We start from the raw sequence: 124,058 nt of genomic DNA on the forward strand, positions 1-124,058 counted from the left end.
CATACGTAAGTTTGAATATGTGCGGGAAAAATATCTATAAGGATGGATACCAAACTGTTAATGGCACCTAACTCTTGAGGTTTTTTTTGTATTATTTGAAGGGAAGATAACATGAGGAATTTCTTTTTTAAAACATATACATTTCAAAAATAAATAAATAAATAAAACCATATACATTTCTTTATTGATTGATTTTTTTTTTAAAGTAGGATCATGTACCACTTTTGGAATTTAAGAAAATGAATAAGGGAATCACTACTCACTGGCTTTCAGGTTTAACTGCAGAAGCGCATAAGCGGTGTGGCATGTGCTCCTGAGTCAGGAGACACTCTCTGTTCCCAGAACGCCTTTGATTATAGCCAGTTGCCAGAAGCAGGGAGAAGGAGGGGGCCACCCATCTCAAATAGTTACAACCCCACCCCTGACCCCCAGAAGACCTCTGGGGCCTGGCCTAGGCAAGGTGGTCTGTTACATCATACACCCCAGGGTCATTCAAGGGGCCTCAAGGACTGTGGGGTGGATCCACTAGCTCTGAGCAGTCAGCTGTTTGCGCGTTTCAGCCTTGAGGCTGCACCCTTGTGCTACTTTTTGGTCTTTTTAATTAATCGTTTTCTTTGTCTGATGACCAGCTGAGTGCCTGCCAACAGCGGGCCAGTCCTTGGTGCCTATCTACATCTCTCAACTTTTGGTCTTAGCCACGTGTTTTGGGACTTGACTGCACTGAATTTTATGTTTTTTTATTTATTTTATACATTTTTTAATGTGTTTTTTTTTTTTTTTTTTGAGAGAGAGCGTGCGCGCGCAAGTGGAGGAGGGGCTGGGGGAGGGGCTGGGAGAGGGGCAGAGAGAGAGGGAGACATAGCATCTGAAGCAGGCTCCAGGTTCTGAGCTGTCAGCACAGAGCTCGATGGGGCTCGAACCGCCAGAGCCGTGAGATCATGCCCTGAGCCAAAGGCCAACGCTTAACCAACTGAGCCACCCAGGCTCCCTGTGAGTTTTGTTTTTGAATCATCAATGACCCTTCCCTTCCTCTGTCAGAGGAACTCAGCGGGTACTCATTATGGCTGTGATTATGGTGTGTTCCAGCCCGCTTTGGTTGCTTTCTTCATTTGCTTCCTTTTCCCTGTATGCTATTTCTGTGGAGGACTTTGTGTTTTCTAAGGTCCTTGAAAATTAGGTCAGAGGAGAACATCATCTCATCTTTCTAGTTTTTTTAAACTGGTTTTTAGCATAAGAAGCTTTAGTGGAATATTTTTATCCTTTCTACTACCAATTTCATATTTTAATCTTGCTTTAGAGAAATGTGAGTTTAAGTTTCCTCCCCAGCTTTACTAACCCTTTGATATCATATGGTTGTCTAGAAAACCCTGTGAACCTCACTATTCCCTTGCTTACTCGTTCTCAGGATATCAAAGCTGATGCACCATTTAATTAGACCTTGGTGTTTTAAATCACTTCTGTGTTCATGTCCCCACAGTCATTATCAATTACTTCTATAGCCCGTGGCCTGTGTTGGTGAATTCTTTCAGGGTTTCCATTCCTTGAAATATGCTCCTCAAGTGACAAAATCTCCTGGGATCTTTATCTTACGTTGCGAGTTCCTTTTCCTTCATGTTGTGGGGCTTTTCTTTCAGCCTTCCAGGCTTTTCTTCCCAGGCTTGAAAAGTGAGGCTCAAAAAAATCTTACTCCAGCATCTTAAAACACCTCTTCCCAGAACGCCCCTAACCATTCACCAAGTACTGCACCAAGTACAGAGATTCTACCTGATCTCATCGTAGAATTTACAGAGTTGGCAAGTAGTCATGCAGGGAAATGTTATGGAGGATTGAGTGGCTCTCTGAGCTTTAAAAACATTATCTCGTCTTGCTCATCTTCCTCATTCAGCAGGAAATTGAGGCTCAGTGTAGTGATGGAACGTGAATGGAGATAATTGGCACATGGGGCTTTGAGCTCCAGTGACCATTCCCTCAACCATAGTGATGCTGCATTTTCTTTGTGATATTTTTGATCACACAGTTGCCCTTGTACCTTGTTATTGTCTCTGTTTAGCTACTAGTGGGGGGGGGGTGCTCAGGGGTGGTTTGCATTATGATCAACTCATTGTTTAATTTGGCTCTATTTAGGGTTTCTATGCTAGTATTCTTGGCATTGCTGATTATTTGCTCTCCTCTATAATGGAGATTTAACTCAGCTGAAAAACAAAATGTCCCTACCTTACCTCAATCCCCATTTTCATAGAACCCTATATTGTTAATAATTTGGTGTGTGTTCTCACAGATATACCCCAAACACTGGACATACATTCTATCTATATATTTATATCTACATAGATGTAATTGTACAAAAATGGGATCATATCCTGGTTACATGTATTTCTGTGACAGTACATGCAGACCATATTCATTCTTTTTAATGCTAATATTATTCCATTGTATGGATGTACCATATATCATCATGTATCTTTTATCATTATCCTGTAGGTGGGTGTGTAAGTTTCTACAATATGTTGCCCTTATAAATACAGTGAATTTTATGGTATATATATCCTTCTGTATAAATACATAAAATATTTCTGTAGGATTTTTAGAAGTAGGATTTCTATGCTGAAGGATATTAAAACGATTTTCAAGGATCACCCATATGCTCCCTTCGGGAGGCAAAAATATTTTCCTCTTTTCTTTCTTTCAGAATAAATGCTAATCAATTGGATATTTGTAATTCTTCAGCATTTATCCCACTGTTTTTTCCTTCTTAGTTTCCTTTTTTTTTTTTTAAATTTTTTTTTTTTTCAACTTTTTTTTATTTATTTTTGGGACAGAGAGAGACAGAGCATGAACGGGGGAGGGGCAGAGAGAGAGGGAGACACAGAATCGGAAACAGGCTCCAGGCTCCGAGCCATCAGCCCAGAGCCTGACGCGGGGCTCGAACTCACGGACAGCGAGATCGTGACCTGGCTGAAGTCGGACGCTTAACCGACTGCGCCACCCAGGCGCCCCCTTCTTAGTTTCCTTTTAACCACCTTTTCTTTTTTGGTGGTGAAACACTGATTTTTTTTTTCTTCAATTTTCCAAGCATTTAGTCTATGTCAGTCCTTTCATAGAAGTGGCTAAGACAGATATGGAGTTGACGTTTAATTGAAGGTGGTGACTGGAAGGAAAGAGATGATAAGTATGACCCTTGCAGATTGAGACGTTATAGAAAGTGAAATAAACAGGATGATGTGTTAGAGGATGTTATAGTTTTCTATTGCGGCACAAAAAGACTAACACACACTTAATGGGTTAAAACAGAAACCCTGATTTTGAAAAAATTTTTCTTTTGGCACAATCAGCTCTAATACAAATTTTGACTTGACAACAGTCGTCACTGTAACACATCAGCTTTGAATTTTTCTGTGCTGCCAGTCCTTGCTTGTATGTAGTTATAATTCTAAAATACCTCTATTTTTGTGATTATGAAAATAATACATATTTCGTATTTAAAAAAACACAGAAATATGTAAATAGAAAATGAAAGTCATTCTCAGTTGTACTCCACCCCCAGAGAACAGCACTGATAACAATTTATAAATAAATATTTTCATAGTCACCATCAAAACACAGATATGATTTATTTTCACTTAGTAATAAATCTTAACCATTTTTATATGCTTACAAAATCTTTGTAATTACAGTTTTCCAAAAAGACTTTTGTTTGTACTGGAATCCATTTTTAATGTTTCTCTTTTCATCTTATTAGAAATATTTTGTATTTTTGAACAATTAGACAAAAGACTAAGGACTCTGGAGATAATTTTCCAAATATCCTGAGTATGAGATTATTCATCTAAAAAATTTCATTGTAAATGGTTACGTAATATTCTGTTTGGTTCTGTAGCTTACTTAATTAACTATTCTCTTGCGGTTGGGTGCTATGGCTGCCTCACAGGGTGGCAGAGAAAATTAAATGAAGAGAGCATAGGGAACCCAGCCCTGGGCCTGACTTGGAGGGCAATTCCTTTACTTTGTTTGCCTATCTGTTACTTCCACCACTCCAGGTATTGGTATTCCTGTCTCCCAGAAAACTCGGCCCTAACTGCCATCTGTCCCATCTGGGGGCCTCTCCAGCTTATCCCCCAAAGTCTGTGCCTTCCAAAGATGTCAGCCTCTCCTGAACCCAGACCAGGTGAGACTCTTGTTTCCCATAAGATGACAACCCTTTTTCAGAAGTCACTGACACTGACAAAGTGGCCATACCACACTGGTGTCAGCAGATCCAAAGGGAATAGAAATTCAGAGATGTTCTCTTCTTCTGAGGAAGGTCTGGCTGTGGAGGGGAAACAGCTCAAGACTGGACCAGTAGTAGTGGACTCCGGCCCAGAGATGAGTTTGTACAATTGACCTTTTCTATCCTTCAAAGTTCAGCTCACATTCTGCCTCCTCCAGAGACCTTTTCTGAACTCCCCCAGCCCTCACATCTCTCCCACTCATCTGGGCATTTAATCAGTCACTTATTGTGCAATGTTATTTATTCACCAAATAAATACCCTCTGAGAATCTGCTCTGTGCCCAGCACTGTGCTAGGCAGTGAAGAAATGACAGTGAACAGCAAAGGCACAGGTCTTACCCTCTGGTTGCTTACGGCATAACAGAAAAGAGGGACATTGCACAAGTACTGTGCTTGCAAGAGGTATTGCTCTTCCTCCTAAGAGCTGGGCTGATTTTCCACTCCTGGGGGGCTATGAGTGTGTCTTGAATTCCTTTTAGTCCCTGTGTGATCTAATATGCTCTGTGCTCGCAGCAGTTGCTCAATGAATACCTTTTGAACAATTAATGATGAGACACAAATTATAAAAATGTTGATTGCCCCTTTTTTATTGAGTTACAATTGACATATAACATATAGTAGTATGTTAGATTCAGGTGTGCAACCTAATGATTTGATATGGTGTATATTCTGAAATGATCACCACAGCTAATGTAGTTAACCTCCATCACCATACATAGTTCATACAATTTTTTTCTTGTGATGACTACTTTTAAGATCCACTCTGAGCAAGTTTCAAATATGTAATATGGTATCATTAACTATAGATAGCACCATGCTATAGTTTGATCGCTTCTTGATTGCCTTCTGGTTTTAGACATTTAGAGGCACCAGGGTGGCCAGAGCAAAGATTCCTAGATTTTGTGGGACCTGGGTTCAAATCCTGTTATTGCCTGTTACTGGATACCTGTGGACAATTTGTTCTCTGGCCTCAGGTACCTCCTCTGTACAATGGGGGCAATAATATCTCGTCCAAAAAGCTATCATAAGGATTAAATGAAGAAATTTATGTAAATGTGACATAGGATCTAACACATATAAACCCTTAAAAGTCAGTTCCCTTTCCCTAGCCAATTGAACTTTGGATGACAAGCCAAGGAAGTCTTTTTCCTAATAAGGGGCTTCCATTCACTTGGGATGAGGAGTGTAGAAGGGAATAGTGAAATTTTAGGTCTGGAAGGGGTCTTAGCCTAATCCCTTTATTTACTTGGTGAAGAAACTGAGGCCCAGAGAACTCAGTAACTTCCCTAAGGTCACACAGTGGTTTTAGTAGGACAGCTGGAAATAGAACCCAGGTCTGATTCCAGCATCTAATGTTTTGGGCAGTCTCTCCTAGACTCTCACTGTCAATCTCTCACTCTCAGAAAAGGGAGTGCCTTCATGTTACAGTTTATCTGAGGTCATTTTCCAGGGCAGAGAGTTCCCGTGAAAGTTGCTGCAGAGATTCTCACACCCTTTATAGAATTCTGAAGACTGGGCAGCAAGGAAGTAGTCAGCTCACTTTGTCACGTTCCATTTCAGACAAGGCCAGGATGGGGTGACTTCCAGATGATCTGGGGGCTTGGTATCCCTAGAGGGTAGGACAAGCCTCCTCCTCTCTGTTCTTGGGGAGATACAAAGTTGGGGGAGCAGTCACACAGGAAAGGCTTGGACTACAAACAAGGCACTTGACATCACTCAAGACCTAAACACTCAAACTCCTCAAATATGGAGCTCTGCCTTCTGGATCCTCAACTTCTCTTAATTAAAGTAATAATTGGAGCAATATTACTAGGTGTCAGGCACGGTTAAGGGCTTTCCACACATTATTTTTGCCTGAACACGTGTAACCTACAAAATGAGGCACTGAAAGTTTCCTTTGTTTGTTTAAGGTCACCCATCTGGGTCTTTTTTTTTTTTTATGTTTTTATTTTGAGAGAGAGAGAGAGAGAGAGAGAGAGAGAGAGAGAATGCATGCATGTGTACTAGCAGGGGACAGGCAAAGAGAATAGGAGAGAGAATCCCAAGCAGCTCCATGCTGTCAGTGCAGAACCCAGTGCAGGGCTCAAACCCACAAACCGTGAGATCATGACCTGAGCTGAAACCAAAAGTCAGACATTTAAATGACTGAGCCACTCAGGCACCCCTCAAGTCACCCAGCTGGGTCTTAAACCCAATTTGACTCAAGAGCCCTTACTTTTGGGGCGCCTGGGTGGCGCAGTCGGTTAAGCGTCCGACTTCAGCCAGGTCATGATCTCGCGGTCCGTGAGTTCGAGCCCCGCATCAGGCTCTGGGCTGATGGCTCAGAGCCTGGAGCCTGTTTCCGATTCTGTGTCTCCCTCTCTCTCTGCCCCTCTCCCGTTCATGCTCTGTCTCTCTCTGTCCCAAAAATAAATAAACGTTGAAAAAAAAATTTTTTAAAAAGAGCCCTTACTTTTAACTACTTTGCTAGGTTGGCTCCACTTACTTGAAAATCCTTAGCAAATGAGTAGGAAGTTTTCCACATCTTGTCAACTTTCTCCTCTCTCAATTGGGGCAGAAGCTCAGTCTGGAAAGTTGGCAAAAGAGGCAAAGAGCTAGCCTTCATTCCTTTCCTACAGAGCTCAGCCTCAGCGCCTCCTCATCTTGTCCACTCCCTTCCCACCTGACCCCAAATCTCTTCCATCCAATCTCATCCTCACCCTCATCTTCTCCATCCCCAATCCCATTGCCATCCAACCTACCTGATTCCTTCTCTATCCCTGTTCCATTTTCATCCTCACCTCTCTCCCTTCAAGGCAGAATCTGGGTTGGGCTTTGTCCCACGGCCTGAGATCAACATCTGTGACCTGACATAGAGAAGGTTTGTTCTCTTTCACACTGTTAGTGCTAATGTTTCCACGAATTTCCTCTAAGTCACCTTTCCCCAGTCCTCTTTTTCTGAGACATTTTTGTGGCCTCTCTCATTTACACAACTTTCCAGAGTCTATCCTCTCCCCTACACCCACTTATGTAGTCAGTGACCTCATTTTTCTCAACCCAAAGGCACATTGCCTGGTGGCTGCCTATTCCTGGCTTATCTATCCCAGGAGCCCCTACGCTTATCCCAGCAACAAATGGCTTTCTGGGAATCTGGGCAAGGTGAGTAGCCAAATCACATGAATCTATGCATAGGGTTAATATCTAGAACCTGGCTGGAGCCCGGAGTCAGGCTGTGTCACCTGAGGCTATTCAAGATCATGAAGGCACATCCCTCTGTCCAGCTGGACATGTATTTGGCATGGTCTAGTGTCTGAGCAAGAGTGATCATGGAGTCTTCAGGAGATCCTCAGACCCTAGCATGGCAGGTAGGGTAGGACTGAATAGAGAGCGTTATGGATAATCATGACAGCCATATCAACAACATTCTCTAGTTTGGAAAGGAGAGGTGAGTTAAGATGAGGCAGATACTTTGAGCAGTCTTTAAAAAGGAATAAGTCAGGCACCGATGGGCCAGATTTGGGAATAAGCTAAGGTCGAGACTTAAGGGACTAGAGTTCAGGATTAATAACTGGTTGTGCACCTGGTGAGGAGCAGGAGGGCTGGAGGCCCAGTAAGCATGATGCTGTTAATAAATAGGTAGATTAGGGGTGCCTGGGTGGCTTAGTCGGTTAAGCGTCCGACTTCAGCTCAGGTCATGATCTCACAGTTCATGAGTTCGAGCCCTGCATCGGGCTCTGTGCTGACAGCTCGGAGCCTGGAGCCTGTTTCACATTCCGTGTCTCCCTCTCTCTCTGCCCCTTCCCTGCTCATGCTCTGTCTCTCTCTGTCTCAAAAATAAATAAACATTAAAAAAAATAAAAAATAAATAGGTAAATTAATTATCACCACCTATTGCAAATATATTTTCTCATATTATAGTGCAATCCCTGATCTACTTTCCTTCCTTCCCTCCCACCTTCCTTCCTTCCTTCCTCCTTTCTTCCTTTTCTTTTTTTTCTTTTTAATGCAAGTTCCTGACTTAACTTTTGATTGCTCAGGCATTAAAAAATGGTCAAAGGACCAAAGAAGACCTACAGAAGATCAATAGGTACATGAAAAGCTGCTCAATATCACTAGTCATTAAGGAAAAGCAAACTAAAACCTCACGCCTGTTAGAATGACCATCATCAAAAAGATAAGAGATAGTAAATGCTGGCATGACTGTGGAGAAAGGGAGCCCTTGTGCACCGTTGGTGGGATTGTAATTTGGTGCGGCCACTGTGGAAAACAGTATGGAAGATCCTCAAAAAATTAAACACAGAACTACCATATGATCCAGCTATTCCACTTCTGGGAATATATCTAAAGGAAACAAAAACACTAATATGAAAAGGTATCTGTTGGGTGCCTGGGTGGCTCAGTGGGTTAAGCATCCGACTTCGGCTCAGGTCATGATCTCACAGTTTGTGGGTTCGAGCCCCATGTTAGACTCTGTGCTGGCAGCTCCAAGCCTGGAGCCTGCTTGGGATTCTGTGTCTCTCTCTGCCCCTCCCTGGCTTGTGCTCTATCTCAAAAAAAATAAATAAATAAATGTTAAAAAAAATTAAATATATATATATATATATATATATATATGTATAGCATCTGCACTTTCATGTTCATAGAAGCATTATTTACATTAGCCAAGACATAAAAACAACACAAGTGTCTATCAATGGATAAGTGGATAAAGAAGTTGTGCTATGTGTATATATATATGTGTATATATATATAATGTATGTATATATATATAATATTATGCAGTCATAAAAAATGAGGAAATCCTACCATTTGTGATAATAACATGAATGGATCTTGAAGGCATTATGCCAAGTGAAATAAGTCACACAGAGAAAGAAAAGTACTGTATGATCTCACCTACATATGGAATACGAAAAAAAGCAAACTCATAGAAAAAGAGATCAGACATGTGATTAAAAGAGGTGGGGGTGGGGAGGGAGAATTGGAGGAAGGTGGTCAAAAGGTACAAACTTCCAGTTATAAGATGAGTCAGTACTAGGGATATAAGGTACAACATGACTGTAGCTAACACTGATGAATGATCTATAGGAAAGATGTGAAGAGAGTAAATCCTAAGAGTTCGCATCACCAGGAGAAAAAAAAAATTATTTTTTCTTTTCTTCTTTTCTTTTTATCATAGTTATACGAGGTGCTGAATGTTAGGCTGAAGCTATTGTGGTAATTGCTTCACAATATATGTAAATCAAACCATTATGCTATACTCCTTAAACTTATACAGTAATATGTGCTAATTATTTCTCAATAAATAAGGGGGGAAAAAGAGGCACTTACTTAAAAATGGCTATCTGGAATAAACACATTGCCAGCCACATGACTAGATAAAGAGCCAGGCTGCACTGCACCCTATCCCCTCACCACTCTAGGCTCCATGGTTTTAGAAATCTTGGTTGATTTTGTTTGGTAACTAACCATTTGAGCTGCTTGTTTCCTGTCTTCCTGTATTCTCAATTCCCACTCTTATGTTTTTTTTAAATATTTTATTTGTAAGTAATCTCTATACCTAACATGGGTCTCAAACTCACAACCCTGAGATCAAGGGTCACATGCTCCACCCACCAACCCAGCCAGCAGGCACCCTCTCCACTCTTGTATTTTAAACTCACCAATAAAGAGTGAGCCTGCAAAACCCTAAGCACCCATCCTCTACCTCAATAGAAGCAGAAGCCTAAGCCTGAGCCATGACCTCATTGTGTGGCCCCAGGTACACCATATAATTTCCACCACTTATAAGTAATAAACCTCATATCTTTCAAAGTCTCCTGATGGATTGCTGAGGGTGTCTTACAATCATAAGAAAAACCCACAAGGGCTGGTCCAGCTACAGCACTGATTATCAGTAGGCTGAGACTGGCACACAACACATACATTTTCTCATCTGTATCACTTTCTGGGCTATTATTGCTATCTGACTTCCTAATACCCATATAGAGGGTGGTATACATGAGGAAGTAGCTTCAGAGAAGTTAAGGGATTTTCCTCTGTAACTAATTAGGAGTAAAGTTGGGACCAGAATCCGGGTCTCTGATCCAGCATTCTTCCAGTTCTGTCAGAGATTCCTTCAATATAGAGGGTTGGGAGCCAAAGGCATTTGGCTTGTCAGAAGAGGTTGGGTAGGACCAATGAGAAGATGAGCCTGGGGCAGGGATGTGGAGATGGGCAGAAACTCTCCCTGCCACAGGTCTTATTGGCTAGAGAACTCTGTGATTCAGCAATTCCACCCTAAATATATACCCAAGAAGAATGAGTACATTATGTCCAGATATATACCCAAAAGGAATGAGGGCATTACAAAGTGCATGAACAAAGACAAGTGCAAGAATGTTCATTGAAGATTTATTCAGAATTATCAAAAACTAGAAACAACCCAATGTGCATCAATAGGAGAATGGATAAACATTTGGGACATCTCTACAGTGAAATACAACTCAGCAATAAAAATGAATAAACTACTGATACATACAACAACATGGACGAATCACAATGACATTGTGCTGAAAGAAGCCAGTTTCCAAAGGGTACCTTCAGTATGACCAAAACTAATCTGGAGTAACAGAAATCACACCAGTGATTGCTTCTACTGGTTGGGGGAGACTGACTGGAAGGGGTACAAAGGAAGTTTCTGAGGTGGTTGAAATGTTCTCTATCTTGACTTGGTTAGTGTTAACACATGTACATATAATTTGAAGATTTATACACCTTGCCATATGAAAATTATACTTAAATTTTATTTTATTTTAAGTTTTTAAAATGTTTTTATTTATTTTTGAGACAGAGAGAGACAGAGCATGAGCAGGGGAGGGGCAGGGAGAGAGGGAGACACAGAATCCAAAACAGGCTCCAGGCTCTGAGCTGTCAGCACAGAGCCCCATGCAGGGCTCGAACTCACGGACTGTGAGATCATAACCTGAGCTGAAGTCAGATGCTTAACCGACTGAGCCACCCAGGCACCCCTGAAAATTATACTTAAATTTTAAAAAATAATTAAAGCTCAGCTTTTTAGGAAACAGTTGCAGAAAGAAAAGGAAGTGTCTTATAGAGCCTAGTATGGAGGTGACATACCAGGTTGCCTCCTATGTAAGGTGACCAGCTTTGTCTGATTTACCTGGGATTGAGGGCTTTCCTGTGACAAGAGGCTATCACTGGGAGAGTCCTGGGCAAACCATGACAGCTGGTCACCCCACTCTTGTGGAAGTGGGGAACTGGGTGGGAGCTTTGGATGTCTGGCAGACAGGTTGGATTCCCTTGGTCTCAGAGCCCAGGTGCTGCTTCACAGGCTCAGAGAAGGGCCATTGAAAAGTCATAGCAGCAGGCATTGCTGGTTGACAGCAGGAACATCAGGACTAGGGAGGCATCTTTGTTCCCTGGTTATTATTCAGTGTTCCTGACCCTTTAGGAGCAAGAAGCGGTCGGGGGTGGAACTGGAGGAGCAAGACCCCAGAGACTGAATAGAGACAGTTTGATCATCCAGATTCTAAGCATCGTGGCTTCTATGAACTGGGCTCTGAGGAGATTTTCACTTAGCCCTCTCTTCACCTTAGTTATCCCCACTCCATCATCCCTCAAATGCCTAAGCCAAGAAAATACCAAAGCAGTACATTGATTTTGTGCAAGGAAAATAGGGACATGGGACCTATCAGAGGCAAATGCTATTGTATCTCTTCACCTCTACAGATGTCACAGGGCAGAGGCTGTCCCTACTCTCCTTAGTTTGCCATAACCTGCTGTTGCTTGAGCTGGAGGGGTCTTCTCTACCTTGTCAGAGAATAGGACAGATGGGGATATGGGGGAGGAACTCTTCCAGCTTTCTAGCTGAGGCCCGAAGTGGATTCTAACAGAGAAACTGCTGGCAGGGCTGGTCCACAGAGGGGGAAACAGGAACCAGGAAGTTCTAAGAGGTTCTCAGAAGTTCTCATAGTGATGCATGAAGTGGGTCTGGTCCTGCCTGTTGATGAGCTGACAGGCCTTCTCTACATTCTTGGTCATTCCTGGAGGGCCACAGCTGAACACTCCAATCTTCCGTACCTGTCAAGTGTGTTGCAGGGAGTGATTGCATAGAGGAGAGGCCTGCAGGCTTAAGGTTATCACCCCTTGGGAGGAAGCTGCTTCTCAAGCCTGCTGGAACGACTAAAGCATCGACCTCTAGCTCTGAGGAGGAGGCTTGAGCTAGGGGCAGTCGGGGGTAGGGAGGGTTTGAGGCCTTCCTCCAACACCTGACCCCATCCTGGAGCTAGCATGGGATGGTTCTCCACTCAGATTATAGCTGTAGGGTGCTTAAAGTCCAGGATATCCTGGCAGGGGAAGGCGAGGGTTTCAGGACAGGTGGGGGTGGGGCTGACCTGTGGGTGGACCTCCTGCAGGGATTTGAAGAAGAGCTCGAAGGGGGGGCGGCCAAAGTGCGTGATGGAACGCAGGCCTGTGAACAGACTCCGGTTCAGCACCTTCTGGAAGTGTCGCTCACAGATGTACTGGAAGAGGGAGTAGAGGAGGAATGTCACAGTCAGACAGAGCCAGGGTCAGCTCTTAGTCTAGATGGTGGCCCACATACCTACCCTGCCTGACCGGCCCTGACATACCAGCATGGTGGTCCTGAGGTCAAACTTCTCAGCCAGCTGGGTGATGTAGATGTGCACGGACACCAGGTCCTGGCAGTCATTCTCCTCCACCTCCCGGATGATGTCAGCCAGCCACTCAAACTGCCGCTGGGTCCGTGTCACCCAGATGAAGTAGATCTGGGGACACATTGTTGGAGCTCAAGACTCAGCTCAGCTCAAGTTTCATCCACCCCAGATGCCTTCACCTGAGAGGCTGGAAAGCCTCAGACCACCCACAGACTCCAAATCTCTGGTAGCCCCACAAGCCTGATCTAAGTCTTTTAACCAGCAGACCCCAGCAGAGGTCCTTCTGTCTATACGTCCTACCCTCCCTCAAATGTTGGGCATGTGGGCATGTGTATGAATAGCCCCTGCAGACTCAGTGCCTAGGGGCCAGGGGCTTTTACTCATATTACTCTGCTGTGATGTGGGGACACAATCAGGCAGTCTGTCCCATTCCTTCTAAGAATGGGAGAGAGACACTCACCTTTTTACAGAGCATTTGGCTGCCCAACGATGACTTGAAGACCAGGTCTTTGAGGATTGAGGCAAAGGGGGTGACCCCAATGCCCCCTCCCACCAGCACGGACACCTCAAATTTATGCCACTCCTGGTGGCCCTCTCCAAATGGCCCATCGAGGTACAGCTGCCAACCAAAGAGGGAGAAGAGATGAGCTTGGTCTGGCCCCAGATCTGAGGTTAGAAATGGGTATAGGACAGGGAGAAGAGGGCTACAGGAACCACAGAGCCTCTTCTCAGGCACCCCAGCCTGGCCTTGTGCTGGCTGGAGCTTCTAGTCTCAGGGTAGGGGAGAGTGGGGACCCTTTGCCAATGCTGGAGACCAAAAAGTGGTTCCTGGTGGCAGGCACCTTTGGGTATCTGGAACAGCCGTCGCCCATTGGAGGTGAGTAGATCTCCCTGAGGCGAGTGGTCCAGGGCCCTGCTGCCCGGATGTGAAGGCTGAGCGTGTCCTCATGGGGCGCAGAAGTCAGTGTAAATGGGTGGTACTCGTTGGTCCCCAGAGTCAGACAGGCAATCCGCACCCACTGTCCTGACTTGTACTCAAAGCCTTGGGGCCGTTGGAATTGCAGGTGAGTCACTCCTGGGAGTCATGGGCAGGCAAGGGCAGGGATCAGAAGGCTTGCTTCCAGTACCCGAGGACTGGCAGATACCCCAGATACTTTGTCTACTCTACACATATGGTCTGAACAAGTGGAGCTCCTGGAGGTAGGAGTCAGAGGGTCCCCTTCTCTCTTTCCTGGGTAACCCAAGAATTAGATTTCTCTGCTCCTTGTTCCAGCTACTCTCCTCTCCACTCCTTATTCCCGTGAAACATCCAGGCCCCTATGCTACTATCCTGAATATCAGCCTACAGGTCAGAGGACCTATTTCCCCAGGGACCATCTCACAGTTTACCAAACCTCCACCATTTGAGAATTACCTTTGGATAGGCCATTTCTGCGCATCTCTGCACTACTGTTTATCTAATGTTTTTCTTCATATTGACTTAATTTTTCAATATGATTTACCTTGACAAACTTCAGGTCACTCAGACAGGTGGAAAACCAGTATCATGTATTGTAAATAGAAGGCACCGTATTTTATCAAATTTTAGCTGGATACTGTGTGGTGTGCCAGACCACAGCTGAGCCTCAGGCCTGTTCTTTCTTCGTTTAAAAAAAAAAAAAAGTTGATTTGCAAGTACTGGAAAGTGCAAAAAGCATACTAATAACATGCTGAGGTTTTTGTCCTTAAGTAATCTCAATGGACATAAAGTTGAAATGAGATTAATTTTCTTACTATGTTAATCCTGAAGATTAGATGGTCCCACAACACCTAAAACCATCTTCTGCCAGCCTCTACAGTGGTGTGAATCCTCACTTTAGCCAACATAAACTCTCAAAAATTGACTCTCAGGGGCAACTGGATAGCTCAGTTGGTTAGGTGTCTGACTCTTGGTTTCAGTTTATGTCATGATCTCGTGGTTCGTGGGTTCAAGCCCTGCACTGTCAGTGAGGAGCCTGCTTGGGATTCTCTCTCTCTCCCTTTCTCTCTGCCCCTCCCCTGCTCATGCTTTCTCTCTCTCTAAATAAATAAACTCTAAAAAAAAAACCACAAAAAACAAAAAACAAAAAACAACTAAAAAATGATAGACTCTTGAAATCTGGGCCAATTGCCCATCTCCGAAGGGGGGTTATTCTAGGAGGAGGGGGTGGGAGGGGTATAGATGGTTCCCTGGGGAGCACCCAGACCACACACAAGGGGGTCTGTGTTGTCCTTAAATGCCTTTCAGCTGCCTCTTCTCATGGTCACTTCTCATTGTTTGCAAGTCCTCCTGGGGGCAACACAGCCCTTTCTGGGCTCCATTTGTATCAGGAAAGCTGCAGGGGTCCCCGACAGATTATTAAAAGGCCTGATGGGGGTCTGGAGGCCTGTGGAGCTATCTCCACATGTCCCATGAGTCGACTTCCAATGCCTCCCACCTGGGGTCATGTTGGGCCTGGTACCTGAAGGCAGCAGCTCCGCCTTCACCACGCTGATCTCCACCTTCTTCCGGCTCAGGCTCACCAGCTTGTCCCCCCCATAGATTAGTGCTGGGACCAGGAAGTAGATGTGGAAACGGGGCAGCTGGATCAGGCCGAAGCTGCCGTGGATGATGAGCTGGAGACGTGGCCAGTTAGTACAGCTCAGGCCCAGCCGGGCCCCTCCCTGCACCCTCCCTTGCCCAGACACTTCTTGCCCGGACCCTGGGCCTGGGCTGGGTAGATAAAGCCACCATAGACTTCAGAGGCTGGGGTCTCTGCTCTCAGGTCCAATTAAGCCTGCTCCCTACCCCCATTATGAGTGCTCATCCCTGCCCCCGTGGACTGGCCCTGCCCAGAGAATCCCTCACCAACACATAGAGCAGGATGTAGAGGTGGTGGGTCAGCCAGAAGCCCCGGAAGCTACGGCGCCGGAAGTGGTGGGAGGCGAACACATACATGATGGCCAGGACCACGAGCAGGAGCACCCCTGTCATGCCTGGGGGCAGCGGGGACAGGGTCAGAGAATACTTTTGGGACCTCAGCATGGGCTGAGAATATGACAGCGATCCCCCAGTCTACCCTCCTTCTCTGATCTCCCTGGCCCCCAGAACAGCTTGTCTGCCGGGGCTGCAGCTGAGGCTTGTCCTGGAGACTAGAAAGGGAACCACGACCACTAGACAAGTATGTATTCATGGGAGGATGAAGACAAACAGAGGTCCTCAGATAGAACCCCCAGGCCCCACATACACCCCTACTCCCTACCTGGGACTGTCTCGAAGAACCACCAGTAGAACTTTTGGGGAAGTTGGGACCTGTAGGGCAAAGGTATATGAGCTTCTAGCTGGGGCAGGATTGGCTTCCCCACTGTCACAATGTGATTCTGCTTTTGCTGGCCCTGACTGCTGAGGTTACTGGGCCTCCACTCAGATGGCCAGGGATCCATCCAAGGAACATGGCACCCAGCCACCCACAGTTCCACCCTCTGCTTTCTTGGCAATTCTTCCTTCTGCATTATCTTGAACTCTCTTACTGCTATTTGCTTCCTTGGGTGCTCGGTTCACATTCTGTAAGCTCCATGAGGGCAAGGGTGTGGTTCTGCTCATTGTTCTAATCCCTATGCTCAAACAATGCTAGGCTTGTAGTAAATACTCAACAAGTATTTGCTGAATGACTGCATGAATCTAGCATGTCTATTCTCTGGCACCTGGATGGTCATGTATGATGTACTCCATGAATGTTTGCCCAGTGAATGAATGGTAGGCTAAGATTCCAAGTTCTGTGTTAGGTACATGTGGGAAACAGTCTCTAATTCATCTCCCAAACATCTTGCCTGGCTAATCATGGCCACTTCCTTCCAGGGCAAGGAAGTCACCTCTCAGCATCCCCAGCAGGCTCTTCACTCTCATTCAGTGAGAGTAGAGTATTGAGGGCCATCTATGTCTTTTCCATTATACCCTTTGGCCTGCCCCAAATGTCCCATGGGGGAACCCTCCCCAGAACTGACCCATCATTCACAAAGACGTTGGGAAAGACACAGGCCAGCAGGCTGAGGGGGCTGACTGAGAAGATGAAGACATTGACTGCATGGCCAGCACTGTGCAAAACTGAAAGAGACTCTGTTAGAGATGCCACCCAGGGCCGACTCTACCTCCCACCCTGAGGAACAGAGGAGGCACAGGGAGGAGAGATGGGAGTCTATGTAGCTCCAATCTCCTCACTCTTCCCCCCCACAGCTAGACCCAGGGGAATGCAACAATGGGGAGGATTCCCAGGAGCCACTGACTGGCCAGGACAACGGCAGCCATGGCGATCCAGCGATGGAAGTCCACGGCGGCGTCGAAGGGTATGTAGCGGTTGAGGAAGGTCTCGCGCAGGAAGGTGATGAGGTTGCGGCACATGGTGAGCAGGATGTAGGAGAACATGAAGGAGATGCTGGCGGCCGTGCCCCGGGACAGGATGATGCCCACAAAGGTGGTCTGTGCGATGCCCGAGGGTGGTGAGGCAAAGGCATAATCTGGAGAGGGGGTGTGGGTGGATCAGCATGGCACAGAGGCTGGGGTCCCTGGCCTGGGTCAGAACGCCTGGGCTCCAGTGGGAAGAGCAGCCAGAAGGCTCTACATGCCCCTTCCCACCGCCCACAAGCTGAAACTCTTACAGTAGGCACGCTCTGCAAACAGGCCAGCACAGATGGCAGAGAAGACCGCCACACACATGATGTGCCGCAGGTAGTTCTCCACAAAGCGCTTGTACTGTCGCAGCTTCTGGGCCAGGGGGCCCCGCTGCATCTTCTCCTTCAGTGCCTCCGTGTACAGCCGGGGAGGGGGCACCACTGTCCTGCAGCAACGGGAGGCAGCTGGCCGTGAGACCAGGGCACCCTGACCTCCCCTAAATGCCACCCCATGAAGGAGACATGATAACCTGGCAGGGGTCAGGATGGGCCAGAACAGATGAAGGAAACAGCATTTGGGGAGTAGACTCCTACCCGCCCCCAACTTTCAGCGCTCATCTTTATTTGCTCCATCCACCTGCTCTTCTGTCTTCCCCCTACTCCACCTCATCTTCCTCCTGTGTGTTCTGTCCTTCCCTCTTGGTGCTCCCTGAACGGGCCTCACTGATGTGCCCAAAGCAGGCAGGAGCCAGGAGAGCCCTTACTGCCATCTTGGTATTGCATCTGAGTGCCAGGCCCCTTTCCTGAAGGTTAGGGTGCAGAGGTTGGAAGATGTTGAAGAATTATTTGACTCTATGGCTCACCAATCAGGTCAGAGACACATAGAACGAGACACAGGATGGTCCCTTGTGTGTCCAGGAAGGGTGGGCAGGGCCCAGAGACTCCGAGACTTCTCCCCATATTTCCTTGGGCCTGGGGGTCTAGAAAGTACTTACTTTTTGCCAAACCTCTTCTTCAGCACCGGACCTCCCAGCTCTGGGGCTTCTGAGGCAGGGAGCCCTAGTTCCTGAGAGCAGGATCTGAGAAAGGAAAAATGGGCTCATTCTCCCCTTGTCTTTGCAGCCAGGAGAAGAATCACCAGGTCAGAACTTCAGAGGATGGAGATGAATCCTGGAACCCACCCCTGCCCACAGAACCTGCCCATAAATCTGGTCAGAGAGATGCCAGGTAGGAGAGGCAAGGCAGAATGAATATGATGCGGTCATCTGTCTTACAGAAGGATTCTGTCTTGAAGTGTTAGGGAGACAGCTAGGATCCTGAGCCACATGGCATGAGGGAAGCAGCTGGAATTTGGGCCAGGATCAATTATGTACTAAGAGCTACTTTCAGAGGAAAAATATCTGGTCCCAGGAACTGATTCAGCCAGCCCTACTTCCTTCATTTCTCTTCAGGGGACCTGGACAAGGGGACCTGCCAGTGCCCCCATTCCTGCTCACCGTTCCCCAGGAGTCCGAGTGATGAATGAGACTCGACAGCTGATGTTTGGTTTAAAGATGTCTCCAACACCTGGAGAGAAGAACAAGAGTCTGGACAGGCTTCCCCACAAGGGTAGAAGAAAGGTAGACTGCCCCCCTCTCTTCTCCGGGAAGGCTGCCACAGCAATTGCCAGTGATTTTGCCATGTTCTCATCTCTTGTTCCAGCCTTGTTCCCCTCACTGCCCACAATGGGCACCCATTGCAAACAAGGGGGTAACTTGGTATAATTAGAAAACTGCAGGCAGATGCATTCCTGCATCTTTTGTATAAAGAAAATAACGCCTCTTCTTCTGACTAGCTACACCCCAGACCAATGTGCATGAGCTTAGTAAGTGGCATGTAGGCTGGATTTCAGACCACCCTTGACCTCTCAGTAGGCATGTTTGTGCAGTGCACATGTATGTGACACCCTTGACTACACGTGCCTGGCTCTATACTAGGCACAAAAGACTTGAAGAGAAATAAAACCTGACTCCTATCCACCAGTAGCTCTCATTTTGAAGACACGTCCCTCCCTGACTCCTACCATTTCTTTTTTTTTTTTTTTAATTTTTTAATGTTTATTTATTTTGAGAGAGAGAGAGAGAGAGAGAGAGAGAGAGAGAGAATGAATGGGGAGGAGTAGAGAGAGAGGGAGACGCAGAATCCAAAGCAGGCTCCAGGCTCTGAGCTGTCAGCACAAAGCCAGACGTGGGGCTTGAACTCACGAACTGTGAGATCATAACCTGAGTGAAAGTCAACTGACTGAGCCACCCAGGTGCCCCCTACCATTTCTTACATACTCACGTACTTCCACCTCCACCTCTGACGCAGAGCTGAGTGCGTTGGAGCTCGCTGTCATGGTCCCGCAGCATGAAGTGGAAATCCTCCCACGTCAGCTCCTCCTTATCCTGGAAGCCCGACTCCCGGTACATGGACTCCACCACCTCAGTCAGCTGGGCCTTGGACAGGCAGTTGTTGGAGATCTCGATGAAGGACCTGGGGGAGGAGGAGAGATACACCAGTCTGTCATCTGGCAAGGTCAGGTTCAGGCAGGTGCACGGTGGGGCGGGCCCCAGATTATCTAATGTGGTTACCAGTGACCCGGGAAATGGCATTGAGAAGGTGTTCATCCAGCCTGTAGTTGACGTTAAGCTGGGTGGGGTGGCCACAGGTTTGAAATTGAAAGTGACCTTGACCAATTAGAGAAAGCAGCCCTCAAACAAGGGGGCGTTGAAAGGTGGGATCAATGTCCATTTAGTGTAGGGACATGTCCAGATGACCATGGGCTTCTTGTGTGGCAGGGTCTCTGCCCACTCTCTTGTGTTAATGCATCCCACGCTGCCACTGGCCTCCCCCTTTCACAGTCCAGTGGGGGCACAGAAGCCTGGATGCCGGGGGAGGAGATGTAGCTACAATGGCTGCTGCTTCCTTGTGCCAACACCCCAGGGCACAGGCAGGATTGTCTCCACACCCGATCTCATAGCACCCAGAGTGGCCATACTCTTCTTAGGTTGTCCTTTGGGACAAAAACAAGCCAACCATGCCTGTTTGTGTGAATCCAACAGAAAAAAAAGACCTGTGTGTGCCTGGCACAGCAAGCCCATTAAAAAACACATCATCCAAGTGAGACTGGGCAAGATCTACAACTGAACATAGGAAGAGAAAGTGGATGCTTGGCTCTGGTGGACAGGGACCCTCTCCGAGATCCCTAGAGCCTCACCCAGGTCTGGGCCTGCAATAGCACACCCAGTGAGGGATGGACTGCAATCAGCTTCACCACAGCCTTTTAGAAGCCCATGTCCAGTTGTGGTGTCTGGGATGGAAGAGGGATGTGGAAGTTAGAGGGAATGCAGAAAGAAATGGAAAGGCTTAAGGTAGAAAAGGTAAAAGACTCTGCACTCTTTTATGCATTTGGTTTATTCATTTGCTCATTTATTCCATCTGATTCATTAAGTATGTATTGAATACCTGCTATGTGCCAATCACAGTGCAGAAGATGTGGATTCAGTGAGAAACAAAAGAGAAGTAAGAACCCTGTCCTTATGGAGCTGAAGGGGACTTTCACTGTTACCAGAACAGTGTCTTTAGGAATAAGAAGTCTATGCACTCAAAGCTGGTCTTTGTCAGCACACCACAACCAAAAATAACTTAAGAAGCAAGAAGAAAGAAGGGTTGGAATACAGAGGAACTTTCCATGTTTCTTCTCCTGCATTTCCTAGTGATTAATACAGAAAAAGTGACCAAGGTCATTAATCTTCCATCCATTAATTCACGGCGCAAAGCACCAGTGTTAGGTATGATGTAGAAGAGTTTACATAGATCCAAAGGCATCCAAAAGGGACACTAGACTTTTGCTATTGGTCATACTGACTTGGTGGTTGTTGTTTGTTTGTTTGTTTGTTTTTAACTAGAGAGGGAGAATTTTCTAGCTCGTGTAGACAGTGCAGATAATAGACCCTCCTGGAGGCAGGGGCCTGGCCAGATAAACTTATGAAGCTGGATGCTCTGAGAATCTAGAATGCAGTATCCAGGCTTTCAAAATAGATGGCCACATAACCTCCTCACCTACCCTCCTCTGATTTGACTTTGTTTCAAATATCAGGGAGTCTCAGAACTGGAAGGGCCCACTCCATACCGCATCATGGTGAAGAATTCATCCTTGGAGAGGAAGCCATTTGCATCAAGGTCATACATGGTGAACATCAGGTGGGACTTGTCCTCTGGGGAGCCTGAGAAGAAAAAGAGGGATTCAGGTCACCTCTGTGCTGAAAGACTGCTGGTTCCTGAAGTGGTCCACTCTCCCCCTACCTTTCATGAAGACCACCAGGATGTCCAGAAACTCCCGGAAGGACAGATAGCCATTGCCATCTTTGTCAGCAAGAGAGAACATGGACTCTACAAACATGTCCTGGGGCTTGAGGCCCAGGGACTCGGCAAACTCAGCTCTGCTCAGCTCACAAGTCAGGGCCTCCCGCACCTTCTGTGAGGAGTCCAGGGGCAGGGTGCCTGCATTCGCCTGGTCGATGTCCAGCACCTGCACTCGGGCAGTAGCAGAGGGAAGGAGAGAAGAAGGTGAGGCCTGGGCTGAATGCAGTTCAGTGACCCTTCACATCTCCCAAAAGTCCAATTCAGAAATAGTGAGCCCTTGTAGCTTTCCTGATCCTTAGATATACTTCTGACCTGGGCCTCTGAGGCAGTGACTCAGATCTCTAGCAGCCAGCCCATTTTTTCCCTGGATTCAAGATCCAGGAGCTTTATATGTTAGGAATGGTGCTAGGTCTATAGGTGGGGGGTGGAAATGGGAGGGAACAAAGTTTGGGATTCAAAATGCGAAATGAGAGGCCCTATACTGGGGACAGAAATGAAGTAGACAGTGGTGGACAGGCAGGAAAAGGCTAGGGATATATTTATTCTCTTGTCAATTTAGACAGAGCTACCATGTGCCTGATTTGGTCTCCTGGAGGCAGGGGCCTGGCCAGATAAACAATCTTCTGATTAGCTGGATTTGGTGGAGACTGCTGGGGATTTATATTTTTAACAAATTCCCAGGTTAGGTGGCGGCTGCTGGTCCAGAGGCCACACTTTGAGAACCACTGATGTAGACTATCTCACTGAATCCTCACAACAACCCAAGGTGATGGATCCTATTACTTTTATTTTATTTTATTTTATTTTATTTTATTTTATTTTATTTTATTTTATTTTATTTTATTTTATTTTTTCTATATTCCATATGGGGGATACCTGGGAATGCCAGTGGATCCTATTTTAATCACTGTTTTATAGATGAGGAAGTGGAGATACAGAGCAGAGATGATGTGACTGGCCTAAAGTCACACAGCTAGTGAGTGGCAATGCTAGGATTCAATCAACGCTGTCTCTCTCCAGCACACAGACTTCGTTTACCCCATGCAGGACCCTGTCCAGCCCAGCTTCCCTCCAACCCTGGGCCAGGTCCTGCCTCCAAAAGACACACTCATGGCACCTGGGCAAAGAGGTTCCTGAAGAAGATCTCCAGGATACGGGCCCGCTGCTGCTTGGTCACAGCCCTTCTGAACAGCTCATTCTCTTCCAACTCAGTCACGTCAAGGCCCAGAGTCCACTGCACACAGAAGCCCTGCAGATGCTGAACAAAGGTGCCCCGGTCCTCCTCAGAGTTAAACAGCAGCACCTGGGTGGGAGGAAGCCCATGTCAGTGCTTGGAGCTCCAGGTCTGGTTCAGCCCCCACTCAGAGGACCTTGAGTTGAGGGAAGATGAGAAAAGCTGCCTCCCAATGTATCCAGGCTGGAACCAGGTGAATGGCTCAAGCAGGTCAAAGGGAGGGTCACATGGAGTGTGGAGACAGCTGAAAGGAGAGCCTCTCCCCAGCATCATCTTCACAGGGGAGCTCTGTAGCTGAGAGAGTGTGAACTAACAGGCCTCGCTCTGAGAGGGGAGATATAGGAGCATTCCAGGTAGGGGAGGCAGGCTGGCCATACCAGGTCATACTCCTTGGGGATCTTGAGCAGAAGGGTGTGGCGCCCGCGGTTGCTGGACAGGATGAGGTTGACCTTCTGTGTGGGCTGCAGCTGGACGGTGCGGAGCACAGACAGCCGCCTGTCTAGGACCTGTAGACGTCGGTCTGGGAGCAGCTGGATGGTGATGGGATAGCTCTTCTCCCTGGGGCCTGGCCACTCCATTGCTGGGGAAGGGACAATTGGGCAGAGACGTTCAGCACAGGTACCCAGGCCCCTGACCTCAAACCAATTCCACTCTACCAGTCTGAGCAGACACCCCCAAAGCCTGGCTTTCTCCCCACATCTGCAACCTGCTTTTTCTCCCAGGGGCCCCTATCTGGGCCCCATTTCCCTCTCTCCCTTCAGCCCCATCTCACCTGACACCCCATCTTTGGCTGCTTCTCTCTTCACACTCTCTTTGCCTTTCTTCTGTAGTCTCTTGCGCTCTCGGCCCCGGAAATGGGCCACAACCCCAGAGATAAGCAGACTCACTAAAAAGGATCAGAAAGAGCCAGTGGGGAGGGGAGCCTCTTGCCTGCAGCCTCACTGAGGGTCCTGTTACTCCTCCCTTCACAAGGTCCCCTGAGCCTGGCTTTGACTGTAGCAAAGAGCTACTCCCACAGACCAGCAGGTCATGAGGGGCAAGGACATTCTGTGGGCAGGGGGGCAGCCAGGAGGAAAGCAGTGGGTGAGGGTGTGAAGAGTTCACCTAATGGAAGACAGCAGAGAGCCACAATGGTGATGCCAAAACCAGGACCACTGCCCTCGAAGTAGTCAATCACCGTCAGGGGCACACAGCTGGGCAAGCCTTCAGTTGTGAGCTGCCGAGGCTGAGGGCAGGGTGCACCTGAGGGAGAGGACACACAAGACCTTAAAGTCTGAGGATCTCATTAGTTGGCCAGGTACCCTTCCCCTCTCTCCTGTAAAGGACGAGGTACACTTCTCCTTACTAGGCCCACCTCTCTGGAGTTGGTTCCCCTCAAAAAGTCCCTTTCCATATCCTGTTCTCAGTACCTACCCCAGTTTGATCACAGAGTGCAGCCTGCAAACCAGTCCAGTACCTACTGGGGGAGGCAGCCTAAAGCAGGCTTCCCAGCAGCACACAGAAAATGCTGCCTGGCACCTGGTTCCCTGGACAGTACCAAGTGACTCGCCCCATCCTTGGTCCTTTCTCTGATTGTCACTCACCGTCATGCCAGATAAAGACATTGGGCTGCAGGGCACTGGCGTCCACATTGGTAACAGCCACTAGGACGTCCCAAAGAGTGGTGTTTCTGATTTCTGCAATTTCCTCTCTGGAGAACAGCCTAAGTTGGAGAAAGCCACGAATGGTTGGGATGAGAAAGGGCTGCCAGCCTCCAGCAATATTGGGCCCAGGAAGTCAGATGAGGAAAGAGACACAGAGGGGTTAAAGAGGAGGTGAGGCCAGCTGGGAATCCAGGGCCCGTGGGGCTGCTTACAGGCAGAGGCCCTGGGGCTCCAAGCCAAAGTGGCATCTGAGGCGGAAGTTCATGCAGGCCTTACCCATTCCTGGTGTTCTCAAACCAGTAGCGGTCACCATCCCGCAGCCGCACAAACTGGTCGAGGACGATGGCATTGAAGAGGGTCCCTGGGTCCCCGTGGCTCTCCAAGAACCCCCCAGGGAGCAGCTCCAGCAGGGAAAGGTCATGGTTGTACAGGGCAGCTGTAGCCTCCAGCACCTGGGGCACCACAGGAGGTGAGGAATATGTGTGTGCACGTGTGTGTGCACATGTGTGTTGGGGAGGGCAGCCACTGTGGCTCCATTCTTAAACACAGGACTCTATCAGCTGCCTGGCTTGCTGCTCAGGCCTGAAGGAGCCTACTTTTCCTAGGCCATCCCCCTCAGGTGGTGGCAAGACAGGTGGGAGGACCCACGTGTCCCTGCCGATGGTGAAACCACTGCTAGGTGCCTTTGGGCCATATCCTGTGACCACCACCACCCAGGCTATCTGGCCCTAATAATTAGCAGTTTCAAGGTCACCCATTTCATAAGGAAGGATCCTGCAGGAATAGGACAATGGCACCCAATACAGAGATCACCCTGAGGCCACCCTGTAGGAATGGTACAATGTAGTGGTGAGAAACATACTCTGGAATCAGATGACTGAGTTTAAATCCCATCTCTATGACTGACTTACCAACCATGTCATTGGTAAAATAAGGACAATGATAGTATCTACCCTATAACATTCTTGATGTAGATTAAATGAGTTACATGTGCACAGATCTTAAAACAAAAAAGTTTTAGCTGCTATTGCCATCATTACTGTTTCTCACCTGGGGGTCCACATTGGGGTTGATGTCACTCCAGTTCTTTGGGGTTTCCAACCCCAAAGCCTTCAGGGCTTGAGTATAGCTGGGCAACCCCATATCTCGGCCACGTTGGATGCTGCTGGCCACGTAGTCTGTGCGGGAGAACTTGCCAGGGCCAGGCCAATAATCTGAGAAGGAGAGAGAACCAGGCTATAGGCTGAATCCCCCTGACCCTTCTTTGCTCAGCAGTCTTGAATTAGGTTGTTGGCACTACTCACCCCCAGAACTCCCAACATTGTGACCATGTGTCCATATCAACCTTGCTTCCACGTAGGGTCAATGTGACCATGTACGATCAGGGGAAATTTTTCTGGCAAGAATCTTCCCCTGAGACTCAAGACTGTTCTAGTCACCAAATAGTAAAGTCCCTGTCCTTTACCTCCTTGGCCTCAAGACAGGACTAGAGAAAACTTTTGGAAACCTAAGTACCAAGAGATTTTGGTGTCACCTCTCCCCCTACATACTCAGACATAGGTAATTTAGAGTAAATGCAACATTAAACCTAAATGAAGCAAAAAAAAAAAAAAAAAGTTAAAAGATTTTTCTTCTAGTGGCAATTTACAGCATGTGTATCTGTGTTCCTGCATTGTAGGTACCCTAAGGTCTAATTGTTGATTAACCCAGAGGGGTCCCCAGGCTCCCAGGCTTCTGGACCCTTATCCCATCTAGCTCCCAAGCTTACCCCTCAGATCTTCAACCACTATCCTGTCTTCCATCTCTGAAATCTGGGAGGCCATTCCCAGCAGCAGGTGATTCACCGCCTGGGCACTGTTCAGATTGGCGTTCTGGAAATAGACAACAACACATTTAAAGTAGGCTCTTGGGCCTCTCCCCAAAGCCTGGTCCCTGTCACCCTGAACCACTGCAGCACCTCAGGACTAAGGGCCCTTGGCCAGTCCTAGACTCCTGAGCTATTGTCTCCAGATAATTTTCTTAAGTGTTTTTTTCAAAGCTATAAGTATTTTTTTCAAAGTTATTTATTTTGAGAGAGAGAGAGAGAGAGAGAGAGAGAGAGAGAGAGAGAGAAGGGCAGAGAGAGAAGGAGGGATGGAGGAGAAAGAGAATCCCAAGCAGCCTCCACACTGTCAGCACAGAGCCTAATGCCTCCAACTCACGAATCCTGAGATCATAAACTGAGCTGAAATCAACAGTAGGACACTTAACCAACTGAGCCCCCCAGGCGCCCCACCAGATAAGTTTCTGATCATTCTCCCCTTCATCTCCTACTACCTGGAGAGGCAACACCTGAAAAAGCAACTGGAACGGTTGCTTTTCCCAGCCTGTGTGTCACGACTGACGCTGACCCACCTTCCCCTGACTCAGACCCCAGGCTGACCTCCCGAATCCAGTAGCTGTTGCAGACTCTGAGAGCTGGGGAGCTGCCAAGACCCTGGTTCAGGACCATCTGGAAATGACAGCTGGCATTTCTGAAATGGGGCATCAAGGATGGGATGAGAGCTCAGGGAAAAGCTGACATGGGGTTGAGTGGGGTGAGGGACTCAGAGGGGTCTGGCCAGGACGGAGGGCTGAACTTCTTTGAACACAGCAGAGATTTGGCAATGTGTGTGGATTGAAGGTATCGGTTGCTCTTTGTCCACATAGAGTGGTAAGGAAAGGAGTGAAGAGAATAACCCAACTGCTGGACAAGTCCTGCTCTCAGCAGCTAAACTTCAGCCATTAGGAGGAGTTGTTAAGTTTGAAACTCCTATCCCAGGGTCCTATTTCAGGGTTCCAAACTCTGCTTCTCTTCCCCCATTACTGTGGAGTTGTATAAAAGGCCCCAGGCCCCCAAGGCTGTTGATTCTTCATCTCTACCAGTGTGCTATGCCTCCTCCACTGCCAGCCCCTCCCTCACCTCATGTAGACGCCAGGAGGCACCATGGTGGAGAAGAACTGCTCAGAGGCTGCCAGGAACTCTGGGGAGATGCTGGGGTCCAAGAAAGAACGGTACCCTGCGCAACAGGGGTAATAAGAGAAATAGGCTCCTTATCACATCCTTCCATCACATGCATCTACCTGTCTTCTTTCTCCCACGGATCCTGACCCTCCCTTCCCCACCCCCACCCCCGCAGTCCAAGTGTTCCACCCCCCGCCAACTCCTGTACCTGTATATTCTGGGGGTGTTTTCTGCAGGAAGCTGGGCAGCCACTCATACAGAGCGATGTTCTGAGGGACAAGAGAAGGCAAAAGGGAGGCAAGCGCTGGAGCAGCCGCCCTGGGAGGGATCCGAGCCCAAGGAAGGCTTCGGTGGGAGATGAGGGTCAGGCAGGGGCAGTCACGAGGGAGGCAACTCAAACAGGACAGGTGCGGAGGCCCGGCCCCCACAAGGAACCTGGGATGGCAGAGGAGGGCGGCTACATAAGAACCACAGCAAAGGCTCGAGGATCACAGCGCTTTGCCTCCTCATCGTCTCCACGTCCACTCCGAGACGAGACGCTAGCCCCAGTTCTGGGGAGCAGCGTCCTCCTGGAAAAGGGCGTTTCCGGGGGCTGCCCGTCGGAGGATGGAGGGCTCTGCGCAGCAGGCAGGGGCGGGGCGGGGCGGGGCGGGGAGGGGGTGCGGACTGACCTGGTAGGTGGCGATGACCCTCTTGCGCGCGTGCTGAAACAGCTCCTCGTCCCCCCACCGCGGGTGCTCGCGGGCCAGCCGCTGCGCCCACACGTTGTGGTAGCGGAACCACAGCAGGCCCAGCGCCTGCAGGAAGGGGTCGCGGTTCCCTCGCTCCGCCCCGAAGGCTGCACGCGACGCCGTGGGGCCGCAGGGGAAGAGACGCGCGGCGGTGTGACCACGGGGAGCGCAACCTCGGCGCCCCCCAGCCCGCCCCCAGCCCGCCCCCAGCCCGCCCCGCCGCGCGCCCCGGCCGCCGCAGCCCACCCCGCGGCCTCACCATACAGCCCCCGGGGCCCGCGCTGTCCCGTGGCGGGGTCGGGCGGCGTCCACATGAGCAGGGGGCTTTGCGCGTTGCGGGGGAAGGCGGGGTCGGGCCCCGACGCCAGCTGCCCCCCGGAGAAGCTCCGCAGCGCGTCGCTCCAGGAGTGCGAGGAGCCATAGATGGCGCTGCCGTCCAGCCAGCCCGTCACCTCGTTGGTCTGCGGGGGTACCGGGAGGGTGAGCCCAGGGTGAGCCGCGGGCGGAGTAGCTGAGACGGGTAAGGGGGCGCCAGGGCCAGCCCAGCATCGGTGGCGGAGGGGAGGGGGAGCGGGGGGACGGAGCCTCTCCCGGCCCGGCCCTTCCAGGCCCCGCCCCCGCGACCCCGCCTGCCGCGTCTCACCAGGTCCCGGGGGTTACTGGGGCTCTGTCCGGTCTCGGGGTCCCAGCGGCTCCTCTGGAAGGGTAGGACCACGTCCCCGCGCTGGTCCGGGTCGAACACCGGGTCCCCGGGCGGGATGTGGATGTTGAGGAACTCGGCTGGGCAGCCAGGTGTCTCCACGCTCACCAGGTCGGACAGCAAGTGGTAGCCTGTCCGCAATGGGGGCCAAACTGTTGAGAATCGCCACTCCCCATGGGCAGGGAATTTCTCTTGGTTTCTCAAGAGTCAAAAAACATGTTGTAGTTTAAGCTCTGCCACCAGCTCCGGGTCTTTCTTCTAATTTTCTTTTTAATTGAATTTTTTTTTTTCAACGTTTATTTATTTTTGGGACAGAGAGAGACAGAGCATGAACGGGGGAGGGGCAGAGAGAGAGGGAGACACAGAATCGGAAACAGGCTCCAGGCTCTGAGCCATCAGCCCAGAGCCTGACGCGGGGCTCGAACTCACGGACCGTGAGATCGTGACCTGGCTGAAGTCGGACGCTTAACCGACTGCGCCACCCAGGCGCCCATTTCTTCTAATTTTCAAGTGGGGACATAATACACTCTCCACGCACCTCATAACATTGGCGTGAGAATCCAAATAATAATTAAGATAAGGGCTCCCCCAAACCAACTCCCATCTCCCACCAGATCCTGCTTTCCCCTTTCTCTTTCGGAGGAAAGAGGATACAATCATATGAGTAGGAGAGCGGTGGCAGGGGACTCAGCTCCTAAGGGCTTTAATGGAGGTCCAGTGATCCTCCTGGATTTGGAGTAACGGGTAAGAGAATGATGAGGGAAGCAGATATCCCTAAATCGACACTCCCAAAGCCCCCAAGATAAAGAACGCCTGGAAGTGTTGCTTAGTGAGGAGGAGGAGATGGCTGGGAGTTGGGTCAGCCTCCAAGTGACTGGTCAACCCCGGTGTTCGCCCACTTTGCTCTCACCAAAGAAGACCCCCAGCACCGTGCGGTTGCGGCGGGAGGCCTGCCCGGCTGTGCCCCGCATGGCGGCGTCGCTGAGTCGGCGCGGGTTGGGCAGCAGCGGCTCCCCCAGAGCCTGATAAACGCCATCCGCGTAATTGGCTGGTACCAGACGCTGCAGTCTGAAGCCTGTGGGAAGCAGGGAGCGGGGCTTTGTCAGGGCACTCCGTCCCCAACAAGGACATAAACCTCTCCCTACGCCTACCTCACTGACTAGACCCCTTTCCGCCAGGGTTTCCTGGGCCCAGGAGTGCATAGGAGTTCGCTGGGCAGACAGCCAGGTGGCTGGCGGTGCGCTCTCTCCTCTTGTCCGGGTCTCATCTCCCAGGGCCGGCCCTCCACTAGCCATCCTCCCCCTCATCCCTACCCGGACCACAGGACGTACCAGCTGCGCCAAGCTCGTGATGCCTCAGGTTGTTGAACCAGCCGTCATAGCGCTGCACTTCCCAGGACAGTGCAGGTGAGTCCTGGCCGCCTGTGAGGCAGAGTGGTTCCTCAGCGCTAGCCTTCCTGCGACCACTCGAGGACCCAGCGGCCTCTGTCCCTGCTTCTCCCGCTCCCTGAGTGCCCCCAATCCTACCCAAGAGGCGACACTGCACGGCGTTGAAGCTGCACCAGGAAGTTTGCCATCCTGCTGACCTGAGCTGCGATTTGACCGATCTTGCAGAGGTACTCCACCCACAAGAGGTACTGGGTGACTTCGCTAAGCTAGGGGCACTGGATACTTACCTGCTGGATCCAGGGATGCAGTCAGTAGAGCTCCCAGGAGCACCACCGCCTTTGGCCTTGCGCAGAGCATGCTGACCCTGCTGCCTGGGAAGTGGGAGGTGATATGTGAGGGACAAGGAGTTAGTGTCCCTCATGTCTACAGCCCACACAGGGTGAGGAGGTGCCAGCTGTTTTCACTTCTGGAGCAAAGCTTTAAGGAGCATCACCAAGGACCCACATCCCACCTCGCTCTTGTCAGGACATCTAGTAGGCACTGATGCCAGTCCCCACTTTCCACCTGGTGGAAGAACTAACCCCAACCAAAGGAACACACAGGGCACTAGTCCTCTGGGGTTTGTCAGTCCCAGGCAGAACTTCACCTCCAGCCTTCCAGGGCTCCCCCCCTACCCCCAGCCCAGCGCCCAGCTTCAAATCCTCATCCCCAACCGCTCAGTAACTGCTGGGAATCCCTGACCTGCAGCCGTTGATACTCTGCAGTGAGTGCCTGTGCAAGGACAGGAGGGATAGGAAGATCATGCCCTAAACCCCGGTCCAACTTCTGGTTTAGGGCCCCCATCTGGGGCAGAAGTCTTTTCCCTTGGAATCTTTGCTTCTCTGCTCTCCTCCCTGTCTCCACCTTCCCAACACAGCACCCCTCCCCTCCCAGCTCTGAAGATCCCAGCCTCCCCGATGGCACTCTCACCCTCTTCTCTGGATCCTCGAAGGCCAGCTGCCCTGGTGTCCACTCAGGTCAGACTAGAGCCAAGAGTGTGCATCTGGGCAGGAGGCTGGCCCTCTTGCTGTGGAGTCAGGGCTCTTCTCATTTGCATAGCAACCTCCGCCCCTTATCTGCAAGTTCTCTTCCCAATCACACCAAGCTGCCAAGCCCTGACATCCGCCCAGCAAGCTGCTCAGGCTGCTATAAAAGGGGTCCAGATCCCACACCACTTCCAAACACAGAGCAAACCCGCAGAGCCTTGAACGTAACTGGTTACAACCAGTGAGAAATAATTCCTCTCTCCCACCTACCCAACCCTGCCCCAGCCAATCCAGAGCACTTGAAGGCAACCGGCCGGCCGCTGCACTTCCTTAGGGAAAAGTCAGGAGCTCAGGCTTGACCATCTCATTGAGTCCTGTCCAAGAACGCAGGGGACCGGATAAAGATAAGTGGGACCCAGGCTCGGCTGCCAGGTACCTGCTATTCCCACTCCAGCAGACCCAGCTTGTCCGGGTTGCAGCATGACTCTGTGGAATGGTGAGCTGCCTTTCTACCCCCAGCCCCGGCATGCCCCTGGCATCAGCGTCCCACTGCTCATCGTCATTCTGGTGTTCTTGGCCTTGGCTGCCAGCTTCCTGCTCATCTTGCCTGGGATTCGTGGCCACTCGGTAAGGGGGTGCTAGATGCTAGGGCCTGGGGGCCTTGGGCAGCTGGTCTCTGGAAGACCTAGGACAGGTAATGTGGTTCCAAGTGCCTCCATGGATAGTCAGACTGAAACACTGAACCAGAGGAGCATAGGTGGAGCAGACAGAAGTCTGGGGCAGCAGGCATGCCTTTCCAAGAACCGGGGAGGTTGAGGCCCTATACAAAACAACCTGGAAACCGACCCCACTTAAATCATTCAGGAAGCTGATGCAGACAGTGAGTGCCCAGTCCAGTAATCCGGGGCTGATTCTAGTCTTCACATGCTGCTGGAGTCTCCTTCCCTCAGACTGTGGCTGCACTCCAGTCTCAGCCTTAAGGTGATGACTTAATGACTGGCAGACCAAGAGGACAGAAACCAGCAGCGGAGACTGCTGTGTTTCACTGGTGTGAAAGTCTCAGCAGCTGAGACTGCTGTGTTTCTGCTGCGTAGAGATGCATGTATATGAGTGCTCCCATCCTAAGGGCTCAGACACTCCCACCCAGGATTCGAAGTTATAACAGACTGGGTACTTTTCCTTGGACTCCTCCCCCCTCACTTCTCCTAGAACCTAAGTTGTTTTTCAAGTCTATGGGTTCCTAGCTTCCCTGAGTCTTGATCTGTGTTGGTTTCCTTGGGAAACTGGTGCACCTAGGAATATCTGAGAGGCTGCATTCCCACCTCGTCTACTTGGTGACAGGACCCTGGGGCCACCCTCTCCTGGGGTAGATGACCCCTGCCTGCCTACCACTTCTGGACTCACTGAGCCTCACCATAGTAGTGATTCAAGTAGCCAGGAGCCAGATAGCTGGTGGGTGAAGGTGGTGGGCCTGCACCAGACAGAAAGCCGTGTTGCAGGGTGCACTGGGAAATGGGACTGGGGCCTCAGAAGTGCATGGCTAGAAAACTTCAGAAATGGCAATGGCTCAGAGGAACCTGTACAAAAAAACAAGTCTGACTTCAGCTTCAAAGCATCAGGAATGGAACTGGGGAAAGGGTGTGGTGCAAGAGGGGACAGTTTCAGAGGCGCTAAAGATCTAGGTGGCATGGGGTTAAGGGAGGTCTTGGGGACTCTAGCCGGGCAGTTACCAAGCCTGACCCAGGTACCTATTCCTGCAGCGCTGGTTCTGGCTGGTGAGAGTTCTTCTCAGTCTCTTCATAGGCGCAGAAATTGTGGGTGAGTGTGTGGTGCAGCAGGTGGTGAGAGGACCTGGGGTGAGGATGGAGGTGGGCAGAGGGCACCTGGGAAAATCGAGGTTTGGGGTTCGTGTCCTGCTCCCTCTTCCTATTCTTCAGCTTTCTAGTGCCCACTCTTACACCTTTACCATGTATATCACATTGGACCCCTAGACCCCCCCATCTCTCTGCACTGCACCCTACCTGCCATCATCACCCTCCCCATGCCATCTCCCCAATTCTCTCTGTACCCCTCCCCACACACTGTGCCTCTCCCCACAGCCGTGCACTTCAGCGCACAGTGGTCAGTGGGTGGGGTGAACACCAACACATCCTACAAGGCCTTCAGCGCAGCACGAGTCAGAGCCCATGTTGGTCTGCACGTCGGCCTGGAGGGAATTAATATTACACTCACAGGTGAGGGGGCTGGGGCAAAGTGAATTCCTGGGTTGTCGGACTCCATGGTTGGGGGAGTGTGGCAGGGACAGCTGGAGGAAATCTCGGACCCCACAGGCTCAAATAGTGTTTATTCCTTTTGGAGCCGTGCTTTCCCCAACCGCTGCCAAACTGCTCTCACACCTCCACTTTCCTATCCGTGTTTGCTTAGTTGCGGGGTCCCCCGCTGCGTGCGGCTCCGTGACTCCACCGCCCGCCCGCCCTCTGCAGGGACCCCAGTGCAGCAGCTGAACGAGACCATAGACTACAACGAGCGCTTCAACTGGCGTCTGGGCGAGAACTATGCCGAGGAGTACTCGGAGGCGCTTGAGAAGGGGCTGCCAGATCCAGTTCTCTACTTGGCCGAGAAGTTCACCCCGAGCAGCCCCTGCGGGCTCTACCGCCAGTACCGCCTGGCGGGGCACTATGCCTCGGCCACGCTGTGGTGAGCGCTGGAGGGAAGCACGCGTGACTGAGGGAGGGACTGTCGCGGTGGGGGCGTGTGAGCCAGCCCCACATAGCTGCTGGAGGTGCGAATTTCCACCTCTGGGGTCAGAAAGAAAGTCACGGGGTCCTCCGCACAGACCTGGGAACCCAGAGAGACCAGGCAGAGGCTGCGAGCCGGCCCCTCCCCTGTAAGGCTCCCCTGTGCCTACGCCATCACAGTCCCGGCTTTCCTTCTGGGGTGGAGGACGGAGGGGGAGCGAGGCTAGGGTAACCCCGCTCACAGCGCAGTGGGTCCCCTCCGCAGGGTGGCTTTCTGCTTCTGGCTCCTCTCCAACGGGCTGCTCTCCATGCCGGTTCCGCTCTACGGGGGCCTGGCGCTCCTGACCACCGGAGCCTTCACGCTCTTCTCTATCTTCGCCTTCGCCTCCATCTCCAGCGTGCAGCTCTGCCCGCTCCGTCTCGGCTCCGCCACTCTCACCACTCACTATGGCGCCGCCTTTTGGGTCACCCTGGCCACCGGTGAGGACTGAGGAGGTGGATTCCGGGAGGCTGGGGTGGGGACTGGATTTATACTGCTGTGTACTTTACAGTGGACAAAACGAGTTCACACATATTATCTAATCTGCTCCTCTTAAGAGTTCCTAGAGGCAGGTGTGGTTATGCCCGTTTTGCACATGAGGGGAGAGGGTTCTGAGGGGTTCAGTATCTTGCTCCAGTTAGCACATGAAACTGTGTATCGTGTAATCCATATCAGAGGTGTTCCTGCCCTGTGTGTTGGGGGAGGAAATGCAAGAGGTAGCCCCCAGGAGATGGAGGGGGCAGGCCAGACTCTGGCCTGGAGCCCTGACTACCCTGTTTCCTTCCTTCTGCGCTGCCCCAGGCATCCTGTGCCTCCTGCTGGGAGTGGCGGTGGTGAGTCTCCACTACTCTTGGCCCAGCGCGCTTCGCACCTTCTTGGACCGAAGCGGCAAGGACTATGGTAGCCAGGCGAAAGGGAGCTCGCCTCTCATCCTGAACAACCCACTGCATAAGCAGTTTGGAGCCCTGGACTTAACGACCAATACTAACCTCTGAGGGGGACTCAACCTCAGACTGCTACCCCACCTCAGTCCCCTGCAAGCCAGGTAGCAATGCCGGCTGGGGCTGGGCCGGGATAGCCCAAAGAAAGTCACTGCGTGGGAAGGGGTGGGGGTGGGGGAGCCACTGGGGAAAAGCAGGCGGCCTCAGACGGGCTGCAACTCCTGCACCCAGGGAAAAATCTCCCAGAGTGACCTGTAAATAAATATTTTTCTTTTTTTTTTTTTAATTGTTTCCATTACATTTCATGGCTTTCCCAGACTTAGGGAATATGAGTCCTCAGCAGACTTCCTGGGCTGGAAGCAGCCAAGTCCATTCTCTCTGCCTTGCCACAAGGCTCTGGGAGAGAGGCGCCCTCTAGTGAGCCCAAAGGGGAACTCACCAGAACCAGTATCTTCCTGAACTGCCCCAGGTGGATGGTTGGTAGCAGTGACCAGGCAGGTCACTATCCCATTGGCCCAGTGGGTTTCCCCTTCACTGGCCCAGGTGAGTGGACCTGGAGGGAATGGCATTTTTGAGGTAATTTACTAACTCCAGTTTATTCACCAAGAGGTGGTATCTGAGGGCTAACTAAAGTAGATGTCGGCAAGGCATAAAAATAAATCCTGGGATTATTTTTTAGGTCCTTGGCAAGACCTACAATCTTATTTGGCAGATTTGAGAAGTGAAGCTTAAAGATAATGTAGCACATGTGGTTGATATCCTGGGACAAGAAGTTTGGTTTCTTCTCTGGCCCAGGACTTTCATTGTACCAAGAGATCACACAAGTTGGGGAAGTAAAAGAAGAACAAAAGGGACCCAGAAAAAGGGAAACAAGAGGGATAAGAGGGACCATACAGGTATCACACTATAACCTCCCCAACACACACACACACACACACACACACACACACACACACACACACACACATTGTGTAGATGAAGCTGAGTTTCAATAAATGGCACCTCAAAGAGGCAAGGCATCAAGGGAAGGCAGGGTTGCTGTGCATAAACAGGCAGCACTTGCTTGGTCTTACCATGGAGACAGGGTTTATGGGTGGCTCCAATTTCTGTTTAGCATATTAGGGGTTTTTGTTTTGCTTTTTAAAAGGAAAAGCCTCTTTTTCCTTCTCCACCTATAGATTGGAGCTGGGGGGCTGAAACAACCCAACCTGCAGTCATTTCTGGTGGTTTATGAGGCTCCAATAAGATCTGGAACCAGACTGGAAGTACGGGTGGCCACCAGGGAGAAGAGCCTTATAGGGTACAGTCAGGCTCTCTGGGATGCTCCTTCTTACAGCATGCCTCAGAGGAAGCCTCTGACAGGGGAATGTCCTGGGGCTCAGGACTCTCAGCTATGGACCGGTAGCGAGGACTCAGGAGTCCCCCTTCTTCAGGATTCCATTCCAGCGCAGGATCCTCTCCTGAACTCTGGGTGAAGAAAGCCTTCAGCCTTTGGGGATGCATCCTGTGGGCCACTGCCATGGCCAGGCCCAGCAGCACACAAAGCAGTCCTGGGGATGAGACAATAGGTGTCCTGCCTTGGTGATAGTAATACCCTCCCAAGGAACTCTTGCAAGAGCATCAGAACAACTCTCAGAGAATGCTGGCATCCCTGTTTCAGAGCAACTGGGATTCAGAGAAGTGACTAGCTTAGGGTCATACGGCTGGTGTGGCTCTATTTTTCTGAGCTTTGACTCTAAGCCCAGTGCTCTTTGAATTACATGTCAGAAGAAAGAGAGAGAGAACTCTGAAAATAGAGAACCCTGGGGGAAGGGCAGGGCACAGAGGAGAAGGCATGAGAAGGGGCATGAGAGAACAGGAGAGGAGAAAGACCTGTAAGACAATTTAAAGCCATGTGAAGCAGGAAAGAGAAGGGTTCTAGGAATGGGGGACATAGAGAAGAGTGTTTGGGGGAAGCGGGCATGGACAGAAGATTGGAAGATTTGGGAAAGAGTTGGGTGAAGGGAGAGTTAGGAGATGAGGAACATGACAGAGACAGAAGACACAGGGAGTAGGCATCTATGGGGGTGGGTAGTGGAACTGGGGAGAAAAAGCCCCAATGAGTGATGTAAGAGGGATGGGGTTTTAAAGGGAGGAAAGGCATCTTGGCCCCCAGAGGCAGACCCTCAACCCCCACCAATATTGTGGTCCCTGGCCCTCCCTCCCTGGCCCTAAGCCCTGTGTCTGTCTTCAGGGCTGGACTTCACCTGTGGTCAATGTGATCCAGAAGGCAGGCCCGTGGTGAGTGTGCAGCGTAGCAGTGCCCAGGCGCAGGGGACAGGGTGGTGTGAGTGATGTGGCCGTGGAGAAGAAGAGCAGTCCCAACAGCTGGAAGATGCCTGTGGCTAGCAGCATGTGGCCACCGTAGACCAGCACGGGCATGGACAGCATCACATTGGCCAGCAGCCAGCAGAGGAATGCCACCCTGGAGAGCCAAGGACCTAGTGAAGGTTGGCCTAGACACTTCTATTTGGAAGGGCCCACATGGAGGCTCAGGCACCCAAGAATATCCCAGAGATGTGACACACAGTTTTCTGCCTATAGGTTTCCCAACCAAGCACTGTGGGGCTGGTGCCAGCCTGTCCCACTAGGGATTTCCACATAAGTGGAGGAAAGATGGATAGAAACACCATCCCTGGGTCTAGGCTGCCCTCTATCCCATACTCACCAGAGTGTGGCTGAGGTGTAGTGTCCTGCCAGGCGGTACTTGCCATGCAGTCCACATGGGCTGTTCGGGGTGAACTTCTCAGCCAGGTAGAGCACAGGGTCCGGCAGCCCCTTCTCCAGTGCCTTTGCATATTCCTCAGCATAGTTTTCACCCAGGCGCCATGTGAATTCCTCATTGTAATTGATGGTCTCATTCAACTGCTGCACTGGGATCCCTGGGGGAATGGGGCAGGTGTGCTCAGGAGGAACTCAAGCCTGGGTAGGGGCTCATCACATTGGGCAGGTGTACAGAAGCTGCTATTAATCTCTGGAAATTTCCCTTCCTACCATCCCTTCATCCTGTAGAACTTTAGACCACACCAGATTAGATTCCAAAGACACAGCAGAATCTTCTCCCTCACAGGTAAGAACCATCACTTACCTGTAAGTGTAATGTTGACTCCTCCCAGCCCAACCTGCAGCCCAATGTCAGCACTGATCCATTTGGAACTGAAGGCCTTGTATGATGTGTTGGTGCTGACCTGGCCCACGAACCACTCAGAACTGAAATTCACAGCTGGAGTTGGGGAGTTGGACATACAGGAACTCAGGAAAATCTGGGCATTACTGGGATAGAGTCAGAAGGAGAGCTCCAAGGGGTCTAGGTCTCTTTCGCGCATAATTGTATATCTATTAACTAGCTCAGGGTCTAGCTCATGGTTAGATTGTCAATAATATGTTTGCCCAAGATGAATAAAGGGGTCAGAATCCAAGACTTCCTTGATCACACTCTGCTTATGCTCCTCCCACCCCCCACCCCCTGGAATCAGAAGTTGCTGTAAGGAAACCAGGAGAGAGGAGGTTGGCTGTGGGGCAAACTAGATGGCACAGAGGCAGTTGCCCAGAATTATACTCACCTAGGATCACGGCCCCGATGAATAAGCTGGTCACCACCCGCAGCAGCCAGAACACCCTCTGAGTCACAGGGTGGGTGGGTTTAGGAAGGAACACCCTCCTTCCAAATCCACCCTTCCTCTTTCCAGACTTGGGTGTGTGGGGGCGGGGGTTCTAAAACTGAGGTCATTTGGTCAATTGAGATCAGAGTGTCTGCCACATAATAGGTTCTCAATAAATTATGTGTTGAATCAATGAGTAGGGAGCTCCCTCCTGAGCTCCTGAGGGAGCTCCCCTCCCTCCTGGGGGGTGGGTGACACTTTTTCAGGACTGGAGTCTCTTTCCTGAGTCTGGTTGTAGTCAGAGAGTCTGGCCCCCTCACCTTGAGGCCAAGGTCTCTCTGGGGCTGGGGTCTCCAGGGCTGGGTTTGTGTCTCACCATCTTGCCCCGAATGCCAGGCAGGATGATGATGAAGGTGACCAGTGCAGTCAGAAAGATGGCAATGATGACGGCCAAGGTGGTGTCCATTGGGAAGATTGGCTTGAGGCCAGTATAGAAGGGGAATGTGTGTCCAAAAGCAGCCATTTTGATGGGACTGTGACAGGGAGGCGTATGCTGTAGGACAATAGATGTTTATGTCTATGAGCCAGGTACTATTCTTGGTGCTGAAGATACAGCTAAGAATAAACCAGACCAGTTCCCTCATCTCTGGAGCTCACCAGATTCTACTGCTACTCTGTCCATTGCTCCTCTGCCATCCATCTCCCTGTGTTTTGGCTGTGAGGGAATGAGGGTCTTGGCAATCCATCTCTGTTGCCCCATGCTTCTTTCCTAACCCTTAGGTCCCCTAAATCAGTGCCACAACCACCCTCGAGGCTTCTCTGCTTCCTCTGGGACTGTCTTAAGAAATATAATTCTCTTTTATCTCTCTCAGGCCTCCAGCCTAATCAGACAGATCACAGGACATAAACAGAACTGTATTTACTATATAGCTATCAAGCGAAGGCATAAGGGTGAAAGTTGGTACAGATTACAAAAAGATTGGCTTTCCTTCTCAGTCTCCGAAGGAACAAAGGCCAGACAGCTTTGCTAAATATATAATCCAACGATATCATCAGAGGGCTGATTCCCGGTCCTGGCACTGCCCACACTGGTCTGTCTAGCTTTCTCAAGCACCCTGACTCCTCCTCTGGAAACTCTAAAATAATTGAAATCAACTTAGCTCACCTTATTTTACAATCAATGATCCCACCTCTGCTCATTTCCCTGTGTGTGATCTGTTCTGGGGCCTTGGTTTTCCCAGGAGGCTCCATTACTTATAGTCTGGCTAGGTAGTGTCTTATTAAGTGATATAGTGAAAGAATAAGTTTGAAGTTAAGCAGCTCTGTGTTTGAATTCTGTATCTGCATCTTGCAAGTTACTTGACCCCTATAGATACTTGGTTTTATTAAAAGTAAGGATGACAGGGGCGCCTGGGTGGCGCAGTCGGTTAAGCGTCCGACTTCAGCCAGGTCACGATCTCGCGGTCCGTGAGTTCGAGCCCCGCGTCAGGCTCTGGGCTGATGGCTCAGAGCCTGGAGCCTGTTTCCGATTCTGTGTCTCCCTCTCTCTCTGCCCCTCCCCCGTTCATGCTCTGTCTCTCTCTGTCCCAAAAATAAATAAACGTTGAAAAAAAAAATTAAAAAAAAAAAAAAAAGTAAGGATGACAGTGTTTACCTCACAGGGTCATTGTGAGTGTGAGACAAGATTGCGTGTGTAAAGTGCTAAGAATAATACCTGAAACAGAGTGACATGAATAGATAGAAGCTACAAGATTGGGAAAGAGAGGACATCTGACTACTCCATTTATCTCCTTATCCAATCCTTGTTGGAGAGAACCCTGGGCTGGAACCAGTTCTTCACTTATTTTAAAACATTAGGCAGGCAAATGACAACCTCGTTGGTCCTTGGTTTCCTCGTCTGCAATTGGATATGATGATCTCCATGTCCCCTCTAGTTCTAAATTCTGTGATTCTTCTATAATACCCTGTGGCTCCCAGCCTTTCACTCTCTTTCTAGGCTGGCCACCTCCTATGCTATCTCTGGGGGGGGTAGCATAGTGTCAGGCAAAAAGACAGAGAGACAGTTTTAATCCTGTCTTTTGGACAAGTCACATAAGCTCTGAGCCTCGGTTTTCCCATGAAGTTTTGCTTTTTTCTTAACTCTTCAATTCTTCCATTGCAGGGGAATGGGTATCTCCTTTTCTCCTGGGCTCTCACTCCAATTCTTGCCTGCCTTCACAACCACCTTTCCCTAGTCATCCCCCATTCTCTACACAACTTGTCAGCTTCTCTTTCTCTGCTGGCTCCTTCTCTCAAAGATATGCTTAAATTTCTCCCATCTTAAGAACACAAAGAGAAGGGACCCTCTCCCTTGAACTTCTCAGTCCCCTCCAGCTACTGTCTTATCTCACTCTCCCCCTTTCATAGCCAGGCTTTTGGGAAGAATAGCCTATGCTGGTGTCTCCACTGCTTTATTTCCTCAACCCTTTGCAATCTGGCTTCTCTCCATTCCCATCTTCTCCATTAGGTTATCACATGCTAAATCCAAAGGGAAGTTTTCATGTCTCATCTTTCTTAACCTCTCTGTGGTATTTGGCATTGTGGACTGTTTCCCCTTTCTTCAAACGTGTCCTCCTTGAATCTCCATGACAGCATGTTCTCCTGGGTCTCCTGCCTTTGGCCATGACTTTTGTGGCTCCTTTGCTAGTCCTTCCTCTCTCGGAAATGTTTCTGCTTCCCAGGATTCTGCCTTGGCTCTTTTCTTCTAGTACTCTTCATGATTCTGTAGGCAAACTCATCTATTCCCATGGCCGATGCTTCTCAAATCTATGTCTCCAGACAGACCTCTTACCTGGGCCAATTGTCCCATTGACATTTTCACTTGGCTTCCCCATGGATGCCTCAGATTTAACAGGTCCCAAACTGAATTCACTGTCTCTGCTCTGCTTTTTATTCTGTTTTCTTTGTCTCTTTGGTGACATCACCACTGTTATCAATAAAATAAGCCGGAAAGATGGACCATCTTATCTCCTAAACATTTCTTGAAACCATCCATGAATTTCCTTCCCTACTGCCCTAGTTCAGTCTCATTCTATCTTGCCTGGTGCCAGAACATTGTTTTCTAACAAGGAAATATAAACATTTTATTTCTTTGCTCTAGGTAAAACCTAATCTCACAATCACATACAAAGTCCTTTATGATCAGATCTCATCTACCATTGCACCTCCATCTTTGGCCCAGCCTAACCTCTAGCAATACTGAATTATTGGCCTCTCCCTGAATCTGACATACTCTTTTAACTCTTCATGCCTTTGTATATGCTATTTCCTCTGCCTGGAATGCTCTTACTCCTTAGCAAACTCCTTTTCACCCTTCAAGTCTCAGCTCATGTTACCTCCTCTGTGAAATTTTCTTTGACACCATTGGGCCAGTGTAGATGTTCCTACCTCTAATGTTCTGATTGCATTTTGAATATACCTCCACGATCACAATAATCACATTGGATTGTAATTGTTTGAACATCAGTCTCCCTATTAGCTTCTAATCTCCATCTTTGCATCCCCTGCATGTAGCATATACTAATCAGCTTGTGGGTTGAATGAATGAATATATATGAATGAGTGACTTCCTCTCTGTAGGTGGCATCCTCTATTTCACACACAAGAGGGAGCTATGCTCCCTCTGTGCCCTATAGAGTATTCTATTCTCATTCAATGTTAATTGAGTGTCACCAATATAGGCCCAAGGATTGGGCAGGAAGGGATTTGACCAACCCTGTCAATCTGTAGTGCTTTCACAAAATTTTCAGAAAGCCTCTTCTAGTAGTTGGAGTCCAAAGCATGAATGTTCACGTTTAATTGAATCTGAAACATATGTTTCAACTCTAGCTAAAGCTAAGTAACTATGAATTGTGAATATGTGATAGTGATATTTATTTCACTTATTGGTCTAAGGATTTATTCTTTATGACACCTAGACTAAAGCCATTACAATTGTGATAGAAGGCTTTATGTTTTTAAAAAGGCTGTAAAATGTAGAATATCTTGGTTAGTAAGGTGGGAAGATAAAGCAAGTTTGCTAATACTATGAATACATGTTATATGCTGAAGTTTCAAAAACAAATAGCTGCAATATAAGCAAATAATAATAGTGTAATGTACTTTGGTTAGCGTTACATATCAGCATTATTCCTGCATATATTTTAGTGGGAGGTTATAAAATACAAGAATGGCTCACCTCCATTAACGTGGTGCTTCAAAGAAACACTAACAAAAGTCTCTCTGTATCTTAGGTACAGAAGGACAATATTAACTTATTTCCAATTCACCAAAATATTTATTAAAGATGACTAAAGCAAAAAGACAGTGAATAAAATTCTTTTTAATTTAAGGAATTAGGTTTTCCTTAATCTCCATTGCCTAATCTAAAGCTAATTTTGGATGACCCTGATCCCAAATTGGTTTTAATAATTAAGCTAACAAGCCTCCTGCATGAAGTGGTGGGACTAAATGAAAAGTCCCTATACCCAGCAATCCTCCTTTCCTACAAAGCTTATAATTTTCCTCTGGAACATCTTCCTCCTTGGCAAGCCAAGGAGGGTCTGACAGTAGAATTTCTTCCAATCTGAGAAAAATCTCTTTTCAGTCTTCACTCCCTTTCCCCTAGCTCACCACCGTGACTCGTATATATACACAATGTACCTTAATACAAATAAGTGCAAGATACAGTCAGACATACACCTACAATTTCATGTAAACAGAAATACAGACACAAGAAAAAAGTACTGCTTAGTAACATAGAGAACTAGGTACATAAACCCTCAATCAGAGGCCCCTGTGACAAAACAGGTGCTTTCTCAATGGGGTGGGCCAATCCCCACACTCTGGGATCCTCCTCTCTCACCCAGCCTAGAGAAGTGAGGGACACTTTTTCCCCCTTTCTGAACTCCCTTAAATTACTGAAGCATTTCTAATGCTCAGTTGCATTTCAGACGTTACCCAATCTTTACCAATCCCAGGTTGAAGTGGGGTTCCTGTGTGTGTTAAAAGGGGTGGATAAGAAATAAAGTTACAAATCTTTAAGAAAATCCAGCCTGATACAGCTGGTCTTCAGCATTCAAAGTTCTTACTTACTTCCTTAGTACTCTGTGACCTCTCTTACAGTCTCCCTCTCCCCACATCCCACATCTTCTGGAACTCAGAAATACTATAATTCTCCAGGAAGGAATGGGTGACATGGCTGGAGTTGCCAAGAGCGCTGACTGGTGATACACAGCTACTAGAATGTGATTATTTTGTTTCTTTGGTTGGGGTTGATCCCATTAAAGTTGACAGCTCTGGCTGGTGAGAACTGTCAGAAACTCCTGTCCCAGCCTCTTCTCTTCAGGAAAGTGTGTGGGTGTGTGTATGTTGTTGCACTAAGGAAAGAATTAAGTGGAGAAACAGAAGATCTGAGAAGTGGGTTGAGGGCTGAAGTAAGTAAGGAGCCCAGGGACGCTGAATCATGCAAATAAACTATGTAGGCTCCAGGCAGGCCGAGATAAGGATTCCATGTCTGTAAACCTTGTGGCATGTATGGTCTTCCGAGGTTTTTCTTTTCTCCTCTTAACTTCTTACCAAACTTTCTCTTTGAGTAACTCCCACTTGATCTGAACTTGCGGGGGGAGGGGGGCACTGGAAGTGCGCCCCTAGGGGCCTGGATGGGGGCAGCACTCCAAGGCCCCCTTCAAAACCCATCCCGACCGCACCGACCCCAGCAGCCTCATCATCCCCACCATTCACACCCGGACCACTGTCTTCCTACCTTCGCCCCTTCCACACAGTGCGTGCGTGGCAGCCCGCGCCGCTCGCTTCCTCCCTGTGGAACCTCACAAGCAGCGCTCCTGGGGGCGGGAACGAGGTCCAGACGTTCTATCACCGAATGCGCTCCCTTTCTCTTGGCGGGGCTTGCTTCCAACCTTCCTCTTCTCCTAATTCACTTAAGGACCAGGCTATGACCGGACAAACCGGGTTTGGGGTGCTTCCCCGCCCGCCACTCCAAGTCGCTCTCAACCTTCTCAGACCGCACCCGAGGATCAGAGGCGCTGCCCCCCGCCCTCGGTCTGGGACAGAGGAGGGACCGTGCACAAGAGCCGTCCCCTGCGCAGCCACCCCTCCGGCCTTCCTCCTCCTGCCCCCTGCCCAGAACTCCCGGGCAGCTCCGGCACAAACCTAGAGATGCAGTCTGGAGACCGGTGGGGCGCGGGCGAGGCTGGAGGGCTTGAGACCCCGAGAGCTCACGAGGAACCCCAGGGGATGGTTGCCACAGACACTCTCAGGGTCTTAGGACGAATGCCTTGCTCGGACGCCTGGCCTGCTCTGCGGGCGTTCACCGATCTTCTTGGTCTTGGAGCCCAGATCCGACGATATGGAGAGTTTCGGGGAGCGCCTCCCCTGCCCCCCCCCCAAGGTCTTCTCCCCACCCCCCAGCCCCAGCAGACTTGCCCCTTTCTCTGTCCCCGTAGCCGCACTAGCCGAGCCGTCGCCACGGACTGGACAGCTCCCCCACCTGAGCCCCGCGAGCCCGCGCCGTCTCACCCGGCGCGCTTCGGGCCTCTCGGAGCACCTCTGAGGGTCGCGGGCGCGCCGGCTGGCCTCCCGCCCCACTTCGCCCCGCCCCGCCTTAGAACTGGGCCGCGCCTGCCCCTCTTCACCCCCGGCCCCGCCCGCCCTCCCCGCGCAGAGCTGCGGAGGGAGCCGGCCGGGAGCGGGCGTCGCGGGCCTCGCGGCGAGCCAGGAGCGAGCCAGTCCGCACTTTGGGGTCGAGGGACGCCGCGGCCACAGGTCAGACCGAGGAGGGTTTCTCAGGCCCGCGGGCCCAGGCACTCGGGAGGGAGGGAGAGCCACCGGCGTGGCTGCAGCGGAGTGTGCCCCAGCTCCGCTACGCTTTTGGAGGGAAGGGGAATTCTAGCCCTGGCCCCCCCCCCCCCCCTGCGCCTCCGTTATTAGCCTGAGGCTGAAAGGGAACCCGTTCGGGCCTATCCTCACACACCCCACCCCAAGTTTTTGATTCTTAGAGAACCTTGAATGTTGGGTGGCCTAATTTGTTTGGGCCTAGGGGATCTCTCTGGAACTCTCCCCGGCACCAGCACATTACGCCAGGGAGGGAACTTTGGGCTTTTAGAGTCCAGGCTTCCCCTTCAGCCCTCCCTTGGGACCAGATTGGAATCCCTATGGCCTTGGCTCCTATTTCCCCCACCCCAGGGTCCCCATTCTAGGACTTCAGACTGGAAAAGTAGCCATGTGGGTTAAGAACAAGGTAGGCCTGTGTTCTCTCCCTGGTTCTGCCACTGCCTGGGGCTTCACTGCTCTGTCATAAGGTTATGCCTTCCACTCAAGGTTGTTAGGAAGTTACTGAACCAATATTGCTATATAAATCACAGGCTACCCACCCATAAGGAGTGATTGTTAAGCATGCCCACATTCCTCTTCAGGTTATCCCCACAGCCTGGCCTGAAAGCTCACTGCATGCTTTTATGGGTTGAGTGGTACATTGGTGTCTGGGGCCCGGATCCTAAAGACAAGACAAAGTGGTAGGGGGGAAGGGGCAGGGCATCCTAGATCAGGGAAGGACCACTGTGGCCACTCCAACATCCTTACGGCTTCAACCATTCAGGGCCCTGCTCTTCACAAACTCTCAAAGACCACCATCTGGGCAGTCTCAGATGGAGTGGGTGGAATGCTGAGTTTTTGAATTATGACAGGGCCTAGGGTTTTTCATTTGCTTCATGGGAGTTGGCAAGTTGGGATGAGATCACCCTCCAGGGCTCCTCCTATTTGACTAGACAACATGTTCAGGAGTCCTGAGAGTTTAGTCTGAGATAAGGCTTTCTCTGAACTCCCACTTTCTTCCATTAGATAGTTCCCCAGCCCCACCCCACCCCCAGTGTCTATATGCTGCCTTAGAAGGTCTTCACTCGCCTTAGGCACTCCCTGTGCCACTGAGGAGTCCCAGTCTGAATCCCCTGCTGCCCCATTTCCCTGTTGTCCCTGGGTGATTGAGTTGTTAGCCTGGAGAGAGGGAGAGAGAGAGGAAAGCTGGCACCAAACACAGGAGCACCTGGTGCTGCATTCTTTGAGTCTGCCTAGAAGAGCCAAGCTCCAGCTCACCCTCTCTCTATATCACATTTACATAACACCTGTCGCTTTTCTTGCTTTGAATTCAACCTCAATCTCATGTCTGATTCTGGCAACCATGCTAGGAGGTAGACAGTTCAGGCATGTTTATTCCCATAGCTGGAAGAGGAAATCAAGGTCCAGACCAGAGAAGTGACCTGCCTAAAACCACACTGTAGCAGCAGCTCAGTGTCCTGGCCCTCAAGCCAGGCTCTGTCCAAGGAACACACACACTGGGGAGCTGGGCCAAAACAAGGTTTTCAGTTAATCTTAGAAGGTAAGTCCAAGGAGGCAGAGATTTCTGTCTGCTTTGTTCATCACTTAATTTCCAGTTCCTAGATCTAAACGCCTGAAAAATAGTGGATGCGTGCCAAGTGTTTGTTGAATGAATGAAAGACTCTTGGGGGCCAGTGAGTCTCTTGCTCTTTGTTCCCCACTGTGGTGTTGGCCCAGCTCACACTTAGATTCACAGAGGCCTGCAGAGGCCCTGGCCTGACTCTCCTGAGTTTCTGGGACCCATTCTCCCTGTTCTCTTTTCCTAGGGTCTCCATTTTAGGGTGTCCTAACACCTAAGCGCTATTATCACTTTCATCATGGGCCTCTGCCTGGCTCTGGCATGGACACTCCTGATTGGGTCATGGACATCCATGGGTGAGTATAGATTGGAGGAGAAGTGTAGCTAGGAACAGAGGAACCCTGCTGTGTCAGCATTTCCTATTTCATTCCTTACAGTCTGGAGGCCCTTTCTTTCTCCTCTCTCTTTCTTCATAAAGTAAGGACCCCTGATCCCAAATGGGAAAAGACTGATTAGGCACATAAGACAATAAAGGATTTTGTGGTCAGATTGGACCCAAAGCTGAAGGAAAGTCACCAGTGTTTTTTTTTTTTTTTTTAATTTTTTTTTCAACGTTTTTTATTTATTTTTGGGACAGAGAGAGACAGAGCATGAACGGGGGAGGGGCAGAGAGAGGGAGACACAGAATCGGAAACAGGCTCCAGGCTCCGAGCCATCAGCCCAGAGCCCGACGCGGGGCTCGAACTCACGGACCGCGAGATCGTGACCTGGCTGAAGTCGGCCGCTTAACCGACTGTGCCACCCAGGCGCCCCACCAGTGTTTTAAAACAATATGAAAACAACAACAAACAACTATTGCCTCTGTATGGTCCATTAGATTTCATCTTGTTACCATCAGTTTGCTAGACTCTGAGGCCATTTTGTGAAGTCTGGGTCTCTGAGAAGGGAAGCGGGCTTAAGGTGCTACAAGTTAAGTTAAAAAGAGCAAGCCCCTTATCAGCCCTATCAGGTGTGGCAGGAGAAGAAAAGGGACAAGAAAAGGAAGCACAGAAAATCTGTGGAATGATCTACTCTGACTGGAGGTGGCAGACCCCTGCAGCTTCTCCCATGAAGGAGCTGCCCACATTCCCATTCCTTCCTGGCCTCTCTTTGCCTTGACCTTGGATTTTCCTTTTCTACCCAGCTATTGCCACTTATTCCCGGGAGGCATTCTCCTTTACACCCTTCCCCCAAGACCCTCTTCTTGTTCTGCTACCAGTTCATCTTATTTTAGAGATCATGTGTATGTGGCTCCCCTAGTTCCTGCCCCAAGTCCTGGATCCTTACTTGAATTCTTTGCTCAAACATCAGGGTCTGAGTCATTTTGCCTCTCTGACCTCCTGGTGACTGAGTGTGCATGCGTGGGCATGCACATGCACACAGGAGTGTGAGGCATAGCTCTGAGATCTTATCCTTGGTGTGAGTGGAAGGACAGTCAGAGGAATGGGTCCCTTGATGGCTGATGAGGGTCCTTTTCTTCTGTTTCTCTTTCTCTTTGTTCTCTTTCTCTGTTCTGTTCTCTGAAGTGAGCAGAGAGGGAACCTTAGCCCTGTAGCCTCCTAGTTTGGGGAAAGGAATCTGGTTATCTGATCCACTGACCAGAAGGACCTCTAGGTCCACCTGTAATTCTAGACCCTTCCCTCTGTCCCCACTGTTTGAACTCTTCCCTCAACAACTGAGTGCTCCATCCCAGATCCTAGTTTTTGGAAAGTACAATAGGGTCAATAAGAGGAATTATATGAGGAACATGTTGCCTCAGAAGAGGCAAGGTTATCCCATGACCAGGCAGTTCCTGATCCCACCCCAGAAACTGGGAAAGAGACCAGAGTAGCAACAGGTCCCAGAGCCACAGCCCCAGGGCCCGCACCCTTGCCCTGAGCTCTGCTCAGCAGGAGAGGGCCAAGCCCCTCTCTACATTGCCCCTACCCAGGGCTTGGTCATAGAATGACTTCTCCTTCCCTGGATGGAAGAGTGGTTGGCTTTTAGGGTGTGGCTGGCTCTTGCTCCATATGATATCTTAGGGCTGGGAATGGTTTCTGTCCTGCAGTGTCCCTCTGGGAGCTGAGGTGTGAGAGCAGTAGAAGGCTCCTGCATCCCCTTCCACATTGCCACTGTTCTCCAGCTTCATCTTGCTCTCTGGGGTTGTCAAAACACGCTGCCCCCCACTATACTGCCTTAGGTCCTCCCTGCCATGTTTCCCCCACGGGGCAGCTTAAAGACTGAACTTGAGTTTGGATAGCACTCTGTCCTGGGTTCTTTCCTCTGCACCCTACCTTCTACACTGTGCTGGGGGTCCAACTTCTGCTGCTCCCCTTGCCAGCCTCCCAAGACCCATGTCCTGCATGCCTGCCTGTCCTCCCATGCACAGACTTACCCAGCTGCCCCTTCCCTCTGTTCTCACACAGGAGCACAGAACCCCATTTCCTGGGAGGTGCAGCGATTTGATGGGTGGTACAACAACCTCATGGAGCACAGATGGGGCAGCAAAGGTAGGTGAGGGCCAAGTGGAGACAGCCCTACGGTCAGGGTGGTACTAAGGGGCAAGGGATGACAGGTACCAGCAAAGGCTCATGGGTTCCCTGTGGTATGGAGGGAATCCTGGGAGAGAGGAGGTAAGCAAGCCCCACTGAGGATTTACCCTTGTCTCTCAACCTCTCCTACTGCAGGCTCTCGGCTGCAGCGCCTAGTCCCAGCCAGCTATGCAGATGGTGTGTACCAGCCCTTGAGAGAACCCCACCTGCCCAACCCCAGAGACCTTAGCAACACTGCCATGAGGGGCCCTGCAGGGCAGGCCTCCCTGCGAAACCGAACAGTGCTGGGAGTATTCTTTGGTGAGGGCCTCAACCTCTGGGGGAGGGAGGCCAGTAGGGTCAGCTGGACACGTCTATGTCTGAGCGGGGAGTCAGGGAGTGAGAGAGAGAAGTGATGGAGGGTCTCAGAGATGGGGGTGAGAGATGGAGGGGGGAGGTGACGTTATGTGAAACTGAATTCGGCTTTTGGTGGGTTTTGAGCCAAAAGACACAACCAAGCCAAGAATAGGAAAGGGAAGAGTTTTACTTGGAAAAAGTAAAGGAGAATGTAGGGGTTATTTCCCAAAGCAATGTCTTCCCAAACAACAAAACTGGGAAGTTTTAAGCTAAGGGTACATACAGATTCACAAAGGCACTTGTACAGTGGGGAATTCAGCCTAGAATTTAGGCAAAAGTCATCTCAGGGAGACAGAGTTCAGGTCTTAATTGATGAAAAACAAAAGGGCCGCAAAGGTTGACATCACTTCTCTGCCTTTAATTGTTCTGGTATCTGAGTGCTCCAAGGGGTTTAAATCCTGCAAAGATAAGTCAAGAATATGCTTTGGGCAAGTAGTCGTAAATCACAAGATGTCTAGGGCCTAAAATGATTTTTCTTAAGTGGAGAAAGCTATGTTTTGTATTTCTTTTTCTGGGGAAGAAAAACTAGAGGGAGAAAGTCTGGTTGGTGGAGGTATAAATTTGCCCCACGTTGAGCTGTTGTTGGGAGTACAGATGGAGGCAGGAGCACAAAAATAATCTGGCAGGGACTCTTGGTGGGACGCTGTTCTCACTCTTTGCCCCTGTGGCTCCTAGGACAGTGTCAGGGCAGTCTCAGTCTTTTGCCTTTGGCAAAAGGTCTGGGGGGGGGGGGGGTGGATGTCAAAATGGGGCGCTAGAATGGGTGGTCTGACCCGTGTCTGTGGGTTGTTGGTACCCAGCAGGAATGCCTGGCTCCTGCTAGCCCTCCAGGGGGTGGGAAGGGGGGGCTACATTTGATTCCCGGTATCTAGCCTCACAGTGAGACTGGCAGGCCCTCTGGGCAGGCTGCTCCCAGCTGCATGTTGCAGCAGGTGTTCCCAGCCCAATTGCCTAGGCACACTCACCGGGCACCTCCCAGTTACCAAGGAGAAGACCAAACTGGCAATGAAAACAGTCTGGACCAAGGTGTAACAAAGGATTGGGAAGGGTGGAGGAGGTCAAGACTTGGACTTGCCCCCAAAATCTAAGGAGTCTTTTGATGCTTCAAGGGGAGTAGGGGAGGGCTGGATACCTGATACAGAAAGGAGAGTGCCAGGCCCTCAGCTGGCCCTAGCACGCCCCCATTGCGGACAGGCTACCACGTGCTGTCCGACCTGGTGAGCGTGGAGACACCTGGCTGCCCAGCCGAGTTCCTCAACATCCACATCCCGCCCGGGGACCCGGTGTTCGACCCGGACCAGCGCGGGGACGTGGTCCTACCCTTCCAGAGGAGCCGCTGGGACCCCGAGACCGGACAGAGCCCCAGTAACCCCCGGGACCTGGTGAGACGCGGCAGGCGGGGTCGCGGGGGCGGGGCCTGGCAGGGCCGCGCCGGGAGAGGCTCCGTCCCCCCGCTCCCCCTCCCCTCCGCCACCGATGCTGGGCTGGCCCTGGCGCCCCCTTACCCGTCTCAGCTACTCCGCCCGCGGCTCACCCTGGGCTCACCCTCCCGGTACCCCCGCAGACCAACGAGGTGACGGGCTGGCTGGACGGCAGCGCCATCTATGGCTCCTCGCACTCCTGGAGCGACGCGCTGCGGAGCTTCTCCGGGGGGCAGCTGGCGTCGGGGCCCGACCCCGCCTTCCCCCGCAACGCGCAAAGCCCCCTGCTCATGTGGACGCCGCCCGACCCCGCCACGGGACAGCGCGGGCCCCGGGGGCTGTATGGTGAGGCCGCGGGGTGGGCTGCGGCGGCCGGGGCGCGCGGCGGGCGGGGCGGGCTGGGGGGCGCCGAGGTTGCGCTCCCCGTGGTCACACCGCCGCGCGTCTCTTCCCCTGCGGCCCCACGGCGTCGCGTGCAGCCTTCGGGGCGGAGCGAGGGAACCGCGACCCCTTCCTGCAGGCGCTGGGCCTGCTGTGGTTCCGCTACCACAACGTGTGGGCGCAGCGGCTGGCCCGCGAGCACCCGCGGTGGGGGGACGAGGAGCTGTTTCAGCACGCGCGCAAGAGGGTCATCGCCACCTACCAGGTCAGTCCGCACCCCCTCCCCGCCCCGCCCCGCCCCGCCCCTGCCTGCTGCGCAGAGCCCTCCATCCTCCGACGGGCAGCCCCCGGAAACGCCCTTTTCCAGGAGGACGCTGCTCCCCAGAACTGGGGCTAGCGTCTCGTCTCGGAGTGGACGTGGAGACGATGAGGAGGCAAAGCGCTGTGATCCTCGAGCCTTTGCTGTGGTTCTTATGTAGCCGCCCTCCTCTGCCATCCCAGGTTCCTTGTGGGGGCCGGGCCTCCGCACCTGTCCTGTTTGAGTTGCCTCCCTCGTGACTGCCCCTGCCTGACCCTCATCTCCCACCGAAGCCTTCCTTGGGCTCGGATCCCTCCCAGGGCGGCTGCTCCAGCGCTTGCCTCCCTTTTGCCTTCTCTTGTCCCTCAGAACATCGCTCTGTATGAGTGGCTGCCCAGCTTCCTGCAGAAAACACCTCCGAAGTATGCAGGTGAACGGATGGGGAGGAAGAATGGGAGAGCCGGCAGGAGTTTTTTCGAGGGGGACAGGAGCCATGGGGAGGGAGGCTGGGTGGTTTAAGGGTTAAATTTTAATATCCTCTTTCCCCAGGATACAGCCCTTTCCTGGACCCCAACATCTCCCCAGAGTTCCTGGCGGCCTCTGAGCAGTTCTTCTCCACCATGGTGCCTCCTGGCGTCTACATGAGGTGAGGGCCCAGCATAAATGTCTGTGTGTTGGAAGGGGTGGTGGTGTCATTTCAGAAAAATCTGCCCTCAGGAGCCCTCAGGACAGGATTATCAGTCTGAAGTGTGCTCATTTCCCCAAGGGAACAGTGAATTTGGAGAGGGAAGATGAACAATCGTTTAAAAACACGTCATTGTGGTTTTTAAGCACTTTATCCGTTTTCCTACAGCTGGTGTGTATATTAACCTCCCCAATTAAACACGGGCTAATTGAGGTTCTGAGGGTGAGTCACAAAGCCTGCTGGTCTAAACCTTAGGTCTTGACACCACACTGGGGGCATTTTTAGCTATAAGCCCAGGACCTGGGTCTTGCAAGCCTTTTGAGGGAATTATAAAAAAATTTGTGAGAGCTGAAGAAAAACTTTGATTCCAAAATAATAAAAAGGAAACTTTAAACTAAATATATATATATTTAGTTTAATGTATATGGAACAAAGCATGGCAGTTTATTTTTTACAGTTGCATTATAATTTAAATAATTCATAGGTTACATTTTCCTACTCTGGAACAATTTTTGGACATGTGTGACAATAGCCATGTTTACATATTACATGATAATATGTAAACTCTTTCTTTGGGAATTGGGAGAGAAAGGTACTCTAAATAGAGCCCCATGCTGTTTAGTAATATATATATAGACAGAGAGGGATGGAGAAAGGAAGAGATGGGGGAAAGGGGAGGCATGAACATGCTTTGGGTACATTTCTGGGGGTTTACAATGACCTGGGCCCCTGGCTGTATATAGCCTTGGAGACCAGAGCTGATGCCTGACTTTAGGACCCCATAGCCTCAGTCATCACTCCCCTGCTCCTTCCATTTCAGAAATGCCAGTTGTCATTTCCAAGAGGTCATCAATAGGAACTCAAGCATCTCCAGAGCTCTCCGGGTCTGCAACAGCTACTGGAGCCGAGAGGTCAGGACTGGGGGCACATATGTGGGTGGGTGTATGTGTGTAGTGTGTATAGTGTGTGTGTGTGGGTGTGTGTGTGTGTGTGTGTGTGTGTGTGGGGGTGTGTGGGTGTGTGTGTGTGGGTGTGTGTGGGTGGGTGTATTTGTGTCTGAGGGTGTGTGGTGAAAGTGGGCAGTAGAGCCACAGCAGTCAGCAGTACATGGTCAAAAGTCAGTCCTCCACCCCCACCTCAGGGCTGTGTGAGGGACAGTGAGGCCTGTGCAGGTGTGGCTCTACATTCATTGCTTCCCCATAGGTTTTTCTTCTGTCTTGACAGCTCTGGGTCCCTTGTAGGCCATGGAGTACCCCAGCGATCCCACCCTCCAAGGAAATGTCCCAATTAGACACATCCAGGGCATGTTGAGAGGGGAGCAAAGAGGAGGAAGGGTTCTGAGAGATATCAGGGATAATCTGTCCATCCAAACCAGGCCTGAGTGGGTGAAGATCATTGATGAATAATTTATTTTTTTTTATTTATTTTTTATTTTTTTTAGTATATGAAATTTATTGTCAAATTGGTTTCCATACAACACCCAGTGCTCATCCCAAAAGGTGCCCTCCTCAGTACCCATCACCCACCCTCCCCTCCCTCCCACCCCCCATCAACCCTCAGTTTGTTCTCAGTTTTTAACAGTCTCTTATGCTTTGGCTCTCTCCCACTCTAACCTCTTTTTTTTTTTCCTTTCCCTCCCCCATGGGTTTCTGTTAAGTTTCTCAGGATCCACATAAGAGTGAAACCATATGGTATCTGTCTTTCTCTGTATGGCTTATTTCACTTAGCATCACACTCTCCAGTTCCATCCACGTTGCTACAAAAGGCCATATTTCATTTTTTCTCATTGCCACGTAGTATTCCATTGTGTATATAAACCACAATTTCTTTATCCATTCCATTGATGAATAATTTAAAGCAAAATCTGATATTCTGTGTAGAGTGTTCATAAGAGGAGGAAAGAGGTAAGAGGAAAAGAGAGAGAAGCACAGAATTCAGAATCATGGAGCTGAGTTGAAAGAGACCTGTGTCCTCCTAATTGCTTTTATTGTATTGTATTGTATCCCTAATGCTCTTTTTATTAAGGGAAGGACACTGAGTTCAGAGAGGTCCTGTGACTTGCCCACAGCTACTCACTAACAGAGCAAGGACCAAGACGTAGATGTTCTAGTGCCTTTGTCAACCATACTGTCAAGTCTCCTAAAATAGAAGTAAAGTTTTAGATCCTTTGCGTTTGTGGAGGCCTGTCTTTCAGCAGCATGAGCTTTGGATGGGGACGTCACTCACCTTGAGTGGGGAATCAACCTATGGAGGGGGAATGGCCTGCTGGTTTTAGAGCAAATGTCAGCACTCGCTGGGCCCAGGACTTGGACTATGGGGTGGAGGGAGCCTTGGTGCTCAACCTTCAGCCCCATATTCTCTCCCCATTCCCAAAGCATCCAAACCTACAAAGAGCTGAAGATGTGGATGCACTGCTGCTGGGCATGGCCTCCCAGATCGCTGAGCAAGAGGACCATGTGGTAGTTGAGGATGTGCTAGGTAAGCCTGAAGCTGTCCCTGAAGGTGGTACACCCCTGGCCCCTGGATGGGGATTCTGCTGGAGCTCCAGAGCCAGGCTGGGAGGAGTGCCTGGGGCTGGGATCCTGCACTCTTTCACTGCTGAGAGACCTGTTGACCATCGTTCCCTCTGTGTGATTCTGGTCCCCTTGGGGCTGGTTGGAGCCTGACTCCTGGGCTAGTGGAGCTGTGGTGGCCCTGAGCTCTCTCAGACTCTCTGGTATTTCATCCCCAGATTTCTGGCCCGGGTCTCTGAAGTTTTCCCGCACAGACTACCTGGCCAGCTGTCTGCAGAGGGGCCGTGATCTGGGCCTGCCCTCTTATACAAAGGCCAGGACAGCACTGGGTCTGCCTCCCATTACCAGATGGCAGGACATCAACCCTGCACTCTCCCAGACCAACCACACTGTAAGGAGGAGTGGGGACCCAGGGGACAGGGTGGGAGGGCCAGGGCACATTGGCCCAAGACACAGCAGGCAATGAGACACCAACAACTAGAGACAAGTCCCTGATGAGAGGGACAGGACTCACTGAGGTGGCTTTTCCCAGTGTCATAACCAGGATAGAGGTTACCAAACCAGCAGGATTTGGCATGCGATTTTGTGACTGTTCAGATCTAGCAAATGATTGTTGAGTATCTACTGCATGCCAGGCACTTAATAGGCATTATCTCATTCACTCTTCCCAACAACCATCTGAGCAGGTGTAGAAGGTCCTCAATCCAGGAACAAGCTGTATTTTTATATGCACTGATACTCAAGCTGCATCGCGGAGTCAATTGTCACACCCTCAGCTATCACCTGGACAAGTGGCATTGCCTGCCAGCCAACAGACCAGTTTCGGTTCCCTTACCATCTTGGCACAGTGATGTTTCCATAATTTCATACTTATTTTATTGTTTTTGTCCTTACTTTTTTACAAGATTGTTGGAAAGTGGACAATTGAAAAGCTGATGAAGAAGCAATATGCACATGGGGCTTGTAAACTTTATAAAATCAATGTAAGGATAGGAATCACCAGGCATACCAAAAGTAACAAACCTTAAACTTTAACGGGGCCTCATTAGAATTAAGCTGATCATGTGTTTATGTGGGGCAAAAACAATTAAAGGTCAGGTAGAAAATGCTCAAAAATAGAAAAAAAAAAAAGGGAAAATGAAAATGCTGCTCATATAATGTTGAAGTCTGTCTCCAAAAGGCAACATACAGGCAGGAATTTGCTTTTTAAAAACTTTCTTAGCTCTAAACAACAGAAACCTTTTCAAACACAATTCTACCGTTCCAACTTTTGCACTGATTTTGACCCTCAACTTTCATATCTTTTCTTTTTTTACATAATTTATTTTTTTAATTTATATCCAAGTTAGTTAGCACATGGTGCAACAATGATTTCAGGAGTAGATTCCTTAATGCCCCTTACCCATTTAGCCCATCCCCCCTCCCACAACCCCTCCAGTAACCTTCTGTTTGTTCTCCATATTTAAAAGTCTCCTATGTTTTGTCCCCCTCCCTGTTTTTGTATTATTTTTGCTTCCCTTCCGTTATGGTCATCTGTTTTGTATCTAAATTCCTCATATGAGTGAAGTCATAGGATAATTTGTCTTTCTCTGACTAATTTTGCTTAGCATAAGATCCTATAGTTTCATCCAAGTAATTGCAAATGGCAAGATTTCATTCTTTTTGATTGCCGAATAGTACTCCACTGTATATATATACCACATTTTCTTTATCCATTCATCCATCGATGGACATTTGGGCTCTTTCCATACTTTGTTGTCAATAGCGCTGCTATAAACATCGGAGTGAGTGTGCCCCTTCAAAACAGCACACCTGTATCCCTTGGATAGATACCTAGTAGTGCAATTGCTGGGTGGTAGGGTAGTTTATTTTTAATTTTTTGAGGAACCTCCATACTGTTTTCCAGAGTGGCTGCACCAGCTGGCATTCCCATCAGCAGTGCAAAAGAGATCCTCTTTCTCTGTATCCTTACCAACATCTGTTGTTGCCTGAGTTGTTAATGTTAGCCATTCTGACAGGTATAAGGTGGTATTTCATTGTGGTTTTGATTTGTATTTCTCTGATGATGAGTGATGTTGAGCATTTTTTCATGTGTCAGTTGGCCATCTGGATGTCTTCTTTGGAAAATTGTCTATTCGTGTCTTCTGCCCATTTCTTCACTGGATGATTTGTTTTTTTGGGTATTGAGTTTGATAAGATCTTTATACATTTTGGATACTAACCCTTTATCTGATATGCTATTTGCAAATATCTTCTCCCATTCCATCATTTGCCTTTTAATTTTGCTGATTGTTTCCTTCACTGTGGAGAAAGCTTTTATTTTGATGAGGCCCAAATAGTTCATTTTTGCTTTTGTTTCCCTTCTGGAGACGTGTTGAGTAAATTGCCATGGTCAAGGTCAAAGAGGGTTTAGCCTACTTTCTCCTTGAGGATTTTGATGACTTCCTGTCTTACATTTAGGTCTTTCATCCATTTTGAGTTTATTTTTGTGTATGGTGTAAGAAAGTGGTCCAGGTCCAGTCTTCTGCATGTCGCTGTCCAGTTTTCCCAACACCATCTGCTGAAGAGACTGTCTTTATTCCATGAGATATTCTTTCCTGCTTTGTCAAAGATTAGTTGGCCATACGTTTGTGGGTCCACTTCTGGGTTCTCTATTCTTCCCCCCCCCCCCAGGTTCTCTATTCTTTTTTAAAAATTTTTAATGTTTTTATTTATTTATTTATTTATTTATTATTTTTTTTTTTAATTTTTTTTTTCAACGTTTATTTATTTTTGGGACAGAGAGAGACAGAGCATGAACGGGGGAGGGGCAGAGAGAGAGGGAGACACAGAATCGGAAACAGGCTCCAGGCTCTGAGCCATCAGCCCAGAGCCCGACGCGGGGCTCGAACTCCCGGACCGCGAGATCGTGACCTGGCTGAAGTCGGACGCTTAACCGACTGCGCCACCCAGGCGCCCCTATTTATTTTTTTAAGATAGAAACAGAGTGCAAGTGGAGGAGGGGCAGAGAGAAAACTGTGACATCATGACCTGAGCTGAGGTCAGACATCTAACCGACTGAACCACCCAGGTGCCCCCTGGGTTCTGTATTCTATTCCACTGATCTGAGTGTTTGTTTTTGTGTCAGTACCATACTGTCTTGATGATTACAGCTTTGTAATACATCTTGAAGACTGGAATTGTGATGCCTCCAGCTTTGGTTTTCTTTTTCAAGATTGCTTAGGTTATTTGGGGTCTTTTCTGGTTCCATACAAATTTGAGGATTGTTTGGTATAGCTCTGTGAAGAATGCTGGTGTTATTTTGATAGGGATTGCAACTTTTATACCTTTTTAAGAGCAAGCTACATAGGGAACTGGCTGCCTGTTTTATTCCAACTTTATAAAATAGGCAGCTGAATCTGTGAGTTCCCATAAATGAGTTAACTTATGTAAAGCACTCAGAGCAGTGCCTGGGGCATAATAAGTGAGTGAATGTCACTGTCATTTATTATTATCATCCTTGAGGCTGATACCTGGGAACTACCTCTTTGCCCCAGGGTGGGTGCCAGGTCTTTGCACTCACTCCTGTACTTTCTTGGCCTCAGGTGCTGGAGGCCACAGCTGCCCTGTATAACCAGGACCTGTCCCGACTGGAGCTGCTCCCTGGGGGGCTTCTGGAGAGCCATGGGGACCCTGGGCCTCTCTTCAGCGCCATCGTCCTCAACCAGTTTGTGCGGTTGCGGGATGGTGACCGCTACTGGTTTGAGAACACTAGGAATGGGTAAGGCCTTCCTGGACCCTTCCTCCAACCCCCATTGGCCCGGGGCCCCAGGCCCTCAGTGTGTAAAGTAAGCAACCCCATGGGCCCTGGATTCTCAACTGACCCCACCGAGTCCTCAGCCCCTCTAGGCCTCTTTCCTCAGGCCTCTCCGTCTACCACTGCAGTAGCTCCTCACCTCTCCCACCCCCAGGCTGTTCTCTGAGGAAGAGATTGCAGAGATCAGAAACACTTCCCTGCGGGATGTTCTAGTGGCTGTCACCAACACGAGCCCCAGCGCCCTGCAGCCCAATGTCTTCTTCTGGCATGCAGGTGAGAGACCAGAGGTGATTGGAGGGATTTGGGGTCTGGTGCCTCATCCCTCCACAGCTGTGGGCCTGGTTCAGATGTGGCTGAGCAGTAGACCCCAAGGAGGCAGTGAGCAATGTTTCTGCCCTTGGGAACTTAGGCTCTGGGCAAAAACATGGCCACATGTGGCTGTGTAGGTCCCCTTCTGCACAACCCCAGGAGGTACCCAAGTGAGGGCAAGACTGAGACTCAGAGAGACCTAGAGAGGAGACTTCCATCTGGCTGGGCTGAGCCTGGGGTGGGTGTGACATCAGAAGGGCCCAGTGCCATGAGGATATCCTAATCCCACAGCAGTGACAAGTGAGCTCTGTATGTGTGTGTATGTGTGTGTATACATATGTGTACGTGTGAGAGACAGAGGCTGAGGTGCATTTTTGACCCCATTTGTTACCCAAGTAGGCAAACACCACATTCCTGGTATAATGACAGGGGTAAGCAGCTCCCAGCCCTCTGAGACTCAAAAGTCCCTCACCCTACCCTTTCTGTCACCCTAACTCCTCAGTGATTCTGTGCCAGAGCCTCTGGCCCAGCACCAACCCCCCCAATACTCTAGCTTCCTCTGTCTCCCCAGGAGACCCCTGCCCACAGCCAAGACAGCTCAGCACTGAGGGCCTGCCAGCCTGTGTTCCCTCCATCATGCGGGACTATTTTGAAGGCAGTGGATTTGGCTTTGGGGTCACCATTGGAGCTCTCTGCTGCTTCCCTCTGGGTAAAAGTGATGGGCAGGGTGGGGTTGGGTGATATTTGTAAGTTGAGAGGTGGGAGTGGGGTGGTTTCATCTACAACAGATCATGCAGAGTACTATTCCTCTGGGCACATGAGGACAACATCACAACAGGAGGGAACATGAGAAGTATCTGACCTACAGATAAGTCAGCTCCAGGGAAAATTGCCTTCCTGTTCTCCTGGGGTCCCTTCAGGGCCCAGATTGGTTAGGAGCCACAATTTACAGTTATTTCCAGGAGCTTGGGCCTGGGAAATTGTTAGAGGCAACCCCTGCATGAGAACCAGTTGAGAACTATCTGGGGCAAAGGCTTGACAGGTAGTCTTTGGCATGGCTGTGTGTGGGTCCACTGGAAGAGTGGCAGAGTGGGTCCAGGTTTTGGCACAAGGACTCTGGACCTAGTCTCTGCCTGGGAAGGGACCTGCGCAGTGGAAGCAGGGGAGGCTGTGCAGGCATCTTAAGTGATACCCAAAGCTCCCTCCCCACTCTCCCCCCTCCCCCATCAATTCAATTTGAGACAATTGAATGGGCTGACCTAGGAGGTGGGGAAAGCAGGGGGTCTTGCCAAGGAAAGGGCAGTTGCTCTCCCCAGACCCCCACCTTCCTTTGAGCATCCTACTCCTTCTGCCCTCTCAGTGAGCCTGCTCAGTGCCTGGATTGTTGCCCGGCTCCGGAGGAGAAATTTCAAGAGGCTCCAGGGCCAGGACCGCCAGAGCGTCATGTCTGAGAAGCTCGTGGGGGGCATGGAAGGTAGGCCTGGAGCTGGCCAGGGTGGTGGTGGAGAAGATATGATTCAGGGCTGCAGTCCCCTCCCCCACCTCAGCAGCCTAAGGAAAAGGCCTCCCTTTTCTAGGCCTCTAAGCAAGCCAGGCCAGCTGGGAAGAGCCATGGAGGCATTAGGTGGACATTGGACCCGGAGTCCTCCACCCTCCATAGATTCTCCTAATGGTCCCAAATAAAGGAGATGTAATAGACTCATGGGAAGAAGTCACATTCATACATTTCATAGGCATACTATGATTCTCTAGAGTCCTGGGGAAGTGATGCTTTGTGGCATCTTACACTGGAATTTCAGGCAATAGAGAAGTAATTAATGAAGGTCTAGAATCACGTTGAGGATTGGAATCTTGGTCCACAACTTTGAGCTTTTGGGTCTTAGGCAGATTTTTTAATCTCTCTAAACTTATTTTTTGTTATGTGTAAAACAGAACCAATAATAGCACTTACCTCACAGATATATGAAGATTAAATTAACTAGTTCACGCAAAGCACTTGGTACAGCATTGCACACATAGTAAACACACAGGAAATGGTACTTATTATTCTTTACATATGCTAGAGGTACAAGGGGTTGTTGGGAGGGGCTGACTCTCAGTACCTAAGAAGGAGCAAGGAGCTGTGGAGGCCTGGACCTAACTCCAGCCCTAAGCTGGCCTCCTTCCTCCTGGCCCCCGCTGACCCAGCCCTGTCTCTCTCCAGCTTTGGAATGGCAGGGCCACAAGGAGCCCTGCCGGCCTGTGCTGGTGCACCTGCAGCCTGGGCAGATCTGTGTGGTGGATGGCAGGCTCTCTGTGCTCCGCACCATCCAGCTGCGCCCCTCCCAGCAAGTCAACCTCATCGTGTCCAACAACCGAGGACGCCGCACCCTGCTGCTTAAGATCCCCAAGGAATATGACCTGGTCTGGCCCAGTTGGTCCCTGGTTCCTTGTCCACATCCAGGGAGGCAGCCAGGGGAGGGGAAGGAGCACAGAATCAGGCTGGGTTTCTAGTCCCTGGCTGTAGTACCTGATAGAGAGATAAACTTGAACACATTCATCCTGCTCTGGGCCTGCTGGGTGACATGATCTCCACAGTCCCTTCTTCTTGCACAGTCTTCCCCCCTCCCTTTCTAAGGGTGCCCCAATAGGTCTTAGCTGGGAGTCCTTAGAAGAAGCCAGGCCCTCTTCCCTGTTGCCTGGTTTTTGGGATCTAGTGACTTGTTAGAAATTTTGGAGCAGAACTCAGTCACAGGCTGATTTTCAGCTCTGACTATCTGTCCTCTGTCCCCTCCATCATCTGTCCCCCTGCCTTCCCCTCTCTTCAGGGCTGAATAGAGAAGGAAGAGTGGCTTCAGACATGCATCTTTGAATGCTAGCTTTGTGCCTATAAGCAAGCCATGGAGCCCACAGAGCACATGGAGTCTAGGAGATAACAGTATATCTCTTTTCCGAGGGCACTCTTTCCAGTGGCCCCTGACAAAGCTTATGTACAGCTCCTGGCCTCAAGAGGCCCTGACAAATGCTTGCTCCGCCTGTTGCTGCTTCCATAGGTGCTGCTGTTTAATGTGGAGGAAGAGCGGCAGGTGCTGGTGGAAAACCTTCGGGGGGCCCTGAAGGAGAGTGGGCTGAGGTTCCAGGAGTGGGAACTGCGGGAGCAGGAGCTCATGAGGGCAGCTGTGACACGAGAACAAAGGAGCCACCTACTGGAGACCTTTTTCAGGCACCTTTTCTCCCAGGTGTGTATGTAGGGTCAGATCTCTCCTTGCATGTATGCCTGTAGTTCCCTTACCTGCACAGGCCATGGGGTGATTCCAGGGAAAGTCAGGAGCCCTGACACTAACAATCAGTTCTACTGCGTTTTTGGCCCAATCACCTAGCCTTTCTGTAAGGAGAGGCTCCCGTGTCCACCTGTGCCATTCTAGGGAGGCCATGTCAGGAGCTTTTCTGCATGTGTCACTCAGCTCTCTCCTCAGGGCTGTCCAAGCTTTCTGCCCTTACTTGACTCATCCTGACCAAAAGGCTGCAGAAATCTAGGGCTAGACAGGCAGTGTGGGAACACTGAAAGCCCTTGGTCCCCCCTCTTTGGAAGAGTGCAGCTGCCAGAGGCCACCATAGAGCGCGAGTGCTTCCCTTGCAGACTTCCAAGAATTACTGAGAGGCTGTGGGGAAACAAGTCAGGAAGAGAAATGCAAAGACTTGGCATCCATATCGGGCACAGAAATAAAGCAGCCTGGGTGGAGAATGGTGGAGAGGGAAGCTTGGTAGTGATAAGATAAATAGAGCTTATAGAGCATGCCCATCCCCCTCCCACTAAAGGAGTTTGTCATCCCTCTGGGAAGATGGGACATGCCCAGAAAGGAAGGTTAAGTGGTAAAGAATCCTGGATACAAAACTGATCCAGGAGATAAGCACTCTAGGAGGTCAGAAAAGGTATAAAGTCTTCAGGCCAGTGGAGGGTCATGGTTCAGGTCAAATTTGGTGAGGACTTAAAAAGAGGTGGAAAATTTTGGGCTCAGAGGAAAGGAGCAAGAAGGACTGTGCAGAAGTGCCCAGAAAAATGGCAAAAAAATTAATATTTGAGGAGAAGGAGCAGGGTTGGCTGGCTGGGGAGAGGATTCATGAGGGAAATGAGCATTTAATGGTCGTTTACTATGTGCCAGGCACATGACGTTTGTCATTTACCCCTCAAACTAGTTGAACTTGAGTATGCACTAGAATGGAAGAACCTCCAGGTGGAGTGATACATTGCCAGGGCCCAGGCAGGACCTGGGCACCTCCACTCAGGTCAGGACCCATCAGGGCCACAGGACCTCCTATGTGGGGGGTGACAGAGAGTGCTACTGTGTCCTGGGGGCAGCTGCCACCCCTTTCTACCTGTACAGTGTTCTCAGGTTTCAAAACACTTTCCATACAATGGCTGGTGTTGATTCTCACAATAGCCCTGTGAGATAAGTAGGAAAATGAATGCCAGACAAGTGAAGAGACTTGCCTGAGGTCACACAGTAAGTGGGTGGTAGAGCTGGGACAGGAACCCAGGTCTTTTGTCACCAGCCCCAGGCTCTTTTCACTGAAGCTCGTTGTTTGAAGCAACAAGGTTTGCCTCATGAAACCATAGCCAGGCTTGGGCCAGGGGACCCCAGTTGATGTCAGGAAAAATAGGTGCTGTGGCCCGTGGCCTGCTTACTACCCTCACCGTCTCTTCTGATGCTGGGGCAGCCCCTGGGTGGGCTGCAGGTAGCCCGTGGTGGGAATTCTCCTTTCCCAAGCCCAGCTTTTTCTCAACTTAGCTGAGGCTTTTTCTCAGTGAAAACTCAGTGTAAGCTAGGACTGACAATGGGTCAGTTGACTCTGAGGATATGATGATGTCTCAGGAATTCTAAAGGGAGGACTATGACCTGGCCTGGAAGGGGCTAGGAAAGGGAAAGCTGCCAGCAAACAAGGTCACTCCTCTCTCTTAGCCTGCTCCATTTTCTCTGTGTGTTTACTTCCCTCTGTCTGTGTCTCTGAGCACTTGGAAGAACAGGGTGGTCTACAACTTCCAAGTTTTCCTGTGCTCAGGTCAAGACAGACCTGAGACATCTCAGTCCCAATCCTAGATTGTCTGCTTGGATCAAGTTGCATCCCTGGTCTAGTCAGCTAACATAGAGAGTCAGGGTTCCATAGGACAAATGGCCCCAGGAACCACCTGCAGGGCATGGGGTAGTGCTGAGGGGACAGGGTGCTGGGCAGATGCCTGGAAAAGGTGGCTCCTATAAGCCTCAACTACAAATCAAGGAAGTCTTGTCTCCTTCTCTCTCCCTCTGCTACTGCCCGAGTGCAGGTGCTGGACATCGACCAGGCAGATGCAGGGGCCCTGCCCCTGGATTCCTCACAGAAGGTACAGGAGGCCCTGACTTGTGAGCTGAGCAGAGCTGAGTTTGCCGAGTCCCTGGGCCTCAAGCCCCAGGACATGTTTGTAGAGTCCATGTTCTCTCTTGCTGACAAAGATGGCAATGGCTACCTGTCCTTCCGGGAGTTTCTGGACATCCTGGTGGTCTTCATGAAAGGTAAAGAAAAAGGGAGTGATTGTCCAGGTAGGAGAAGATGGAAGGGGCTGGAAACTGAGGCTGGAAGGTAGCTTACCTGTTAGAGATGGGGAAGTGCTGGGACCAGGTCTCCAGCCATGGCAGACATCTGGGTAGATGTCAGGAAGCAGAATAACACCTCGTTGTGCCCAGCAGTGGGTCACACTCATGTGAGTCCCCTTCTGGGATGCCTGGGGCTTAGGCAGGTAGGTTGGGGCTCTCACAGGGTCCTCCTTCTCCCAGGCTCTCCTGAGGAGAAGTCTCGTCTTATGTTCCGCATGTATGACTTTGATGGGAATGGTCTCATTTCCAAGGACGAGTTCATCAGGATGCTGAGGTTGGTCATGTGGGATAGCCAGAAGAGTGGGCTAGGGCAGGGACTGCTGGGGGAAAAAGTGGGATATAAAGGTGGGAGCCAAAGGGTCAAGAACAGGGGCTTCCTCCCCCTCTTCCTCCTCCTCCGCAGAGCCAAAGACTGTTATAACTAGGAGGGGTCTTGGAACGTGGTCAGTTGGGGCCCTTCCATGTGGGCTCTGAAGGCCTGGTGGGTTGACCATTGGGCCCTCATGTCTAGGCCTTAGGCCTCTTTTCAGGCCCTGATGGCTTCCCTTCCCCAACCCCAGGTCCTTCATCGAGATCTCCAACAACTGCCTGTCCAAGGCCCAGCTGACTGAGGTGGTGGAGTCCATGTTCCGGGAGTCGGGCTTCCAGGATAAGGAGGAGCTGACGTGGGAGGATTTCCACTTCATGCTGCGGGACCATGACAGCGAGCTCCGTTTCACACAGCTCTGTGTCAAAGGTGGGGCGGCCTGGCCTTAGGGCTGACCTATCCATTAGACACAGCAGGCACAGTGCCCAGGGCCCACATACTTTTAGGAGCCCACAGAAATGTTTTAATTTCTTTTAAAATCAGAAGAATGAATATAATAATAATAAGTATGTGATAATACATCCAGCCTGGATTATATTCTTCTTTATATCAACATGAATGTAAAAAATGTTTATATTTTATAAATATATGTGTATATATATATACGTATACATATACACATATATATATATATACATATATACACATATGTACATATACATATATGTATATTTTTTTCTTTGTTTAATGGAGGAAGGGGCCTAGGAACGCAATAGTGCCTACAGCCCACAAGAGTCATAATGCAGCTTTGCTTCTGGGGTGGGCAGGGTCAGGATGGGGCGAGGGACAGCAGCTAGAATTCTGCTTCTCCCAGCTGTCTGTCAAAGGCCCCTGTTCTTGGCGCCCAGGACAGGGGACTGTAGAATCTCCTTGTAACAGCCCTATCCAGGCCATATTCATCTGAGCTGGGGTATCTGGTGGCAGGGGGGTGCTCTGGTTTTGTTTGCCTTTATATGCCTTGTCTGCGTGCTCAGGAAATGTGTGCTTGAGTGCATGGAGACCCACCTCTGTTGTCCTTCCCTCTACTTCCTGTCCCACTTGTGTCTGACTCAGGTGGGTGGGGGCTACAGTCAGAGAGAGCAGGGGACAGGTAGCAGGACTCTGTGGTCTACTCTGACCTTATGGTACCTTCACAGTTTCTCACTGGGTCATGTCGAGACCAAACCCAGTCCCTCCCAGGATTATGAGAACTTGGGGGAGCTGAGCAGCCCAATTCTAGATCCATGTGGGAGGGGGGCGAATTAGGCAGGGCACAGCTGGGACTCTGGTCAAGGCTTCACCTGCCTAAGGTGGGAGGAGAGTTGGTGGAGTGCACACCCAGCTCCCCTGATTCATCAGCTTTTCACCTTTCCCAGGCAGCCAGGGAAGTAGGCACGTAGGCCTGAGGGCAGAGCAGGGGCAGGTGCCTGGAAGTGAGCCCAGGCGAGAGTCCCAGGAACATCCAGCCCCTGGGGTGGAGCAGACGAACTGGCTGGGAGAGTGAGGGTTATGTAGAAGAGTAATGCTGAGTACTGTTTTGTTTTGCTTTTAATTGTTGTTGTGCCTTGTTGTTTCCTTCAAATTTTACTTTGAAACATTTTAAATGTACCTACAGAAAAGGTACAAGAATAGCACAAGGAGCATCCCTTTACCATTCACCTAGATTTGCCTTTAGTTATCACTTTGCCACATTTGCCATTTGCTGAAATTTGAGGGATAAACATCTATACTTTGTTTTAAACACTCTGATTTCATTAAATTCAGATTAATCATGTTTGCCCTCTGGGCTGTAGGACCAGGGTAATCTTCAAGATTGGTTTAGCACTTAGAAGTGACTTGGATATTCCCAGGATTTGGATTTGCAGCTCACTCCTGCACTGCCCCTCCTGTGCAGCTCAGACAGAGGAATGCGTGGCTCGTGGGAGAGTGTTTTTCTCCCAACATTTTATTATGAACATTTTTAATATTTATTTATTTATTTTGAGAGAGAGAGAGAATTTGAGGAGGGGACGCACAGAGAGAGGGAGAGAGAGAATCCCAAGCAGGCTCTGTGCTGTGAGTGCACAGTCCGACATGGGGCTCGAACTCATCACCTGTGCGATCATGACCTGAGTCAAAATCAAGAGTTGGATGCTTAACTGACTGAGCCACCCAGGTGCCCCTATGAGCATTTTTAAACACAGAAAAGTGGAAAGAATTTTATGGTGATCTCCATATGTGCACCACCTAGATCTACACTTAACTCTCAGGAGATTTTAGGCTGGAGGGTTGAGCAGGGTTTTAGTGGCAGAATGGTCTAGCAGGCAAGTTGCATACAGTTCCTGAACTCTACCCCATCAGCCTGATAACGGTCCTAGGAGTGGGGCCAAAGGTGGACACATGTCCAGGGGACACTGCCTGGCCAACTTTGTTTCAGGCCTTCTGTCTGCCCACTCATGGTTGGGTCTAGTTTCCACAGAGAACACAGGCTGAGACTAGGGCACCCAAAGGCAAGGGTACTGGCCAGAGGCCCTCTACAGTATGGATGTGGGGTAGCTACCAGGTCTTCCTGGGCTCTGGGCCCTGAGCCATCCCCTAGTCCATCTTGGTGTTGCAGGGGTAGAGGTGCCTGAGGTCATCAAGGACCTGTGCCGGCGAGCCTCCTACGTCAGCCAGGAAAAGATCTGGTGAGCCCTCATCTGGGAATGTTGGAGGGAGGCTGGGGTTGGGGAGTTGCCTTTTCTCTCCCCAAAATGCCTGGTATCAGGGGCCCCACTAGCCTATGTAGTGTCTTCATGCATATTAGAAAAAAACACTCCTTACTCTAGGCGGACGCAGCCCTGCACCAGGAAGAGCAGAGAGCCTGGTGGATTTCAGCACTCACCTGCTGCCAGGGTCAGATGCCCTTGTATGTGTACCCTTGGCTGGGACCCCCAGGATCTGACTCATTCTCTCTCTAGGTCTCTGTGGGAATCTTGCTGTCCCCTGTCTGACAGTTCTGACCCTTCCCCAACAGAGTTGGTCTGAAGGCAGACAGGGGCAGCAGAGGACCAAGTGGCTCAGGCGGCCAAGGTCCTATCTCTCTCATTTCTGTCCTAGTCCCTCCCCCAGAGTGAGTGCTCGCTGTCCCCGCAGCAACGCTGAGGTGGAGTGGACACCACAGAGACTGCAGTGCCCCATGGACACAGACCCTCCCCAGGAGATTCGACGGAGGTTTGGCAAGAAGTACGCCTGCTCCTCCTGTTAATTAAGCCCAGGCAGTTCATCCATCCCTTCAGCATGCATACAGTGATTACTCGGTGCCAGGCATGGTCCTGAGCCCAGGGGTGCTGGCAGGATGAGCAGTCCATGCCCAAGAAGATCCCAGTCTGACAAGATGGTCTGGTACACTGACAGTTACAAGGTCCCACTGAAGAATGTTGTAAGAGTGGTAAGAGCAAGGGGCTTCAGAGCTCAAGGAAGTGCTCACCTCTACCTGGGAAGTCAAGGAAGGCTTCCTGGAGGGTGTGTCTTCTGAGCTTCCAGTAAAAAATGAGAACAGAGCAGGTAAGAGTGAGGAGCTACAGACTGGGAGGGGAGAGGACTGAGTGAGTGGGAACTGGGGTAGAGGGAGTGTATCTCCTGGGGTGAACTGACCAAGTGACCTCTTGCAAGGCTGCCCCTACTCTGACAGTTGGCTTGAAGAGTGTGGTATATAGCCTGTGGGGTCTGAACCCTGCTTGGTTTGAGCAACTCGATGCCCTTTCTCTGCTGGGGAGGCGGGCTGCACTAATGGCAGGTCCACAGCCAGAGCCAAGTCTTCGTGTCTCCCAGGGTAACGTCTTTCCAGCCCCTGCTGTTCACGGAGGCTCATCGGGAGAAGTTTCAGCGCAGCCGTCGCCACCAGACCTTGCAGCAGTTCAAGCGCTTTGTGGAGAACTATCGGCGCCACATCGGCTGTGTGGCCGTGTTCTATGCCATCACCGGGGGCCTTTTCCTGGAGCGGGCCTACTGTGAGTGCGGGCAGCCCCAGGGGTGTGGCTCCTGCCAGTGTGCCCGGCCTGCTTGAAGGAAGGCTGCTGTGGGGGAGGCTCCACCTGTAGGCGGCACCCTTTCCTCTGCACTGTGACCCCCTTATCCACCTGGGCCCCTCCACAGACTACGCCTTCGGGGCTCACCACATGGGCATCACAGACACCACCCGCGTGGGCATCATCCTGTCCCGGGGCACGGCCGCCAGCATCTCCTTCATGTTCTCCTACATCCTGCTCACCATGTGCCGCAACCTCATCACCTTCCTGCGCGAGACCTTTCTCAACCGCTACATACCCTTCGACGCCGCCGTGGACTTCCATCGTCTCATTGCCTCCACTGCCATCGTCCTCACAGGCAGGACCTGGGGGTCCCAGGGATTCTTGTCTCTGTCCTCCCGCCCCCCCCCCCCCCCCCCCCGCTGGCTTCCCCTCCTCTGAGAGCACCTCCTCTCTCTCTGGGCTTGACTTGAGTATAAATCTTGGAAGTCCTCAGGAAGGTGGAGCTGGCCCCACAGTGGTGTGAAATAAGCCAAGGGGCCACTCACTGCCCCTTCCCATGCTTCCAGAGCCACCTCATCAGCCTCAGCTGACAAGTTACCAACACCCCAGAACAAGTGCACATGTGTGTGATCTCTTCCAGTTTTTATGTTGTAAAACACACTATGAGAGAAACCAAAAGATAGAATTTCTTTTTTTTTTTTTTTTTATTTAAAAAAAATTTTTTTTTTCAACATTTATTTATTTTTTTGGGACAGAGAGAGACAGAGCATGAACAGGGGAGGGGCAGAGAGAGAGGGAGACACAGAATTGGAAACAGGCTCCAGGCTCTGAGCCATCAGCCCAGAGCCCGACGCGGGGCTCGAACTCACGGACCGCGAGATCGTGACCTGGCTGAAGTCGGACGCTTAACCGACTGCGCCACCCAGGCGCCCCCCAAAAGATAGAATTTCTAATGGTATCATTTCAGACTCTTGTGGCTGTGTTCATGGATGGTATATATGGAGCAGGGGTTGGGGGGAGGAACAGGAGGTTGATTAGAGATCAGAGGTACAGATCCCTAGGGTCCTTCTTCAGGCTCCCAATTCTGGGTGGCTGGAGTCCTTCATCTTGGGCTGAATGGGTTGAACACCCCCACCGGGCTGCCCCCAGGCTCACTCCCACCCTTCCTGGTCTTCCTTAGTCTTACACAGTGCGGGCCATGTGGTGAATGTGTACCTGTTCTCCATCAGCCCACTCAGTGTCCTCTCCTGCCTCTTCCCTGGCCTCTTCCATGATGACAGGTGAGTGAGTATGTGCGTGTGTGTGCGTGTACATGTACGTGTGTGTGTGTGTGTGTGTGTCTCAAGGTAGGGGTATTCTTTATGGATGGAAAGAAGCAAATTCTCTTGGCTGAGAGCAGAGTGTCACCTTCCAGATTATAGAGACAGACAATGACCAACCTGAGCCTTGGTCCCAAATGGGCAGAAAGGGACACTAGTGGCTGGGTTGGGGTATTTCCTCTGGAGGATTCTTTCTGGAAGTCCCAGACATCTCCTCTCAGCACCCTTCCTTGCTTTCTGTTCTTGACAGGTCTGAGTTTCCCCAGAAGTATTACTGGTGGTTCTTCCAGACTGTGCCAGGTGAGAGCCCTCCCTGTTCTGAATTTCTGGTCTGGCTCTGAGGTGCGGGCTCTGGGTTCTGTCTGCCATGAGGCAGCCTAGTAGCACTCACTTGGCTCTCACGGTGAGCCAGGCTCTGCCCTCTGGTCCTAAGGACTCTCCTGGGCAGTAGGAGCCTCTGCTATCCAGTCCTTCTCTTGGGAGCTTGGCTGGGCTACTGCCCCACTCTGAAGTTCCTCCCTCTGTAGAATGGGAGTGGACTCCCTCACCTCCCACCCCAGTATACACAACCTACCATGACAGTAGCTTTGAGTGCTGTGCCCAGCTGTGTGTCAGAGAGACCGGGCTCATTGTCAAACTAGGCAGAACCCCCCATCCCTTGTAGTCTTCTTGACAAGGGCTGTTTAGGGGAATATTCCTAACTCTTCATAATCACCCATTTTAGAACCATTATCTGTGAATCTATTCAAAAGCTTCTTGAACCTGTTTATATTTTCAGTCTATTTCCTCTTTGGGGTAACACATTTTCTATATTCACTCCCCTCTGTGAAACACAGCATTTTTTTTTTTTTTTAATCCTAAAACGATCTGCTTTGAACTTCAGAGTGCTTGCTAATTCCTGCACAGTGGGATTTAGTGGATAAGGCTGTGTTTATGCTCTCCTCTCCGTTCAGGTCTTTACAGGCTTTGGTTAGATCTCTTCTTAACCTCTGCTTTTCCATACTGCAGGGCTCTAATCTTCCTAATTTCTGCCTCTCTCCTCCTTAATCACTTGAGGGGCCATTCTCTGGCCCCACACTTCCATCCTGAATCTTGTATTGCCCTCTCGTGTACCCCAGGCCTGGGATCCCCTGTAAAGGGGGTGCCTCCCACCAACTCTGGGATGAACCCAGGGGACTCTGGTGGTCACACTTACTCACTAATGGTGCCATTGCTCATGCTGTGTCAGCCAAGTGTGATGCTACAGGGACGTAGGCCAAGCCTTGACTCCACGGGGGCAGGACCTGCAATGTCCAAAGTCTGACCTAGAGGCCAAAGTAGATGCCCCATGGATTCATTCATTCATTCAGCACACATTTATAAAAGCCCCACAGGGTGCCAAGCCCTACAGTAGGCACTAGGATTCAGTGGTGAACTAGCAGCCTGGTCCCTGTTCTTGTAGGCCTGAAAGTCAGGGAGGTGACAGACATAAATGGCACAGTTACTTGAAAAATAACAGTCGTGCCAAGGTCTATGAGGGAAGGGTAGAGTCTGTTGAAATAAAAGGCACCTGTGATCACCAGTGTGGGGAGAGAAGAACAGAGAAGCCTGGGCTTCTATGCCCTTACCCAGAGCAGTGGAGTGGAAAGGGGACCCTGATCCATGGCAGCCTCAGAATGGCCCTGCTCCTCTGCCCTTCACCCCATGTTCGTTTTGCAGGCCTCACGGGGGTTGTGCTGCTCCTGGTCCTGGCCATCATGTACGTCTTTGCCTCCCACCACTTCCGCCGCCACAGCTTCCGGGGCTTCTGGCTGACCCACCACCTCTACATCCTGCTCTATGTGCTGGTGAGGGCTAGCAGGGTTTTGACAGGATGATCCCAGGGAGGCAGTGAGGACCGAGACATCAGTTTTCTATCCCCTTAGTTATTTCAAGACTTCTCTTGGCTTCTCACTTCAAAGCTGGAGGTTATAGTATGGGGCTGTCAAGCAGACTGACCCCAATATACAGCACTTGGAAGATGGGTGCCCTGACATGGGTTTTGCAGTAGCAGCCCTACTAGGCTGGTCGACATTTCTTGCAGATGTCATTTCTGCCCAGCCACTCATTCCCCAGTTCCAGTGGCTGGTTTGGGCTCCTGGGAGGACTTCCTACTCTCGAGGGAGCATCACCCTTTTTAAGAGTAACTTATCTGAATTTAGTTTTGCCACTTTTGTTCTGATCTTGTTTTCTAGAGTATTAGCACCCCACCCAGCTAAGTGCCACCTGTAAAGTTAATGAGCTTGCTCCAAATGTCTTCACTTGGGCTGTTGATACAATGGGTTTTAAAGAGTCTGTCTGTTCCCTTTCCTTCTCCTTAACCTGGGCTCTTGCCTCGCTTCCTTCACATTCCCTCTCTTCTCTTGTCCTGTTCTCTTTACCTTCCCTGGGTTTGTCATCAATTGCGTCAGCTGGTTAGTTCCAGAGCTGACTGTGATCTGTGACTGTGTCATAGCTCTGCTTGGCCTGCCTTTCTCATGGACACGGGCAGTTCCCTAAAGGGCACCCTGAGGGTCTCTCTGAGAAGCTAAACTAAGGTCCAAGGCCCCAGTGTCCCCACTAATGATAGCTTGGCTGCCAGCATTCAAGAAGCACAGAGCCCACCTGGCTGCCATCTGTCACCTGGCTCAAGGCAGAACTTCACACAGGGGTCTCCCTTGTCCTGAGACACAGGGAGAGTCCATTATTGCCTGGGTCAGGCTGGTGTCTGTGGGCTGCCCTCCCTCCTCCTGTCCTCACTGATTGGAAAGGTCTGTTTCCATGCTGCCTGAGGCTCAACACTTCATGGTTGTGAAGATGACTACCCAGTCTTGGCTTAGGTTGTTTCCTAGAACTGATGATGTTTATTTCCAAAGAAATCTCAGCCCTCTTTGGAAGCTGAGGCTAATTTATCCCTTCTTCCCGACCTTTGCTAGGGTGGAGCCCTAGCATCTGGGGTTATTGTTTCTATGAGGGATAGAGATGATGTTCTTGTTTCTGGTGAAGCAGGAGCTTCTTTGAACTAGATGGGAGACCCAGAGGAGTGGCCAGGCCAGACGGGGCTCCTGGAGACCAAGACCCCTTTCTGACTTACTCCTGGGTTTGGGGGCTCACTGGGGTTTAGAGCCACCCTTCCTGCCAGCAGGGAAGTCAGCAGCTCAGAAACGTGCAGGACCCTCTGCTGGGCAATCCTAGCCCTGGCCTCTAAGGAGAGTCTCACCTGGGGGGATATCTGGGCCAAAACTTCTTCCTTCCCATTTATCCCTTATGTTACCATTTTGACTTCAGGCAGAAAGAGAAGTCACAAGTAAAGGGCCCCAGTGTGGAGTAGACTCTGCAGAAGGATGCCAGGCTCCTGCTCCAGGCTAAAGAGGGCACGGCTAGCACAGCAGAAGCTGAGCTGGCGGCAGCTCTCCTGGTTCATCAGCCAACCATGAGTCTGCAGCAGCTTTGTGGTTTAAAAGTAGAGCCAACACCAAATGGTGTGTATAAACAGGAGTATGAGGTCACCCTCACATTGTTCTCAGCCTGGCTGGATGCTTAGAAAGCCTGGAGGGTGGGCATGGTCTCCATAATGAAAGAAGAACTTGGGGAAACCAGAGCCAGTTCAGAGAAGAGCCCACAGAGGTTTAAGTTAGTCCTGTGGGAGAAGGCCCAGGAATTCAGGAATGCTGAGCTGGGGAGAGAGATGAATGAGGAACCAGAGTTCAGTTTAACAGTTATCTGTCTGTCGGAGGTCTAGTATGCGCTAGTTTGGTGCTAGGCCCAGTGGACACCTTGGGAACTTAGGATTTCCTGCAGAGATAAGTGCCATGCGCTTGAAATGATCAAAGTGAGCAGACAATATAGGATTAATTGCTGAGCTGAGTGTTTCAGTGAGTTACAGTAGCTCACTGAAGGGAGTTTCATTTGGACCAAATTGGTTAGTGAAGACTTTGGGGAGAAGATGGGTCTTGGGCCAAGCCTTGAGGAAAGGTAAGCTGAGATTTGACAGGGCAGAGCGGAATCCGAAAAGCATTCCAAGTAGAAGAAAGGGCACAAGCGCTGGTGCAGAGGTGCAAATGATGATGGAATATTCAGGGCATAGAGAGGACAGCCCTGGCTGTGGATGGCCCCAGGGAATTAGGCGGTAGCAGGACATGGTGGACCTGTGCAGGCTGCACTGAACCGCTGAGGGGCTGTGGCTCAGCTGACTGGCCATGCCTCATGGGAGAGCACAGAGGAGAGCAGAGTGAGAAAGCCAGGTTTGGGCAGCATGCAGGATCAGGGGTGGGAGAAGGAACAGAGGGCCGGTGGAGGAGATGGAAAGTGAGTGGCCTGAGAGAGCTAGCACAGCATTGTTGCAGAAGTGGAACGGAAGGGGTAGTTGCTAGTGCCACAGACTGCCAGTGGTGGGAGCAGATGAAAGGAGACCTTGGGGTCTGGCCATTCATGGGGCCGGTGAGCCCTCAGTGAGCAGGGCCTGAGAAGAGGTGGAGGCAGGAGCCAAACTGACCAGACTTAGGAGCAAGCAGATGGGAAGAATGGGGGCAAGTAGTGTCTGACCTTGTCAGACTAGCTTGTTGGGGAAAGGACCAGAGCTGGACAATACCTGTCAGTTATTTCATGGAAACGGGAGGACTGGTTAGATGTTCTTAGTCTCTAAAGGGAGAGGACAGGGGTGCCTGGGTGGCTCAGTTGGTTAAGCGTCTGACTTCAGCTTAGGTCATGATCTCACAGTTCGTGAGTTCGAGCCCTGTGTCAGGCTCTGTGCTGACAGTGTGGAGCCTGGAGACCACTTTGAGTTCTGTGTCTCCCTCTCTTTCTGCCCCTCCCCTGTCATGCTTTCTCTCTCTCTCTCAAAAACAAACATTAAAAAATATATATTTTTAAAGGGAGAGGATAATTTAGAGGAACTCCTTTTACTGAATCAGCAGTTATTAAGTGTCTCCTGTGTGCCAGAAACTGCCAACAGCTGAGAGTATGATGGGAAAAAAAAAAAAGGACACCTCCTTCCTCTACGTCCAGGGAGTGAACGGGCAGGAGGTATGGGGCAGGGGGAAGAAAAGTAGTGTGGATGATGATGAGTGCCCTGAAGGGAGTTGACTGGGAGATAAGAGAGAGAGGACTGAGGGAAGGCCCAAGGAGGTAGCGTTTCTGCTGAGGCCTGAATGAAATGGAGGCTCCCATGGGAGCCATGGGAGAGGGAACAGCAGGTGCAAAGGTCATGAAGCAAAAAGGATTTGCCATGTTTAAAGAACTGGGAGGAGGAAATGTTGGCAGGCAGAGGCCCAGAGCGTCTCAAGTTTCTGTGGTGTAATGGGAAGTCCACTAAGGCTTTTTAAGCTGGGATGGAATGATAAAATGAACTTTAAAATGTCACACTGGCTGCCTTGAAGGGACTGCGTCATGGTAGGGCACCCTAGTAGAAGACCAGTTAGGAGGCTACTGCAGGAGAGTGGGTGAGAGTCAAAGTTCCAGGAAGGTGCAAGTAGTCTCATTCATCATGGATGCTCTGCAGGATGGGGCTGGGGTTGGGAGTGGTTAGATTTGGGAACCTGAAGGGAGCCTAGTACTTGGAGAGGTGGGGATGGAATGAGCCCTGGGGAGTGTGGGGTGGGTGGAGAATGCAAGGGGCTAAGGGCCAAGCTAGCCAGAGACACTGTTGTGGGTATGGCTTGGTCTGAGCTGTATTCTTCACTCTCTCCAGCTCATCATCCATGGCAGCTTCGGCCTGATCCAGCTGCCCCGTTTCCACATCTTCTTCCTGGTCCCGGCACTAATCTATATGGGGGACAAACTGGTGAGCCTGAGCCGGAAGAAGGTGGAGATCAGCGTGGTGAAGGCAGAGCTGCTGCCTTCAGGTACCAGCCTTTAGGCTGTCAAGGGGCCAGCTGGGTGGTACTGAGGAAGCCAGTGGGGGGTGGGGGTGGGGGTGGCAGAGCCCGGACCTTGCAATCTCCTGACCTGGCCAGTGGAGTTGGCAGGGCCCTTGAGCCAGAAGTGATGAGGGAGCTGGCAAGAGAAGCTCTTTGCCAGAGGACCTGAGCCTCTCTCGCAGCAGAGAGTAGAGGAGCCCAGGCCAGGTGGCTCCTTTCCCTGCTGACCACCAGCACCAGTGCTGCATAGCTCCTCCTCAGGGTGGACGTGGCTCAAGGGGAGTAACGCCTTCCGGTGTGGGGGAGGCCTTCCTTGTCATATTCCAGAAGCAGAGGTGAGGCTTCAGGTGGGGAACTCTCTGGAGGCCACAGTGTTGCTGGGCCCTGGACAGCAGCCTCCTAACCACTTCTTTTCCTCAGGAGTGACCCACCTGCAGTTCCAGCGGCCCCAAGGCTTTGAATACAAGTCAGGACAGTGGGTGCGGATTGCCTGCTTGGCTCTGGGGACAACAGAATACCACCCCTTCACACTGACTTCTGCGCCCCATGAGGACACGCTCAGCCTGCACATCCGGGCAGCAGGGCCCTGGACCACTCGCCTCAGGGAGATCTATTCACCTCCAACGGGAGATGGCTGTGCCAAATACCCGAAGGTGACCAGGCCCAGGCCAGATGTGCCACATGCCCCCACGTCCCCTTAGCAGACCGTGGCCCTGCAACCCCAGGCTCCCCACTGTGTTCCTCCCCTCCCCCAATCCAGAGACTGGTTGTTCCAGGTAATGCCACAGTAGCCGCTTTCCCTTCACTCCTGCCTCCCATTTCCAGCTTCAGAGCTATGGTGGTGGTGGAGCTTAACTCAAACCCACTCCTCCTCTTGCAGCTGTACCTCGATGGACCATTTGGAGAGGGCCACCAGGAGTGGCATAAGTTTGAGGTGTCCGTGCTGGTGGGAGGGGGCATTGGGGTCACCCCCTTTGCCTCCATCCTCAAAGACCTTGTCTTCAAGTCATCAGTCAGCTGCCAAGTGTTCTGTAAGAAGGTGAGTGCCCCCTCCTCCTGCCAACCCATGGCCCCTCATCCCAATCACTGGATCCATCTCTGCCTGTCTCTCATGCCTCTGTTTTTGGCCTGATCTGGGCAAGGCCAAGTTGACTTGCTCCACAGGGATCAGAATATCCCCAGACCCTAAAGAACAGAGTTGGAGAGGGGTAAAGAAACCCATTCCCTCTTACAGAGGAAGCCAGCACTTGAAGGAAGCATTGTTGGGTGAGGAGAAGGAAGGGCACACTTAGGGTGGGGCAAAAGTGAAACTGGCTCTGCTTTCAAGAGGAAAAGGAGGGGAGGTGGCAAGGCTGGGCTGATGGGCTGGGTTGGCTCCAGGAACACAGCCCAGGCCCTTAGGCCCCCTCTATACCGGGTCCCTTCACCCCAGCCTGGACCTGGTAGCAGGCTCCTGCTTGTCTCTCTGGGCCTGGCAGGTGAGTCAGGGGCACAGGAACGCAGCGGGCAGGGGCCTAGCCCATATGCTGTCAGCATTTAGAGGGTGATATGCAGCTTCTCTGCTCCTCTATTGTGCCAGCTCTGGCTCTTTTTTTGTTTGTTTGTTTAATGTTTATTCATTTTTGAGAGAGGGGTGGGGGGCGGGCAGAGAGATCCAGACAGCAAAGAGCCCAGTGCAGGGCTTGAACCCACAAACCATGAGATCATGACCCAAGCTGAAGTCAAGACGCTTAACTGACTGAGCCACCCAGGCATCCCTCTGCCTCTGCTTCTTAACCCAACGCAGTCTCACTTCATCCTCTTCAGAAGTTGGAGATGGGTCCCTCCATGACAGCTTCCATCCCCCTAGTCTCTCTTTGAGCCCACTCCCATCTGCTCCAGGCAGCAGCATCTTCTGTAAGGCTGTTCTGTGACATGCCCCTCAGTGGGACCATATCCCTCTGGGCTAGGTTTGGTTGGGAGCCCAGCAGCCTGAAGAGGGCCCATTGGAGGGAGTGGCAGGTCCAGCTCAGTGTGAAAAAGCGGCTTCCCACCCCATTAGACCTTCAGCTCACTTGACAAGTGTCCTTTTCCATCACCCCAGATTATTATTCCCTTCTACCTCTCCATGACCTGGGGTAACTCCATCTCCCACTCCAGAGCCTGATCCTTTGGCCCCACAACACTCCATCTCCCCAGGCTGTCTGGGGAAAGGCACAAGCTGACTGAGACCAGAGGGTTCTATTGCTATGGGGATCCCCAGGAAATAGGGAGCCTGAGATGAGCCAAGTCCTAAGCTCTAGCCATGTATCCCCAGATCTACTTCATCTGGGTGACACGGACCCAGCGGCAGTTTGAGTGGCTGGCTGACATCATCCGGGAGGTGGAGGAGAATGACTGCCAGGACCTGGTGTCCGTGCACATCTACATCACCCAGCTGGCTGAGAAGTTTGACCTCAGGACCACCATGCTGGTATGTCAGGGCCGGCCAGGCAGGGCAGCTAGGTGCGTATGTGGGTTGGCAGGGTGAGGCACATGGCCAAAGCAGGTGGGTGGACAGCTCAGGTTCAGATGGCAGGAAGCACAGAGATGCTGGTCCTGATCCTCAGCTTCCAGATCCCTCCCCACCCCACTCCCTGTCTCCTGGGCTGCAGGCTGACTTGGGCTAGGCAGTGACCCTGATTTTCCTTGGCCTGATCTGCCCCTGTGCCCCCAGTACATCTGTGAGCGGCACTTCCAGAAGGTGCTGAACCGGAGTCTGTTCACGGGCCTGCGCTCCATCACCCACTTTGGCCGCCCCCCCTTCGAGCCCTTCTTCAAGTCCCTGCAGGAGGTCCACCCACAGGTCAGTCCCACCCCATATCAAGGTTTTCCTGGCCTTTATCATCTGAGGTCTGAGCAAACCTTCCAAACCAGCTCCATGAGGGAAGGAATTGACTTCTGGTGAGAACTGATCACCTGGGAGATAAGTGGGGGTAATTGAACAGAAAAAAAGTAGGGGTTACTTGGGGGGCTAAGGGAGGAGGCAGGTGACAGGGACTTACCACTTATGAAGCCATGATGCCTATCCACAAGGAACAGCTCAGTGACTGAGCTGGTCCTTACCATAAACTCAGAGCTACTCTTACCACTAATACTGAGCCAACCCTCACCCTGGACACTGAGCTAACCTTTACCATGAACATTGGGTTAGCGCTCAGTGAGACACTAAGCTATCCCTTAATTTGAACATTGATTAACCCAGCCCCTTATCTTGCACCTGAAGCTGACAAATGCCTTGGAGGGGGTAGAGGTTGGACCCACAGGAAGCAAGTCTACCAAAACTGAGCTAGACTTAAAAACACTGAGCCAGCCCTCACCACGCATGGTACAAAGCAAACCTTTATGAGAAACATGGAAGGAGCCGTCACCAAGGACTCTTGCTGGTCTTCAACATGAACACTGAGCCAGCCCTCCCTCTGGACACTGAGTTAGCCTTCATGTTTTCCTCCCCCAACAGGTCCGGAAGATTGGGGTGTTTAGCTGTGGCCCCCCTGGCATGACCAAGAATGTGGAAAAGGCCTGTCAGCTCATCAACAGGCAGGACCGGACTCATTTCTCCCATCATTATGAGAACTTTTAGGTCTCCTGCCCAGGAGCTCTGCCCACTGCACAGCTGAGCAGAGATTTGGGCCTGCACCTCACTCTATACTTCCTGTTTCTGACTTGCCCAGCCTTCTCCCCCCATTCCTGCCTCCCACCTCAGTCCAGGTGGTCATGGTCAATCACACCATATGGATTCAGACCATATGAGTCCAGAATGTCTCAGCCTGGAGAAGTAGGAGGCACTGTCTGGGAAACGGAGGTTGGGAGGTAGGAGAGCTATTATTGCTTTGGGGCAAAGTGACCCCTCTTCTTCCAAACTAAGAAAAAACATCAAAAGACTGGAGCTGACAAGCAGTGTATATGCGTATAAGGGGGCTGTGAGCCTAAGGATGAAGAAAGAGCACAGATGCTGGCATCTTGGAACTCCTTCCCCAAAACCTCCTCCTCCTCTGGGGCTTCCCACTGTCATAAGGGCTGGCAAATGCCTTGGAGGGCATAGAGGCTGGAGCTGCAAAGAGAAATTTACAGGAACCCCTTTAGCATCCTAGTCTAACAGCACAATTGAGCTGCTCTCCCCAGTTTTTAAACATGTATTGTAGTCAGAACCCAGTCCACTATCTTTGTAGTGCTCCTCAGTCCTTCTCTCTTCTTCCTACTGAAGTAGTCTCCTTTACAAATAAACCACATTTCTGCCCTCTGGGTTTCAGTATTCTGCTCCAGATTGGGGTAGGCACTGGCAGAAGCAGCTACTCAACCAGCCAGGTAACCTAGGCTGGTGCAGACAGTCCTCTGAATTTGCCAGTATCTGCTGAATAAAGGAACCGGCCCAAGGCCAAGTGCTCTAGCTGGAGATTTCTTTCCCAGCTCAGGGGCACCCTTCCTGACAAAGGGCCTCTCAGGGTGGCTAGTGTGAGATTTCTGAAGCCTGATCAGGAAGGGCAGAGAGAGAAGGGGTAGGAGTTCTGGAGAAGGTGTGTGGGGCATGAAGTAGGGATATGTGTGGCAGGACAGAGCAGGAACCTACAGGGAGCCAGAGTTTGCCTGGCTTGCTCCAGGACCTCTGCTACTCCCAGCCCTTCTCTGAACAACAGGAGTTGAGCACCTGTGCCTACATGGGTCTTCCAGGTAAAGAGATGAAAGCAAGATGGATGCTGAGTACATCACCCGAAGTCTCTGAGCCTGTTTTCTCATCTGCAAAGTGACTGAATACCCTCCAAGTGTAAAGATAGGGCAGCCCTCTATGATGGAATTTCTAAAGCAGTGCCCACCTTCAAGTAAGCCTTTCAGTTGTCTCCCCAGAATTCTTAACATTTGTCAGGTCACATACCCTCGATTTCGATAACATGGCCATGGGATTAGGCAAGCCGAAATCCCATGACTCTTACTTCATTTGGAAGGTTTAGGTTCTGAAAGGAGAGGCTCTCATAGTGCGCTCCCACAGCAGCGGATGTTTGGTAAGCCCCATAGGGCAGCTTCTGTTCATCTCGACCTTGGAAGCAGGAGGGCGAGCCTGGGGTAGGCTGACCTCAGCTTCGACCCGCGGCCCAGTGTGTATTCTCGGGGGTCTGGGCCCACGGGCCTTGGCCATTCTAGCTGCGGGCTGGGGCGTCGCCAGGGCGTGGGCGGGTGTGGCCTGGCGCCCACGGCACGCGGCACAGCCAGCAGGGGGCGCGCGCGGACGGCCCTGCCGGGTTCCTCCGCGAGCCTGAAACCCCAGTCCGAAGACAGATCCGGGCCCAGGCCTGCAGGCTGCAAGTCTCCCAGGGGCCGGACTTACAGGGAATGGGGGAGGCACGGCAGGCCCCGCTTCCTCTGGAAAGAAAACGCAGCCGGCCGCGCCAGCTTTCCCGCCTCCGCGGGTGCGCGGCTTCCGCGTGGCAGAGCCGCCCGCTCCCCCCGCCTGGCGCGCTGCCTCTTTGTCTCTCCGCGGCTCCCCTCCTCCCAGACGAATGGCTGTTGGCAGGAAATTGGAAGCGATCTTGGGGAGCCGCGATCGTCGGCGCGGCGGGGAGGGGCGCCGCTCAGCCTGCCGGCTCCGGGTGCCCCCAGCCCGGGCGGGGGATGTTTTGACATCTAGTCAAAGGAAGGAACTTGATGCTTCTAAAGTGCTTTTCACAGCCGGCCTGTGTCTGCTCCGGAGCTGATTTATAAACAGAATTGCGCTCGCTTCGCCTCTTCCCTCCCCCTGCAGTCCGGGGAGCGGCGCTGGAGGCGCGGACGCGGCTGTGCCTGGCAGGACTGGGTTTATTTATTGCATCTGGCCGAGAGCCGGGGCGGCTCGGGGACTGCGCAAGTTCCCTCCATCCCGAGCCCTTCCCCCTCGTTTCCCTACCTTCAATGCTATCGCCACCCTAGGGGTCTTCCTTCCCCAAGTCCCTCACCAGACTCTGGACGGAGCCCGCCGGTGGTGTGGGGGTGGAGGCGGAGAGATGGCCAGGGCGCCCCGCAGTACCGCGTCCTGCCCCACCCCGCATTGACCCAGGGGGAAGGAGGTGGTGGGGAAGGGGGGGGGGGGTCGCCATCTGTGCCCTAAGGGCGAAAATGGCGGGGAGCTGCAGATCTTAAACTCCTCAGGACACCAGCGGCTCTGAAGTCCCCTTCCTCCAGGGGCTATCCTTTCTCCCCAGGGATTCCTCTGTCCTCAGCTCCGACAACCTTTTTACTCCAAGGCCCCAGTAGGCCTTCCCCTTTAGAATAAATTAAGGAATCTCCAGCTTCCACTCGATCTCAGGGAGAAGGGAAGAAAGGTTTGACAGAACTTGTCCCTGGGAAGGACCACAGCCCTCAGCCAGGGGATGGGCACAGGGCTGGGTCCAGATTTGTCACAGTGCCCGCCCTCACATCTACAGAGTCCGAATGGCCACAGGGTAGAGCAGGGACATGTGCTCGGCCCCCTTAATGGGCAGCTTGCGGCTGGCGTAGTGGTGCACGATTTCAGGGACGCTGCTGAAGGGCGGGCTGTTCTGGCCCAGCACGTACTTGTGTTCCTTGGTCCGGGACAGCTTCATGTGCATGAAGCCCTGACTGCTCCTGGGAAGAGGAGAGGAGACCCTGGTGAGTAGGGGTCCTCTCCAGTCCCCATCCCCTCTTCTCCCCTCGTCCTGCAGCAAATGTGGCTGTTCCAAACCAGCTGTGTGTGGAGGTGACTAGGGAAGGTGGAGGTCAGTCCAGAAAAACAGGGAGGAGGCAGAGGGGATTTTGTGAGTAGGTAACATGAGGCACTGGATTTGTATTGAGGGCATCGGGTGTGCCAAAAATGTGTGTGTAAGTGAGTGTACAGGGCATGTGCAAGTGGAAACTGGAGCGACTGCTCTCCCCACCACAAACCCTGGGACCCAGGCACGGGTGTCCTGCTGCCTATTTCGCCAGGACTGGTTTACCTTCCCCATCCCTGAGCTGTGGAGGAGGATACCTGTGGGGGGCTCCTAGTGACTCACGTGGAGACACAAACATCCTTGGCAGGACAGCGTGTGGACAGATGTGACAACCAAAAGTGAATCTTGGTTGAGGCTCGCTCTCTGTCTGTCTCTCTCGCAGAAACCAGGGGATGGCGTGAGCTGCTCTGGAAGTCCCTCCCAAATCCAGGAATGCTCAAATGCCTTGTCCTGGGGATATCCCTTTACCCTCCTGATAACTGGCCTTGAGCCAAGCCCCCAAGCTCCTCTATCCCTTCAGCCTGGGATGACATCATCAGTAAGGCTGCAGCTCCATTCCCTCCCTCAGAGAGGAACCGCTCCACTGCCTCTCTCATCTCCCTGACATAATCCAGGAAATCAACATTAGTGCCTGGCCCTGCCCACAAGACAAGGGCCCTGCTGCTCAGAGCTCTGGCCAGCTCCCAGCGGTCCGGACACCCTCAGCCTTAGAGAGAGAGCATGGGGGTGGGGCCCCAGTAAGAACATTTGCCTAAGCCACCACAGGCTTGGTCCACAGGCAAGGGGTAAGCAATGCTTAGGGGAGCCCTGAAGCCTGAATACTTGTCTCTCCTGGCCAGAGCCTACTTGGGGACAAGTACAAGGCTCAGAAGCTAGTATGGGAGGTAGGGCTGGTGGGGCTGGTGAGGGAGGACCCTCATATTGAAGTAAGGCTGGCAAACCTCTTTTCCTTCCCCTGCCTGGGTACAAAGAGGGCTCTGACTGGACCCATTTCGCTGGGCCCACAAGTGAATGAGTGGGGGAGAGGAAAGTGGGTGACTGAAGGGAGGAAAGGATGGGAGGGCGGATAAAACAGGACTTTATCACCCATCCTCCCAATCTACCCCCTCCCCCGCCACACCCCAGGATACAGTGCTCTAAAGCCTGCCGGGGGCCCTAGGCTGGGCATATATGGGGGCAGGAGCATCCTTCTTCTGTAAGCCTGAGATAGTGACTGAAGCTGACAGTGATCACAAGGGCCCTGTGTAAAGGAGCTAAGGGCCTGAGGAAAACGTACAGCCCCTGGGGGTGGTAGAGAAGGGAGGCAGTGAGTAGTCTTCCCATCTGCCCTATGCATGGCCCAGGCCCAAGGCTGTGGGCAGCAGCTTGGGCCCTGCCTTCCCTCACCCTCTCACAGTTTGAGGCCAGCCCCCTACCCACAGTCCACTTGGGATAATCACCTCTCCCCAAAACTGCATTATATCTTCTCCTTGAGGGACAGATCTGGCCCAAAAGGGCTGCTAAGTGGCAACAAGCATTCATCTGAATAACAGACCTCCTGGGGCAAAGTCCCAAGGGTCTGTTACGACATAGTGGAGCCCTTGCCCAACCCTCTGGAGCCTGGGTGGGACTAGCTGGGCCGCAGGGCCAGGGCTGACATGGCTTTTGGAGGAAGCTGTTTAATTACCAGTGAAAGCCCTTCCATTACAGAGAGTAGAGAAACCATAATTGTATTTCAGAGAAGCCATTTATATGTAAACGAGGCTCTGGCAGCCGGCAGTCGGTGGGGCCAGATCAGCCTGAGCTGAAGTGGCATCCAGGCCTACCCTCCCCCTTTTGCTGCCCAGGCTGAGGCAGAGCCCAGCTCTGCTCTAGGAGCCAGACCTTTGAGGTCTCTCCCCCAGACCTGGACTATACCACACTGAATGAGGGGGTGGAGCTATGCAATGAAATAGTGTGGTTCTTGTAGCGGACTCAGCTGGGTTCAAATCCTGTTTTTGGCACTTGATTACCTAGCAGCCTTGAGCAAGTCACACGCCTCTTTGTATTTATTTCTGTCTACAAAAAAGAGATTGATCTTGCAGGTTGGTAGTTGGTTTGGAGAGGGTGTATATGCTGCTAGGCACAGAGTAGATGCTCTATGAAACTTAACTATTAAAGCAATACACATTCCTAGTATTATATAAATCAAATTTTTGACAGATGAACATTATCTAAATGCTCCTTTGACTTTATGATAATTTGCAGATTCCCAGAGTATGAGAGCTTCAAGAAACCTAAATCCATCAATGCATTTTGCAAAGAGAGAAACCAAGGCCCAGAGAGGCTCCATGATTTGCCTAGGGTCATATAGCTAGTTTTATTAAGCCCAAGAATAAAATTCAGGTTATTTGACTATATTCTGGCATTTTCCCCATCATCTTTTAGTTGAAGTTGAATAATTATCCTCAAATGTAACTGTGTAGTGGTCCCAAATCTCTGTATATATTTGCTTGAAGAGGGAGTATACATGTACTCTAATGCCCCCAGGAAATGTGGTAGGATGTGGTACAGATGTCCCAGTAGCGATGGCAGGATGTGAATGGACACAGGATTCTGAAAGGCTGCCATGCGGAGTGCAGGCTCTACCAGGCACTACTCCTGGGTGCCAAAGGGAGGACTGGTCACTCTGCCAGGAAGGCCTGGGAGGCCAATGCTGGCCTGTGTATATCCTCTCCCTAGAAGGAAGGCTGATGGGAGGGGAGGGCCCTGCCTCCTCCTCCTCTTCCAGGATCCTTTAAAACTCAGTTATCAGCCACTGGCACCCAGACCTCCTGCCCACTTCTTCAGAGTGAACAATAGCTTTGTGTCCACTGCTCTACCCTCCTCTCAGGACCCAGCCTCCACCTCACCCTATAGACTCCCTCAGGCACACTTCCCCTCTCCTTGCTTGTGCTTCAAGAACATCTTGGGCTTCCATTAAAAAAGACGATGGTGATAATTTATTTAGCACTTGGCTCCATGTTAAGTGTCTCCCATATATTATTTCATTTGATCCTTCTCCATAAGGTAGATGTTATTATTTCCCCATTTTATAATTAAGGAAACTGAGGCTGAGAGAGGTTAAGAGGATTCCAGGCTACATGGCTAGTAAGTGGCTGAACCTTTGTGAGCTGGATGCTAGCTTGGCTGTTTCCTCTAATGGACTCTGAGCTACTTGAGATTTGGGGCTGAGCCTCAGACTGCTCCAGATCCCCAGGGCTTGGTCCAGAGTCAGCAAATGTTCATGAGGATGGAATTCTCCCCAGGTTAGTTGGGCATGGGGGAATGTTGGGAGTCTTCTCCTATCCTGCTGGTTGTCTTCCCGTGGAGTCCCCTGGTACCATCCTGACAGGCTAATCCTGCCTAAAGCTGCTAGTTGGCCCACCTCTACTCACTTGAGGGACAGGGAGAAATCATTCTTGCTGGTCTCACTGTTGCGCACCAGGTAGCTGGCCTCTTTGCACAGGCGGAGTAGGTTCTCGGCATCTGTTCGACTGATGGCCCCGTGGTACCAGCTGAGGACGAGAGAGAGGAAGGGGGGCATCTCTGCTGGGTCCCTCGCCGTCCAGACCCACCCATTCTGGGTGTCCCCTGCAGGCAAGCTGGTGGCAGGAGGGGAAGGGAGGGGGAGAGAGTCCCCAGCTGGACACAGACACTCACACCTGGTTTTCCAGAGGCAGTGCTGGGTCTGTCCACTCCCCCAGGGGGCTGCTGGGTTCCACGTTTAGGGGCTTGGCTGACTTGGGGTTCCCTGCAGAGAGTCGGGGAGGTAGCCGCCCCTTCTCCTCCCGGCCGGGTGACAGGCAGCTCTTCTCAGATCCTTCAAATTGGGCTGTGGGGAATATACCAGTCATAGTCTCTGAGAACCCTAGACATAGGGCCTTATAGAGTAACCAGTGCACAACCCCCATTTTCTGCCCAAAGGGGTCAAAGGAATGTTCTGAAAGGGCAAGATCTGCTCCTGGGCCTGACTGGCTCTAGGGATAGAATCCTGGATCCACTCCCCAGTTGGGATGGGGCTCAGCCCTCCTATGCCACATGAGGCCTGCCAGTCCCCATGCTGTGGCAGGAGAGGGGAGAGGAGCAACACGAGAAACCACTTAAACTTCTCCCTCTGGAGCAGCTGCCTGCCTTCCCCTATTCTATTCCCCCTCCAGTGGCTTCAGCGCTGATAATATTGTTTCGTTCTCCTCCTCAGAGTTCATTACCGTTCTCCAAATCACCCTGCCAAGCCATTCTGTAGAAATGACTTATCGATTTGAGAACAATTATCTGATTCCCCTTGGTGCCATCCTGACAGGCTAATCCTGCCCAAAGCCGCCAGCCAGCCAGCCCCTCCCCCGCCCTGAAGGCTGCTGCCCACAGGCTCCCTGCCCCCACCCAGAGAAACCCAGCTGAGGCGGCTCTGTCCTCCCAGACCAGGGCAGGCCTGACCACTGAGCCAGCACAAGGGAGGACTGAAGTCAGTGGGCCACAAAAGGCACAGGCACACACGCACAGGCGACAGAGACCCTCCTTCATCCTGTATTTACAAAATACTCCTCACACTCAGGCACAAATACAAACGGGTGCTCACACACACCCTTGGCTGCCCATTCTGTACAAAACTAAACACAGATGAAGTGTTCAGTGCTTCCTTTCTACCTATTTGGGCTTTTTCTCTCCTTGTAGCACTTTTAAGCCCTTACAGTCTGTCACCAGATGCAAGGATCAGACCATTCCCTTGCTCTAAGGAGTCAGACACTTCCTGTGCTAGCATCACCCCCACCTCAAGAGTTACTTGCATTGCTCATGGATCAGGGAAGGAGTCAGGCAAAATCCTATACAGAAAAGTGAATTTAAAATGGTGGGTTTTTGTGGCATGGTGAGGAAGATATTCGGAAATATCTCCTTTAGGAGACACCTTCCCCACACCTTTGGGAGGAATGAGGAATGTGTACTTTGTCCCTTCTTTCTTCCTCCAGGACATGGGGGATTCTTCCTGGGTTCTTCAGACCCTGCCCCACTTCGGCTCCTCCAACCCACGCCACAGGGCCTGAAGGGTGAGAGGACATGTCACCCTGGCCAGAAGCCCCCACAGGACCCACCGCTGCCGTCCTCCAGGCTGGGCTCAGGGAGGGGTGAGGCTGGACCGGAGATGTCCCTGTCCCCATCAGGCAGGGAGGGGCTGCTGTCCAGCTGTCCCACCGGTGGAGGCCAAGGTAGGTCTTTGATGACCTTAATGTCAACTGGAGCCAGTAGCAGCAGGGAAAAAAGACACAGACAGGGACAGAGACAGAGAGAGAGACAGAAAGAGGCAGAGGTTGAGACACCAAAACCCAGAGCCAGGACACAGGATAGCCTAGAAAGGAGGAGGGTTGGAGCAGAGGCAGGGGTGCTTCTGAGGGGGGAACAGGACTCTCAGAGGGTGGAGTGGTGCCACAGCACCCACACTAGGCTAGCTTAGTCAAAGGGTGGGAGGCACAGGTAGCAAACAGCAGGAAGCAGAGTCTTGCCCTGCCAGCCGTGTGGGTCCCCTTCATTTGAACTCTCACAGGCCTCCAGGGCCCAAAGGGACCATGAAAGGAGGAAGAGAGGAACAAGGAGCTGCCCACACCTCCCAGCACCACACCCAGGTTCCCACAGCCTCCTGACACCCTCAGACCTGCCTCCCTTCCTCCTTTTCCCCACAGCCTGGGAACTCATGGGCAGCAGGACCAAGACAGCCCAGCTTCAGGCTGTCAGGAATACTCAGATGTGGGGGCAGATATTTATTGAAAGTTACCCCCCACACCCTCAATCCTGAGCCTTGACAATTAGAAGGGTGATGCCACTGGCGGCTGCAGGACTGCTAACGAGGTTTCCTAATGAGGAGCATAGATTTTCCCATTAAGCAATCCAAACAGTATTGATTCTCCAAGGAGACTTCTGGAGATAAACGGGCCATCCTCAATGGTGCACGCTTTACAGGAAACAAATCAGAAACCTGTGGTTTCCCAGTCTGGCTGCCAGGGTGGGGAGGACCCAGAGGATAGCTGAGTCCAGCTCCAGGATGAGCCCCTTGCCCAAGGAGGGGTAAGGGGGACATGAAAGTGGGAATGAAGTCTCATGGCATTTAAATCCTTTACATTCTCACTGAATCAAGGATCCAGGGGCTAAAGCTCTCTCCAGGCTCCCCAGGCTGTAGCGCCACCCACTCAGACCACCAACACACACAGCCCCGTGTTGGACTCCAGGCCTGGGATAGGCACTAGGGTGCTTGGTACAGGAGACACCTAATCTTCATTCAGCAAAGGGGATTTCTCATAGCCTCCCTCGCCCTATGGGTTCCTGCTTCTCAGACATCCCCCTGGGGCGTATGCACCCCTGGTCTGGCGCAGCTTGCTACTGGGAGACTCAGCTCTCTAATTCAGGGCTGGTATCTCTAAAGATTACACACACAGCTGTTCTCATTGTCTAGAGTGTTAAATGCCTTCTTTTGTTAAGTGTAAGTATTTAATATATGCCACAAGTTTTATCATTTTGTTTGGAATTTCTTTATTTTAAAACATACCCATGGGGCACCTGGGTGGCTCTGTTGGTTGAGCGTCCAACTCTTGATTTTGGCTCAGGTCATGATTGCACGGTTTGTGAAATCGAGCCCTGCATTGGGCTCTGTGCTGACAGCGTGGAGCCTGCTTGGGATTCTCTCTCTCTCTCTCTCTCTCTCTCTCTCTCTCTCTCTCTCTTTCTCTGCACTCCCCTGCTCGTGCATTTTTGTCTCTCAAAATAAATCAACTTAGAAAAATAACAAAAAAATAAATAAAACACACCCAGTCTCTCAAAAAACAGAAGTGGCCTAAGCCTCTTGGCCTCCAAGAGATGGTGATGTAGGGAGACACCTTCATCTTTCCCCCATGCCCATTCCCTGACCCTGCACACGGTGCTGCAACCACACTGCCCAATTCACCAATCTCTGTGGTGCAGACTCAACTACACTTCCCCTGAGCCTAGCTCCTGGGCCTCCTCCAGCCCCTGGGGTCCACTCCTCCCACTCCCCTGAACCTGGAGAGTTGTTTAGCGGCCCCAGCAGACCCACTCTCTCCACCCAGGGCTTACCTGCAAAGGCTTTGGAAATCCGCTCCTTCTTCCATTCCCAGGGCTGGTCATACTCCTCAGGGGGCCTCTCATCATCCTCTGGCAGACGGGACTCCCGGGGCCAGGGGGTCCCCTCACCCTCTGGGGTGGTCCCCTCCTCCTCTGGCTCATAGGGCGTGTCATACAGAGGCAGGGGCTGAGCTGCTGTCTCCTTGGAGCTCCGGATCTCTGCCAGGGCAAGGCAGGAGGGGAGGTGTGAGAACAGCCCCCACTGCCTGGCTCAGCTCCTCTGCCAGTGCCCCTCAGCATCACACCATGCCTCCTGCAGAGGAGATGCCATTGGCTCTAGGGGCCCAATGACCGCACATCCAGGGTCCCTTGCCCTCAAAACACCTCTGGGGTTCCAAAAGCATGGGATCCAATGGAGGCAGGGGCAGAGAAGCACCAGTGTGAAGGACAGAAAAAAAGATCTTTTGATGTCCAGCAAGGGCTTGGGAAATGAGGCTGACACAGTTAGGAAACTGAAGCAGGGTCCTCTCCTAATCCACCTCCTCTTGGCTACCCAGCTCCAATTCTTTCTTTGTGTCCCAAGTACTGTCACTGGACAATCAGAAAATCCTTCTTCGTTGCTCAGACACTGCTGATCACTCCCTCCTTGAAACTGTCTCTTTTGATAAGTAATTTTCATGGTTCTCCTCTCTGATCACCCGTTAGGTCTCTTTCCGTGGACCCTCTCTTGGTCTCTGTTCCCCGGAACCAGGTCTTCATCTCTTCCCGCCCTCACTCCTTGCCCTGTCTGTTTCATGGCAACCTACACACTTCCAGTTGCCATCAAGATTTTTCATTTCAGCATTTCAAATTCTTCTCTTTCCCCAGTTCTTCTAGTCTGGTCTGTTCTGTGATTTTCTTTTTGGGATCACTGACCCCAGTGAAAACTGAATAAAAGCCATGGAGCTACTCCCCCAGAAAAATGTGCTCATTTTCACATCCAATACCAGGGCATTTGTGGGCCTCCTAGGGGTACTCACCTCTCTGACCTAAATAGGGTAGCCACCCTCCCACTCCCACTTTCCTCATTCCTGTCCACTACACTGCTCTCCATGGTCCTGGTCTTCCTTCATCTCTCTAAATCCCATGTGTTCACCACCAGTACCTGATGACTCTCACCCCTGACTAGGGTGAACCTCTACTCTACAGGCTCACGTTTCCATGAGCTCCGTGGAATAACACTGCTGACAGCTCCACCCCTCCCCCCTCTCCCAAGGAGGGGAGTAGCTTATCTGATCACCAGTGGATGCTCGCTCTCTTTCTCAGCTCTGCCTTCTGGTTCTTTCTCCTCCTGCCCCGTGAAGGGGCCTATAGCTGTCCTGCATGGCACAAGCCTGAGCAAGCCCAAGCCCCATTTTAATTCTGTGAGGTATTAAGAAGCTCATTGTGGAGACAGAATTGAGTTGTGTTCTCCAGTCTACTTTATCAGGAATAAAACTGACATTCTCATCTTCATCTGTTTCCTTAATCTTATTTCTCAATTATTTCCAAGCTCAGGAGAGGAGGAAAGTGGTGTTGTTGGTCCCTTAAAGCCTCAACAATTTCTACAACTACTAACTCATCTTTCTGATGCCCAGTTCTTCTAGTGTGTTCTGTACACCGAAGCCTCAGTAATCCCCTTACACGCCATATTTGTCCTATTTCTTTCTTGCTTAAGAATCCACAATGGTTCCCCTCCTCTTCTGGAGCAAGTCCAAATGCCTCATTCCAGCCTTTGAAGCCCTTCACTGCCCCTCTTGGCCACTCTCATCTTGGCTCTCTGGTATGCCCAACACTAAAACTATCTGCTCTTGAACAAACCTTCCTTTCATCCTGCCTTGGGACCTTGGCTTGGCCTGACTCACCCCTGTTCTCCTCTCTGATCACCCCCATTCATTTCTTTCCCTGGATCGTCTCCTGACTTCTGCTCTGTTCCCCAGGGCCAGGTCTTATTCATTGCTCCCTATGCCCATTTCTCCACATGCTTGCCCAGTCTCACATGCATTGCATTTGCTTCTCTAGCCATGTGTTTCCAACTGCCATAAAGATGTTTCACGTCAACATCACATCATCTCAAACTCACTACCTTCCCTAAACCTAATGATTTTCTTTTTGGGTTCCATGACCCCCAGCCCACACCATTATCTTTCCCTTCCTAACTATCCTAGTTCTATCTGTCTGACCTTTGGTGTGTGGCCTTCCCTACCGCTTCATGTATCAGGCATCACACGTCACTGCTCCTTCTCCAAAGTGACTCTCTTGAAGGCAGTGGCCAAGGACCCAAGGGGGTCCATAGTGGACCCATGGTCCCCAAGGACCCAGTAAAGGGACCATAGGATCGGTCCTTAAACTTGTAGGTCCCAGGGCCTGTTGTACAAATACCCAGGCTTCAGGGAGCAATCCCCCACTCCTGACTCCATCACGCACCAGCCATCATCTTTTGGGCCTCATAGGGCTCCATGTAGCCATCATTTTCAGGGACCTTCTCTGGAGCTCCTGAAGCTCCTGCTGGGCCTTCAGCAGTCTCCTGAACGTCAAATGGGTCCGCATAGTCTTCTAGGATTGCCAACTGTGGGAAGACAGTGAGAAGAGCAGACTTCAGACATCTGAGAGACATCTGCTTCTCCCCAGATGCTATGTCCATGGGAATGACTCCTGGGCAGAATGTCTTAGACACAGAGCCTGAGGCATCCAGGGGAAGGCTCTGAGCTTAGATGGGGACAAGCTTTGGATCTTCCTTTACAGGGCTCCCGTACTAGGCTGCCAACAGAGTGGGAGATCTTTCTTTTTTGTTAATTTTGTGCTCCTGGGCCATTCCTTAGGTTACATTGCCAGGATGAATCTCTGGGCCTTAAGGCCTGCCTCAGTCAGGGTCCAGGAAGGGCAACAGAGGTGTTCAACACCAGGTGGTTCAACAGAAGGAATTAAATCAGAGAGCTGGTTACAAAGGTGGTGGGGGAATTCAAAGAACAAGCAGGGAGCAGCAGGTGACTCAGAGGACCATGGACTCATGGTCCATGCCTAGAAGTTCATTCCCAGATGCTGAACAAAGAAAAATTTGCTGACCATCGAGAAAAGAAAGGCTACTCACTTTATGGCACATATCTGTTGGTTTATCCTCACAACATCCATCACAATGCCATGTGGGTATTATTATCCTCATTTTAAGGAAATGGAGGCTCAGGGCAGGTAGGGAACAACATGCCCAAGACCATTTCTCTTAAGTGGAGGAACCAGGATTGTGCAAAATTATGCTGCCAACCTGCCACCAGTGGGCAAGTTGGCCATCCTGGGAGAGAGGCCACTTTATAGGACAGCCCTGAGGAAAGCCAGGATTTGGGCTTTTCTGAAATCTCCTGGCTCCTGGATGACAGGAACAGGAAAGGTGTTGCCTTGGCCCACCACATCCCACACTGCTCCTGTCTCCCCTACAAGTGGCTCATGACTACCCCTCTGTACCTGCTCCTAGTCAAGGCAGAGTGAACTGTAAGCCACACACCCTTAGTAAGAGCTCAAGGTGCTCAGGGCGGGGTGCAGCTGAGGACAATAGAGCCTTTCTCCAAGCTGGGCACAGGCTTCTGGGAGGGGGGAGGCTGAGGCGGGGACAGAGCCCAGCCCACCCAGGGCTGCCAGCACCTCAGGGGAAGCACTGCACACTGAGTTGACAGGCATTGACAAGAGGTGGCTCTGGGGCCTGCGGCACAAGGAGGGGCCAATCCTGCCTCTCCCCCATTCTCAGTGTAGGCTTTGGGTCTGGGCCAGACCAGGACTCTGGGAGCCAGTTGAGCAGGGACGCTGTGGGGTGACCCCCTGCCCTGGGTCAGTGGATCTAGGATCCTAGCAAGGCAGAGATGGAGAAAGGAAACTGCCTACTACAGAGACCACTCCTGCATGTTTCTTGAGCCCTGTACGAGCCCTGTAGGGGTCTCTGAAGCACATCCCGAACAACTCCTACCATCTCTTCCTTCGGTTCCTCAGCTCCCACCTTGTTCTATCTTGTTCCACCCAAGCCCCCTAACAACTTCACCTCCCTCAAATCTCTACCTGCGTCTGAGAAGACCACCATCTCAGGTCATCCCATCCCCACCACCATATCATCCACTAGCTTAGAGTTCTTTCCTGTTTCTGTCTCTCCAGCTGTAGCATCTGGCACACAGTAGGTACTAGAAAAATGTTTCTACTAGATCACTGCCTATCTCCCCATGGAGCCCTCTACCCCTAGTCCTCTTTCCTCCGTGAAGTAGAGACAAGAAATCCACTCCCACCCCAAGCTGCTTCCTCCTAGGCCAACTAGCACTCACAGTCCCACCCGCCTGACTAAAGGGGACTCTGGAGTTGGCAGTTGGCACCCAGCCTCATGCTTCTATGTGGCAGCTACTTAGTAACTGAATCAATGAACGTGTTATCCTTAAACCGTGTAATGCCCACAAGAAAAAGCCCAAAGTAGGGGCACCTGGGTGGCTCAGTCAGTTGAGCAGCCATCTTTGGCTCAGGTCATGATCTTGTAGTTTGTGGGTTCAAGCCCTGCGTTGGGCTCTGTGCTGAGAGCTCAGAGCCTAGAGCCTGCTTTGGATTCTGGGCCTCCCTCTTTCTCTGCCCCTCCCCTGCCCTATGCTCTTTCTCTCTCTCAAAATTAAATAATTATTAAAGAGAAAAAAAAAAAAAGCCCAAAGTTAAAGGGATTTAAAGATTCTATTTTCCTCTTACCTTTCTCCCTACCCACCATAGATTACTTTGTTACCTGAAAGCTCTATGCTTTGTTTCTTACTTTCCCTCTGCCCGGATTGGATTATTTTCTTTCTTCAGAAAGCCTTTCCATTCTCCCCGCAGGTATGCTTAGGTGCCTCTGTGCTGGGCTATTATTGTGTCGTAAACACTTATCTTCTTCCTACAGACTGTGAGCTTCCTGAGGGTAGGAAACACGTTTACTGCTAAATTCCCTGCGCCTGAAAGTATTTAGTAGATACTTGTTAAATTAGTTCACATAAAACAGGAAGAATGGACAAAGGAACCACTTTTCCTGGTTTATTAGGAAAAGAAAGGAATCACGAATCTGGTTGGGGAGGGGGGCATTGAATCCTGGGAAACTGCTCAGTGAGAAGTACCTGGCCAAGCCCAGCAACCCCAACTTTACAGAGCACCCTAGCCCTTCCCTCCCAAGCCAGTGCCCTTCCCACTGGAATCCTGGCTGGTGCTCGAGCTGTGACCCCTCCCAGCCAGCGTGGGCCTCCCCAGTGCCAGCCCACGGTGCCTGTGGGCACCCAGGTGGCAGCTCTGTAGGCAGCTCAATGGCTCCTCTGTTCCATCCCTGACTCCACACCCTGCTCCAGGAAAACCTAGCCCCCCACCCTGGGCGGGTCACCCAGAGAAGCCACCCACAGGGCTGGGAGTCAGGAGCAGAGGCAGAAACTCCTGCTGGAAAGGTTGGCAAGATGGACACCCATCCTGGGCACAGAGGATCCCTGTCAGAGGCCAGGCCTGCCTTCCCAGTGGCTTCTAGATCATGTGCAGAGGCAAAACTGCTCAGCGGGGAAAAGCTGCCTCTGCAGGCTTCTGACACCTTTGCTCTACCATGATTTATTTTGTTTATAGGACCTTTACCTGACTCTGCTGTACTTACTATTGTATACCACATCCATCACAGGGCCTGGCACACGGTAGGTGCTCAATGCACATTTACTGGATGCTCGAAAGGCCTCCCTCTCCTCAGACTCTATCTTCTGGGGTGACACAGACTCTCAGATCCCCAATTGCCCCAACTCTGACCATTCTGACCAACCGGTAGCAGCTGTAGGAGCAGGCTGTCAGGAGAATCGACATTTGAAAGGGAATCCAAGCCTCTGATTCAAGGGCAGAGGTGAAAGAACTGGCAGGGAAGGTATCTAAAAACAGGGCTAATATTTCGGCAAACACTGTGGTAGACAGAATGCTACCGAAATGCTGAAATACTTCCAAACTAGTAGGCAAGTAGCTGCTGCCCAAAGGGCCCCCTTTGCCTCCTGCCAACCAGATCCCCTCCCTCCTGCCATCCAGCAGGGTGCCTCCAGACCCAGCTCTTGTGCCTGTTCCAATTGGGCAGCACCCCTCCCACAGCAGCTGTCATGCTTTCACTCTCCTTCCTGCCTAAGCCTCTCCTGGTGGCTGTTAGGCCCACCATCTGGCTTGACCTTCCGCTCTGCAGCTGGAGCTGGCTATGAGTTCCTGACCATGTCCATGGAGCTTGCGCGTCCAAGTGGAGCAAGGGTGGGGGGGGGGCATGTGTCACAGGATTTGGGCTCTGCAAGGTCCCCAAAGTCTACCACTGCCCCCTTTCCTCCATTTCTTGTTGACACTTAATGTTTGGGAGCCCCTGGTTTTTTACCTGTAGAATGGGGATGGTATTAGTTCCTATGTCAGAGGATTGGGAAGAGGAAAATGAATATAGAAATCCTTAGTTCAGAAGCTGGAATGGAGTCAGTGTTCAGCAAATGTTAGCCCTGATGATGATCTCTTATATTCAGACACTACAGCCCACAGTTTAGGTGCTTGGTGGGGTGCATGGCCTGCAGCAGTAGAGACACCCAGGTGTCCTGACTCTCAGTGCCTTGCTGCAGATTTTCCAGAGAATTTAGGAAATGTAGCATCTTCTCTCTGCTGCTTGTAGATTTAAAATACACTTTAGCATGGGAGTGCCTGTGTGGCCCAATCAGTTAAGCACCAGACTCTTGGTTTTGGCTCAGGTCATGATCTCACGCTTTCGTGGGTTCAAGCCCCGCATCAGGCTCTGCTCTGGCAGCACAGAACCTGCTTGGGATTCTCTCTCCCTCTCTGTCTACCCTTTCCCTGCTCACTCTGTCTCTCCCAAATAAATAAATAAGACCTTAAAACTCATGACAGCTAACTTTGTTTAACTCAGCATTTCTTCAAAGTATTTAACCGTGAAGTCCTTTTTCCACTGAAAGTCTGTCAGTTTAGGAAAAGGTATACCATTTACCTTTCTCAAGATCAAACTTTTTGCACCCTCTGTTCCCACTTCTTGGAATAGCCTTCCCAGTTTTATCTGCCATGGAAACTCATTCACATGCAATGAATTTGTTATATCATCTTTTTCTAATTACAGAGAAATGCCATGCTTGTAAAACATTCAAATGTCACAGACATACAATCGATGTTGACAACATCTGTGGCCCTGGATTTGGTGGCAAGTGCTGGCCTTCAGCATTCAGGTAATGGCGAACTCAGCACAGAATGCACTCTTCATTCCTTCTCTGAGTCTCCTTCCCCTTGTTCATTAACAAATACTTAGTGAATGCTTCCTGTCTGCAGGGCCCCTCTCAGGTGCAAGGTCCCAGGGCCTGGCATTGGTAGCCAGTCTGTAGTCAGGCTGCCTGGTTGTGAACCTGGGCTCTCCTTACTAGCTGTGAAACCATGCAAGTGTGACTCAACATTGCTGTGCTTCAGTTTCCCTAGATAGAACCTGGGGATAATAACAGAATTTTCTCGTAAGGTCGTTGTAAGAATCAACTGGTCTAAAACGTATCAGCCGCTTCAAAATGGTACCAGGCACAAGGTAAGGACTCAGCAAATATCTGCCATTATATCATTAAAGACGAAAAGACCAAATTTCTGGGTCCTCCAGGAGCTCACGGTGACAGCCACAAAGCAAGCTCCAAAACGAGTGTGGCACCTTGAGGTGCTGTGAAGCCCCACGGCTGGGCATCAGGCAGCGTGCTGGGACTGGGCTCCACCTCTGCTTTCACATAACATCACAGTGGTTCTGTGGGGAGGGCAAATTGGAGAGGGCAGCAGCTACCCCTCCAAGCCCCAGGCCCCAGTCAGCTGCTCCCACCCATGGTCCACAGGGCCCCAGCTGTTCCCAGCTCCCAACAGGTGGAGTGCCATGGCTGACTGAGGTGTCACCGAGTCACTGGCCAAGCCAACAAGCTGCAGGTGTCTTCCCAAAGGAGTGTCACCATGTGAGGAGGCGACACTGGGAAGAGTGGATAGGCCTACCATAAAATCCCAGGGTAGCTACAGGCCTCAGCAAACCAATGGCAGCACAGATGGGCAGCCCAGGCCCCAAAGGGTTAAGAGGTCTAACCAGTCTACAAAGGTCCCTTCACCTGGGCCCTTCTTCCCTCCCTCTGCCTCCATCAGAGGACATTTGCAACATAAGCAGATCAAACTCCAGCCTCTGTGGAACTCATAGAAGGAAAATTAAAGCAAATGAACTCCAAAAAGGCAAGGACCAGGTAGATCTTCTAGGTGGTGAGTCCCTTTCAGCGCCCAGGCCAGTGTCACTTAATGATATACAGACCCTCAGTGAACACGGGCTAAAGCAGGGTCCTGCAGTAGCAGCCCCCACCTGCCTTCCTAACCCCAGGGCAGGGATGTCTTGCTTGACTTCAGACCCCCTGAACGTCTCCTTCCCTTTCCTCATTCCACCTGTCTTTTCACTTGTTTCCAAGTTTGGGCCTGGAGGATCAAAGTCCCTGTGGACACCATGTATAAGGTATACCTATTTTAAAAGTTCTTAATATTTTGGGTCCTAGGAACCCCTATGAGAATCTGGGAGAAAAATGCTCATGCACCCAAATATTTGCCCACAATTTCTGGAAGGTTCATGAACCGCAGAAGCCCCTCATGAGCTAAGAACAAGAGCCCTAGTTTCAACTCCTACAGGGTGCCTGTCTTATTGTTCACATCATCTCTTTCTCTGTCTCTCTGTCACACACACACACACAATCTTGGCAGGATCAAGGCAAAGGACACACTGTGCAGATGGTCACAGGCAGCTCAAAGCTTCATCCAATCAGGGCCACTTTCCTATACCCATCCCCCTTTCCTAATTAGACCAGGATTCTCCTGTTGCAGGTCTGAGAAAAGGGAACAAAGTAAGGAAGGCCCAGCTCTCTAACCCCTCTAACAGAGCATGGCCTGGAGGCCGGACAGGGCCCAGCACCATGAGGGAGTTCTTCCTATGGCCAGATGGCAAGGCCCTGCCTGCCTGCTTCAGGGTGCGGCTCCTGCTGCTCCCACACCTGCCCTGCCAGGCCTACCCAGATGGCCACCCTTGCCCCCTTGCCAAATGCAGCGGTGGGTCTCAGGGAGAGCCAGTAGCCAGAGCCCTGCATGGGGAGACATTACTGGTCCTAAGCCCCCTTGGCCTCTCAGGGTTCTGTCCAAATCCCCATTATTTCCTGCCCCCACATTCACTTCCCACAGGGCTCATTTCCCCCTCAATCTTCTCATCACAGAAGCATTTCCACCCATTTCATCAAACCTCACAACCCAGGCCCTCTCAGAGGGTTCTAACCCACCCAGCACCAACCACTGGGCTCCAGGAGGAGGAAAATGGACCAGCCCAAGGCACACCCTGGTCCATAGTCCCCATCTCACCTCAGGAAGGAACCCAAAAGCAACAAGCCAAGAAGACCTGCATGGCTGAGAGGAGAGGAACAGAGAATAGGGCGAAAACAGCCTCACAGAACAGAAATTCCAGCTCGACAGGCAGGCTCACCATTTAGGGACAGCAACTCTGTGTGAGCTCTGCAGGTCTATGTGAACACTTAGGTTTAGGATAAGGAGTTTAGGTACCTAGCCTGGACTCTTCCTAAGGTAAGACTCTAGGATCCCCCAAAGTCTGCTCCTAGATGAGTGGAGCTGCTCTCTCTCAATGGTGGGAAGCTCCAGGTCAGGGCCCACAGAGCAATGTCCCTGCCCCTGAGCCAGCTTGGATGGCACCCTGAATCCCTCTCATCACACCCACTAAAGAAACCACAGATTGTGTGGCTCCTGGGAGATCCTGCTGGATTTCATTCCTGTCCCTGTAGTTGACAAAGGAGTCAGACACTCTTGGCCCCTAAGGTCTGAATAGCCCACAGATCATAGAGCTGACCCAGGTTGAGGCATGGATGCCCTCAGTGAGAGGCTATGGGTCTCCACATCGTTGTGTGGATGCAGCCCCTTCCTTGGGGGTCTCTGTGGGGGGAATGTACAAAAGGGAGCTATAGTCAAGGGAGTCTCTGACCTTCAGGTCACCCTAGCAATGGACAGTTACTGTTCAATGGACATATTTCATTCACTCTGCCCCCCCCCCTTTTTTTTTAACATTTATTTACTTTTGAGAGACAGAGAGAGACAGAGTGCGAGTCAGGGAGGGGCAGAGAGGGAGACACAGAATCTGAAGCAGTCTCCATGTTCTGAGCTGTCAGAACAGAGCCTGACAAGGGACTCAAACCCACAAACCACGAGATCATGACCTGAGCCGAAGTCGGCTGCTTACCTGACTGAGCCAACCAGGCTCCCCTCATTCACCCTTTTTTATGCCAAGCGTATGTCAGGCACTTGGGAGATATAGATATGAGGAGGACACCATCCTTGTCCTAGAGGAGCCCCTGGCTTGGGACGCAGCCTGTTAGGACATTCCAAGACATTGCAGAGAGGAAGGCCAGGGACAACTAAGGCCCACGTGCCAATGGTCAGGGAGGAAACTAACTGGTCAATAGTAATAACAAGGCCTAATGCTCCCTCTGCCTCACTGCCACCACCACCATCACATCACCCAGTAGAAGGGGACAAGGAAGGAGCGGAGCCAAAGGACATGTGATGAAAGCACTGCCTTCTTTTGCAGGCTAAGGATCCTGGCCCAGGATGGGCAGTCATGCCCCATGGCAGGAACTACGGGAAAAATAATTCACATTCCTGAGGCTTCTGCTGTGACCCTGACACATCTATCTTATCCAGGGAATCAGGCAGAATGTCGCTCTCTCCACTGAAAGCCTCAACATTGGAGCCAATAGATTGAGACAGCAACTTTGCTCTCCAATCAAATAAAACTGTGTTCTCTGCTAAGGGATTAAATCCTAGAGCTGAGCTCCCATGGATGTGTGAGGAGGGGACAACAAAGCCAGGGCAGCCCAGAGTCACTGTCATGGAATTTAGAGCTACAGAGACCTGGGGATGGCTTTCAAGCTATCAAGGAGGGATAAGGCCAAAATGGGGTAAGATAGGGGATGGCTTCTCCACCGAGGGCCTCTGATGCAGAGTGGATGTTCTCTAGAACAGTGAATGCCCAGCTCTCCTTTCATCCCATGCCTGCAGGTCCACTAAAGGCTCTAGCCTCCCTCAGAATGGACCTAGGAAAGGGGAGGCCAGGAGGGGAGAAGTGGGATCCGCTGTTCATCCCCTTCTGGGCAACAAGTTCTAAGCACTGATTGCCCCCATACCTGGGGGGACAAGGGAAGGAGTGCAGGAGTGGGCCTGCCTGGCTGGACCTCAGTGGTCAGTATCCTCGGTGAAGAGCTACATACTGCCTGTTCGGCTTCCTGAGAACAACAGTCCACCTGGCTCCAGTACCACTGGGTAAGGCAAAGGCCAGCTCTTGCTCTATCCACAGGGAGAACCCCCAGCCCTCACCTTCCTGGGGCTTTCAGCACCTGCAAGGATGCTTGGGCTCCCCGAGGAGGAGGAATGGAGCTTTGTGTTGCTTCTGCCCTGGGGGGGGGGGGGGGGGGAGGGTCAGAGATCAAAGGGCAGGGAGCTGCTGCTCCTGGAGGGCAGAAAGGCCATAAACTGGTGAAGGGGCTGGGGAGTGGTGTGCGCAGATCCAGTTAGAAAAAACCTAGCTGATTAGGTCCCCGGGCGAGGGGGGTAGGCGGGGAGACTGAGATGAGGAGAGCAGAGCCCGAGATGAAGAGGGTCACTAGTCTTGCGCGGTAACAGGGACAGAAGCAGAGTTTGGGGCGCCCGTCCCAGATTAGTCGGTCGAGAATTTGAACAAAGGTGGGTGAAGGCTCCAAGCCCCCGGGTCAAGGATTCAGATCGTGTCCGCCAGGAACTGTGACACTGAGGGGCCCAGCCCCGGCCAGGCCACCTTTGTCCCTCTTGAAAGCCCCAGACCTCCTACCACCTCTCTTCTCGGCCACCCCCGCCCGGCGCAGCACTCACCCTGTCGCTGCTGGCGGGGGGTCCAGAGATCCGCTCCTCGGGAGGGGGCGCTGGGGGGCCAGGGGTCTCAACCCGAATAAGGCGGTGGGGAGGCGAGCCGTGGCGCGGGGGCGGCGTGGGGCCGGGGACGGCGGGGGTGGCTGGGGCAGCAGCGGAGCTGGACGGCCCCCCAGAGTACGGGTCTTCGAAGTCGCGCTCCCTCTGCAGCCGGTAGGCGGCCAGGATGTCCGGGGGTGGCGCAGGGGGCGCGGCCGGGGAGGGTGCGGGGGGACGGTAGTCCGGCTCCGGGGGCGCCGGCTTGCCCCCACCTCCGCCGCCGCCCCCTCCGCGGAAGCCCAGGTGCTCCCGGAGCCACTTGGCCACTCCGCCACTGCCGCCCCCTCCTGGGCCGGCTCCCGCTCCCCCGGCGCCTCGGCGCGACCCCCCCGGGCCGCTCCCCGAGCTTCCCTGCGCCCGCTGCCCCGGGCCGGAGCCCGCGGGAGGAGCTCCGCTCAGTAACATGGGGCCAACCAGACTAAGCGAGGGGAGCTTGGTGGCCGGGCGGGGGGCGGGGGCCGGAGCGGGGCGGGGGCGGAGCTCCGCCGGGCGGCGGGAGGGGGCGGGGCTCCTCAGTAACAAGGGAGGGGCGGGGTTCCGTTGGCTCTCGGGGTCGACCCCCCCCGCCCCTCGCCAGGGAGGAGAAGAGGGGGTGCGGGTTTCCAGCCGGTGTGGACGCACGAGAAGTAAGTGCGCGTCCCCAGGGCAGGGGATGCGAATCCTGGACTGAAGGTGAAACCTCCACGTGTCCCCACACGTGCCCCTGTGGGGGCGCACCTGTCTCCATCTGTTCCCCCTCCCCAGCTCCCAGCTCACGAGCGGCGTCTCACACTCCTGGGGACCTGGCCCTTGGACGCCTCCCGTCCCTCCCCTCCCTTCCCCCAAGGCCTCCTAACTGGAAAATATCCCAGGAGGTAAAGCTAGGGAGGGCGAGAGAAGGGGCTGTTCCATAAGATGTGTCTTTAACAACCGCCTCTCTTCTGTGTACCATGGGAGCCCCACCTACCTCCTCCCATCCGAATGCTCCCACTGCATTGCTTCCCAATCCAGGCAGACACATCTCACATCATAGATAATCAACTCCCTAGTGACACCCACTTCTCCCGTGTCGTTTCCACACACGCCTTCCTCACATGCAAACAGCTCTCACGCAAACGTCTCCCATCCACGGGCGCACCAGCTTGGAGCAGGCCCACTCGGCCCTGACGGCCTCACGCGTACACACGCAGAAATCCCTTCAATCAAATCCCGGGTTTCATTGTCAATCAGATTAGTGACAGAATAGAAACAGACAAGTCAATAAATCAAGTCTAGAAACAGTTCCAATGTTGTCTATCACAAACCCCTTATCCTCTGGAGGCTCAGATGCTCGAGCGATAGGCATTTTTGTCTTAGAAATAAAGCCAGTTTCTGCACAGAAATAATGTAGCCCTGAAGCCAACACCAATATTTGCTTTTGGTTCTGCTGGGAAGGTAGCAGCTTCACCTCATCATCATCCATCCCCCCTGGCACTGCCTCAGTCTCTCTCTCACCCTTGGGCTTACATCTGCCATGTGAGGGAGCAAAGAGCCACATGAGGCCCCAAAGGGAAGGGGGCTCAAAGGTGGGGTAGTAGAAAAGGATGTGATGGCAAACCTGCGAGTCCCCTCGGAATCCCAGGGCCCAGGTTTGGAAATATTTGTTGGCTTTCTGCTTTGTGCATATTCTGGTTGGCATTATAGGACAGCGCTTCTCAAACTTTAATGTGAACGTGAAACACCTAGGGAACTTGATAAACTGCAGTTTCTGATTCTGCAGGTCTAGCTGGGGTGGGGTCCTAGACTGTAGTTTTAACAGGCTCACCGTTTATCCAGATGCTGCTGGTCTCCACACCCCACCCCCAAACATACACACACTTGGCTGTGGGAGACACTAAGGAGTCCAATAGTTGTGGGCTCTAGCCAGATTTCTGGGCAAGATACTCAGTGCAACTGATCCTCATTTCCCTTGTATCTGCAAAGGGCATAATTGTTGTGTGAGGATTGGGGAGATGATGGATAATGAACATGCTCTGAAACCTGTAAAAAAATGCTTACAATGGTAGGTGTCACATGAAGGCCCATATGTTTAAAAAGTATGGAGTTAACCTGCTGACAGCTCAGGGGAATGGAATCAATCAAGTTTACACAGAAGATGCAGTCTTCTTGGGGGAGGTAGACCTGAGCTGGGTAGGATTTGGACAGATGAAGCAAAAGAGTGAAAGGTCACTCTAAGCTACGAGGTCAGCATGAGCTGAGCAAAGGTGATGGGGTAGGAAGCAGCATAAGAGAGAGGATTCATGGTGGTGAAGAACGCGAATAAATGCTAGATGAGGAGGGGAGAGGTTATGATAAAGGTAGCCTTTAAATGATAATTTTAAAACTACCTTTTGTGCACCCTGCAGTTCCTGTTGTTTTAATTGATCTGTTAATGCACTTTCTTCCGTCACCAGGGTACGGACTCCTGGAAGCAGGCTGTTGAGCACCTCGTAGAAGCCAAGGAACTTGCTATGAACCAAGGATATGGAGGTGAGGTCATCACAGCAAGCTCTCTGAGACTTGGGTGAGGTTTGCCAGATTCAAAGTCTTGCATTTTAAGCATTACACCATAAAATCAGGAGTCTGTAGGGGAGCAGGGTACTCTCATCATTTAGTGCAGAGCCTGTCATGTGGCAGGAGCTTAACAAATGTTGAAATGAATAAAGATAATTTCTCTTGTTCTTATTTTTATATAGCTATAATTGTGGTATACACAATTTTATGTCCTTATTTTTTTCACTTAACATTGCATAATTTCCCCATTTTTATTATGTAAGCTTTATTTTCTTCCATTTTTAAAAAATAATGTCAAACCTACAGACAAGTTCAAAGAAAGTACAGTGGAAATCTGTGTGCCCTTTCCCTAGATTCACTACTTTTTATCATTTTGCCATATTTACTCTATCCCTTTCTCTTCTTTCCTTAAATGTTTGATGCAATTTGCAAATATCATGACACTTTCGCTCTAAATAATTCAACACTCATTTCCTAAAAATAAAGAATTCTTCTAGAGGGCCATATGAACACATCCACAACAGTGTTGTCTATTATGCAGTCCATATTAAATTTTTCCCATTTTTCCCTCAAAATGTCTTTTACATATATATTTTTGTCCTGATTCAGGATTTAATCAGGACCCCTCCATTGCATTTGTTTGTTAAGTTTCTTTAATCTTTCGAAATCTTGAACAGGTCCCCATTTTATCATTGCCACTTTGTTTTTCATGACATTGATCATTATGAAGTGTCAGGGCAGTTGTTACGTAGAATGTCCCACATTCTGGATCTTTCCATAGTTTATTAGATTCAGTCCAGACATTTTGGAAAAGACCGCTACATAGAGGATGTTGTGTACTTCCCACTGTGTTACACTGGCAGGCCAGTAATGCACATTTGTCCCTTTATTGGTGAAACTAGGCTAGATCACTTGGTTAACATGGAGTCCATCAGATCTTTCCTTTGCAATTTAAAGTAAGCTGTGGTGTGATAGCCTAAGATCTTTGATTATTTGCTCCCAATAATGTTTTACCTAGCGGTTTTTACTTCCATTGATGATCTCTGCTTGTATTTGTTATTACACTGAGGATTGCAAAAAATGGTGACTCTAACCCTGTCATTTCTTCTGCATTTATTATCTGGCATTCTTTTGTAAAGAAGAGCTGCTGTTGCTCCTATCTCTGTCTCTTTGTCTCTGTTTCTCTCTCTCATCTCCATCATCTCAAAAATTACCTATCTATCTATCTATCTATCTATCTATCTATCTATCTATCTATCTATCAAATGAGATATAATCCATTATCATTATTACTGTTATTACTTTTTTTAAACTTGTTTTATTTTTTATTTTTTAAAATTTACATCCAAATTAGTTAGCATATAGTGCAACAATGATTTCAGGAGTAGATTCCTTAATGCCTCTTACCTTTTTAGCCCATCCCCCCTCTCACAACCCCTCCAGTAACCCTCAGTTCGTTCTCCATATTTAAGTCTCTTATGTTTTGTCCCCTCCCTGCTTTTATATTATTTTTGTTTCCCTTTCCTTATGTTCATGTGTTTTGTCTCTTAAAGTCCTCATATGAGTGAAGTCATATGATTTTTGTCTTTCTCTGACTAATTTCACTTAGCATAATACCCTCCAGTCCCATCCACGTAGTTGCAAATGGCAAGATTTCATTCTTTTTGATTGCCGAGTAATACTCCATTGTGTGTATATATATATATATATATATATATATATATATATATATATATATATATCACATCTTCTTATCCATTCATCCATCGATGGACATTTGGGCTGTCTCCATACTTTGGCTATTGTTGATAGTGCTGCTATAAACATGGGGGTGCATGTGTCCCTTCGAAACAGCACACCTGTATCCCTTGGATAAATGCTTAGTAGTGCAATTGCTGGGTGGTAGGGTAGTTCTATTTTTAGTTTTTTGAGGAACCTCCATACTGTTTTCCAGAATGGCTGCACCAGCTTGCATTCTTACCGTTATTATTCTTTGATGCTCCAATTGTCTCAAATTTGGCCAACAGAAGCTCTTTAAAGAGGCTTCTGTGTCCTTTTGACTTGGTCCCCTCAATATTTAAGCAGTTAACTTGCTTTCTTACAGAAAATATTCTAGATTTACACTTCCCCTTCTGTAGACTTGTAATCAGTCATTTTTTAAAAAGGAACTTCATTCTTTTTAGTTGGAAATGGTATTTAAAAGCTGACTTAATACTTCATATATGTACTTTTGATACTTTAAAAATGACAATTCAATATATCATCAAATGAACATATTTTAGTTTAGTTCAATATTACCTTATTTGTTAAGCAGTCAGGCTATTTACACTCTCTTCCCTTCTAAATAGCCCTGTAATAAACATCTTTATGCACATAACTTTTCCAAGTTTAGGATTATTTCCTATAGTAAGTTTCCCAGAAATGGAATTATTGGGGCAAAGGTGTACTTTTCTTTTTCTGATTCTTGATAAACATTGCCTAGTTGCTCTCATGGAAGGTTTTTAAAATCAACAATGACTTCTAAGTGTCAAGCCCAAAGATTTTATCTTATTCCTCTTTCTCCTTTGCAGCACCTGAATGTGCCGACCTCCATCCCTGAAACCTTCTCCCAAACTTTCCTTAAATGACACTGTTATCATTCTCCTCCTTTCTTTCAGGCTATACCCTCTTCCTCCTTTAACCTCCTAAATTTGTGCCTGTCTCAAGGCCTGGTCCTTAGCCCTCACTTTTCTTAGTGGGTACTGAGTGGGGGTGTCCTCCCTTCTGTTTGTCTGACCTTGGATGCCCAGTCCTCTCCGGAGCTCTGATCCCTTCTGGGTTTTGTCTTTTAAGACTGGTGCTTGCCTTTTGTCTCCAGCCTTGCCTCAGGCCCATCTCTGTACACAAACTTGAGAGAACAAACATCTTAGTATGCTTAGATATGCACTCTGTACTTTGAGATTCTAGATGTAGATGGAGTTTCATTTGGGCCAAGTTTTCTATTTGATATGAAAATAACATGATTTTGTTTTGAAAGAATACAACCTGAGATGCAATGAAGTAAACTGGGCCACTTGCCTCAATTTTGGACTCCATAAGAAACCTCTCTTCAAATATTTATGGAGATGCTGTATGCTTGGAATATACACATAGTAAGATTCAGTTTTACCTTTCATTAACCTGAATTTTTTAACTTTAGTGGTCTGTAATTTAAGTTTGATCCTGATAAGATAGCAGAGAGATGGAAGTGAAGGGTCTCCAAATGGACTACCAAGTCCCTCTTCCCAACTCCAAAACTAGGATACTACCCTGCCCTTCCAACATGCAATCGAATTAGGGCTGCTTCTCAGCAGAGCCCAGGCTACCATCCAATGGTTTTTATAAACACAATGAGGGATCCCTTTCCCCTATATCTCACCAACCCAGCCAGCCTTCACTTGCCCCAGCCAGCATCCAGGACCTGGGGAGAAAAAGGACAGGATCCGTGGTGGATATTCCCTCCTGGTATGTGTACTCTTCTTTGTAAAGGGAGTATGCCTATCTGCATATTTGTTACCTCAAGTCCTGTCTGACTTCTGGGGGTGAAAGCGAGGAAGGGAAGAGGTCATTTGTGTTATGTAAGAAGCAGAGATGGGGGTTATACTTTTATGCAAATATGCATATATAAATATTTGTTTATACAAGGACTGTCATGGAAAGATGAGGGAAACTAATAATTGGTGGGTGAGGTGAAGATAGGGAGACTTACTGTTCATTGGACTTGTGCGCATGTATTCTCTATTTAAACATACAACTCAAGTTTTAAAAATTCATGAAAAGGAAAAAAAATTGGAAGGTCACAAGGGCGCGGTTTTGCTGCTGTAGAGTGATTTAGACACCATTTCCAATTTTTTCGGGCAGGGAGGGATTCTAACTCATGTGAAACCGTATTCAGAGCATTAAATGAGAATTACTGGAGGTGGTGGTCTTAGGGCCGGCTCAGTTTTCAAGGTGGAAAGACTCGGTGATTCACTTCAAGAAAGCGAGTTGTGATCAATATAAAACGTTATCCACAAAAAGAAAAAAAAAAAACTAAAAGGACAAGCCCCTTGCCGTGCCATTGTTCCCACAATGCCGTGACTCGGATTCGAACCGAGGTTGCTGCGGCCACAACGCAGAGTACTAACCACTATACGATCACGGCGAGCTACCGGGGACCTGTAAGGATCGCCTTCTGATTGTCCTCTTCAACAGTCATAGGCCTTCCCGCTCTGCACGTCACCAAAAGATCCACCTATAGGGCGGAGTTCCAGCGTAACACAGATTCTGGGAATGCGCAGGCGCAGTGCGCTCTCGCCAGTCGCTCTCGCTCTCTCGGGTTTTGGTCCATTAGCTACAGAAAGTGTTGATGTTGGAGTGGGGAATGGTGGGTTCCGTGTGAATGAGGTGGGCGTTTAGGGGGACCATTTGGGCATCCAGGGACGGGACCGTCCGGAACTCAGTGTCCACAAGTTGTGTAACCACCATTCCTAGGATGCCCATCTCCTGTGCCTGAGAGATCTTTGCAGCGACCCCGGATCTGAAGGGGGCGCTCCTAAGGGGTTATAGTCCCTGCTGATTCCCCCAGGAGTGACCCAATGTCGCCGCCGCGGAGGATATGGACTCCCCCACGCCTGACTGTACACATGTAAGGGACTCAATGAATGCATCTCACCCTGCCTACCCGCTCCCCACCAACTTCCTTGCAGCTTCTGCTACTGCCGCAACGATCCTGACTTCTTCCGCGGTACTCCCGCCGGTACCGGTGGCCACCTCGGTTGTGCCCTAGGCAGCAGCAGGGGCCGGTGCGATTTTTCTTCTTGTCCATCAGTGTTCCCGCCCCACCGCGCCTAGAACCAGGCCGAGTCCACAGTAGGCAGAGGATTTTTGCTAAACTGAGAACGTGCCACTAGTTCTAACAAGAGAATCCAGGGTGGCCACCTGTCTGCTCTAATCATCACCCTCACCGCCTGCAGAGTCACCAGAGGGATATTACTAAATACAAGCTGAATCCTTTCACTCCTCCACCCCTCACCCCCACCCACAGACTGTAGGAAATTCGTCCACCTTTTGCAGCCCATCCTTGGCCCTCCCTCAGTGTCGCTTCCCATTCCCTAATTACTCGCATTCATTCACTCAACAGGTCCTTTAGAAGTGAGGGTGGGGAAGAGGTAGGATTTATAGAGTAATTGCCACAGTTCCTTTTTGAGACCTCCATCATACCTGTGCACACGAGATTATCCTGGCTGCTCGGAAAATTCCTTTTCTGACTTTAAGAGCTACTTCAAAAATCACCTCCTCTGTGAAGACTTCTCTTCCTATTATTATCGGGAGTCCTCTTCCAGGGCTGCTATGGAAATTCATATATATGCCTATGACAACACTTATTAGCCTTGTGAGTGCTCTGTGCTTTGTCTCCAGTGAACGGTATAGCGCGTAGCCGCGGTAACAGGAAGCCTATATTCTTCCGAGGTCCAATTTAGCCAGAGCTGGCATGACGTAAACGTCGTTTCCAACTGGCACAGGGGACTGGGATCCATTTTCGAGAATGTTGTTACAAACTCTAAATAAAAATGGAGGACAGCAATAAAAACCAAATCCCCTGCCGTGCCACTGCTCTCGCAATGCCGTGACTCGGATTCGAACCGAGGTTGCTGCGGCCACAACGCAGAGTACTAACCACTATACGATCACGGCGAGCTACTGGGGACTTGGCCTTCGGTTTCCTCGCCTGAGTTCTTCTCTATTGAAAGCCCCGCCCCCTTGTTACGTCACGGTCTGTACCTGCTGATCTCCAACTTAGCCTCTAGCTGTGAGAACACCGACGCCCTCGTTTCCCTGCTTTTTTGATTTCTGTCCACACTCGCCCGGGGGTCAGACCCCACTGCTTCACCAGTTTGAAGGCTGCGCTCCAGGTTTCCGTCCCCCCACCCCGCCCCGCACCTCGAAGGAAGTTGTGCGGGTGCGTCGGAACTGTATTTCCTTCTTGTGGAATTCTAGAGACAACCCGGTTCCCAGCCGGAGTCCACTCAGATAGCGTGACCGCCAGGGCATGGGGGTGTGAAACGGACCTACCGTTCGGGCGACCCCGGGGCATCACGTCCGTACAGGCTAGACGTGAGCATAACGGCCTCATAGGAGTTCTTTCTTTTACGATCCGTACGCACGACCGGCTGAGACCTGCTGGAGAGTCCTCGGCGCCCCTACTCCGCTTAGGGGTCAGCGCGAGTGCCAGAAGGGCCTGGCACACCGTGGGCGACTTCGGAAGGCCAGGGCGGCCGGCCAGCTAGACTAGAAGATCCATACTTGGAAGCATGGTTTCTTGTGGCGTTCCGGTAGCGCGCCGTGATCGTATAGTGGTTAGTACTCTGCGTTGTGGCCGCAGCAACCTCGGTTCGAATCCGAGTCACGGCATTGTGGGAACAATGGCACGGCTAGGGCGCCTTTTTAAGTTGGGGAAGCCACATTGTACTCCGTGACTGTGCCCCGCTGCTCCTTAATATTAGGTTAGTGCCGAAATTGAAGTTCTGGGACTTTACTTCCTCTTTCTAATTCTAGAAGTGCTAGCGAATCGGCCCACTCTCCATCTTGCCCGCTGTGTGTTTTAGGACGTTCTGTTGGGGGTACTTTCTCTTTCCTCATTTGGCCTCTGTTAATGGTCAGATCGTTAGTGAAGAATGGGCCTCTCCAGCTCCTCTCAGGGGACCTGAGGGTGGCAAGGCAAGTCAGGAATCATTTCTGGAAGAGTTGGGACATTTCGGTGGGGTGCTCCCTTTACTCACAATCCATCAGCAAAAACTCACTGAACAGCATGTAAAAAGCAAGACAATGCTGCATGCTGCAATTTCCCTGGGTCTTCGGGCTCCCAGTTCCCTAAATTTGATGAGTTTAAAGCTACAAAACAGGACAACTAAGACCATGAGAGAATAGAATGGTGGAAGGTGAACCTGAGAACTTGCTTTCTCTTCCATCTTGAGGTCTTTTCTAGGCATCAGAACCAGGAAAGGGGTAGAGGCTGTAAGAACTCTCTAGTCACACATTCCAGCTCCAGCTGTTTCTGTTTTGGGGATGGATTTATTTTCTGTAGGCTTCCAGTCTCCACTCTAAGTCACTTAATTTCTTTCTTTTCCTTCTGATAGACTCCATAGTAGCTGACACTCTTTCTTTAGGCTATTCCTAACACTGTTTAAAGTTAGCATAGCTTAATAATTAATCCCATGACACCTGGAAGCAGGCTGCCTAGGGTTTGAACCTGACTCTTGCATTAATTAGCTGGGTGACTTTAGGTAAGCCACATATTGTCTCTGTGCCTCAGTTTTCTCATTTGTAAAATGGGAATAAAAGCAGGCTTATGAGAATTAAATGAGATAATACTTGTAAAGCAACAGTGCCTGCCACTCATCAAGCCCTATTTAAGTTTTACTTAAATAAACTAGTAATAAAATTAACTCCTTAAAAATGGACACAGTGACACTTAAGCATCTGAATGTTTCAAAGTAAACATTCCCCTTTCTCCAACCAGCTGCCCCAAATATTTTTGGAACTGTTGTTTGGGGATAACTTTCAGGGCTAATTTATAAGCCATGTAAGTAAATCCATCTCAATATTTATAATCACATTTTATTTTGAAATGTTTTTTGACTGCTTTTCAAATTCACCTTCAAAGAAAAAGATGTCACCACTGAGTTTTAAAGGTGCAATAAGCTTCAACAGCAATTCCAAAAATGTTTTAGGCAAGATCCCTGCAAAATATTTTCTGCAAAAGATCCCTGCAAAAAATTTTTGAATATTTTCTGATTCAAAATTCAGAATCTTGGTTCACAACCCAAAACCACTAGATTGGAATCTTCATTTTATTAAGATCCTCCCCAGGTGATTCATCTGCACATTCAAGTTTGAGAAGTGCTGCTGTTGCCTAGAACCACTTGGCTGGAATGGAGGCCTTCATTGTTCACCTTGTCAGTATTTGGGGTGACTAGAGGGGACCCGCCAGAGTCTACTGGGCCTCATCCAGGGGAGTAACATTAAGGTTTTGAGGATGAAAAGATGGTGGTCTGGGAGGGAGTCACCAAGAGGCCCATATTGAGGGATGGCTTGGGAAGAGGCAGCACCCCTGGACTTCCACTAGGAGGTGCTACACCCCAGAAGTGGATGTGGAATGCTGAGGCTGGATAAGACTCAGTCTAGAAGACACCACTTTGGACTTAATCCCCAATAGGGAGCCCATTCCTCAGGGATTCTCTGGATATTCGGGACTCAAGTTTCATTTATTCATTCATTCTTCATTCATTCAGTAAACTAGCATCTTTTATCTCTAAAAGAGAGGTATATACCTTTGGGGAGCTCCAAAGGTATATACTGATACTCTTGACCCAAAATACTTTAGTTTTCCAGCCAAGAGAAAGCCCAGAAACAAAAACCAGAAAACAGCACAAGAAATGGTAGAATGAAGAGGCATTTCCTTCTGCAGTGGAACAAAACTTTTCCAAGGGAAAGCTGACATAAACTTTCACCATAATTGTAAAATAATTGAAGTTTATTTTTAGCACTTCCAGCCCCCTCACTCTGACACCCTTCCACCTCTTTGTGTTATTCTTATCTCATTTATTCTCAGTCATTAGAGCAACAATATTTATTGAGGGCCTATGTGCCAGACACTGTTCTAGGTTCTGGGGTTATAGTAATGAATAAGACAGATGTGTTGTTCTCATAGAACTGTAGTCTAGTGCAGACATCAGAAAAGAAAGCTGAACAAAAAATAAATAGGAGAATTTGAGCCAATGGAAGTAATGTGATACAGATAATGTGATACTGTTCCCTGCCTATTGTCCACCCTTCTATTCCCTCAGTTCCTTTGTCTGTACAGAGTATGATGACCGATAATAGTAAGTGTTGCATTTTAAAAGGGATCAAAATTTATACTGAAGAGATAAAGTCTAACTCTGAGTGGCCCAGATGTGGCATAAAGAGCCTTCAGATTGGAGGCAGTCTTATGTGGACAGGGTGAGGAGGAGTCCATGGTGATCTGCATGGACCCACAATAAAATCCAATCCATCCAAGTGGATGCTAAGGGCCAATGAACAAAACCAGATGAACCCTCTGGTAGGCCAAGAACTTATCAAGGGCCCCAGGAAAACAAAGCATCTACCCAAGAATGTAAGACAGTTCTTTTGAAAGAATAAAAAGCACTGACGTGATAATTTCAGGAGAGGGGGGAAAAAAAAAACCCTGACTGAACTTTGTTAGGGAATAATTAACTGTAAGTATTTAAATTTTTTTCAATTACATATGACTCATCATAATCTTTTCACTGCTTAAGACCTTGGGAGGTTTAATCTAGCCCTGCTTGTGCACTAAGTCAGTCCCCTGGATCAAAGATGCAACCCTCAGGGAAAGAAAGGGAGAGAGACCCTGAATTAAGATCATAGTTGTCACCTAGTGGAACATATTCAAATAAAAAATAAATTCAGTAAGAAAAAGAGATAAAGTTGCATTGCTTGTATTCTTGAGTTTTTAACTGAGTGGTGCACCTAATACACAATGCCAAGTGACCAGCACAGAAGTTGCACACAGTAAGTGCTCAGTATGCTTCGTTGGTCTCTTGTTTCTAGGTTCTTCTGTTTCCTCAAAAAGAAACCCATGGGTAGATCCAGCAGGACTAGTCCTGTCATGAGGCCTAAATCTCATTCCTGAGGAAGAATGCAGGAGCTGCCTCTCAGAAGCAAAGGTTTAAATCAGTGGTTTCCAAACATTATTCTAGAACTCATAAACAGGGATGAAGTTTTCATCATGGAATAAGAGAAAATAAGGTCAATGTGGTAAGCTTTTCGAAAGGCTGAATGTATTTAATTTAAAAGACTGTCTTCTAGGCTGAGATTATGTCCTTCATACTTTTGAGGTGTTAAAGTGGCTTTGCTTTTATTACCTGATGGAGAACTGATCATTTTTTAAGTCTTTGCTTGGAAAATTAAAAATTGGCAAGCCTATGTTGATCTCCAAAATTATTTTTGCAATTTTACAAATGAGTAAAATCTAAAAGTACAAAGCTCATTACAGAGCAAAGCATTAGGCCGGGAAGAAATGGTCTTCAGTTTATAGGGAGTCTGCAGAGAAATGCTCAGAGGGAGGTGTCCCTGTTCTGTCAGTCAGTAGTCCAAGCCAACACCCATCCACCTACACAACAAACAGTGGGTCCTAGTATGATCTATGCTAGGCATTGAGATTTAAATGTAAATAAGAGTCATTATTACTCTGAGATTATAATTTCAGTCCAGGGTTAATCAAAAGGGGGAAGAAACAATTACAATTATGTTAGAAGTATATACGAACTGCGTTACAGCTTAGATCACTCATTCCCCCAGGATATGATATTTGAGCTGGGTTCCAAGGCATGTATAGTAATTTTCCTGGCAGAAAGGAGGGAAGGTATTCTAGGCAGAGACAAAGGCAGAAACAAAGGCAAGGAAGCATGAACATACAGGTAGCATTGGGAAAGACAAGTCAGAGCTGTGACATAAGATACAGAAGGGAGGGTAAGGGTGAAGCCAAATTGTGATGATTCTGTTGCTCCTTGTTGAGTCAGGCCTTTTCCCTGGAGGTCAGTGGTTCCTGGCATTTTGTGGTAACTTCCTATTTGGGGGATTCTCTTAAAACTATAGGCTTGTTCTCCAAATGACGTACCTATCACAAAAATATCAGGAATACACCAATTTCCTGAAGGACATTTATAGACTTTGTTATAGGCATTGGGGGACCATTTTTGTGTCCATTTTTAAGCAGAAGAGGAACATAATCACATCTGTATTTTAGAAAGGTGAGGTGTAAATGGGTGATTATTGACAAAGTCTTAATTCAAAGGAGAGACAGAAGAGAATTTCAGCTTCCTGGTCTGGTTTTTGAGGTTGGGGCTTGGAGACTAATCTGGAGGTGAAGGAAGGACTCTTCCCTCACACTCTTCCTTCCCATAGGTGTATGATCAGAGGGCAGTGAGCTCAAAGGCTCTTTAGCCCAGAGGTAAGGGGATGGACATGATGGATGAAGGAAATGGATGTGAGGTTGAGAGGAACCTCCAATATCAAGTGTGGAATACTTTTGGGGTCGTGGCAGTCAAAATAGTATGAAAATAGATGTATCTGTGTTACCCTAATATCATTGTTAGTATTGAGAATCTGACATGAATGACAGAATATCCAAATTTCAAATGTAATTTTAAGTTAAAAGGGAGATACACATGTAAAAGTTGCAAAAAACTGACTCAACTCTTTTCCCAATTTCTCCTAAATTTCAGGGTCAAAATACTTCTGCATCATGACTACCTTTTGGTTCACTGGCCTCATCCTGAGTCTGGATGACTTTCTTACCATATCATCAAAACTGCTAAGAACTCCTTTCCTCCTTAAATCTCTTTAGATTAAATGCTCTAAGAAAACTTGTGGTTTTAAAATACGTTCACAAATTTTTTTGATACTCCTCCCAGAAGTAGGGCTTCTTTTCTCTCCCTGGAGTGAGGGCTAGACTTAGTGACATCTTCAAATGAATAAAGTAGAGGTGATAGTATGCCATTTCTGAGAAGAGGTCATAAAGTGCATTGTGGCTTCCTGTTTGCTCTCTCTCTTGGATCTGCCGGGGAGGAATAATTTACAACGTCCTTCTAGCTAGACTAAATCAAATTGACATGAGACAGATTAACAGTAGAAAATCAAATTTAATAGCGTATGCACAGGGAATCCACATAGACATGGAAATTCCAAAGACAGTGAGGTAACATGATGCTTATATGAGCTAAGGGGAAGGATAGGAATCTGAGGATACAAAGGGGAGAAAGACTATTAGCAGGAAGATGAAAGGAGATGTTTGGGAAAAAAAGGTTACCCTATGATGTAGATAAGTTCCTTAGGTAAAGAGGAATCTGTTAATAGCTCTCTTCCTAGTACAAGCAGGCAGCTGAGGGGGACGTAAAGAGCTTTTCCTGAATCTACTGGATTTTGATTGTTTTTAGCTCAAAATATGTTCACGTCAAAGTGGTCTATATTGGGGCAGCCTGTCCTTGGCACCTACAGATCACTACCTCCAGAGGAAGCCAGCTACTGTGTCATGAGGACACTCAAGTAACCCTGTGGAGAAACCCATGAGTTGAGGAACTGAGGGTTCCTGCTAACAACAAAACGAGATCTTTAACTGATAGCTATGTGAGTGAGCCATCTTGGAAGCAGTTCCTCCAGCATCAGTATCAAACCTCCAGATGGCTGTACCCTGGCTGACATCTTGACTTGAAATTTTATGAGAAACTCTGAACCTAAACCACTCAGCTAAGTCACTTCCAAATTCCTGAATTAAGAAACTGAGATAATCAATGTTCATCATCTTAAGCTGTTAAAATTTCAGGTAATTAGTTACACTGTGATAATTAATACCGAGTTTATTACCTAGAAATGGGGCATTGCCATAACATAAAAACCCAAATATGAAAGTGGCTTTGGAACCGGGCAGACATTAGAAGAACTTTGAGGAAAGTGTTAGGGAAAGTCTGAATGGTTGTTTTGTTTTTTGGTTTTTTTTTTTTTTTTTTTGCCTTCATTATGGTAAGTGTACTCTTTAATCCCCATCACCTATTTCATCAATCTCTCCCACCTACTTCCTTTCTGGTAACCATCAGTTTGTTCTTTATAGTTGAGTCAATTTTTGGTTTGCCTCTCTCTCTCTCTTTTTTCTTTGCTTGTTTTGTTTCTTAAATTCCACGAGTGAAATCATATTGTATTTGTCTTTCTCTGACTGACTTATTTTGTGCCACATTATACTCTCTAGCTCCATCCATGTTGTTGCAAATGGCAAGATTTCATTCTGTTTTATGGCTGAATAATATTCAATCACACACACACACACACACACACACACACACACACACACACACACCACATCTTCTTTATCCATTTATCTATCGATGCACACTTGGCTGTTTTTATAGTTTGGCTATTGTAAGTAATGCTGCAATAAACAGGGGTGCATGTATCACTTTGAGTCAGTGTTTTTGTATTTTGGGGATAAATACCGAGTAGTGTGATTACTAGATTGTAGGGTAGTTCTATTTTTCATATTTTCAAGAACCTCCATAATGTCTTCCACAGTGGCTGCACCAGTTTGTATTCCCACAAATCATGCACAGGGTTCCTTTTTCTATACATCTTTACCAACCCTTCTTGTTTCTTGTGAGTTTTTTTTTTCTTTTTTTTTTTCCCCATTCTGACAGGTATTAGGTGATATCTCATTGTAGTTTTGATTTGCATTTCCCTGTTGATGAATGATGTTGAGCATTGTTTTATGTGTCTGTTGGCCATATGTATGTCTTCTTTGGAGAAATATCTGTTCATGTCTTCTGCCCATTTAATAAGATTGGACATTGAGTTGTATCAGTTCTTTATATATTTTGGATACCAATCTTTTATTGGATATGTCATCTGCAAATATCTTCTCCCACTCATTAGGGTGCTTTTTAGTTTTGTTGTTTCCTTCACTCTTCAGAAACTTTATTTTGATGTAGTCCCAAGAACGTGCTCATTTTGGCAGCACATATACTAAAATTGGAACAATACAGAGATTAGTATGACCCCTGTGCAAGGATGACAAATTGATATAGTCCCAATAGTTTATTTTTGCTTTTATTTACCTTGCCTCAGGAGACTTATCTAGAAAAATGTTGCTATAGCCAATGTCAGAGAAACTACCTGTGCTCTTTTCAAGGGTTTTTATGGTTTCAGGTCTCACATTTAGGTCCTTAATCCATTTGGACTTTATTTTTGTGTATGATGTAAGAAAGTGGTCCAGTTTCTTTTTTGCATGTAGCTGCCCAGCTTTCTCTAGCACCATTTGTTGAAGAGACTTTCTTTTTCCCATTGTATATTCATTCCTCCTTTGTCAAAGATTAATTGACTGTGTAATTGTGATTTATTTCTGGTTTTCTATTTTATTCTATTGATCTATGTATCTGTTTTTGTGCTGGTACCATACTGTTTTATTACTACCATTTTGTAATATAATTTGAAGTCTGGAATTGTGATAACCTCCAAGTTTTGTTTTTCTTTTTCAAGATTGCTTTGGCTATTTGAAGCCTTTTGTAGTTCCACACAAATTTTAGGATTGTTTGTTCTAGTTCTGTGGAGAATGCTGTTGGTATTTTGATAGGCATTGCATTAAATTTGTAGATTGCTTTCGGTAGTATAGACATTTTAACAATATTTGTGCTTCCATCCCGTGAGCATGGAATGTCTTTCCATTTCTTTGCATCATCTTGAGTTTCTTTCATCAGTGTTTTATAGTTTTTAGATTATAGGTCTTTCACCTCTGGTTAAGTTTATTCCTAGATATTTTATTGTTTTGGCACAATTATAAATGGGATTGTTTTCTGAGTTTCACTTTCTGCTGCTTCATTATTAATGTATAGGAATGCAACAGATTTCTGTACATTGATTTTGTATCCTACAATGTTACTGAATTCATTTATCACTTCTAGTAGCTTTTGTGGAGTCTTTAGGGTTTTCCATATATAGTATTATTTCACCTGAAAATAGGGAGTGTTTTACTTCTTCCTTACCAATTTGGATGCCCTTTATTTCTTTATGTTTGATTGCTGTGGCTAGGGCTTCCAGTACTGTATTGAATAAAAGTGGTTAGAGTGGACATCCTTGTCTTTTTCTTGGACTTAGGAGAAAAGCTCTCTGTTTTTCACCATTGAGTATAATGTTAGCTATGGATTTTTCATAGAAGGCCTTTATTTTGTTGAGGTATGTTTGCTCTAGACCTAATTTGCAGAGGGTTTTTTTAAAAATCATGAATAGATGTTGTACTAAAGTCTGAATAGTCTAGAAGAAGCTGCCTCTTTTCTGTTCTTCAAATTTCATACAAGTGCCTCTCATTTGTGGAATCTGATATGGAAAATGGCTGTAAAGGGATTCTAAGAAATATTTTCTAGTCTTCTTAACTCTTGGGGAAGCAAAGAAGTACAGAAGCACCGCTGAATTGCCAGTAGACAGGCTGGTGCAGTTCATTATTTCAGGTACCCAGTATCCATATATACCATTTTACTAAAATTTAGTTTCCATCCTATATGGAAGAGTACAGGAAGGGAAAAAAGGAGGAGAAGAAAGAAACTAACAAATGTAAATATATACAGGATAAACCAAGGAAAAAATATGCCTAGCTACTAAGACCTTTTTTTCTTAATTGGTAATCAAGACAGTAATTGATGTTTGTTTATTTAATTTTTTTAGTAGTTGGTATTTATAATCTCCTTCTTCCCCTGCCCAAATCACATGCCCTATGCCCTCAGCCAGTACTTCAACTACTGATTCTTTATCTGATAACTCAAACCTTTACTGTTAGGTGTATGAACTATTTGTGGTCCTGAACTATATTGCTAAAGTCTTCCCTTAACTTTTACTGTGGGACATAAACATATTAAGGGACACCATATCCAGAATAAATGTTAAATTCACTGAGGAATTGCTGCCCCATCCATGATGGGACAACATAATCAATCTGTCCCAGGTGACTGGCTAGTGTCCCTGAAGAATGATGCCATACTATAGATTTAGCATTGGTCTTTGATCTTGGTATATTCAGCAATCACCACCAGCAGAGGCCAGATTATCCTTGGTAAGAAGAAGTTCCTGTTGTAGAGCCTATGCAAAACTTCCACCCCTGCTATCATGGCCACTTTGTTTATGAGTCCATTGAACAAGTGCTGGGGTAGTTGATGAAATAGACTGAAAGATACCAAGTCTCCTGCCATTGGTTGCCATTGATTCCCATTGGCTAAATTCAGCTCAGTTCCAAATACCATCATATTGGGGGTTAGGGCTTCAACTCCAAATACCAACACTTCCCTCAAAGAACTTCCCCTCTGGAGAAAGGGAACAAAGGCCCTAGCTCTAACACATACTTGCTTCACATCCCACCATGAGGGCCCCACTCTCAGACCTCATCTAACCTAACCCATGCTTAACTTAAGGCCAAGTGAGGGAAAGTGCCAGTGGGGCATGGGGGTAGGTGGACACAGGAGGAGAGAAGCAAGTATAAGGAGTGCTTTACCTAACAGAGGGGAACTGGGAGTAGATGGTATCTGAGAAGATACAGAAAGTTATTGTGTGGAACACACTGGTGCTGAGACATCAGTGGGTCATCTAAGTGGAAATAACCTTCAGGTTTTGGGGAAGACAGGAGTGTGGAAGGAAACTTCTTAAGGTCAGGGTTAGAGAGAGGAACTGGATGTCCTCTCCATGAAGTGGGAGGTGTAATAGGCTGTGAGTTCACTGAGGGCCTGAGTGCACAGCCAGCAGAGCAGAGTCCTTATGCCATGGCCAGCAGGCAACTGCATGTGACTTGATGATTTGGATGATCTACAATCAGTGTAGTTGTGGTTAGCAGGAAGATCTTAAGGGTCCATTTTGCTCTACAAATCTATATAATTCTACAAGATAATCTGTTTGACACTCCCAGATAACAGCTATTTTATGACTCTGGCTGACGCCAAGGAATTGAAATGGAATTGAGTAAGAAATGGAATTGAGGAACAGGAGGGCCTCCAACTACTCCTTCTTGGTACTTTGATTTCTTCAGTCATTCTCTTGGAAGCAGGATAATTTCTAGGTCTGTTCTCTTAGCTGATAGCAAGATAATATAACCACTCAACATTAGCTCAGCCTAATTAAATCAGGAGGAGATTAAAATCTCCTGATTTTTAATTCTCCTGATTAAAAAGTTGGAGTTTTCAGTCTCTTGGCTCTCTGCCTTTCCTCTTAATATAACTCCTTCATTTAAACAAATTTTCAGCATTTTCTCCAGAGGTGGCTAAATGACTTCAGCACTGCATTAACACTGGCAGACCCAACGTTAGAGCTCAAGAAGGGGTTAACCACATAGAAAGATTTCAGGAGTGCCAGGATGATCCTGATGTTCAAAGGTATCTAGCTCCTTTCCTTACAGCATGATTTCTTCTGTCTTCGTTATTTTAAAATTTTTTTCCTTTTTTTTTTTTAAATTGAAGCTTAGTTGATACACAGGGCTAGTTTCAGGTGTACAACATAGTGATTTGACCGCTGTATGTGTTATGCTATGTTCACCATAAGTGTACCTCCAACCTGTCACCATACAGCATTATTACAATATCATTGACTATATTCTTTAATCTGTACCCTTCATCCCTGTGACTTATTCATTCCACAACTGGAAGACTGTACCTTCCACTCCCCTTCACCCATTTTACCCATCCCTCCCTTCTCCTCCCCTCCCCTCTAGCAACCATCAGTTTGTACTCTGTATTTATGGGTCTGTTTCTGTTTTGTTTGTTCATTTGTTTTGTTTTTGTATATTCCACATATAAGTGAAATCATATGGTATTTGTCTTTCTCTGAGTTATTTCCCTTCACATAATATCCTCTAGGTCCATCCATGTTATTGAAAATGGCAAGATCTCATTCTTTTTTATGGTTGAGTAATAATCCTGTGTGTGTGTGTGTGTGTGTGTGTGTGTGTGTGTGTGTGTATAACACATCTTCTTTACCCATTCATCTATTGATGGACACTTGGGCTACTTCCATATCGTGGCTATTATAAATAATACTGCAGTAAACATAGGGGTGCACGTATCCCTTTGAATTAGTGTTTTTTGTATTCTTTGGGTAAATACCTCGTAGCAGAATTACTGGATCATATGGTATTTCCCTTTTTAATTTTTTGAGAAAACTCCATACTGTTTTCCATAGTGGATGCACCAATTGCATTCCCACCAACAATGCATGAGCATTCCTTTTTCTCCACATCTTCATCAACACTTGTTCTCTCTTGTCTTTTTGATTTTAGCCATTCTGACAGGTGTGAGGTGATATCTCATTGTGGTCTGATTTGCATTTTCCTGATGATTAGTCATGTTAAGCATCTTTTCATGTGTTTGTTGGCCATCTATATATCTTCTTTGGAAAGGTATTCAGGTCCTCTCCCCATTTTGTATTTGGACTTTTTTTTATTTTTTATTTTTGGTATTGAGTTGTTCTTCATTATTCGCTATCCAACAAGTATCTCTCAAGTGCCTTCTGTGTAACAGCCCTAGGAAGCAGTATGCATTAGAGTTATGAGCAATGAGTGTTTTGGTTGGTTTGTGTGTTTCACCTAGATTACTGGGCTGTGATAGAAGCTTTAGACAGATGGCTGAGGACACCACAGAAGAGAATGGAATCTTTCTGAAGGTGAGACAGGAGCAGGAAGGCCTTTTGTGTGTTAATCTAATCTGTAGACAGTTTAAACAACTATAAAAAAGTTTGAAATTGAACTTCTAGAAATGAAAATACAACTTCTGGAATGGAAAATACCTGAATGGGATTAATAGCAGCTTAGACATTGCAGAAGAAAAGATTAGTAAATTTGAAGCCATAGCAATAGAAACTACCCAACATAAAACACAGAAAGGGCAAAAAGACTGAGAGAGAGAGAGAGAGAGAGAGAGAGAGAGAGAGAGAGAGAGAATACTAATAGTGATCTGTGGGATATCATCAAATGGCCTAATATACATATAACTAGAGTCCTAGAAGAGAGGATAGATGGGGAAACAAAAAATATTTGAAGATACACTATTTTTAAAATTATATGTTAAAGTATCTTTCGTTAAACTTCATTTTTTGTTTCATAGAAACACCGTCGATTTTTGTATTTTGTTTTTGCCTGTTCTTGCGTAAATCATTCCCACCACCAATTTATGAGAATTACAGTTGCTCTGAAAACTCATTAGTACTTGGTATCGTCCTTGGCTCTCCTGTAAACAGCTCTCTCAAACAGAACCAGTCACTTCTTCACTACCAAATCTAGAATCTTCTCATTTGTCATGCTACCTGATTGTATACATCACTGAATATCATTGACCTCTCCTCCTTCTTACAGATTATCTCTCTTTTTCACTTTTCCTCCTAGCTCTCCAACTGATTCTACTGTCTGCTTTTCTTCTGGCTGTCCTATCAGAGCAACTGTTCTGACTTCCTGGGAGAATGGGGGTAAGCCTGGC

General features: G+C 49.7%; 5 protein-coding genes, 3 long non-coding RNA genes and 4 other non-coding genes across 23 annotated transcripts; 6 read left to right on the forward strand and 6 right to left on the reverse strand.

The window, feature by feature from the left end:
* The first annotated feature begins 858 nt into the window (after nt 1-858).
* On the forward strand, nt 859-19,328 carry LOC147580197 (uncharacterized). The gene is made up of 4 exons (XR_015252624.1): nt 859-990; nt 17,156-17,265; nt 18,433-18,537; nt 18,762-19,328. It is a non-coding gene; the product is annotated as an uncharacterized LOC147580197 (long non-coding RNA).
* DUOX2 (dual oxidase 2) lies at nt 10,624-31,875 on the reverse strand. The gene is made up of 34 exons (XM_086710587.1): nt 31,345-31,875; nt 30,663-30,746; nt 30,319-30,408; nt 29,898-30,062; nt 28,931-29,118; nt 28,547-28,748; nt 28,228-28,394; nt 27,765-27,825; nt 27,515-27,611; nt 26,996-27,086; nt 26,342-26,444; nt 25,624-25,787; nt 24,850-25,025; nt 24,514-24,632; nt 24,035-24,172; nt 23,703-23,816; nt 23,308-23,510; nt 22,814-22,999; nt 21,637-21,862; nt 21,464-21,557; nt 19,637-19,824; nt 18,807-18,876; nt 18,306-18,389; nt 17,578-17,756; nt 17,206-17,436; nt 16,927-17,026; nt 16,185-16,234; nt 15,791-15,918; nt 15,405-15,558; nt 13,767-13,999; nt 13,385-13,543; nt 12,880-13,035; nt 12,643-12,771; nt 10,624-12,328 (listed from the first exon to the last, which is right to left on the reverse strand). Exons 2-34 carry the CDS (start codon nt 30,730-30,732, stop codon nt 12,206-12,208), a joined length of 4,638 nt encoding a protein of 1,545 aa, XP_086566713.1. The 5' UTR covers nt 30,733-30,746; nt 31,345-31,875; the 3' UTR covers nt 10,624-12,205.
* On the forward strand, nt 29,487-38,968 carry DUOXA2 (dual oxidase maturation factor 2). 2 transcript variants are annotated; one of them, XM_025918687.2, is made up of 6 exons: nt 29,487-32,027; nt 33,161-33,218; nt 33,500-33,634; nt 33,884-34,097; nt 34,404-34,618; nt 34,980-38,968. In XM_025918687.2, exons 1-6 carry the CDS (start codon nt 31,881-31,883, stop codon nt 35,171-35,173), a joined length of 963 nt encoding a protein of 320 aa, XP_025774472.1. In that variant the 5' UTR covers nt 29,487-31,880; the 3' UTR covers nt 35,174-38,968. The 2 variants fall into 2 exon arrangements, with proteins under 2 accessions (XP_025774472.1, XP_086566716.1); XM_086710590.1 differs by lacking the exon at nt 33,500-33,634.
* Nucleotides 36,189-45,159, reverse strand: DUOXA1 (dual oxidase maturation factor 1). 2 transcript variants are annotated; one of them, XM_086710588.1, is made up of 8 exons: nt 44,950-45,158; nt 44,543-44,621; nt 39,137-39,313; nt 38,722-38,779; nt 38,247-38,381; nt 37,827-38,040; nt 37,366-37,583; nt 36,189-36,669 (listed from the first exon to the last, which is right to left on the reverse strand). In XM_086710588.1, exons 3-8 carry the CDS (start codon nt 39,281-39,283, stop codon nt 36,413-36,415), a joined length of 1,029 nt encoding a protein of 342 aa, XP_086566714.1. In that variant the 5' UTR covers nt 39,284-39,313; nt 44,543-44,621; nt 44,950-45,158; the 3' UTR covers nt 36,189-36,412. The 2 variants fall into 2 exon arrangements, with proteins under 2 accessions (XP_086566714.1, XP_086566715.1); XM_086710589.1 differs by lacking the exon at nt 44,543-44,621 and having other exon boundaries at nt 44,950-45,159.
* Nucleotides 45,160-45,451: 292 nt separating this feature from the next.
* Nucleotides 45,452-80,936, forward strand: DUOX1 (dual oxidase 1). Of its 6 annotated transcripts, none has more exons than XM_086710591.1 (35): nt 45,452-45,561; nt 47,014-47,170; nt 47,436-47,544; nt 49,633-49,716; nt 49,894-50,058; nt 51,349-51,536; nt 51,719-51,920; nt 52,055-52,221; nt 52,624-52,684; nt 52,804-52,900; nt 53,760-53,850; nt 55,315-55,417; nt 55,671-55,843; nt 59,037-59,212; nt 59,403-59,521; nt 60,111-60,266; nt 60,918-61,031; nt 61,761-61,960; nt 62,590-62,775; nt 64,860-65,085; nt 65,347-65,440; nt 65,727-65,902; nt 68,109-68,178; nt 68,591-68,716; nt 69,305-69,483; nt 69,629-69,859; nt 70,685-70,784; nt 71,074-71,123; nt 72,522-72,649; nt 76,510-76,663; nt 77,099-77,331; nt 77,559-77,717; nt 78,975-79,130; nt 79,374-79,502; nt 80,157-80,936. In XM_086710591.1, the coding sequence occupies exons 3-35, from the start codon at nt 47,487-47,489 to the stop codon at nt 80,277-80,279; spliced, it is 4,674 nt and encodes a 1,557-aa protein (XP_086566717.1). In that variant the 5' UTR covers nt 45,452-45,561; nt 47,014-47,170; nt 47,436-47,486; the 3' UTR covers nt 80,280-80,936. The 6 variants fall into 6 exon arrangements, with proteins under 6 accessions (XP_086566717.1, XP_086566719.1, XP_086566718.1 ...); XM_086710593.1 differs by having other exon boundaries at nt 68,627-68,716; XM_086710592.1 differs by having other exon boundaries at nt 60,129-60,266.
* On the reverse strand, nt 50,264-51,797 carry LOC147580198 (uncharacterized). Its single transcript, XR_015252627.1, has 2 exons — nt 51,660-51,797; nt 50,264-50,552 (listed from the first exon to the last, which is right to left on the reverse strand). It is a non-coding gene; the product is annotated as an uncharacterized LOC147580198 (long non-coding RNA).
* Nucleotides 80,937-82,468: 1,532 nt separating the features above from the next.
* On the reverse strand, nt 82,469-102,943 carry SHF (Src homology 2 domain containing F). 5 transcript variants are annotated; one of them, XM_025919860.2, is made up of 7 exons: nt 102,409-102,943; nt 92,908-93,049; nt 90,475-90,681; nt 88,485-88,625; nt 87,058-87,229; nt 86,793-86,912; nt 82,469-83,272 (listed from the first exon to the last, which is right to left on the reverse strand). In XM_025919860.2, the coding sequence occupies exons 1-7, from the start codon at nt 102,907-102,909 to the stop codon at nt 83,086-83,088; spliced, it is 1,470 nt and encodes a 489-aa protein (XP_025775645.2). In that variant the 5' UTR covers nt 102,910-102,943; the 3' UTR covers nt 82,469-83,085. The 5 variants fall into 5 exon arrangements, with proteins under 5 accessions (XP_025775645.2, XP_086566723.1, XP_086566726.1 ...); XM_086710599.1 differs by lacking the exon at nt 82,469-83,272 and adding an exon at nt 85,839-86,016 and having other exon boundaries at nt 87,060-87,229; XM_086710597.1 differs by lacking the exon at nt 88,485-88,625.
* A 118-nt stretch (nt 102,944-103,061) lies between these two features.
* On the forward strand, nt 103,062-105,182 carry LOC147580199 (uncharacterized). Its single transcript, XR_015251896.1, has 2 exons — nt 103,062-103,130; nt 104,916-105,182. It is a non-coding gene; the product is annotated as an uncharacterized LOC147580199 (long non-coding RNA).
* Nucleotides 105,183-109,105: 3,923 nt separating this feature from the next.
* Nucleotides 109,106-109,177, reverse strand: TRNAH-GUG (transfer RNA histidin (anticodon GUG)). The gene has a single exon. It is a non-coding gene; the product is annotated as a tRNA-His (tRNA).
* A 1,460-nt stretch (nt 109,178-110,637) lies between these two features.
* On the reverse strand, nt 110,638-110,709 carry TRNAH-GUG (transfer RNA histidin (anticodon GUG)). Its single transcript has one exon. It is a non-coding gene; the product is annotated as a tRNA-His (tRNA).
* A 645-nt stretch (nt 110,710-111,354) lies between these two features.
* TRNAH-GUG (transfer RNA histidin (anticodon GUG)) lies at nt 111,355-111,426 on the forward strand. The gene has a single exon. It is a non-coding gene; the product is annotated as a tRNA-His (tRNA).
* Nucleotides 111,427-118,560: 7,134 nt separating this feature from the next.
* On the forward strand, nt 118,561-118,664 carry LOC112856566 (U6 spliceosomal RNA). The gene has a single exon (XR_003223135.1). It is a non-coding gene; the product is annotated as a U6 spliceosomal RNA (small nuclear RNA).
* The last annotated feature ends 5,394 nt before the right edge of the window (nt 118,665-124,058 follow it).

The sequence above is a fragment of the Puma concolor genome, chromosome B3 (genome assembly GCF_028749965.1).
Source record: "Puma concolor isolate L17-30 chromosome B3, mPumCon1.1.hap2, whole genome shotgun sequence".
In the NCBI taxonomy this organism is placed as follows: domain Eukaryota; kingdom Metazoa; phylum Chordata; class Mammalia; order Carnivora; family Felidae; genus Puma; species Puma concolor.

Excerpts from the sequence above, each read along its gene's own strand:
- DUOX1 (XM_086710591.1), top strand. The coding sequence starts at position 47,487 with ATGGGCCTCTGCCTGGCTCTGGCATGGACACTCCTGATTGGGTCATGG. Across the intron at positions 55,844-59,036 it reads TCTCCCAGACCAACCACACT|GTGCTGGAGGCCACAGCTGC; the intron begins GTAAGGAGGAGT and ends TCTTGGCCTCAG. Across the intron at positions 65,903-68,108 it reads CACACAGCTCTGTGTCAAAG|GGGTAGAGGTGCCTGAGGTC; the intron begins GTGGGGCGGCCT and ends TTGGTGTTGCAG.
- DUOXA1 (XM_086710589.1), bottom strand. The coding sequence starts at position 39,283 with ATGGCTGCTTTTGGACACACATTCCCCTTCTATACTGGCCTCAAGCCA. Across the intron at positions 37,584-37,826 it reads TACACCTCAGCCACACTCTG|GGTGGCATTCCTCTGCTGGC; the intron begins GTGAGTATGGGA and ends TTGGCTCTCCAG. Across the intron at positions 36,670-37,365 it reads CTGGATCACATTGACCACAG|GACTGCTTTGTGTGCTGCTG; the intron begins GTGAAGTCCAGC and ends TCTCATCCCCAG.
- DUOX2 (XM_086710587.1), bottom strand. The coding sequence starts at position 30,732 with ATGCTCTGCGCAAGGCCAAAGGCGGTGGTGCTCCTGGGAGCTCTACTG. Across the intron at positions 17,437-17,577 it reads GTTTGCAGAGCGTGCCTACT|ATTATGCCTTTGCCTCACCA; the intron begins GTAAGAGTTTCA and ends CCCCCTCTCCAG. Across the intron at positions 14,000-15,404 it reads GGCGGAGCTGCTGCCTTCAG|GAGTGACTCACCTGCAATTC; the intron begins GTACCAGGCCCA and ends CATGACTCCCAG.
- DUOXA2 (XM_025918687.2), top strand. The coding sequence starts at position 31,881 with ATGACTCTGTGGAATGGTGAGCTGCCTTTCTACCCCCAGCCCCGGCAT. Across the intron at positions 33,635-33,883 it reads AATTAATATTACACTCACAG|GGACCCCAGTGCAGCAGCTG; the intron begins GTGAGGGGGCTG and ends CGCCCTCTGCAG. Across the intron at positions 34,619-34,979 it reads TTGGGTCACCCTGGCCACCG|GCATCCTGTGCCTCCTGCTG; the intron begins GTGAGGACTGAG and ends GCGCTGCCCCAG.
- SHF (XM_025919860.2), bottom strand. The coding sequence starts at position 102,909 with ATGTTACTGAGCGGAGCTCCTCCCGCGGGCTCCGGCCCGGGGCAGCGG. Across the intron at positions 93,050-102,408 it reads CCCCCGCCAGCAGCGACAGG|TTGGCAATCCTAGAAGACTA; the intron begins GTGAGTGCTGCG and ends GTCTTCCCACAG. Across the intron at positions 86,913-87,057 it reads CTGCCTCTGGAAAACCAGGT|CTGGTACCACGGGGCCATCA; the intron begins GTGAGTGTCTGT and ends TCTCGTCCTCAG.